Here is a 111914-nt window from a genome sequence, read left to right as displayed (position 1 = left end):
ATTAACTATTGATATAAAATTAAAATCTTAAATTTAATATAGAAATGAATAAAGGAAACATGGCAAGCTATTAATAACAATAAGAAAATATCCATACTTAAAATAATATTGAAATAATTGCAAGTGTTTTAACAACATTTCAGTGAACTAAAAATAAGCATTAATCGGGTTGGACAAGGTACAAACTACTTTTGTAAAAGTTGCTGAAAATCTGGAAGATTTTCAGCAACTTTTCTGGAAACTTTTTTTTTTAGCCTTTCTCGCTGTTGAATTAAGTTTAATTAACAGTCTTGCTACTTCGCTGACTGATCTGCGAGACTTTTCTGTTTTGTGAACAGTTTTCTATCAGACCAGTATAGACCCTTTACTGACATCAGTCAGTTGGCAAAGTGTTTAATATGCAGTGACTATCTAAGATTCAAATTCAATTCGTTCACATGGCAAAGTACTAAAACCGATAACTCCCAGAGTAGTCAACTTCAGGCATTTGTTAAAAATTATTAAGACTCATAAAAACTCTTGTACCAGTTCTCAAAAATTTTGTAGTTAGAACCTTGTCTCATTACATCCTTATGGTTACAAGAAAAATAAGCTTTTTCTTTTGAAAAAAAAAAAAAATATTAACAATTTACAAGCAATAACTTCTCTTTTAGCATGACACAAAAGTTTTATATTCTGCAATTGAGAAAGAGATGATATTTATTATATCATTACACTTCTAGAAGAACAAATGAACAGCAAAAATTTTGTTACTCTTCTTTTAATAATAGCAAAGAGTGCAATTAGTATATAGACATACAATAATTAAATTATGTAATTGAGCAACTGTTTTCACATAGTTAATTGAAATATATAACAAAAACAAACATTTGCAATTTCATATAACATTTTTCAAAATAAAAATCACAAAAAATATGTACAATATGTTCCAAACTAATAAGCTTGGATCTAACACAGATTGCAAAGTTATTACGAAAATAATTTAACATACATACAAACAAACAAAAAGTATTCTACAGTGATACATAAATTCCTAGATTATAGAATGAATTGCAAATAAATGTTTTTTCAAAGATAGATTAGTTAAGACTACATATTAAAAAAAAATGTTGTCTGCTCATTTTGTGTTTAGTCTTGAAATAATATAGATTATAAATTTCTCATTTTTAAAATGTGGATAAAAATTTTAACTACTGATGTACAACCCAAGCTTTACAGGTGGCACTAGTAGAAAAATATGCATGTATGGCTTGGATTTTTTTTTTTTTATTTATTTTTGGTGGCAGTAATACAATTTTTGACGAAGAGCTTGAAAAATGTAAAATATGAATCATTTTATACAAAATATAAAGCAATTTAATCAATAATGAAAAATTTATTTCTTAAATTTCAATAAAGATATTGTATTGAATATTAAATTACAAAATTTATGTTATAAAAAAGTTCTCCTAATATTTTCAACAGTTAAAAATACACTAAATCTATGCACCCAATGTTTATGCCTGATAATGAGGAAAAACCGTCATAGTGCTCAATTTCATAAAAATCAACTTACTGGGGATGAAACAGTACATGACGCGGAATTAAGAGTTGTCTGTTAGATTGATTTTTAAAAGTTAGAATGTTTCACATTTTGTTACTTTTCTCCATTTTTTATGATGCTAAACTTTTATTTAAAATACAAAGCATGAAAAAAGGCTTGACTAAATTCTTGAGATGGATCGCCAATTTTGAATGTATGAAATACACTTATAGAGGCATTGAAAGACTACAATCAGAGTTCGTACTCAATTTCAGAAATAAAATGAAGTAGTTTTGGAGGAGTTTTGAAGGAGTAAAATAAGGTTTTGAAGGAGTACTAATGGGCTGTCATTATAGATGATGTCACACTTTTTTCAGCATATTTAACCCCCTTCCCCCTTTATCACTTAGTGTCACACTTCACCTAACTCCTCCTCTTGTCACACACACACGTGATATTTTCTACAAACATTATTATAATAACTGTGATGACACATTTTGTCACCCTCTCTCTTTCTTCCCCTTGTCACAATTTTCTTGAACCTGTCTCCTCCTCAAGGCATGACATCACTTGTGGAAGACCCTTTTTACAATATCATAATTGCTATTTACTAAACAATTATTTTTTTGACAAAATCACTTAATATGGTGCATCTGCTTATGTAGTTTTAAAGATTTAAATAATAATTAAACAACCTGACTTCTGCTGCTGAGAGTATGGTGGAGGGAAAAACAATAATCATAAAATTTGAAAAAATAGCCAAGCACCATTTAAGCATGTTTTACTTCACTTATGAAACACCTTCATCATCTAATACTATTTTCAACTTCAACTTTTATGACTTAACTATGATCAATTAGTAAATGACATCTATATAAAAAAAGAATAAATGCACGAAATTACTACATTAAAATCGCCCTTGTGACGAAGTTAGTTGTCGATCAAAGTATTATAAGTTACTGTCATAGAGGAAGATTTTGTAGTCTTGAACTAAAAAGAAGGAGTTTTGAAGGAGTTAAAACCAAAATGAAGGAGTTAGAAGGGCCCTTCAAAAAAATTTCCTAAATGAAGGAGCATTGGAGGAGTTTTGAAGGAGCGTACGAACCCTGTACAATGATGTTTAATATTACAATTTCTCCATCACCGCTTTTTTTTTTTTTGTTTACAAATTTAACTTTTTAGATGGCTCAATTTTTCTTCATTTTCATAAACTTTTTAAATAATATTTCAAAATTTGCTCAAAATGTTATGAAAATTATGAGGCAAAAAGTACTGTGTTATAGATAGTAGTTAGTGTGTGGAGAAAAGTATTGACAAAGGTTGCAACATGGTAAACATGTGCATATTCTTATAAGATTAAAAAGTTAAAAAAAAAACATAAATAAATAAATAAAGCATAGACATGTTAAAAATCAAAATACAGTGAAACCTCCGAATAGCGGACAGTCAAGGGACTAGAAGTTTTGTCCGTTATTGGGAGGTGTCCGCTATTAGGAGGAACTACTTAATTTACCTTTTTCAAAGTGGGCTGTTGTTCCCTTTGTAGAACACAATCGAAACAATTGCGAAAGGTTTACTACATTTTACATCAAGTGTAATTAATCTGTTTTTTCTTAAAGGTATACTGACAGCACACACTTGTCTTAAAAAGCATTTAATCAATTAAAGTAATCAGTTAAAACAGTTTGACATCTCTTTTTTGCATTACCAACGGCGGCGATTCGGCGGAGCAACCCCCGTCCCCCCCCTAAAAAAACTTTTTATGGTTAATTTATTTATTTTATCTCGAGTATCACTATTGCATGATTGACAGTTGGCAATATGACCTTGAATATGGGCAAATCTTTTTCATATCTAAAAATTAAACAACCCAACGAAACCACGGCGCTATAAAGCCGACTACTACCGGCGCTGGTCTGCTCAATTGCATCTCCCGAGAGCCCCAGTTAGAAAAAGCGCCCAGTTTCCTCTTTTTTATCTTAACTTTTGAATAGTTATTGTGTATAAAATTCATTAAAATCTTAAGAAAAACGTACGTTAATTGTTAGACTGGCATCAGTTTTCACTGCTTCAATACTCTCAAAACTAGCCGTTACAAAAATATGACTTTTTTTTTTCCTTTTTCATTTTTTGCTGCCCGCAAAAAGTACCATGCCTTTAAGTTCTTTTTTTTTCTGCCCCAACTTTTAAGCCCCAATCGCTGCCTCTGCCCATTACCAGCCTTTTAATTCCAAGAAACAGTGATAAGGAAATGACAGGTGGGGGGGGGGGTGGAATATCAGTTGTGGAGGATGAAAAGCTTTGTAAGTAAGGCAAGCAGATACAAAGATATTCTGTGAAAAGAAAAAAAAAACGGAAGTGCTACGATCGCAAGGGAAATTTTTTGTGAAATAACTGTCCGTTATTGGAAGTGTCCGTTATTCAGAGTGAATTACATGGAATAGCTCATATTGAGGGACTGGGACTTGCAAAAATGTCCGTTAATTAGAGGTGTCCGTTATTCGGGAGTGTCCGTTAAGGGAGGTTTCACTGTATGTTGAATGTTAAGAAAAGTGTTGTTAAATGAAAAGGAACAATTCAAAATAATATGCAATAGCTGAAAAATTTTGAAATACACAAATTATAACCTTATAATGTCATTTATAAACAAAAAAAACGTCAAATTTATATTACTACTTAGCTGATTATAAATAATCAGCTAAGTAGATTAATGTAAGATTGTTTTACTGCTGATTAATTGGTGCATTCAAACTGATAACATAAAGACTCTGGCAAAAAAGCAATATTGTATTTGATCATAATTTCTTGATTTTAGCATGGCAGTAAGCCGAAAAGAAGCTGACTGGCTCCTGGAATTTTAAAACCTCCAATGCAGTCTCTTTTATATCAAAATAAGACCGGCTCCACAGTTCCTGGAGTAATTTCATATTTGAAGATTCAATTCCACTCTTAATTCAATTTGATTAAGAAAAATGTAGTGATGATAAAACTTTCCAATTATTACAGTAGTATTATGATTGTTCACAACAGTGTTTTTAAATGCAACAAATGATACTAAGCATTATGAACTTGGAAAACGCTTTTCGACAAATCTACTAATAAAAACATTTTCCCCTGCAAACATTCTCAAAGTACACCATAGTATGTGTGAATCTGGAATTTGAGAGGCAGACATCAAAGGGTATAGAGGTTATGAGTGTTTGTCTGTAGAAAAACATAATTGCAAACACGGCATAGGAACAGTTAAGGTGTCAATCATTCACTTTTCTCCAGTTCTTGACAATATAATTCAAGAAAATTATCAGATTTGCTTTTTAAAAGGTTGGACACCTGAAATGATGATATCTCCACATGGCTTCTATTTTGACTCTATCATCAATGACTAATGCTTCAAGTGAGATGAATTAGCTTTTTTTTTTCAAAACTGTAAGTCAGTGTGATACTATATTTTCTAATTCGCACATTAACTGTGAATCCAAAAACATTGTCATTGTTTACCCTAAGAGTTGATTTGAAATAGAATATCTTGTGTCAAATTGAAACTAAGCCTCTTTTTGTTTTCCTTCTGCATGTTTTTAACCCCTAACACACAAAGGCAGGTGGTTATAAGTTTGACGTGTCTGTGTATCTCTCTGTGGCACTCTAGCACCTAAACGGAAGGACCGATTTTGAAAAGCTTCCTTTTGTTCGAAAGGGGAGTTGATAGAGAGTGTTCTTAGATAGGTTGCATCTTTGGATGACATTAATTAACGAAGATATTAATTAAAAAACTCTAAAAGGTTTTTCTTGATTTTTGCAGTGAAAACATATTTAAAAATTTATAAATTTAGTAAAAATATAGAGAGTAATTTTTTCTGTGTCTGATAGATTTAGTTTAGAACTTTCATGTTACATAGAATTTGAATTATAACTTTTTTAAAAGTAGATTTTAAATAAGGCTAAGCCTTTGTTCACGTGATTGGTAACCGAATTCATTGTTGGCTGACAAGGAAATGAAACGCTATGATTGAAAATTTTTATCTGCTGCCAGTTTCTATTTGTCAACAAATAAAATACTTGTAATTGATTTTTAATAGTACATGGGCTTTTAAAGGGATTTTCAATTTTCAATCTGGATTCTACATTTGCAACCCAGTCGGAGTTTTTAAAAATTTTTAATTTTAGTAAACATTTAGATTTTATTTATATCAACAATGTTTTAGTATTTGAGACTTTATGTGAGCTTGTCTGAAAAGACATTCCTGCCAACTTCTCCTTCCAAAAACACATTTTCAATAAATAAATAAATAAATAACATAAATGGTAAAAATTTAGAAGATTTTATGTGATCTAGCAATAATGAAAATAAACAGATGGTGTTGATATTCAATAACCAAAATGAACTATATTCGCTTTAGAAACCACTTGAATTACATTATATGGTCATTCTAAATTCGTAGGGAAAATGCAGATGATTTTTTTCTAAGCGGGAAGGCAGAAAATAGGGTCAAAGTGTGAAAAGCTTCAGAAAAATGAGGCAAGGTCAGCAGCTATGGAAAGTGCTCCAATCCATAGAAATTGCTTGTAAGTGAAAACATATGTTTTCTTAGAATGCACTGCTAACTGTAAACACTCATTACTTCTATATACTTTTATGTTTCCCCTAAGATTTCCCATTTATACTATTCAGAAGAGGTATTTTCAAAACATATCTGCAGCTCAGAGTCAAACGAACGAAAACCCAAAAAGTGGCAATTTTCGGGTTATTACTGCTTTGAACCATTACAACACAATTCTTTAAAAAAAAATTATTTCATATTATTTGTCAATGTCAGTGTTACAAGGGCACCAGTCCAAACATTCGTATGCTCCGACAAACATTTTCCTGCTCTCCTGAAAAGTACTGATAATGTGATTTATGTTAGTCTAGCTTTGAGGTACAGATATATACCATGTACAGATAGATCCCTGATTGCTGAGTGAAATAGCTTAATCGTAGGAGAAGGAAATAAGAATTTTCACCTATGATCTACTCTGAGAAAATGACACTTAATTAATTATATTTGACATTAATATAACAACTACAGTTTAAAAAGTTTTTTAAAAACACATTTAAAAAAAAAAAGAATTTTAAAAGAGTCTTGATTAACTAAACTTTTATCTTGGCTGAAAATAATATATTTTTATAACTTGCAAGTTTTCTCCTTTCTCAAAACGGGGAATTCATACCCAGCTTTGTGCAGAACTCCAGCCGTGCCCTTTTTTGTTGGCGGACGTTAACTCTAAAAATTGAAAAAGAAAATTTCTTTAAACTTCAAACATCTCAAATTTAAATTCAATATATTTTTGCTTTCACTTTCACACTGCTCACAAAATTTTCCTTAATCAACATGTCTCAGCTCCAAACATAAATTTGAAACTTAAACATGCATAAATAGTGAACTGATGTTTTCTGTGCTGGTCGAATGAGTTTAAAAATCCAATGTTCTTAAGGGTTACGTAAAATGAAAAGTTCACTCACTTTCTGCCAAACAACATTGGATGTGTCAATATCAAACATACCCCCCTTATTTATTTATTTTTTTATTATACTGCTATGCTAAGCACAAAAGTTGTATCTGCAGCCGAATTCAAAATGAGAACTTGCTTAAAAAAGTTTTGGGTCTGCATGTATTTGATTCAGATGCAACATTTTCAGATTTTTTTAAAAAAGTATTTCCCGTTTGACAAACGACCATAAAACATTGTATTTAGGTGAAATATGGGACAAAGAACCGACTTTTGTGCTTAGCATGGCAGTTTTGTCACACACAACTTTCTTTTTTCATTTAGATAGAAGAAGAGCTGCACTGAATGAATTGTTCAACTCTTACTTTTGTTATCAAGCTTCAGAACTAATGCAAAGTAACATTTAAAAAGTGGGCAAATTTGCCCATTTTATGGCTAAGTCACCCCGGTTGATTGTAAATATATATGAAAAAGCATGGAAAAATGTTTTATAATTAAAATAAATTGATCAATTAAGACATAATTTGTCATTTATTACTTACTTGATCTCATGACGTTTAACTAGTTCATTCAAAGGAACAACAAAAAATGGCCATAACCCAAATAATAGCCATACATAATATGGTATTTCATTTAATTTCTGTAGAGGCTCTTCTCTATTGTCAACATGAATGCAGACATCAGTAATACTAAATATTATCTGTAAGCAAATTCTGAAAAATAAAAAATAAATTATTATAATGTTTTAGTAAATTTGAAATTATTCAAAGAGACAAAAGTGATGAATTGTTGCAATTCATAGAAGAGCCAAATGTGCAAGAGCCTATGAACTTTGAATTTGTTTTTGACTACAACCTAAATAATTCTAATTTTTCTCCTTTTATCTTTAAAGACAAAACTGATTAGATTTCTTAATACACATCTCAGGGAATTTTTTTTGAATTCAAATACAAAAGTGATGAAAAGCAACAGGCCTGGGACCTTTAGTTCAAGACACTCTGAACCAAAATTTTTGCGAGAGACAAAATTTTCAATTTACCGAATGAAACTAAATTTTATTGAATGATAAAATACAAACATCTACATCTATTCAAATGAGAAGATGCATTAGGCATTTATAATAATGCAAAACACTCTTCAAGTACCCCAAATTGTCAGAAATACCTTTGCGAGGTTACAGTAACAAGGCAACAGGCTCCGAGTTCAGTTAGGTTGGTCCCAGTCAATTTATTGATCTTCCAAATCTTTTTGCACGGAAAATGTTTTCATCACAAACAAATGACATAGAAACTGAAATGAAAATTTTAGGTGGGGGAAAACCTATACTTCATGTACTTTAAATTTTATTATTAATCTGGTGGAGGATAAAGGATTGTCTGCAAGGGATGAATATAATGTTGCAAATAAATAAAAAAATAAAAGCAAGAAAAATTGGCAGGTGTGGGAAAATTTAGGTGGGAGAAAACTATGCTGAATGAATTTATTACATGTAAAAATAGTGTCAAACTCTCGTTATTATTAAATGAATGAATTACCAATGTTTTGGTACACAAAAATTGCAAATTACAGCAGACACATGTTTTGGTGTTACAAGGAACGCCTTTTTCAATGTAAAGAAGTGTGATCTTTTAGATGAAAAGTCACCCGAGGAAAATCTGCAGTAATTTCCAATTTTTGTGCATCAAAACGTTGGTAATTCATTCATTTAATTTTCAAGCACAAAGGTATTTATTTGTTACCTCCTCATGAGCCCATTTGATTCAAAATTTACAATTTATGGTGGTAAAGGTATGAAAAACACATTTAAATTTTTTTCTCAGAAATAATGCAAAGCGATAAATGAGGTTGCAGGGAAAATTCAAAATGAAACTTAACTTTTAAAGAAAAAGTAAAAACGGAAACAGGTTTTGAAAAAAGACTTTTAGGGACTTGAAACTAAAAATGGGACCAGTTGGGGGTCTTGAATTGGGGAATCTTGGGGCCGAACCCCTCCCCCCTCCAAAAAAAACTAAATGTCAATCAAGTGTTCCCAAAAGTTGATTGGACAAATAGTGTGTCAGTACCCCCTCCCCTTCCTCCTCCCGCGCCTTGGTTCAATACTCCTTTGGCATTTGATGTCCATAAATTATAGAATTCTAGTTTTTTGAGGTGTACATTGTTTCACTGTTTTAATTTTCATGCAAAAATCTTTTAGACACAATTTTGATGACTTTTTTTCAATAACAATATGAATGATTTGTTTGTCCAAAACAATTAAAAAACACAAACAAATAAAAAAAAATAACTTGCAAATAATATTGTATCTGCATACTTAATTTTCCAAGCTTGTTTTGTGAGACCTCCATTTAAATGGCCCACCAACCGCTAATGAAAATGGATACTATTTTTAAATTTTGATTTCATAATTTGGAATAAATTAATTTAGGTCTCAAAGACCTTGTTTATCTTACGATGTTTGCAGAGTGAAACTTCATTAAAAAAAATAATAGTAGCTTAAGTTTTTTAAACATTTTAATTTACTTTATTAAAGTGTCAAGAATGTGTTAACTCAAGATTGATTTTTTAGTGCATTTTCCAATTTTGGTCACATCTATCTCATTTTAACACAAGAAAATAAGAAATAAATCAGAAATGTTTATTTTGATAATGATTAGTTGCCATTAATTGTAGTAGCTTTTAATCATGGAATCCTACTTTTTACATAAACTAAGAAGTAGAATAATTTTTATGTTTTTGGTTCATCTTTGTTTGGTTTTTGCCAATCACATTAATTTATATCTTTGCAACTAAGCTTAATTTATGTTAAATAAGCGGTACCCGCACGACTTTGTTCGTAGTAGAAAATTAAAAGATCATTTGGTTCCCCTGTGTATTTACAAATTATGGATGATGAATTTCTCCCTAATATGCTATGTTAATTTGCTTGTGCACATTATGGTAATTTGCTCGTGCAGGTTATGGTAATTTGCTTGTCCATGTTATGGTAATTTACTCATCCATGTCATGGTAATTCGCTCGGTGCAAAGGAATTAAATCCACCAATGGCGATAAAAATAAAATCACAGAAAAAGAACAAAGTCAAATTTCTGAAAAATTGCATTAAAAAGCACACCCCCATGCTACAAACTAATTTTGGGCCAAATTTCATGAAAATCGGCAGAACAGTCTAGGCGCTATGTGCGTAACAGAGATCCAGAAAAGACTTTCAGCTATATTATTTATTGATAATCGCCGATAGAGGGCGCAAGTGTTGCTGGGGTGATATTTTGCTGCTCCTGAGATAAGTGATTTTTTACTGTAATTGTTTATTTTACTGCTTTAATTTCAGTATTTTTATTGTATTTTATCATATAATTAAGTATTTTTGTGCTTTTAAGTCTCATTTTTGATTTACTTGCTTTCTTAAAGTGTTTTTCTATTCTTTGTAGCTAATCCTAAAATGTGCTGATTTCTTGTTGTTGAGCCTGAGTGCTCTGTTAAGTGTAACTTGTTTATTTTAATTTACTGCTTGTCTTAGGATTTTGTAATTTTTGTACCTTTTACTTCCAATGCTTTCTAATTCTAATAATTAGTTTTATTTCTTCAATTTTGCATTTTTGTATTGATTTTTAAGTGTATCATTTTGAGCTAGAATGGGGGTTATATGCATAATGAAGGAGGTTAAAAGTGGTAAAGGGGACAAGTGGATTTCTTGTGACCTATGTCAGATGTTCTGCTTGTTTAAGGGGAAGGATGAGTCTGAGAAGGATTTCATTTGCACTAACTATGTTGAACTCTCAGAAATCAGAGTTAGGATGCTTACTTTGGAGGGTGAGTTAGCATTAGGCTGCAGGAGTGTAGATAGGGTAAACACTCCAGAGGGAAAGGGGGAAGTTAGTAAAAAGGAGGTGGGCATCAGCTGTGTGTTAGATAGCGGGAATATTCCAGAGGTAAAGGAGGAAGTTAGTAAAAAGGAGGTGGGCATTAGCTGTGTGTTAGATAGTGGGAATATTCCAGAGGTAAAGGGGAAAGTTATTGCTGAGGCAACAGACTGGGAAACAAAGAGGATAATTTTGGGAGATTCAATGGTGCGTGAGGTGGGAAACTCAATAGGCAGAGTTAGACGTAAGGTGGCTAGATATTGCTTGTCAAGGGCTCAGGTGAGAGATGTAAATAGGGTTGCTGAAAAGAAGGGGGTATTTAATAAAGAGGATGTCGTTACTTTGTGGGTGGGAACTAACAATGTAGGCCATAGTAACAACAATGAGTTTACTAAGGAATGGGATTCCCTGTTGGACAAAGCAACCAACTGTTCGGCAAATGTCCAAGTGGTTGGTTTGCTTGACAAATATGGAGTGCATAGGAGTTGTTTAAACCAAAGGGCTAGGTGTATGAACCTGGTACTCAAGGAAATTTGCGTTAAGCGTAGTATCAGGTTTATTGATGTGTGGAGTAAATGTAAACACGATTGGATTGCTAGGGATGGCCTGCATCTGAGCTCTACGGGGGTCAAAATGGTTAGTGGTTTGGTTTTAGGGGATTCAGAATCAAAAAACTAAGTTGGAATGGGGGGCATGCTTTAAGGTGCAGAATTCTAATGGGTACTAACTATTGGGATTTTAGTAGAAACGGAAATAGGGTGGCTAGTAAGAGAAAAGATTTTAACAGTTGGGATTCAAATAATCGCGCAGCATTAAATAAAGGTAAGATGGGCTTACTTAAGGTTTTTTATACAAATGCTCGTAGTATTAGGAACAAGATGGAAGAATTGAAAAGCATAACAATAGACGAGAGGTTGGATATTATTGGAGTTACTGAGACATGGGCTACCGAAAGTGATGATGATTTATTATCTATTGCTGGGTATAATTTGTTTAGACAAGACAGAGTAGGTAAAAGAGGTGGTGGGGTTTTATTTTATGTCAGAGACACTTTAACTTGCAATGAATTGGTAATTAATGATAAGCCTAGTGAGATTGATATGATTTGGCTGGAGTTTATGAGCAATAAGGGCAAAAAACTACGTTTAGGGACCATTTATAGGCCACCCAACTTAAGCCAGGGTCAAGATGAACAGATGTTTAGTATTATTAGTGAAATTTCTAGCAAGGGGTCAGTCATCATAATGGGAGATTTTAATTTTCCAGGAATTGATTAGAATAATTTTTACCATAGTAATAGCAGAGAAGAGGAATTTTTGAAAGGGTACTCGACAGGACGTGATTTTGGATCTAGTTTTCTGCGACATGGAAGGTTCTGTTCAGGGGTTGTGTGTAGGGGAACACATTGGAGATAGTGACCACAACAGTATTAGGTTTGGGATTAAATTTGATATGCACAAAGTAGAGAATTTTAGGTTTGTGCCCAATTTCAGAAATACTGACTTTGTGGCACTTAGGCAGAGTTTGAAAGCAGTTTTTTCTTCTGGATTGGACAATAGCGATGTAAATCTTCTGTGGGCAGAGTTTAAGGAAAATCTAGCGAAAACGGTTGGGGATCATGTTTCCTTTAGGAGAAAGGGTGTCAACACTAAAATTTGGCCAATGTGGTTCTCCAGGGAAACTAAAGACGCTCTAAATTACAAGCAAGCCACTTTTCATAGATTTAGAGAAACTGGTCACAGTGCAGATAGGCTCCAATATTGTAAGGCAAAGGCGTAAATTTAAGTACTTAGTACGGATTCAGAAAAGAGAGTTGGAGCAAAGACTGGCAGATAATATAAACAGAAATCCCAAGAGGTTTTTTGCATACGCTAACTCGGGGAAAGTTTGAAATAGTCATATTGGGCCGCTGGTTGATGAGTACGGAGTTTTAATTCAGGACGATAGTGATATTGCTAATGTTCTTAACTTTTTTCGAGTGTTTTTAACGATAACTATATCTCAACAGTTGACACCAACAAGACACAAGCTATAGTACAGCTTGAGGACTTTGTATTTTCCAGGGATGACGTTTTACTTCATTTGAAAAAAATTAAAGAGACTAAGGCTCCGGGACCTGATAATATTTATCCAAAAATTTTAGTTGAATGTGCGATGGAATTAGCAGATATAATCGTAAATATTTTCAATGCTTCTTATAACTCGGGGACAGTGACAGAGGACTGGAAGCTGGCTAACATTACACTGCTCTTCAAGAAAGGGTCTAAAGGGAGTGCGGGCAATTATAAACCAGTGAGTCTAACTTCAGTGGTTTGCAAAATTTTTGAAACATTGATAAAAATTAAGATAGTAAATTTTCTAGAGACTAATAATCTACTGACTAGTTTTCAGTACGGTTTCAGGAAAGGTAAATCTTGTGCAACTAATTTATTACATTTCTATGACAAAGTTAAAATGGCTTTGGACAATAAGAAGCCTGTAGATGTTGTTCACATTGATTTTCAAAAAGCTTTCGATAAGGTACCGCATGTTGCTCTACTAAGCTAATTAGCTGATATAGGAATAGGAGGGAAAATTTTCATTTGAGTAAAAAACTGGCTGACCGGAAGGAAACAAAGGGTAGTTGTAAGGGGAAATTATTCTAATTGGAGTGAGGTTTTAAGCAGGGTTCCTCAAGGATCAGTGTTAGGGCCTGTTTTGTTCATTGTTTTTATGAACGATATTCACAAAAATATTTCTGGGAACATGAATTGTTTTGCTGATGATGTCAAAGTTATGGGGACTGTAGATAATGAAGAACAAGCAAAACAGCTGCAAGAAGATCTAGATCATATTACGGAGTGGACTGATAAATGTGGTATGGCTGTTAATGTTATGAAATGTCAAGTGCTACATTTAGGGCATGGAAATAAGTGTACAAGTTATTATTTGCAAGGTTCAGTCATTAGTCAGGCAGACAAAGTTACTGATCTGGGGGTCTTAATAAGTCAGGATTTAAAGTTTAGCCAACAGTGCAGCATTGCTAGTAACAAGGCCAATAAGATGCTTGGGTTTATCAATAGATCTATTTCAAACAAATCTAAAGAAGTTCGTCTGCCTTTATATAGAAGCTTGGTAAGACCTCATTTGGAGTATGCTGTTCAGTTTTGGGTCTCCTTATCTTAAGAAAGACATTAATGTATTGGAAAGGGTTCAAAGGCGAGCTACAAGGCTAATAAATGGACTTTCTCACTTAGACTATGATTCCAGGCTTAGAAGGTTAAAAATGTACAGTCTTGAGCAAAGAAGAGACCGAGGGGACATGATTCAGTAGTTTAAATTTATTAAAATGAAAGATGTTACGGGGCTGAAGTTTGGCACTGAAAACAGGACAAGGGGTTATTGTTTTAAGCTATTTAAATCTCAGGCTAACATGGATGTTAGGAAAAATTATTATTTTAGCAGGGTAGTGGAACCTTGGAACAGTTTACCGGAAGAGGTGGTAATGAGCAAGGGAGTAGATAGTTTTAAGAGGGCCATTGATCTTTACTGGGGATTGTAAATTGACTAGGACCAGTCTAGCTGGGCCCAGAGCCTGTTGCTGGTCGTCACTTTTGTATTTGTATTATTAGTCAAGAAGAGATAGTAATATGTTGTCCATAGATTGTAATTCACCATGCTTCCTTTGGAAGTTTTATAATTTTTGCTAAATTATAATATTAACTACCAAAAGTCAGCTCATGTCATGACCAGTTGCACAATGCAGCACACACACACGCATGAATAGTACTGCTACTACAATCACACACATATACACATAATTATGCATTTAAAAAAAAGAAAGCTCAACTATAGTACAACATTGTAATAAATATAAGCCAAATGATTTGAAAATTAATAAAACCTATTAGTATTTTAGTACAGTGGAACCCCGATTTCACGTTGTCTGTTTCATACATTATCCCACTTCTGACGTCAATTTCTGCTGGTCCCTGAAAAGGCTATACTGATAATATTAAAATATTCTGGATTTTACGGAACACTTTTTCAGAACGTCCCCTTAATACGTTTTCCTACAAACAGATCAAAATAATTTTTCCTCTACAAGACTCACACAATTCTTATTTAGACTTTGATTTTTTCAAGATAAATTTGTTTTATAGTTATTTGAAACTGCTCTTTTTTTTTTTTTTTTTTTGTTCTGTCTATTTGTCTTTTGTTTGCGAGAGGGGTTTTCTCATATTATTCAATCTTCTTCTATGACGATTGAGGAATAGAGCTACTGACACTCTTTTTGAAAAATTCTAGAAGTTGGTGATGCATGTATCGTCCCATCACATAATGAATTTCTTCAACATCAGATTTACTACCCGCTTTTGATGATGAAGATGAAGAAGAAAAATAATCTAGGGTGTGCCCACAGTTGATCAAATCGATTCTAAGCATAGATATCCTAAAATTATTTCTATTTCTAAATGCCAACAAAGGAGCAAATTTGCAAAAAAATGTTAGTAGAGATTGGGCCATAAATGAAATTGCATCTAAAAACAAAAGACAAATAAAAAGGTTACACATTTTCCCGACTACTTCATTGGATAAGAGTTAATTTTTAAACAATGTGCTTCGAAATTGAACGCGACCCTGACTCTACGTTTCCCCACTGGGAACATTTTTTATCACTGATCCAATAGAAAATGTAAAATTGGGTTTCCACTGCAGTATGTTCTTTTTTAATGATTTCAGTACAGGTTTTTTTTCTGTTCAAAAAAAGCAAATGAATTGTTAATGACAGGAAAAAGCAAACACTTACACAAAAATGGACGTGATGAACCAAAATTTATTAGCAAATACATTGCTTTTCCATAATAATTGTGACCGATGAACAAAACTCATGGATACCAAAACTAGCAACAAAAAACAAAAACATTAATAAAATACTTTACAGAAAAAGATATACTTAGGTATCTTACATTTCATATGAGATACCAAGAACATGTTTTATAAAAAAGACATATTTTACAAAAACAAAGGTTTTTTAAATAAAATATTAGTTAACTAAAGGAATACCTAGTCATGTGAACAAAACCTCATTTTATACAGAGATTTTAATTAACAGGAATATTTCACAGGAGTGCTTGTACGATCAATAGGAAATGAGGCAGGGAGAAGCAAAGGGATGTATAGTAAATGGATTTATAAATTCTTGAGTAAAACATGTTTAAAGTTCAGATCCTAGGTAGGCTTTCAGATAATGCTTTTTCTAAACCATGCTGTATACTAGCACTTACCAGGGCAACTAGTTCTATCTCCTACCCCAAAACAGAATAGAGGTCTCCCAACTATTTGTACTGGTTATATTTAAATATTTAATTTCCTACTTACATCCCTTTGCTTCTCACTGCCTCATATTGTCAACTTGTATTAGTATTATGTATAGTTGGGGCAAACCTAACATGGCAGCATCATAAGGCTGTGATTAAGATCTGTGTAGTTTCAGTGCTGTCAGGTTAGGTTTGCCCTATCTAATCTATAGACAATTTACATCAAATTGAATCTTTTGAATGCTAGTTTTCATTTCAAATGATGAATATGCACAGGTGTTAGAAAAAGCATGAGCACATATTAAATATGAGAAACACACTTAACATGCAGACATTCTTCAAAATTGTTCAATTTTCAAAAAATTGAATTTGGATTTCATATTAGAACTAGGGCTCGAAATTAGGATAGAAAATTTAGGCATCATTGGCACAAACAAATTTTTTCTTAGTTTAAGTCTATAATTTAAAATAATTTTGTCGTGCCATGCTCTGTTGCAAAAGAGGTCCTTCTTATTATTCCATTAATGAGGACAAACCCTCAAAATCAAGTGAGAGTCTCTATGAGCAATTTGCAACAGTTTTCAGTTGAAAGTCATTTTGTGAAAACATCTCTTTTTAGGAAAAGCTAGGGGACGTCGGGGAAGAGAATTTTGCAAATGGCTAAGGATTGGTTTCAGTGTTTGGAGCTTGAAAAAGAAAGGAAATCAATTTAATAAAGGGAGTTTGCACCTAACCAAAATATGCAAAAATAGTGAAAAGTGGTGACTGATCTTAAATTGTAATCGTCAAAAAAAAAAAAAAAGATAAAAATTTAGCTCTTAAAAATGATGACTGGATTTGAAATCATATTTTTCAAGCATCACTTTTACTAGCAAATAATGACAAATGATCGGTTATTTGGTACCCGAATAAGAACTGTGCAAAGGAGAAAATTGTAAACCTTCAAACATAAAAAATATTCATCTTCATCAGAAGTTAGTAAAGGAAAAAGTAATGAAAAACTCTGCAATCTAAAGAAACAGCAAAAAACTGAACAGAAGCTATTTTTGAAACAAAGTAAGTTTGAAAAACAAGAAAAAATCATATCTATCATTTTGTTTGAAAATTACAGATGCTAAATATTTAAACTATAAAACTGATTTTTTAAACTTTGCTTTTAAGTTCTAATTAATTAATTCAGTTCTTCCATATAAATTTTTGCTGTAAAAACACTGAAGAAAAATCCATGCACAAGTGAAAATGAATCAAAGTCAATTTATCACAGCTTATATAGGATTTATACTAAGTATTCACTGTTAAACTAAACTGTAAACAAGCAAATATGAATTTCATTGAATTACAACCAGGGGTGATTTGGTGCCAGATCTCACTGAAACCTAATTACAGTACTGAAAAGCTTAGGAATTCACCCATGATTATAACTCTAGATAAATAACATAAAATTTAACAATGCTCTAGAATTGTTTATTACAAAAATTCTGAGCTTACCAAAGCATAGAATAAGAAACAAAGACAATATGTTTTGACTAACTGTTAATGCTGCTACCCATGATTCTGAAGAATTTATCCTTTTATTGGACTTACTAAAAATCAAACAAATTCATATTATTAATTTTTGGAAGGTTAAAAAGCCATTCAAAATGCTCACAGAATAGATAAAGAAATAGTTGTCATTTATTTTCAAGAACAAAAGCTTTCTCACCTCAGATCAAGAAATATCCAACATACATGGTTGCCGTTAGCCAAGTAAAGATTACAAAAACTGGACATGATGCAAGCAAAACTAAACACTGCAATCAGCACAGAAGGACAAAATTTGGTACAGAAGCAGGCAATGAAGAAAAAAAATGCCTAAAATTCAATTCAATATACAAATATTAGAACTAGCATTTACAGATATTTTTATTTCAAATTCAAAAGCACTGAAGAATTAAATTCTAAGATTCAAAAGAGAATTATCGTTTCAGATGGCAGTAGGAATGTGCCAATTAATACAGCAGAAACTAAATAGAATGTGTAAGAGGAAAAAAATAATATTCTAGTAGTGAGATCTTTAGAGATAGCAGAAAAACCTCTAAAATACTTACACACTTTACGTAGGCCTTGAAACAGGGTTCATACTCATTTTTAAAAGTGAAAATTAAGGAATTTTTAAGAACTCTAAAAAAAATTTATGGACTCATTGGAAATAATTAGATAACTTTAGGTACACCATTTCAAAGGTTTCCAGTTGGGTAAAGTACTTGACACATATTATGTATACACATACACAAGTGCATAACATTGTCTCTAAAATGCAGGGAGAGGAGCAATTGACTGTGATGCCCCATTATCAGTGAATAAAATTTTTAAATTTCATATATCAAAGGGATGAGAGTGATCAGAGAGCAAAAAGAAAAAAAAAAAAAAAAAAAAAAGAAAGAAAGAAAAAGAAAATCAAAAGCCAAAAAAAAAAAAAAAATCTTAAAATCATGCAGAAAAAGGATGCGATCAAAATAGCCCCTGGAGTACATGACATTCCAAAGTTCAACAAAAAAGTTCCAAATGTTAATTTACCAGTTTCAAAGATAATAGAATATTTTTTTCCCCTAATAACTAGGTTTGAAACAATTGGGTAGTAATAGTAATTAATGCATGGCACATATTGTTCTAGTATTTCTCAAATTTCAGTTACAAAAAAAGTTCAAGAAAATGAGAATAACTAGAAAATCAGTTGTATATTAAACATTATTTTTTTAGTTCTTTTAGAATACATTATTGGAGTGAAGGGCATATTGAAGGAAAAGAACTAAAATCTCTTTTCTTCAAAATATTAAAACTATGGTTTTGTTATTATTGCTTTTTATTTGCTACTAACCTATCATTTTGTACAAATTTCCTGCATCGCACAATTTCTTGCAAGTTTGTTTATTTCTATATGAATTTAAATTTTGAAGGTGAAGCAACAATTTATAACCCTCGAGTCCTTGAATAAAGGTTTGAGGGAGCCAGGGTTCAATATTGGCAACATCACTCAATATCAATTTTTCATAATTTTTAGAGAAAAATATTTTTTTAATTAAAAACATTTGAATTTAAGGTATTGAAGATGAGAAAGTAAAATTTAAAACTAGATTTTTTTGCAAAGAAAAAATTTACAACAGAGTGAAAAATCTAAGTTTTCCTTATTTGGTAGAGCATACTTTTCACAACAAGAATTTAAAATACGTAAATAAATATATATACAAATAACTGGTTGTCCATTTTCCTTGGATTGTAACTCAAAATTTGGTTTGAAAAACTTCATAATACTATTTCAGGATCAAAAGAACAACTTGAAGTTGCTTCATTTAATCATGAAATTCCAAAAAAATCTATTGACTGTAAAGCCTAAACCATTAGATGCATTATAAATATTTTGAACTCTTTCTTAAATACCTAAAAAAAGTAACCATGACAAGTTTCAATACAATCCGAGACTGATGTAGGGGCACATTTTTTCCCCCTTTGACTTTTGCATTTTTTCTAAAACAAATTTAAGGAATAAAAATATTATTGAAATAATTAATAAATAAGCAGATAGATAGTAGCATACGGTAAAAAAAACCTCCCAACAATAAAAATGATTGAAATATTTGCAGGATGCAAAAAGATTAAAATCTCAAACAAGGAATGCAATTTTTTGGCAAAACAAGTGTTTGACCTAGGTGTCATGTTTCCCAAACATGTGCTTTCGGCAGATATCGTGGAGGATGAAGACTTTAGGGATGGAAAGAAAAATAAGAAAATGAGAACCAAATGATATAATTTTTTAAAAACTAAGGAAATTTTCAGAAAATTCAAGACTTTTTAAGGATTTTTTAGGGCCTTAGTTTTGTTTGATGAAATTAAGGGTTTTTTTAAGGAAGTGTGAACTTCGTGAAAGAGTTAATGTTGAAAAACCACTGTGTACAGTGGGCACTACAAATTCGCCAATGTCTAAAATCCACTTTGATACCCCCCCCCCTTTTTTTCGCCCTGCGAATCTATTTTCCATTCTTATTTTATTTTGGTCAATAATAATCTAAATCGCATTTGTCCAAACAATTGTTTTTATGCATAATTCATAATTAGCGGATAATACGCTCTATTATTATGCATTGTACATATGCTGGGCAATGTGATTAAGAGAAAACATATTTATTCAAAAAAAAAAAACGTGTATTAAAGATCAATATGCTTTTATTGTGTATTACTGAATAAACAATAAGAAATATTGTAAACCGAAAGCAGATGCTAAAAGATTGCTGCAGTTACAACGAAACACTAATATTTTGCGTGACACAAAGAAACACAAAAATAAGCCAAAAATGCAAACAATTCAGCATGTAAAAGTCAAATGTGGATGATTTTGGACATTTCAATTGAAAACAAAAGACTTAACTATTGAAAATAAACACAAAGTGCTGTCAAACTGATGCCATTGATTGTCCCCCCCCCCCTTATGGTGGTGGTGGTTATCCAAGAGCAATTATTACTTATGGATTTAAAAGTTTTTTTTAAGTAACAATAGAAAGAATTAGCTATCATAAGTTTTTAAAAATATAAACTATTCAATTGTCCTAGGAAGTAATTCATGAATATTTCAAAGTTTTTATTGTTGTTTTACTCCCTCAATTTTAGTATATTGCTTGAAGTTGGTTTCTTTATGTTCTAAAATCCTAAAATCTGCACAACCACTTCTCCAAGTTGTGCAGATTTTCGACAGTCCAATGTATTACACACATTTCTGAGGACGAGGAAAACCAATGGCAGTCAACTTGTAAAAGTCTTACCTGTTTATTAGCAACTTTTAAATTTTTTCCAGTGGCCAGCATCATCACTTTAGAATCAACAGGATTTCCCAACAAAGACAAACTGAGCAAAGGTATCTCTAAACAAATCATCCACAATAAATGAGCTAGAGGTAAGACTAAAGGCAGGAAAAACATAGCTGCAATGACTTGGAGTAGACTAATGCTTAGACAGCAACACAACATGAACTGAAGGCCATTTCGAACAGAACACATAAAATGCCTTGCCTATAAAAGATAAAACTAATTTCAAAATAACTTATAACCTTATATACAGTGAAACTTCTCTGGAACAACCACTCGTCGTTAATGAAAAAAGTTATCATTAATGGAGGTTGCTCGCTCTTAAGAAGTCGTTTTTGAACAGGCAAAAAACAATAGCAGTCATAAAAATCATTTAGATTCTGATTAGAGTATATTAAGATCATTGTGATAAAAATACATATAAATGAAGAAATTAAAAAAAAAAAAAAAAATCAAATTTTTAATACAAAACATACTTCTAACATTATTTCTCCAATAAAAACTAATTGGCTTTAAAATATAGGAATAGAGATTTGCCCACTCAAGGGGTTCTTGTGTTTTTCTGAAAAAACTGCTTTTTCCCTTTTTTTTAGCTACAAAAATAAATTATTAATGTCTTTATCGTCAGCACAATCTGAGTGCAACCATGAGCCCTTTCAGATTTCATGCATGAGTCTATTTATCTACTGTTCAAATAAGCTAAAAATAGATTCTGAACACTAAAATGACCTAGAAATGCCCATTCTATCTGCAAGCGGCTGTCCTTATCAGCCTCATACAGTGACGGACGCACGACTGATGACTGGTGACAACTGCAACGAGTATTGTTCAATATGCATGACTGTATTGCCATGGGCAGATAAACGGCATTATCTGCAGAAATGAGTTTTCGAGATACACCTAAACCTCTTTTTATGCGGTGGATAGGGGCCGAATAAAAAAAATTGTTCAAAACTTCACCAGTAGCTTTAAAAAGTTGTTTTCAAAACACAGTTTAAAAAAAAAAAAATGTGGTGGATAGAGACCGCATAAAAAAAGTCTCACATAGAATATAACTCAAAATGTTTGTGATACAGTAATCACATATATTTTCATCGATTTGTGTTTTTATTCCCTATGTTCGCACTTTCAGATTTTCTGTAATTTAATGGCGTCTTTTCAGAGTTTTTGGTGGCCATGTTTTGCCTCCTTCTTCCCGCGACGTGTTGTTCTCCTGCCGTTTTCGCTCATTGGCTGTAGGCGTGGTCACGGTTACATGATGTCATTTTCCCTCGTTCCCATTGGCTGCGCTAAGTGACGCCGCGCATGAATATCTGGTTTTCAAGCGACCGCGTGGGGTTTTCGCTGGGATGTTTCAAAAAATTTTGTGAGTAGTCTAGTGCTAGCAGTGACATGTGAAGGAGCTGTTTTTTCTTGAGGAGCTCGGACACAAGACCTGAAAAGCTCGTCGTACGAAACGAGGAAGTGGATGATGAATCTCGATGCATCTGCTTGCTAAGCGCTGCAAATAAAAAAGTAATCGTACAGGAGCTATGCAGCCCTGTTTAATGTAAAAAATGACAGGTTAGTTGATAATTCAACACATTACTTAACCAAGATTTCAAAAAAAAAAAGAAAGATGGTCAGGTCCACGTTGATGTAGCTCCGATCCTGCACTGAGGAAAATTAATCATGCTTTTTTAACATTTTAACCCTCGTTTACGATCAAAATGGGCTGGAGATGTATCTGCATCTGGTGAGGCCATGAAAATATAAGTGGTATGTGCGGTCGAGATGGAATCTGGTTCTGACTCCTGCAGCGCCATTTTCTTTGTGAATAAAGGAGATTATCACGTTCCTCGCTGATGTATCGTCGCCAGCTCCATGTTGGTATTATATCATCTCCCTCGCCGATGTCACAATGATGAATTCTTTTATCTGCAACAACAGGACACGCCGTTTTTTTTTTTTTTGTTTCCCCATGTGTGATGCTCATTCCTCTGTTTTGAAAACTTGAATCCCTTCAATAGACTGGACTTAGAACTTAACCGACCTTGCTTTTTTTACACTTTTATATCTTATTTAATCCATTCCATGTTCTGCAAAGTTTTGATTACTCCGCAGGAGCTCCCTAGGATCTTGGTGTTTGTCGTGTAAATGATGATGGTTGGCTAATAAATCTTCATGTGTGACGTGCAAAATTTGTGGTTGTTTATTTGATTACTACACTGGGGTAAGTCAAACTTTTTCTCTTTGAGTTCTATGCAGGCACCAAACATTGAGACGTTCTGGAGTTTTGCGGAAACACTTTAAATACAATCGGTCTAAATGTTTTTCCTCGTTTTTTTTTTTTTTTTTTTGTTTAAGTTGGTGGTTCCTTTTCCCACCATTAAAAATTAATCCTTATCCACTACAATGTTATATTTAGAAGAAATCAAAATAAACCAAATGATGATAATTTTGCCAACTTCCGAAAAATTTCCTGAATAAAGAAATTTTTGAGAGGCCAGTGACTTCTCATTAGGATGTCCCTGTCGTCAGTTGAAGATACTACCTTGCACTCGTTTTATAAATAATTTCCGTTTCTTTTATAAATATTTTTCATAAACTGCACAAAAAAAAAAATTGCACAAAAATAGACCGCACAAAAAGAGGTTTGGGTGTATTTGAAGAAATATGTGTTGGATACAATACTAGCAATAGGGAAAAGTTCAAATTAGATGTATTTTTCGCACCTTTTTTCCAGCGGAAACCAAATAAGCAAACTTGGTAATAAAGCTATTGTACAACAGGCGACAAAATGCAAAAAAATGAAAAATTTGCAGTTACAGCCTGCCACGGCAGTGTATCGGTTATAAAGTGAAAAAAATCAGCTGTTATGAACTCTTAGTAAACAACCCATTTACCCAAGGCAAGGCAAGGAAAAATGGATTGAGAGTACTTGGTTTTAATTGTTCTGACGCCAGAAACCAAAGAAAAAGCAGGGGAGGTCTCTTTTAATTGTCCTAAAATCAAAAATTATACAATGCAGTAGTTAAATTGGTTTTTGCAGTTTTTAGCTTCACTACAACTAAAGAATGTTTTCTTCTTTCAATGTGTCATCACCTTATCATGATGGATTTGAAAGACTTGAAAGTAATTTCTTCAATCAAGCAAATGATGCAGTCATGCCCATTGAACAGTACAGTAGGTTCAAATTAAAGTTGTCACATTAAAGTCACTGGTAGTTCCCAATTTCATTATGATGAGAAAAATGCTTTTTGTAGATAAAACTTGAATTTTTTTATTTTTATTTATTTATTTATTTATATATATATATATATATATTTTTTTTGGACTACACTTTCCCCTTTCTACCTTTGTCTATATTCAGCTGAAATTTCAGGTCACACTAACCAGCAGTTCTTTTCTAACACCTTTTTGACAGCTCAACTTCTAATTGTAAAAATTCTGTACAGATCTGTATTACACAAAACTGTATGAGCATCTTTTTTTTCCTGAAGGAGTAAAATTATATTCGCAACTCCAACGAACTATAGGGGGCACTGCAGTCACTGTCTAATGGCGGAATTAAAAACTAAAACAAACGCATGTGGTAACGAAGAAAATGCTAAAAGTGTTGTGATTTTTGTTGTTATGTATGATTTTTTCGCTTTATTCATTTGAAAAGATTTTTCAAAGCCTTTTGGTTATTCTGACCCATATAGAAAGAGATTAGAAACCAAAAAGTATTACGAAAGTAAACAATTAATGTAGAACACACAGTAAGTTGTTCTGAAGCAGCCATTTTCACGATGTTGAATTCGGAATTCATAAATTTTTGGTTCGCTTCGAACGGCATTTTCATTTTGTACCGTTTTTTCTATACATTAGTACATATTAAGTTCAGTTTTGTGACCTTTCCGGCATTTGTTGACATTTTTGTCACATAGTGCACATACGTGGCAGACTGTCAAGAGTAACGTTTAACACTAGATAATTTATTTCTATGACTATATGATTGGATATCCAAAGAAATCATGCATTTAATTCATTCGTCATGGAAATGATTTACTGATATGCGAAATCTTGTCAAGATACATTATTCTTTCACACAATTTTAAAACCATAACCTTATAAACAGATTTTTGGCGAACTTTTATTTTTTATTGTTCAAATTCTTAACGTTCTTTCTGGATTTTTCAATCTGTTCTGCGATAAATATTTTCAAGAAAATTTATTTACATACTTTCTATTTCAGTAGGATACTGTAGTAACAAAGGTTATTTAAATCATTTATGTGGAATTAGGTTAAGGAAAAGTGTCCAGTCATTGTTAAGTTCGTTTTTTTTTTCTTCATCGAATTGAAAAACTGATATTTATTCAAATTCACTCAGAACAAAATAAATAAAATGTGTACTCACAGTTTATATATGGCGGTAGTTTTCTTTTCAGTTGATTGACCATTATTTCTTTTTACTTATCTAATTCTGTAATCTTACTATCATTTTATTCCACTCATGATAAAAATTAAAAATGGTTTAACTAAAAACGCGAAATCTCGCCAAGGCTACTTTGCTCGCACAATTCCAAAACTATAACCCTAAACAACTTTGGCGAAACCCTTCAGCTGAGAATAAAAGGAATAAAGTAAATTCTTTCTCGGTTAAACATTTTTCATTTTGTTCTACGATAATAAATTCAAGAAAATATTTTGCATACTGTCCATTCCAACTAAATGCTGCTGTAAAATATGATTAGTTAAATTAATTTAAGATTAAAAAAAAAATCATATTCTTATAAATTCATACAAAACAATAAAAAATTTTACCTGGTATAACGTTATCCAATTTTGTTAATCCAGAGTTTTCTTGTTTACGCTTCCACCATTTAATACTTTTTTGAAAGAAATAAGGAAAACTAACATTATTTTGAGAAACTCGAGAATACTACTAAGGGACGAATTAATTTCTGTTGTTGAAGGCGTTCTTAGACATGTTGAATGCGTTACTCAGAACAAACTGACCGCGTTTACCTCAACAGATACACGTGGAGCGCAACGTGGCAATGTTTTAGTTGCATTCGCAGTTTTATAAATCACCGCAAGGTAGCGTATTCGAGCGCTGGAGTTCCGAATTGGGGAGAAAAAGAAAGAGGTGTCTCAATAATTATTCAAGTTCTTTGATATATAACTAGCAATCATTGAAAATATCCAAATACATTGAAGAATTTTTGAACTAAATGTCACTAAAAAAGTTTCATACGCAAAATTAAAAACAGGATCAGCAAGCCAAAATCAGAACTGCTTAAGTTTATACAGTAATTAGTTATTTAAACACAGATGTAAAGTGAAATATCACTAACCTCCATAATTAAGTGGTAGAGACTTATAGGCTCATCTCTTTGAAAATACAACCCACAAGGTAAACTATTAAGAAGACAACTAAGCTCTGATGGGCCTTTTTGGTTTGAGGCCAAACTAAATACAGGTTGCTGTATGCACAATTGAGGATGTAATGGCTCAATACCAATGCTAAGGAGAGAAAGAATTGATGTTTTTTTTAAAGGAGTTTGTAGTGTTTCAAAAAATAAATCTAATTATTGTTCAATACCATAAGTTTAAAAATATCTATATGTTATGCAAGACTAATTGCTATTGTTTGGGATAAATCATGCATAGCAGAAAAAAAAAATTTAGATTAAAAATGCATTTGGCACCAGGGGCAGATACATACTACCATTTTAAACGGAGTCGTGCTGAAGAAAAATTACGAAAATTTCCGAAACTGCTTTGGTGTTATTAAAAAGCACCGAATGAGCCCAAAACAAGGCACTTAGTTAAGGTCAAAACATAACTAATTAATATTATAAGAAATGAAAGGAAGTAGCATTACAAATATTTACTTTTTAAATTAATTTATGAATAGAAAATGTTACTGCAATTGTTTAAATTTTATTCAAAAAGTATTTGAAAATAACGTGGATGGATCATATTGTCAACAATTTAGGAGGGGCGGGGAGGTCATGATTCCCATGACTCTCCCCTTGTATCTGCACCTGCTTGGCAAATGCAACTATCTTTTGATGAGTATATGTTCATTCCTATATAGTGTATTTCTTTACTCAATAACATGGTATCAAATTTTTCCAAATGTCAGGGAATACATGTCAGCAGCTCCTCTATATGTGCAAAGTACCCAGCTTGGAAAGCTCTCAATGCACAAAAAACTTATGCTGTTTGACAATAAATATGTAAATCAAGTCCTAAAAATTCTATTAACTGCATTTAACGTAATTAGCATGTTCAATTAAAAAGAAGAAAAAACTTTCCTTTTAAAGTTTTATATCACTATTTGTTTATTTGTTATTGTAACCATTTTTTACAATTGCTGGAAAAACTGTCCATTTCCAAAGCCTAAAAAGATTTTTTGCGTAAATAATTTTTGCAGTTGTTACCATCATTAATACAGTGACCATATTTCATAGTTCAAATACTGATATAATTGTCAAAATTTAAAAAAGGTGAAAAGACTTCCTGTAATTTACGTAACACATATTTTCAAGAGTTCTGCCTAATTTTTTTGCAGAAGTCCATTGACTTTAGAAATCTGTCATTATCCTCCTAACCTTTTTTTTTATAATCAAATGAAACTAATTTTATTAAAATCTTCATTAACAATATCTTTAGTAAGCATCAAGGCTAAATTTACAAATGGTGCTGACCTGATATTAACTAAGGTGCAATGCAAAGATATTTTCGAAAGGAGAGGGCAAAACAGATGAGCATGCAAGCCGTCAGCAAAAAAAGACAGCTTAAGAAGGGTTGGAAATAATATTCAACACTAAGACATTATGGGCTAAGCAGTATTATCACATAGTAGTCATAAATGAATGAGTGTAACAGAAGTGGATGCAATCAAATTTCGAAATGCATACAATATCAGCACTTGAACATAAAATCTTAATAAGAGTTAAAATGTGCACTCTCTATGCTGAATGAATAAAAGTTGGCTGGTATGTTTGTGCATATGAGCTCGATGGCTCTGCAGCCCTGGCATAAAGAGTTCCTTGGAATATCAAATTGCAATCAAAAAGAGAAAAACACACAATTTGATGCCTTATGAGCAGCATATACATGTATAGTAACTTTTAACATTTGACTAAAACCAGGTCTAAATGTTTCGTATTATGTGAGGAACTTGCAAACATACACTCACACACATATACAAATGTCATGACAAAACATATTGAAATGGATTGGGGACAATCAAATTGCATTTTTTGGTTGCCTACAAGTTAATACACAAAAATACTTTTAGACATTCTGAAAAAAGCTAATTTAAATGCATCCAAGGGTAATTAGTGTTCCCGCAAGGCCGTTTTTGAAGGGCGCAGCGCCCTGCCCTTTTCCATATCAGCAGAATGCGCCCTGCCTCTCTTTTAGATCGTGAAATGCGCCCTGCCCTTTTCAAAAATAAGAAATTGCACCTTTTGTTTTTAAAAAGATGCCTTAACCATCGTTTGGACCTGCCGCGATATCGGGGCAATTTTATTTGTCCAGCGATCGTCTGCAAAAACGCCCATGTCTTATGTTCCCAGAATTTCACCCTGAAAACGGCCCCATAAACAAAAGGGGAAGCAAATACCTAGGGGAAGAAGGGATGAGATTCTCAGAATTCAAAGAGGCTTATCAGTAGGAAACAAAGGCATGTTCTTCCCTTCTACTGAGGGTGGATTTTTGAAAGGTTGTGGGAAGGAGTGGGGTCTTCTGGGAAGGGAGAGATCTTTGTTTCATTCCTTCCCATCCTTGATCTTCTGGGAATCAACAATGAGAGAGGGAATAGGACAATTTCCTAACATGTCAGCCCTTTGTGTCCGTTTTTCGTCTGCACGTGGAAATTAGGCTTAGCTAATTTTAGCGCATTGCTAGTGATCGTGTAGCAATCTTTTCACATCTGTTTCTGGAAAGTTAACTTTCTAATTGTTTCCTAAGAAGAACATAGTACAAAGCTTACTGGGCTAAAATGCAAGGGTATTTTTTTAATATCTTGGATTTTTAACCCCATCCCCAGCCCCCCCCCACAAAAAAAAAACCGTTTGAAATGGAAACATCACATTGACAGGACGTTCATTCAATTCTTTCCTTTTTGCTAAGTACTTTTATTATCTTTGTATATGTGTGTGTGTGTTGTGTGTGTGTGTGTGTGTGATTCATAGAACAGATTATTTAAAACACTTATTGACATAATAAAAAACATACTTTTGACATATTTGTGCTTTTTTCTAACTGAAATAATCTTGCACTGTTTCTTTTTCATTCATAAATATTATACAATTGATTTTAAAAAAAATCACAAAATTAAAATGCCGAAATATTAAATTTTCACAAAAATTGTCTGAGATAAAAATCTTAGCTTTGCCCAAGCTGCTTATGCATTGCATTTAGGAGCGCATACATCTGCCAACACATTTGTGTTATGAATTTGAACAACTCCAAGACTAGGAAATAGAGCTCAAATAAAATCTTTTTAGTTTTGCAACTTGCTACCACTGCATTTTTGAAGCACTGCACACTATTTTAAGTTAATTATTCTATTTGAAGTGTAATATATTTAAAAAAGGAGAATTTACACTCATCACAATTTCGATGTCTACTAAAATACTTAATGGCACAATGCACATTACTAGGCAGTTTCTTTGGTAGGAAGGGGGGATCAGTAATTAAATACTGTTCTTCTTAAATTGAAATTCAAAGGGTTTTGCAATGCCTAGATTTTTTTTTTTACTCTTATAGGCAGTTAAAATTATGGCCTGAAAAGTGTTGAATAACACCCAAAGCAAAGTTTCAGCATTAGCTAAATGTTCCTATGGAGTGTGGAAAATGTGCTTAGCTCAGTTGGCATTTGTGTGTGTGGGGGGGGGGGGTGAGCTAACCCTATTGTGAACACAAGTGCATTTTCAGGATAAAATCATATTTAATACTAAAGTCAGTGGTGACGGCGATCGGGGGGGGGGGGGGGGTCATGGTGCAGACTAGACAGTTTGAATTTTTGCAAAGTGTTTTAAATGTTATTTCTTCTCTTAATTTTTTTGGGGGGGGGGAGGGGGAGGGGCGCTCAGTACTTTTTGAGTGGTGCATCATTGGTCTTCGATGGGGGGACACCGCGTTGAAATAGTGCCCTTTTTTAAAAAAGTGCCCCTTTCAAAGGCCAGCACCCTGCCCTCTTTTTTCCTAAAGTGAACACTAGGGTAATTAAAATGCAAGTTTATAATGAAGTTTGAGTGATAAACTTTTTGTGATGACAATACATCCTTTTCAATGTACAAGGATGTAAAACATGTGCACGTCCAAATGATGAAAAGTTAAAATTACTAAACGTTTTCCATAATAACTACATTTTCAGTAATTCGAGGTGGCGTGAGTTCCAATTACCTCCGATTTTAGAGACTGGAGTGCTTCATTATTCCTGTAACTGGCTCATTCCTCGTAACTAGTGGTTGCAGTATCGGTATTCTGGTGTACTGAGTAGTGAGCAAAGGAGCCCATGTAGGGGGGCAAGAGAGGCTCAAGCCCCCCTTAAAAATAAGAACTTCCTTGCTTTTAGTGTTTTCTTTGCAAAAAGGTATGACTTTTTTTTTTTTTACAGCTATTAATGAATAAGTTATTTAAAAAGTCAAATTTTAATGTCTCTAATATGTACTGAATTCGGCTTCCATGGGGGAAAATATTCTGCTAAACCATGGGGAAAACTTTTGAGCCCCCCTTAAAATTCTGCATAAGGGCACCCTTGGTACTGAGTGCCTGTTTTGTGGTGTACTTCATGATCACTATTTCCGAATGTGCAAACAATATTTTTCATAGAATTTGGATATAATGAACCATTAGTTTGGACTTATTGCTGGATCTCCTGACGGTTCACTATGGCGGAGTTTGACTGTATCTCAATGCGAGTAATTACCTTGCATCTGCTTGTAAAAATATGGGCATATTTTCAGTATTTGCAGAGCTTCCTAAACAGCAAACCACTTCTCCATACTCTTGCATGATGCATATCATTTCTCTCGTTGCCTCAGCAGTACAATCAGTGAACAACGACACTTGAAGAGGAACATTGTCAACATTCTCAATATGAGGCCTTATGTTTTCTGTCCCTTTTGGTAATTTTGCCTGAAAAACAAGTACATAAAACATGCTACTGGTTGCAGTAAGCTGAAATTTCAACAAAAAAACATTTTTTGAGACATGTAAAAATTGCTTTGAAAATTCCAACATAAAACTATTTTATAGATAAAAATTTATAATTTAAATACTTTACTCTGTTAGACATATCAAATGTCACAGGAGCACTTTGATCGGTACTTTCGGTTATATGACTAGGTGAATGCGACAAATTGACTTCATCAATTACAAATATATCTTGTACAGATGAAACTGACTTTTTATTTGTAAGTAAAGAATCACCATTAAGGAATTGTCCATCAATTTCAGCATGGTGTCTGAAATACAAAACAAAATATGACTAAGTAACAAAAAAAAAAAAAAAAAAAACTTTTTTGCACAAACATTAACTCTCTTTAACATGCTTTTTTTTGGGGGGGGGGGGGAGGGGAAGAGATTTTACAAAAAAAAAGAATTAAAGTTTCTTACATTTTATGATTATTGATTTCTTAAAAATCAAATTTTAATTTGTTATTAAAAAATTTCATGTAGATTTGTTGAAAATAGATCATAGATCATATAAATAAATACCTATTCCAAAATATTAATTTTAACTAGTGGATAGGGGTTCATTTCATTGAAAATCGTAAGTGTACGAGCACTTTTGGGAGCCACTGTATGTAAATAAACCAAAGGAGTATCCGCTAAGAGGTGGGCGAGACGGAGAAAAGTATACATGTATATGTTTCACATTCAAGAGTTTTTCTTGGATTTGCCCTGTTTTTTTTTTTTTAATTTAATTTTAATTTTTGTTCATATGTGCCCCAGGCTTGTTCACATGTACCCCCCTATAGGGGCACACATGAACAACTGAAGACAATTCTCTAAAATGCCATAAAAAAAATTTTTTTCGAAAATCTCAACAAATGATATGACACAAAGAAAAGGTTATTCAATCATGAAATGCATTTCTGTTCGGAAAAACTGATAATATTTTTTGCAAAATTAAAAAAAATGTTCACATATACCTCGCATTCATCTACATGAAAAAGACGATGATTAAAGAACTATCTTTTAATTCAAAGTAGTGTAGTTTCAGGTACTAATAAGTAACTGAAATTTCATACCTGGAAGATAGTGTATTATACTCAGAAGTAGAATTTTCACTTTTAGAATTAGTACTTTGTTCCTCCACCTTTAAAGTATTTGTATCTATGTTAATAATACTTGGAGCACTAGCATGTCGTGTTGGCACCTGCAAGGAAAAAAAAAAGAACAATTATCATCTTAATATTTATAACTTTATAGTATATTTTTTATTGTCTTTTGAAATCTCCAATTGTTTTTATATGATATTTTACATTTTTATTCATGTGATTATTTTCATACTAGATTAACAGAAATCTAACATAGCATAGGTTGAAAAATTATTAAATAGACTGTTTTCAACGGATTTCTATACACATATATATAAACAGTGAAAAATGCTTTACACAAAACTGAAGTGACCAAATTCTTTTTATATGTAAAAAGAATTTTGTGCAAAAATTTGTATTTATATGCAAATATATACGAAAAGCACAATACTGTCTGGGCCACTATATCCTTTCGTGTTAATTTTTCATATTAGCATTTTCACTTATGTACATATTCAATAGGATTTCACACCCCTTGATTCAACAGTCAGAACAAGGGCGCTCATATAGGGAGGCAAGGGGGGGCAAGCCCCCCTAGAAATGTGAACTTCCTTGCTTTTAGTGTTTTTCCTTTGCAAAAATGAATCAAAATTTTTTTACAGCCATTAATGAATAAGTTATTTAAAATGTCAAATTTTAATGTCTCCAATATTTACTGAAATCAGTTTCCATGGGGAAAATATTGGAGTCCCCCCTTAAAATTTTGCATATGGGCGCCCTTGAGTCAGAAAATTGTATATACTTGAGTATATATATATATATATATATATATATATATATATATATATATATATATATATATATATATATATATATATGTCGAGAGATTTAGTAGAAAAAAATGAGGTTTGAAGTCAGGGGGTCGACTTATACGAAGCAGAATTTCCGAAAATTTTCAACAAACAATTCTTAGAAAAAAACACTCAAAAACGTGAACATTTTTCAGATTTTAGTCCAACTCTTTTAAGCAGATGCCAAAGAAGTAAATATTTAAACATTCTGCTATGATTTCACATGCTCTAACTGTGAAATAAAGATAAAATAATTACAGTAAAAAAATGACTACGCAAAAGTACGGGAACCGCCGTATTCGTTAATTTTCTCGATAGTTGCTAATTAATGCTCATTTTTTTAAAAATAATGTAATATAATTGCAGCATAAGATTTTATCGATATTAAATAAAAATAAATGCAACAAATAACAAAAATCGTAACAGAAAAATCAAATCCCGTACAAAAATCGCAATCGCAGAAGTAAACCCTTTTTGTGCAAAAGAATACAAGTAGGACATTTTTTAACATAAAAATAGTCATTACATTTCACATTTTTCTCTTTTTATAACATTTAAATTCAAAATTGGAGGCAAAACTCTCCCGATTTTTTTAGAAAGTAGAAACTTGACTTATATGCGGGTTTTTGATTTTTTCCCGATTTCCTCAAGTCAGATTGACTTATACACGAGCATATACAGTCATCTAATTTCAATGATTAAAACAACATTTGATGGTTTTAAGAATTTCCTGCTCATGAGCTACCAGTGGGTTGGACAGACGCAATTGAATGGAACTCTAAGTTTAGTAAAGTTGAACTCCGTTGATACAACCAAGGTCAATACAAAATCCTGGCTCAAACAAATATTTTGGTAATTAAGTTTTGTTAAAAATTTGATTAGCTTAAAAATGCCAGTCATATTACATAGATTTAAATAAAAGTTTCATTTTCGACCAAACAAACCTTCTGATCTCTTCCCAGAAGAGTGACAAATTGAATATCATTAATTTCCTTTTTCAGAAAATTTTGCGTCACTGTAGAAAGCTCAACATATATATATATATATATATATATATATATATATATATATATATATATATTGTGAAGCATATGTTGAATCTTTTGTGTACAGGTCAAGTCTGCTTAGATATAAAGGTCTTTTTCTCTGGCTTCACCTATTCTCTCATTATCACCCTTCTTCAAATGGGTGGGAAGGTCATTTTTACTGAACAAGTCTGTTTTAGCAAAACATAAAAAGGTTTTGCTAAAACAGGCTTGTTCAGTAAAAATGACCATCCCACCTAATTTAAGTCCTTCCATTTAGTCACTTCTAGAACATTGATAATACTAATGCATGTTATTTCACGTTGTAAATTAGCTTAGCTTTCTGGTTCATGTAAGAAAACAATCTGTACCATCTATCTTGAAAGCCGTGAGTTTCTTATAAATTAATTGTTGCTCTTTCTGATAATCCTATAAAATTTAACTATACTATACATCAGCAGTTCCCAACCTTTTCCTCCTTGCGAACCCCTTTCAAACTTTGAAAGAAGTTGGCGAACCCTTTGAGTACTAGATAATAAGCAACAAGAAAAAAAAACGAGTGCACGCACACATAGAAAATAAAATTTGGGAGATTTTTTTTCCAGTTTTAGCTGCTCCATAGTTTATAACAAGAACAAAAACATAATTGCAAAACATAAAATTATAAATATTGCTACGAACTAAAATGATCGCTAAAATGTGAATGCAAAACAAATTCACCAAAAAATAAACACTGATTATTGTGTGTTAAGCTTCAATCAACTTTGAAAAAATTTTGAAAATTGGACATTTGTGGCGCAAAGAGGTTTACAATTTGGCTGAAATTTTTCTGACACAAGGGTACATTTATCTGTACCACAAATCAGAAGTCAATTAAGGAATGATCTTTAAAATACCTTTCAGGGAACTGTCTCAGTGTAACTATAAATGGACTTTTTTTTTCTTCCAGTAAAATGAGAAAGATCTCTTTGTTTAATCCCTTGAAAAGGACTACGAACCTAGCTGTTTGATAAAGAAATACTGCGCACTTTAATCGTTTGATTGCTGAAGACTTTTTTTTGTAATTATGCTATAAGTGCAGAGTAAAATGCGCAGATTAAAAAAAATAGAAGCGTCTATTTTTCAATGCACGCATTTACTCCAATTTTTACAAAAAAGGTAATTTTTAACGAAGCAAATATTTTTAAGCTCACTTACTACAAAAGAAATTTTCTACATAAATTTTATAAATTCCTTATTTACATATAGCGCAAACTAAGATGCATGGTTAAAATCCGTTGATTTTTTTTTCTGCGTAAACCTCACATGCCAAACTTTTACCCACGAAAACTTTCTAAAGTAATTAATTTTTCATACTTCTTATGGTATTTTTGGGTTGCTAGCCATTTTTTCTCTTTTTCGACAATAAAGCTCGAAGTAAATTGTAGCCTATGTAGTGTGAAAATTATAGCAACAAACAACAGCATGATCTCACTTCTATGCATTTTTGACTCAACAGAAGAGAAGAGCAATAGCTCTTCGTCATACTCAAATAGAAAAGGAACTAAACATAAAAATATCTGAGATGCTCGCATATGTTCCATGTAATGTTTTTATCAAGTAATGTTTAAATGCTAAGAGTATAGAATGTGCGAGAGACAAATGAATAAAAAAGGATCAAAATTTGCTTGAAACCGCTTGAACATGAGACTTCATCAGAAACAGGCATGTTAAAACTCCGCCATTACAATATTTTTTTCGCGTACCCCCAGGGGTTCATGAACCACCAGTTGGGAACTGTTGCATACATTAATGTACAAAAAGAAAAGCACTACAAGTTCCTGAAAAGGTAAACGAGTTGCAATGTGATACAACATATGTAGTATAACATATATGTTGTAATGTATATGTTATGCAAAATATACATACCCATGTTTTTTTTCTCATTTTACTTATTCACGGCTGTTATGAATACCCACTAATATGACTGGCATTTAGCATTAACCGAGTTCAACTGTATTTTGATTTTTAAAAAAACACTTCAAACACATACTTCGTTTCGATTTTCAACTAAACTTGAATCTTCTAAAATTCCTGGGAATTGATAATGGCGAGAAAAAGTCAATGGAGAAACAGTCTGATCATCCATCTGGTTCTTAGAGCTAAGATAAAAAAAGAGATTATGTTCTTTAAAACATATCAAAATATCATTTACTTTTTAAAACCAATTAAAATCTAAAGTAAGAAAAAACAACGTTAAAAAAAGCAAATTTGCCAATTACAGCAGACACGTGTTTCGGCGTTACAGGGAACCCCTTTTTCAATGCAAAAAGTAATGAGCTTATGGATGAAAAGACATCCGACGAAAGTTTGTCAGGTGTCTTTCCATCCATAAGCTCATTACTTTTTACATTGAAAAAGGCGTTCTCTGTAACCCCCAGACACGTGTCTGCTGTAATTGGCAAATTTGTGCTTTTTTTTAAATGTTTTTTCTTACTTTACTGTTCAGCACAAAGGTATTTATTTATTCAATTAAAACCTACCCTGTTCCATTGCTAAGTAGGGATATGTGGCAGTTCCAACCAGATTCTAATCCCATTTTTTCAGAAAAAACCTAAAACAAAAACCACTTACAATAACGCACATTATAATTCCTCCTTTAAATGAAAATCAAAATTAGTGGCAGAATTACATTGGCAAGATCTCATTTAAGCATGCTTTGCAGAAATTCTAAGAGAATTCTTTGAAAAAAAAAATCAGCAGAATAATAGGGGTGAGGGGCGGGGGGTAACAGTACTTCAAGAAGAGGGATTTTCAAGCTTTTTATAAAAAATATTGTCTAATCTTGTAACACATCCATTCTGCTGTCTTTCAGATGGAAAAATTATTATGTTTGAAATGTAGCAAAGTACTTCTGTGCTTAAAAAAATAAGTAATACTTGAGGTTTATATCTAAACATATTATTGCTTTGAATACAAGTAAATTATTAACTTTGAAAAATCATGATAAATTACTTGGATTCAGAGAAGGTAGCAACAATGAAGCATGAGCAACACAGAGTATGAATAAATTCAGAGGGAGTTGAATTAAAACACTAGCGGTACCCGCACGGCTTTGCCAGCAGTAGAAAATTAAAAAGTCTTTTGATTCGCCTCTATATTTATAAATAATGGATGATGAATGTCTCATCAATATGCTGCGTTAATTTGCTCGTCCATGTTATGAAAATTTGCTTGTCCATGTTATGGTAATTTGCTCATCTATGTCGTGGTAATTTGCTCGGCAAAATGGGCTTAAAATTGGAATAGAAAAAGAACAGAATTGAATTTTCGAAAAATCACTTTGAAGTGCTAATCCCTATGCTACGAACTAATTTTGTCCCAAATTTCATGAAAACCAGCCGAACAGTCTAGGTGCTTTGCGCATAACAGACATTCAGAGATCCAGACATACAGAATTTCACCTTTATTATTAGTAAAGATATTGAAACTTAAAGAAATCACTTGCATACATCTATATCAGCAAAATTTTAATGTTATAGAAACAATCGGGAAATTTTTTTACCAAAAAATTTTAATCACACAATTTAGCATAAAGCTTTAGATTTACTTTGCATTTCTTTACATAATAAGAAAGAAAAGGTTTGAGAACAGAAGTACTAACCATTTTAATAGGAGAACAAAATTATAAAAGAGATAATTGAAGACACTGCAGTACAATTTTACTCCAAATAACGTAATATTACTCTTTTAAGTTTCAAATTCAAAGGAATGAATGGATTGATGAAATATAATGAAATTTAAGGACATCAAAAGAAGCTTTAAATAAGTAATGAAATACCGATTTTACATTGTCCATTTCATACACTATCCCGCTTCTGATGTCATTTTCTGTTGGTCTGTGAAAATTACTATACTGGTAACATTAAAATAGTTCAGACTTCAGATTATCCTTTTTCAGAAAATAAAATTTTCTTAGTGCACTTTTCTTAAAACAGATCTAAATCATATTTCCTTTATAAGACTTCCGAAACTTTTTTCAGGATAAATTTGTTTCTTACCTGTTTGATACCATTCTATTGTTTCTATTGTCAAAGCATAAAAACTAAAACAAATTTTATTTGCAAATGCAAATTTGCAAGAAATTGTAAGTATAAAACATGGTACAAATAAAATTGTATCTAAAAGCAGAAAACAAGTAAATATCACAGAGAGATATCTTCCATAAATTCTTTGGAAAAGTCAATTTTTAAAGAACGTGCTTATATTTTTATCTTTGGCCCCGATTTTACATTTTTCTGCTAGGTACGTTTTTTTACAATTAATCTGACAGAATATGTGAAATCAGGGCTCCACTATGCAAGCTCAATTAATTGGTTAAGCAAAAAATATTTTAGTTTAAAAAAAAATGTTTTTGTTTTTCTTAACTGTATTCTTATGATATTACTTCACAAAACTTTGACAATCAAATAACAAATACAAAGTCATTTATGTTACTTCTACATAATAAAATAATCATTCGAGCTCACGTTCGACTTGCAATAGGGACAAAAAAAAATTTATAGACTTTTTTTTCACTCAATCCAAACTTGGCATAATTTTTAAAAAAAGAAAAAAGAAACATTTTGTGCTACAATGAAGTTTAAATATTATCAAGATTTTTACATTTATACACTAGCAATCCCCGCACGGCTTTGCCCGTAGTAGAAAAATTAGAAGGTCATTTGGTTTGCCAATATATTTACACATAATGGATGATGAATTTCTCGCCAATATAGCTATGTTCATTTGCTCGCCTACGTTACAGTTCCATGTTATGAACATTTGGTAATTTACTCTTCCACGTTATGATAATTTGCAGGGTAAAATATTTTTAAAATTGGAATAGAAAAAGAACAAAATCGAATTTTTGAAAAATCGCTTTGAGGTGCATACCCCCATGCTAAACTAATTCTGTGCCAAATTTCGTAAAAATCGGCCGAACAATTTAGGCGCTATGCACGTCAGAGATCTGGACAGAAAACCAAAAAGAGAGATTTTCAGCTTTATTATTAGTAGAGATTATATTAGTGCCAATAACATTCTGAGATAACTTACTCTGCTTCGTAACTCGTTTTCTTTTGAAAAATGCACAAAACGTATGCATGCTTTATCCAAATGTTCAATGAGTTGCACAAAATCCTGAAATAAAAAAAATACATTCTACAATGCACAAACAGAAAGTTACAAGAATATACATAATAAAACAAACATAAAAAATCATCTAAAATGAAAAAGTTGGGATAACAACAATTTGTGACTACCTGTATATGTTTTCTTGGGTTCAAACTGAATTTCCAAAACCAAATTTTAAGACTTTTTAAGCATTTTTTTTTTCAAAAAATTAGCATATAAATACAAAAATGGAAAATGTACGGCAAGTAGTAAGTTGGAAGTTTTAATCGAAATTGAGTAGTCTTTTGTGTAAATTAAAGCAGTGAGAAGCAAAGGGATGTAAATACCAAAATTAAAAATTTGCAGATATCCAGTACAAATGGTAGCTGAACCTCTCCTCTGTCTTGGGGTAAGAGACGGTGCTATTCCTGATTAGTGCTGCTACACAACATGATTTAGAAAAACTTTTCAATGAAAGCCTACCTAGAACGGTAACTTTAAACGTGTTTTACTCTAAAGTTGAAGATGTCTCCTTACATCCCTTTGCTCTTCACAGTTTCAATTGTGTGCATTCAAAAGAAAAAAAAATACATCACAAGTTTAAACATAACTAATTGAAAAACTAAAAATGTGTAGCCTGCATGTACAATAACAGGGAGAAAATGATTAAAATCAACTGACAAAGAATTTTTTTCAGATATTTTACTCTGCCTCCCGGCTTTTTCATGCTGTTCTCAAATTCTTCAATGTTAGCTTTAATGCACAGTGAGTATTTTAAATGCACCTCTAACTTCAAAAAAAAAAAGTTAATCTTTTAAGTTAACCGTTCATTTCTGAATCAGAAAATTTTTCTAAGTGTCAAGACTGTCATCAAATTCGAATTACAGTAGTTTTGTGTTTATACAAAGAATCGACTTAATCAGTGTGTACTGTTCTACATTTTTCTCATGTTATTATTCAAAGAAAATGTAGCTTTGGTTTGGAAGAGATTAGCTATCCAACCTAATTTTTGAGGTCATGCCCCAAATTTTTTAGAGAAAGCCACTTAATTATGATAATGAAATTCAATAATATATGCCAATTTAAAAAAAAAAAAGAATCAGTTTTAGGGATGCCTCTCACCCATCATAATCAGAATGATAAGTAAACTGAATTCTACAAGTGGATAATTTATTTCACAACCCTAATTCAAAAAAAAAAAAAAAAAAAAACAGATGGGAGATTTCTATAATTTATAATTTGATCAACAGAAAATTTAGAACTTTAAAGTTTTGATGATGATCTTTAGTCTGCTGAATCTTATGGAAGCTATTCATGTTAACAGAAATCCATTTTTTTTTACCCTCAATGAATCTGCATTTAATTTTCAAGAATGTTTAAAACATATTTTACCATTTTGCTCAACTTTTGGACTTCAAAAGCAACTTTTTTTTCACAAATATGATGTCATTACTATCCATAGAATCGACATGAACACTAAAACACATGTTGCTTCAAAATAAATAATATTAACTTATTAAATTGAGAGCTACAAAAGTCTATTTACTGAAATGGACAGCCGATTTTTTTTTTAAAGAAGAAAACAATGATAAACTACAGAAATATTCAAAAGGAAAATGCTACTTCATGGAAAATACAATTTGGAACTGAGAACTATACATAAGAATATATTTCACAATTCTGATTATGAAATTTACTTGCTTTAGTCGGAACGCATCCGGACTGAAGCAAGTTATCAAAAAGCAACTGAAGATCGGCTGCTGTAAAGCAAATTTCAAACCATACCAATAAAATTGAGACATACAGGACAAGCTTGATACTGCATTGTCACCATGCCAATAAAAATCTCATTGCCAAGCTGATGGAGACCATTAGTTTTTCCTGAATTCAATTCCTCTAACTTTTCAACCTGCTCTGATAGAATCAAAGAATCACTGCTGAGGTAACGATTCAAAGAATGCTGACGATTGCAACCATTCATTGCTGGAGGGGTATCCCATGATCTGAAAGGAAAAAAAAGCAACTCTTACTAACATTGTATATTGAGCATGATAGTACGCTATTTTTTTTCTTTTGTTTCAAGGTCCATTAAGTAGCGAAACGAAAACCGCTTTGAAAATGAAAACTACTTTATTTGGAACACTTAGATACATTATCAACTGTGTCTCTACATACTCCATGTGGTGACCGGAGCAGAATAGTTCCAACATAGCCCACGCATGTCGTAAGAGGAGACTAAAATACTACTCCTTCCCCTACACAAACTATTGCATCTTTAAGAGTAAGGACAGGTAAACCACAGTCCTATGCTTTCCAAAGGACCCTAAACCTGTAAATCAACACTGTATTCCGCTATAGGGTCTTCAGGGGGCCTCCAAATTATTGTGCGCCTAGGGCCACACTTTTAGTTAGCCAGGCCCTGATAGCAGTATGCAGAACGTTACAATCATGGGCGGATTTATGGGGGGCAGAGGGGGGCAATGCCCCCCCAGTTTTGGGAAGACTATGTAGTAACAACACATCATCCAAAAATTAAAAAAAAAAGTTATTATTATTTTTCTTTTTTCAATAGTTCAGAAGTGCATGGGTGGATTTATAGGGGGGGGGGGGGCATAGGAGGCAGTGCTCCCCCAGTTTTGGGACGACTTTATGTAGTAACAACACATCTTCCAAAATCTTAAAACAAAAAAAATCATGACTTTTTCTTTTTTGAATAGTTCAATGAAAATGAAGAGAAAAGCGAATGTCGTTTTCTGATGGGAGAAAAGAAAAAGGGGAAAAAAACAAACATTAAATACAAATAGTAGAGCTGTCACTGGGGTGCTGAAAATGTGTCTAAATTCACTATTTTGGACTGAAAACCATTTGGGAAAGTATATGAATGAAAATATAGGCTAAACGAGCTATACATTAAGCTGATACACTTATAATAATTGACGATTATTTTGACAAATTAGAACCTAAAGCAAAGGGGAACACCCCCCCCCCCCCATTCGCGCTAACAGAACGATCTACTCGTTATGATTTGTGTCCACATTTAAAGTATTATTTGTGCATAACATTTATGTTCTTAGTAGATTAATTGGCATTTTTGAGAAATTCTAAAAAACATAGTTTTTTTCCTTCTCTCTCTCTCTCTCTTTAAAAAGAGAGAGAGAGAGAGAAAATAAATACTATCGCAAACTGAATAAATTTCAGTAATCTGAGTGTTCTGATTAAATGAAACTTTTTACTTAGCGGGAGAGTACAATTTTACTTACTTCATAAATACTGTTTAAAAAGTAAGGTAAGTCATAATCATCTAAGTGAGTCGGTCCTTGTCATTATTGAAAACTAAATAATTGAGTCATCAAAAGTTTTGGAAAAATTTGCTGAAATTTTATAAAAGTCTATAAAACGTAACACAGATTTGTAAAATCGTAAAAATCCTTTAGCGGTAAAAACTGACAAATTTTTGTAAAAATTACAAAAAAAAAAAAAATCAAGGAAAAATCTGCAGGTAAGAGTGAATTACAAACAGGGCCGAATTTGCCTATAAGATAAACAAACTATTGCTTAGGGCCCTTTCTTAGAAGTGAGTCCCTAACTCCCAAAAAAAAGTCATGATTCGTTCCTTAAAAAATGGAAATTGCTTGAAAAAAACTAATTTCATTTTTAAGTGCTTGAAAACCATGAATATTTGGAAACGCGTGGCTACAAACCTTAGATTTTAAATTTTCTAACAAATGGTAGAGGGGGAGGAATGCCAAAATATGTCAAATTCAGCTCCTTGCCACATCCTGTATTAAAAATGTAAAAATCATGGTTCTCACGTTTGTTACATATTATTTGAAATAAATTTTTGTGACTCACATGTTTCATATTTTGCTATTTATTCAATACCCAACGCAATATTTTGGAATTCTTTTTGTATTGATTGCTTTTATCTTACTTCTTCTGCATATTGTCTATCTGTTTAGCACGGAAAAAAATACACACTACTTCTATTTCTTTTCGTTTTCTGCCCCACTTGAACTGAAGAAAAGTTGTTGTCATGAGAAATCTATGGTTTCTTTTTTCTTTTAAATTTAAAACAGCTATTTCTTACAAAGTTAGAACAGGACTAAAAATTTGCAATCAAGTACTAAAATATCAGACTGGAAAGTACAAATGAAGTGCGTTAAATAATTTTATTTATTCTAGAGTCCTTGAAAATAATTAGATAAGTCTTTGAAACTCCAAAGTCTTTGAAAATCCTAAGCAAAGTGGGCTCCAATTACTTCTACACCATATTTTTAATCTGTTTAGCCAGGAAGAAAAAAGATACACTACTTCTATTCCTTTTCGTTTTTTGCACTACTTATAATTAAAAAAGGTTGTTGTAATGAGAAATCTATAGTTTACTTTTTCTTTCAAACTTAAAATGGCTGTTTCTTACAAAGTTTGAACAATACTGTACAATTGTATAATCTAGTTATTAATTTCTATGTCTATCCAATTAACCTTTATAAGGCTTCAAAATGCAGAATTTTATATCCATTTTACAAAATTTCCTTCGGAGGAGAAACCCCCGGCCCCCTAAAATTGGAGATATTCTATTTCCCACTTGAAAGGGAGCCCTGCGTCACTCTCGATACCAGCTCCCTCACTTAAGGTCAATTCAAAAAGGACAGCATGAAAACACACAATTATGAAAACGACACACAAAAAAGTAAAGCATAGATTTATGCATCACAGGAACACAGGAAACAGACAAAAACATGGGGGTGGGGGGCAATAAAAATGTTGCTCAAAAAAAAAAAAAAAAAAAAATCCTGCCCCCCCCCAGGAACTCAGTCCTAAATCCGCCTATGGTTACAATTGCTTACAATGCAGTTCAGCTGTTAGAGAAAATATGAAATTAAATAGTTTTAAGTGTATTGATAGTATATACAAACTACCTTTTCCACCATTTTGCCTTTTATGTTTCCCTTTGAATAAAAAGTAGTAACATGTTTCTTTTTATTTTATAGTACTTTTAATTGGAACTTGAACACATTTTATAACACACACCACATGCATAATGTGGCAAACTGGATAAATTCATAAAAATACAGTCAAAAGCAATGAGCATGGTAAATCTGAGAAAACTTAAAGAAATTAGAATTTTCAGTTTTATTTTGAACTTATTTACTGTAGAAACAATTATTTCAAAAGCCATAGCTTTCATGAAAAGTAAGATATCAGTGATTTTGTGAACTGAAAATTTTGCAAATTTCATATGAACAAAAAGTTGAAAAACTCCTACATGAAATAATTTTGAATGGCTTCAAAGAAGCTGGTATAAATATTGTTAGTGAATGAGCTTCATTCTGTTACTTAGAGGTATTATTGTTTTGTATTAGAGAAATAATTGTATAGTATTTAAGAAATACAGTATAACAACGATTTAACGATTGTCAAGGGCCTAAAAAAAGTTACGGTTAAATTAAGGATATTGTTAAATCAAGGAGCATATATATATTCAATGCAGTTAAATCCGGACCAGTGAAATGTATCACTAAATTGAGGAAATCATTAAACTGAAATTCACTGTAGTTGTATAGCATTCAAGAAATATTTATATACAGTCGAACCTCGTTATCACGACACCTTTGGGACTGTCAACAAAGTGTCGTCATAGCCGGAGCGACTTCATAACCGGAATAGTTTAAAAATTTGTAATTAAACATTGGTTAACATTAAAATTAGATTTAATAAAGAAATTAATAGCATCTATATATATATATATATATATATATATATATATATATATATATATATATATATATACATTTTAAATTAGGTGTAACTAATGTAAATTTAAAATATTGGTGGATATAACAATTTTTTTTTTTTTTAATCTTCACTTATTATTGTTATTTTTTGTGTAACTAAAAACTTTTCTAACTAAACTAACTTTTCAATAGCATTTTTAACACTCCTCCTTTCCACGAAAGTATCAGCAAGAAAGAAATCAATCCAAGACTTCACTTTTGTCCTCAATTTGATTTGGTTTTGACGTCTAAGTCCCACTTTTAGAAGGTGAAAAAACCCTTTTAAATTATTTTATCCACTTTAGAGTTGCGTTGTCCCTTTTCATTCTAATGAGGAGCTCTTATATATTTTTCTCTCATGGGAGAAGCTTGTAGTGACCACCTACAGCTTAAGGTAGCTATAGTCCTTCTCTTCTGTTGTTTCTCTCGTCCAGTATTATAATCCACCTGCTTTGAATTCCTTTCTATTGTCTCTCTTGTCAAAGTCTGAAATCTGTACCTTTCAGAACTTATCTACTCACCCCCCACCATTCTTGAGGTGTCATGCCTAGTCAAATATTTGCTCCAGTCCGAGCAGCTTAAAGTGTGTCGATGTAACCGGAAGTGCACCAAAAACTGTCGTAAAACCCAGAGCTACTTAACATTAAAATCATATGGCATAAGTTTGGGACTTTAAAAGTGAAGTGACATCCGGAGTGCCGTGAAATCCAGGTGTCGCGATATCGAGGTTTAACTGTAGTATTCGAGAAATAGTTGTAGTATTCAAGAACTATATCTATTTCAAAGAAATCTAAGAAGGTTCGTTTAACTTATAATATAGAAGTTTGGTAAGACCTCATTTGGAGTATGTTGCTCAGTTTTGGTCTCCTTATCTCAAGAAAGATATTTCTTTATTGTAAAGGGTTCAAATAAAGGCAACTAGGCTAGAAAGGGGACTTACAAATTTAGATTATGATATCAGACTTAAAAGTCCTAATATTTATAGCCAGGAGCAAAGGAGAGACAGAGGGGACACGATTCAGTTGTTTAAACTTATCAAAATGAAAGATGTTAATAGGTTAAATATTTGCTTGGAAAGCAGGACAAATTTTTGCATGAAAAGCAGGACAAAGACTCATTGTTTTAGCTACTTAAATCTCAGTCTAACCCATGGGCGGATTTATGGGGGGTCAGAGGGGGGCAATGCCAACCCAGTTTTGGGAGGACTTTATATAGTAACAACACATCTTCCAAAAATTTAAAAAAAAATCATTATTTTTTCGTTTTTGAATAGTTCAGAAGAGCATGGGTGGATTTATGGGGGGGGGGGGGGGGCAAAGGGGACAATGTCCCCCAGTTTTGGCAGGAGTTTATATAGTAACAACTTATCTTCCAAAATCTTATAACAAAAAAAATCATGATTTTTTCTTTTTTGAATAGGAAATTATAGTTTATTTTTTTCTTTTAAACTTAAAATAGCCGTTTCTTACAAAGTTTGAACAATACTGTACAGCTGTATAATCTACTACTCAATTTCAGAGACTGGAAAGTGCAAATTATTGATAGGTTCTAAAATCCCTGAAAAGAATTGGCGCAGTATAGCCTACGAGGGCTCTTGAGCCAAAAACCCAATCTAACCAACCAAACCTTGAAAATAATTAGACAAGTCTTTGAAACTCCTAAGCAAAGTGTGCTTCAATTTTATTTCTTATCAAGTGTATAAATTATGAATTGTTCAAATGGGTAGAATGTTACTCTCTTGATACCTATTCTCTAAATCTGTGGACCATTTCTTTTAAAGTATTAACTTGCATCACAAAGCTCTTTTAAAGCGTAAAACTTAAAAAAAATTATTTGCCTATTATTTCCAATTAACCCTTATAAGACTTCAAAATGCAGAATTTTATATCCATTTTAGATAATTTCCTCCGGGGGAGTAACTCCCGAGCCCGCCTAAAACTGGAGATATTCTATATCCCACTTAAAAGGGAGCACTGCGTCACTCTCTTAATACCAGCCCCCTCTCTTTTAAGGTCAATTTAAAAAGGACAGCATGATTACACACAGTAATGAAAACGACACATAAAAAAGTCAAGAATGGCCTTACGCATCATAGAAAACAGACAAAAACATGGGAGGGGGGAGGGCAATTAAAAATGTTGCTCCAAAAAAAAATCCTGCCCCCCCCCAGGAACTCAGTCCTAAATCCGCCTATAGTCTAACCTGGAAATTAGGAACAATTATTACTTTAGTAGGGATGTGGGCATTTGGAACAGCTTACTCAAAGAGGCTGTAATGAGTAAGGCAGCGTTTCCCAACCAATGGGGAGCGGCCCACTTGTGGGCCGCGAACAGCGTGTGACTGGGTCGTGGACACTGGTCGAGGATCAGGACCAAAATAAATCTTGGGGTCTCAACTTCCGTCCTTTGTGAAAATTCACTTTTTAAATGTATCATCACTCAAAAGCTAATAAGGAACTTGAAGATTGAAGATTTTTCATATTTCTTAGGAACTTTCCCCTACAATTGAAGATGAAATCTAATGAATCAGAAATTCCTTCAAAGAAAATTGCCAAAGAAACTAGCATCAGCTTCAAGCTAGAAATGCTCTTCCTTTCTTGAACTGGCATGATTAACCAGTGAATTGAGACACTTGAGGGGCTTTTCGATAACATACCTATTTGAATGAGACTTTTGATTGCAGTTTTTAAAAAAAGAAAATCACATAGAAATGCACTGAATGTTACGAGTTATTTGAGACAAAAACTATCTAGTTTCAATCCAGATATCAACTCTCTTGTGGAGGAAAAGCAGGGTCAAAAATCCCATGGAGCTTTAACTTTGATGCCTTGTTTTTGAGTTTTCTTACAGCTATGCCAGCTAAGTGAATACAATAAAGTTATTTTCTTTCTTAAAAAATATCTTGAAAAATTGTTTTTTACAGTATATCTATATCAGTGGTTTAGCATGAGGGGAGAAGAGGATTAACCTCTCCAGAACTCTTTTTTTTTTAAACTCACTTTCAATCCTAATATGGTATATTATTTACACATAAGAACAGTTATGAGCAGATGCTCCCCCCCCCCCCTGAAGGTAAATTATGGCTGTGTAAGTAATATATAGTAGTTAGTGGGCCTCAATGGTGTTTTCATAGAAATTGGTGGGCTGCACAGCTAAAAAGGTTGAGAACAGCTGGAGTAGGGGGATAAATAGCTTTAAGAGGGCCATTGATCTTCATTGGGGACTAATAAATTGATCCTAGCTGGTCCCAGAGCCTGTTGCTGGTCATAACATTTGTATTCGTATAAACAGTTGTATACTATTTAAGAAATGTTTGTACTTTTTATTTTTTAATGATATTTTGTTTATTTTTATACATTTTTTCTAAAAGTGACTTGAGTTTAAGTTAAGATAAATAAATCATTACATTTTGGATAAGTGAAAATTTTCTGGATTTTTTTATTATTAAACTTTGATTTAACCATACCCGAAATAACAATTTCCTCAATTTCACTGATCCAGATTTAGCTGCATTGAATGTATATGCTCCTCGATTTAACGATAACTTTTTCCAGTCCCATGACCCCTTTGGCAGAATTTTATTTTGCTTTCTGCGACAAATTTTCTAGACCTTATTTCTTTCTGCAAGAATGCTCTGTGAAGTGAAAAATGAACTAATGGACAAACTTAAGTGCAGTTCATTTCAAAAGTGAAAAATTTATTTAACGAATTTCAGTTCAGAACAGTTTGAAAAAAAAAAAAAAAACTAAAACATGCATGTGATTCGGAGAAAAAAAAATAAAGGGCACCCTCCCATAAAAAATTGATATATGCAATACACAAGATTACAAACAAAGTATCCCCCTCTCCCCAAAAGGAAAATAAATTTAATTAAAAAACACATTTTACTCAGAACAAATTTAATTCAACCCCCCCCAGAAGAAAATATGACTTTATTAAAAAACTAAAGCAAAAAAGATATCCCACCCAGAGATTGCCCCCCTCCCCCTAAGGGCAAGGGCGCACCCCCTTCAATATCGCGGAGACCCCCTCCCCAATGAAAAAATACCCCTCAAAACAACTCCCCCATTAAAATTTAATGTCTCAGTATGCACCATGACTCCCCCCCCCCGAGGTGGGGGGGGGGTCATGGTGCATGGCCCTCTCCCTCATGTGAAAAAAAGAATTTAAAACAAGTACTGAAGCAAACAAAAGTTCCCTTTCCATACGAAGAAAAAAGAATTTTAATTAGAATATGCATTCAGAAAAAAAATCTTAACTTCTCCAAAGAGAGAAGATTTTCATTCATGTAAGCACCCCTATTGCAAGTCGGCACAAGTCTTTCACACAAACATGTGCGTTGCCAGCCACTCTTCTTTGATCAACACAGGGTTGCTTTAAAATCGCTCCACATGGTGAGAAGTTCTGGTTAGAATTGGTTTTAATCCATACCATACCTCCCGATCTCCGATGTTGCAGACTAACACAGTCATCAATGATCGCTCGATTTGGCGCTCGGCAATTTTTTTTTTGTAAAATGACGCAATTATTTTTTGTGGGAAATCAACACTTTTCCTTAATTCTTAGTCCAGTAACATTTTTTTTACCGTGAAACAGCTATCCTTTGGTATTGTACTGCAGAATGATTTTATTGCTGACCTTTTTTCACCCACTATCCCTTTTTTCCCTCCTTAGTGCAAAATTTTTCTGCATAAACTCTTTCTCATTCTGCGACAACGTCGCAGTGTCGGCAGCTTTCTGCCACGGGGCCCATGACGATCGTTAAATTGAGTTTATACTGTGTTTGAAGTGAAAAAAAATGGCAAAGCTTAAATTAAAGCCTTGCAAAAATGAGAGCTTTTACAGTATTTGACAACTAGTAGTCTTTTTTTCTGAACAGCTATAGCAATTTAGGAAATACAGTCAATTTTAACATTTAATTCAAAGAAAGCTGGGCCCAGAGCCTGTAAGTTGCTGGTCGTCACTTTTGTATTTGTATAAACAATAATGATAATAAAAGAACCAAATAATATATATAAGAATTTATATAAATCTAACCTGAATTTAAAAATATATTTACCTAGGCGATGAAGTAGTGCTTTTCAAAGCAGAGAACAAATGATATCCTTCAGCAGGAAGCTCAATGTACATATCAGAAAAAATTCCATTAATTGATTTATTAAGTGGACTGTATGCATAACCCATACAATGAGCAGTTAAGCTTGATCTGTGATAAAAATCTAATATTCTTTTCCTAGAGAAAAAAAACAAGCTTCAGTTTAATAAAAATTAGTTCAAATTTTGAAATCTTGAATTCAAACTATTTTTTTCGCAATCACGAATCGTGATAGGACCCTACTCGTTGGGTTTTTTGCTTCTACTAATGGTCCCCATCGCAACCATAATTTGAATTCAAGACGTCAAAATTTAAATGAATGCCAGGGGCTGGATGCTGTGTGCAGGATACTGTTTTCGCGTAAAAAGGATTATGTAAAGTCCAGAAAGCAATTGAAAACAAATTTGATTCCGAGGCACATGGACGCCTGCATTATAAGCATAGAAAAATTAAAATGAAAGAACGTGGACGTCACTGAACGGTCAAGTAAAAATAATACAAAATTTGTACGCTCAAAATATAAAAAAAAAATCAGACTTGAATACCAATAAAAACAATGAAATTGTGTTGAACTGAATGGCACACCTTCCAGTTTTATTTCAACTTGAGATTTCCCCTTTTTAATTTCAATGTTGTTTTAATTCTAATAATTTTTATTTTGCATCTGTTAGCATCCAATCCCCAGCATTTTTAGCAGAGTTGTGTTTATGATGTTACAAGAGCATAATACAGGTTTAAACTGTAAGAAAACTGTTAAGGGTGCCTCTGGCACCTATGATCTAAAATTGTATAAAAGCTGTAAAGAATGTGTGTAAAGAACAAAAATACAATATAATAGAGTTTTGGAGTAAGCAAGGAAACATTTTAAATAATTACATTCCTCGTTTGTCGGGAACCGATGCAAGAAATCGTTTTACAGAGATATCTTTTACCATTATTGGCAATTTTAAATATCATTCAATAGATGACTCTCTAAATATCGCCAATGGTACTAAATTGAAACCAGGTTCAAAAAAAAAAAAAAGGTTTATCAAATTTGTTGCCAACTAGCTTGGGTAAACCAAAAGCTTGGGGATATCTGGCCAAGTGTTCACCAAATTATAACATGACCAAGGCTGCAGAGTTGGAAGGAAAACGGTCAACTCTGACTCCAGGATTTTGAAATGCTAGACTCCCACTCCAACTCCGGCTTTTTAATTTTTTTTTTAAATTTATTTTTTTAAATCACCCCCCAACTGGGAAGGGGGAAAAACTCCTAAATAGAGATTGGAATATTAATTCCTTTTTATGAAATTTCGGCGTTGTATTTTATTGTAAACCTAAGAAATTCAATTTGAAAATCAAATTATCCAATAGGTGAGATTTCTAAAGCGAGATTACTAAAAAGCCCCATTTAAAAAAAAATTGAAAAGGATTAATTTGCTCCCCTTTAATGTTTAACAAACAGATGCTGATCAAATCCCTGTGTTTTCAATTTCTGAAAGCACAGAGAAAAGTGAGAGAAAGAGTTTTGAGGGGAAAAAAACTTTTTTGCTAAGTTAAAAAACTTTTCTTGAGAGGGGGCGCCTCCACTCCTCCCGGTGACACTCATCTGGTGGGTGACACCTCAACTTAATTTCGGAGTTCATAAAAATTGAAATACTTTAATTCTGAAAAAAATCCCTAATACAAATTTTAAATTTTATCTTAAAAATTTCAACAAAAATATTGCAGTATATTGCGGAAAGAGGTTGGGTAGGGGAAAAGGGGGCACATGTGAACAATTTTTTCAATTCCGTATTTTTCATAACAATATTATCAATGCCTCAACGCAAAAAGGTTTCTGTGATTGAATAAACTTTTCTTTGTGTCATGGATTTTTTGAGGATTTTTTAAAAAATTATTTCTATGTTGTTGTTGTTGCTTGTCTCACTTGGCAGACAGAAACATCATACCAAGTCCATGAAGCCGTGCAAACAAAGTCCCTCCAAAACAGCAGAAGGGTCGGAATACAGCTGATTCAGGTCACAGCCGATGCAAGAGAAAATATGGGCGGGAGCAGCCTGAGTCAAATTGCATTTTGGGCACAAGGGGAAAACCTTAATACCAGCCACATGTCGCTGTGCTCGAGTATGTCCACTTCTCAGTCGGGCTAGGACGGTTTGTTGTTCTCTACTACTTGCCCGAAGTAAAGCAGCACCAGGGCGGGATACTTTGTACCATTCATGAATGTGGGGCTGTCTCCAAGAGGAACTGATGCTTTGCTTAACACGGGTTGCAATTTCTGAAAAAGAAAGGCATCCGTTATGGGGAGAGATCTCTTGGCTCCCCTGACGAGCCAGCCCATCAGCAATCTCATTTCCAAATACATCAACATGTGACAGTATCCATTGAAAAGTAATGGTGAGACGTTTACTCAAGTGTTTTAGATGTTGGATTATGTTCAGAGTCGTTTTGTCACCTTGTTTCCACCATTCAGACAGATGCTGAATAAAGCTTCGGCTATCACTCAAGATCCAAATATCAGTACTGACACTCTCTGTGACGCAATAATTCAGAGCCTCTCAATAGCTAGAAGTTCGGCCCGGAAGACGGAGCAAAAATCGGGGGTTTTAATAAAAATCTTAATGCCGTTTCCTTCTCTGATATAAACACCACTACCGGAGATAGCGCCGTCACCCCTGCTACCGTCAGTATATATTTGCAATGCATCACATGGGATTTGGTGAATAACCTCCAAAGCAAGTTGTCTAAGATACTCCGGGTGTTGGGAGCTCTTGTTGGTGTACGAGCACAAGTGAGGTTTGAAGAAAACTCGTTCATGTAATGATGGGGCAGCATCCAGACCAGAAGTCAGTGAAACATATTCAACTTCATTAAAAAGGAAACCCTCGCTTTCAGCAAAGCTAAGTGGACTCTGTCTCTTAAGGCGTTGATTATTCTTCCAGTTTCGTACATAACTGGAGGTCCTGTTCTGGTCACCATAACTAACAAGCTTAGCAAAGTATTTAGCCAGGAGATATCTGCTTCGGAGTCCTAGAGGTTGCAGGTCAGCCTCATACAGAACAATATCCTTAGGGCAACTATTTCGGAGGCCAGTGATGATTCTTGCAGCAGAGAGCTGAACCCTTTCCAGTTTTTCAAGGTTACTGACAGCGGCAGCCCGATATACCTGAAACCCATATTCCAAAACAGGACGAATGAGCGCAGTATAAGTATTTCGAAGTGTCTGAGCATCCGCTCCCCAGGTCCTGCCAGAGATATATTTTAAAATTTTCAGTCTCTGTTTGCCTCTTAGGACCAAGTTATTTATATGTGCATGACTGAGAATTTTCTGATCAAGGATATAACCCAAATATTTCGGGTGCTTTTCGCATTTCAGCCGTTTTCCCAGCAGAAAAACGTCAGGCTATTATAAAAATGTCTATTTGTGGTAAACATACTTGCAACAGACTTAGAAGGATTGAATATAATTTTGTGCTCTATAGCAAACTTCTCGAGTTCAACGAGAGAAGAGTTGATGTCCTCTTGAGCAGTAGTTATACTTCCGCTGGTGCTCCAGATAATTATATCACCAGCATACAGTCCTGTACATTTCTTAGTATTATCCCCAATCTCGATTCCGGTTATAAATAAGGAGAACAGGGTGGGGCTGAGTACAGATCCTTGTGGTATACCTTGACTTAGTCTGAATTTGCTTGAAATGATGTCTCTAACTTTCACGCGTATATATCTAGCTCTTAGGAAATCAGCCAGCCAAGGCAGCATCTTCCCACTTATATTGAAAATAGTATGAAGTTTGCAAATAAGCTTGTTCTTAAAGACCCTATCAAAGGCCTTGGATAGATCCAGAAAGGCAGCAATTGTATGATTGGTGGGACTCAAGTTATGAGCATCCCTGATATTCTGGCCAAAAAATAAGACCTGATCCATTGTGCAATGACCTTTACGAAACCCGTACTGCTCAGAGGGAATAAAATTACCATGAGCAAGATAATTGGCAAGAGTCTATGTAAGACAATCCACTCCATGAGTTTGCAAGAAATACTAGTAAGTGCGATTGGTCTATAACTATTAGGATCATTGGCTGGTTTATCTAGTTTTCTTATAGGAATGATGAGAGCATCTTTCCAATCCCGAGGGAGTCGTCCAGAGTTCCAGGAGGTGTTAAAAATATCAAGTAGTAAGTCTTTACCTAGCTGACTTAGGTTGGCCACCATTTGTCCATGTACTCCGTCCATGCCAGGTGATTTGCTAAAATCCATTTCTTGGAAAGAAATTTCAAACTCTTTCACTGTAAAATCCTTGATAAAAACAGTATTACCACTGGGATTACAGCGGCATCTGTGAATAAAAGCTCTAGCAGATTTTGCAATCAATTTGTCTTCTGTGTTAAAAGAGAGTCTACTCTCGCTCTGATAATGTTCTCCTAATAAATTTGCCGCCTCCTTATCGCTGCACAAAGAACCATCAGGATGCTTGAAAGTGTTTGAGCAATCCTCTTGGGGCTGTAATCTGTCGATGCTCTTTGCCAATTTCCAAAGTTTTGTACTAGGAGTACGTGAGTCCAGTTCTTCACAAATGTTAGTCCAGCGCTCTCTCCTTATTTCTGAATACATCTGCTTAATCTTTGCATTAATCAAGTTTAAATCAGACCTAGTGTTAATTGATGAAGAGGACATGAGTTCTTTTTGAAGTGCATTTCTCTGATGTAAAAGAGGCAGAAGAGCCTCACTGTTATGGATAAAATTAGGCTTATATTTTTTCCTATTGCCTCTTGGGATAGCCACTTTAGCGGCTCTAATCACCGATTCCTTGAAGTGCTTCCATTTGCTGTCCAGATTACCAGAGGTCTCACATTCGGACAGAAAAGTATCTAGTGAGGATTTAAATGACTCCCAATTAGCTTTTTTGGAGTTCCAAAACGCTTTATTGCAATTAGGGGTTTTATGAGAATGTCTCTAAAAGTACTGGTGAGTGATCACTTCCTACTGAATTCAGCACAGTCCAGCTGCAAGCTGAAAGGATGTCTGGACTGGTAAATGTTACATCTAAAGCATCATTTCTATCATAGCTATAGGAGCTGTATGTTGGTGTCCCATCGTTCAGCACACAAAAGGCATGGTCATCCAGCAGGTTTGAAAGTTCATTTCCTCGGTCATTAGCGTCAGAGCTCCCCCATAGTGGGTGTTTTGCATTTAAATCCCCTAAAATGATGGAACAATCCGTGAACATAGGAGTCAAGGCGTCTGAAGAAAGTCCACGATTACTAGGAGGTTGGTTGGTATTGTAGATGTTAATGCACTTGTTATTCCATTTAACTTTAATGGCTTGAGCTTCCAGTTCAGAGTCTTGAGAAGGCGTTAATTCAATACTATCGTAACTAATATTTTGAATAAGAAACATCAACCCGCCACCTCCTTTTCTAGGTCTATCTTTACGAAGAATACTATAGCCACTTAATTTGAGGTTATAGTTAGGCTTTAATTTTATCTCTTGTATTGCAATAATTTGTGCCTGATGTTGATCTGCCAAATCTAGCAGTTGTTCCAATCCAGTTCTAGTGGCAGCTGTACATAGTCCATTAATGTTACACACTGCAATATTCTCAAAAAGCTCCCGCCAGAAGACGAAAATGTAGACTGTAGCTTACTTTTCGGACGGAGGCCTCTACTAACACTCCGAACGCGTCCCTTTTTATCCTGCGCGACGGACGAGGCAGTATTAACAAATTGTTCATTACGACTAGTCATGGTGAAGGGGGAAGTTGCAGCTTCAGGAGGTAAATACCTTGAGGCACCTTTAGGTTGAAGTCTGACTTTGCCTCATGCCTGCAGATTTTAGCTGAGCATAATGGAGTGGCCATCACGCCTTGGGTGACCCTACCAGGAGTATACACTCCCGACGTTCTTCACCCACTCCGCCCAGGGCCACCCCCTCGTCACATTGAGACAGCCTGCTAGGACTTTCAGGGGGAATTATTTCTATCAGGGGTCTGTCCAGGATTTTTCACAGGGTCCGTTTTTTTGTGAAAAATCAAATAATTTTGTGAAAAATGAATTAATTTTGTGAAAAATCAAAAAAATTCGCAAAAAAAAATTTTCATTTGTTAAAACGAAATTTTAGGATTTAGAGATGGCACAAACTGCATCAATTAAACTTAAAGTTGAGTGTTTTCCTCTTCAATGTCGAGAAAATCATTCTGGAGTGTTTTTCTGATATTTGGCGGGGGGGGGGGGGGGGGGCATCGCTCTCTCAAGTTCAAGTATCAATATTTATCTACCATTCTACATTATGTTAAATTATACTAGAAATATTTCTGTACAGTATTTAAAACAATTGCAACAAAAAAATAAATAAATAAAATAAAATTCGGAATAGGGTTCAGCATTTAACTTTTTGATCCAAGAGACTCTTATAAAGCACAGAGTTTCGTTTAAAACTTATAAATTCCGTGATTTTAACAAAAATAAAAAGATATTTTAATTGTTTACCTCTTAACAAAGCGTAATAATCATCAGAAATTCGAAAAATCGGATTCCCATAGCGGATGCAAAGAGATTGCAATTCTCAAAGTGAAGGCATCAAAAGTATAAAAACGGCTTGAAAAAGAAATATTTTTGATAAAATTATTTTAAAATTGCGTTTTAGAGTCCTATGATAAACATTTCATTAATATCTGTGGACACAGTTAACGCAAAAAAAAAAAAAAAAAAATAAATAAATAAAATAAACCATCTATTCAGCATTTTAATTTTTGACTCATAACAGAAAGTGGAATTTTGCTTTAAAAACTTGAAATGAGAGTTCTAACAGAAATAAAGAGACTTTTCATTTATTTGCATCCTAATAAAGCGAAGTTAGCTTGAAAAAAGAACAAAATATGATTTGCATATCGGATGTTAAAAGATTGCATTTTTCAAAATGTAGACATCTAAAGAAAAAAAACGGCAATTAAAAGAGTTTATTTAAAGTTAATCATCCTTGTTAGCATCGAAAAATCAAAACCCATAATTTTCTCCCAAAATAACAATTAAACATCGCACCGCACCACACCGTAAAACGCAAATATTGACAAGATGGTAAAATGATGAGAATATTTTCTAATCAAGTCATTATAAAGGTTCAACCCCAGACGCTAAGTGGTGATAATTTTGAAGTTGGTAACCCTATCTGAAGCGATCATATTTTTCCCCACCCTTACTATCCCTTTGCAGTTTTAAGTTCATTTCGCAGATATATATTATTATTGTTTATTAAATCATAAGAGGAGAAAAGTGCTTACCAATGCCTTTTCAGAAAAGTTTACAACAACACCGCTGCTAATTAGCTGTGATAAAACAAACAACCATTATATTTATTTGGCAGTAGCGAATATTTATCACTTGCAAGAGCATCGCAAGAGTGTCGATTTTTTTTTTTTTTTCAAAATTAGCCGATTTTGTATAAGCGGATCCCTCTAATTTGACTTTTAAAAAAATCCAAAAATTATCGGTTTATACACAGAAATATGCGTTATTTTGTTTTCAGATTTGCTCTTTCAATAAACAATTTGTGAAAGATCCGATCTTGTTTATCAGAATTTTGTGAAGGGTCCGTTTTGTTTGATCCGGATTTTGTGAAAGGTCCGTTTTGTTTGATCGGGATTTTGTGAAAGGTCCGTTTTGGTTGATCGGATTTTTGTGAAGGGTCCGTTAACGGACCCAAATATCCTCTGGCCAGACCCCTGTCTATACTTTATGGTACTTTTGAGAAACGTCTTCAGTTGTTCACATGTGCCCCTATAAAGGGGCACATGTGAACAGGCATGGGGCACATATGAATACGGGTAAAAAATGCAGGAGAAGCATAACATTTTAAAGGAAAATTCTTCAATATGAAATATATACTTAAATAACAAATACGTTGAAGGGTTTGTAACCTTTACATCGTCAGTTTCAACTGTACAGTAATTATTCCACTAAGAAAATATTTTTTCTGTTTATATAACTGCTCACTGTCCAATTCTAAAGCCTTGTAGCCTGTTGTGATCACTGAATAGACTATAAATAACTAAAATGACTACATAATACAAAGAACTTTTTATTATGTATGGGTTATTCTATATATTTTGCTTTTAAGCTTCATACAATGTTTGGAAATGTATTTTAAAATGATTTTGATTTTCAGTTTTTAATTAAATGAAAATATTTTGTGTCTTTTTATTTCCTGTAAGTATTATATGACACTAAATTATTGATTTAATTAAAAATTAAATGAATTAATTAATTTAGTAAAAAAAAATTAAAAATAATAAACATAAATAAATAAATATTTAAAAATATTAATAAAAATTAACAATGAATTTACAAACTAAGAATAGGAAAATAATAATTATAAATATTTACACATTTTTTAACACTTATAATAGCCAGCAATAATAATAATAATATCAAGAAGAGCAGCTATGAGAACTGTTCGATTGTGCCCCTAGTTGTTGTGTTCACAAGTGCCCCATCATCTACTTTAGAGCTAACTTGCCAAAATAAAGAATTTTTAATTTAGTAAAAAAAATTAAACATTGTCATAAATTTACTTGAATGTTCATACAATTGTTCGTAATACTTAGGTTTAGCATTGCAGTTAGTTTTAAAAATGTTTTTACGAGAAGAAAACAGTGAAAATTTTTTTTCAACACCTGCTAAAACAGATAAGTTGCCACCACAGACACATAAAATAGTTTATTGCTCTAAATGTTTGTCCAAGAGGTACAACTGGAATTGTCCTTATTTGAGAATTTTTCCAGATTTTTTGCTTGAAGTGATCTTAATAAAATACACCATGTTCATAGGTGCATCGTGTTCACATGAGTCCCCTTTTCCCATACATGTACGTCTTGAGCAAATTTTACACAAAATGCAGTGGTATACAGCTTTGTACAAATAGCTTTAACTATACCTACATTTCTTGGCTCAATTTTTAATTTTAATTTTTTTATTGGCAGCTTCAGAATTAACCTTTATATAAAGATTTTTGGATTAACTACAATTATTGAGTGTTGTAAGCAATAAATCATGTAGTATTAATTTCATTTCATGCTTTTCAGTGTTAACCAAGCTTTCTTAGATAAAGTTTTTAAAATTAAAAAAAAAAAATATATATTTTATCGGATTTTTTGGATTTGCACTTTCGTGCCACAACTCTTTTGAATTTACCAAGCACCCTGAGAAGTTTCCTGACTTGCTTAAGTGATACATACATTCCTTTTATTATTTTACAACAGAGATCGAGGTAAAAAATATATTATTATTTTTATTTAAAAGTGATTATTTAGAAAATATTAGGCAACAAAACTGTTTGGTGACAGTTGCTATTAGTTAAATAAAGTTACAAAATAAGCAAACTAGGAGAAGGCGTAGGTAGCTGTTACAGAAAGTTCGATAAACAATCAAGCCAGCTGGTTGACACAATGAGTTATTTTCTTGTTAGTTGGTATTTATGTCCGTAATCAAATTAATTGTTAGTCAATTTTTTTAAAAATGCAAGGAGAGTCAGTGAAAATTAAAGAAAAAAAACCTGGAGTCGGCATATTTTCGAGCGACTCCGACTCCTTTACCCCGAAATCAGTCCGACTCCAACTCTTCGACTCTGACTCCACAGCCCTGAACATGACTTGAGTTTGCATTGAATTAACAGATTTTCCCCAAAAAAGTGTAATAGACCTCTTTTGGAACATTTGAATGCAACCAAAAGGGGAGGTGTACAACTAGACTCCACTCAAGAGTCTACATATACTAAAGTCCACTTTCTACGGCATACCATTTTTTGAGTTATGCGAGATACATATGCAGATGCATGCATACAGACATCGCAAGAAAACATGTGGTAATTAACTTGGGGGGGTCGTCAAAATTAATATTTCAGGTGACCATGTATTTTTAGGTACATAGGCACATGTGGTCGGGTTACAAAAACAACTCAACATTCATTCAGGGGTGAGCGAAATGAAATTTTAGGCCGATTTTTGAGTAATATTGTTTTTACGACTACAGTACTTCTTTCAATATGCAAAAGAAAGTAAAAAAGAGAGTGCAGTTAAAAGTGAATGTCAATATCATGTTCTTATTCACACAGTGCAATAAATTAATTAAATCTAACCTGTCAGAATCAGTAAGAATGCAAATGTCATCTCCATCCCAATACTCATTGCAGGCATCGAGAACAAGATCAGCTGTTCCTTGTGAAAATAACTGATAGCTGCCTAAACACAAAATTTTTCTTTAGTGAAAAGTAGGAAACAAATTTATTGAATTAGACAAATGCGTTTTTTTTTCTTTTCATAGTTATTAGCCAAAATAATAATAATAATTTATTAATAAATTTCACCAGTTATGAAAATGTAAATATAATTTTCAAGTTATTCGAAAACTAAATATTAAAATTACTCAAATGAACATTCCATACAATGGATTGCAAAAAAGGGGGGGGGGATAATTAACAACAATTTTCATAACTCGAACTCCCCAGTACCAGGAAACCCTGGACTGGCACCAACACCCTTGTGCTATTTTAGTAGTATTCTATTTACTACACACAGCTGGCGTAGGACTTCAGGTTCTAAAATTGTTTCAGATACTATGTTTATTCCAGTTTCTTGTGACGAAAGACGTTTCATGATTAGAGGTTGGCTAATATTGGTTAAAACCAAACCGAAGAGTAGCGTCGTATTCAATTAACCTGAATTTTAATTTTGGTACCTTAAATCTTAAGCATTCGAATTTCTTGATCTTTGTTTCTTCTTTTCATGAAAAATTAATTACTTTTGAAAATTTTCATACGTGAAATTTTGGCAGCGGGAGGTTTCGCAGTTAAAAAAAATCAACGGAATTTAACCGTGCAACTTAATTTGCGCTACATGTAAATATGGAATTTATGAAATTTGTGTAGAAAATTTCTTTTGTAGTAAGTGAGCTTAAAAATATTTGTTTCGTTAAAAAATACCTTTTGTGTAACAATTACTGTATTTTCCTGCATATTATCCGCAGACGGCCTATAATCCGCAGGTCCTAAAATCAGTCTGAAGAAAAAAAAGCTTTGTATAATCCGCGGATAATACTACAATGTAAAAAGATAAAGTTTGAATTTAACATACCATTTGAGCAACTAAACTAAAAACGTGAAAAAGTAATTACTTTGAAGGCATAGTCAAAATTAATCTGAAATATAATCTAAAATATTATAATTTCTTCTTGAAATCTTGATTATAGCACGCTAATTACTTGAAAAACAAAGTCAAGACAAAGGAGCAAACAATCTAATCTTGTGCAAATGGCTACCTATTCCACTGTAATCTTGTTTATTTTACATAACCTGAATCGCCAGGAGGAACGCTCAAGCAACGTAAAATAACCAACATACAGGCAGGCAGCAAAGAAGAACATGCATGCTTTGTAAAATAAACAACATTCAGTCGGCGTACGGTCTCGATCAGTGAATTCTACTGTAAAAATATTGAGGTTCAATGCATTGGTGTTAAGGGGGAAAAAAGTCACAGATAATCCGCGGCTGCGTATATTCCACACCTCATAAACTCTGCCTTTTTTAACAGATAATCCGCAGATTATACGCAGGAAAATACGGTAGAGTAAATGCATATTTTGAAAAATAGACGCTTCTATTATTTTTTAATATACGCATTTTACTACACACTTATAGCATAATTACAAGAAAATTCTTCAGCAATCAAACAATTAATGTGCGCAGTACATCCTTATCAAACAGCTAGGCTCATAGTCCTTTTCAAGAAGACTTAAGCCTAGAGATCTTTCTCATTTTACTGGAAGAAAAAAGTTCATTTAGTTAATCTGAGACAGTTCTCTTGAAAGGTATTTTAAAGATCATTCTTTAAATGACTTCTGATTTAGTGATAAAGATAAATGTACCCTTTTTTGTGCCTCTTTGTTCCACAAATATCCCATTTTCAAATTTTTTTCAAAGTTGATTGAAGCTCAACACAGAATAATCTGTGTTTATTTTTTGGTGAATTTGTAGTGCATTCATTTTTTAGAGATAATTTTAAGTTCATAGCAATATTTATAATTCTATGTTTTGCAGTTATGTTTTTGTTCTTGTTATAAACTATGGAGCAGCATCAAACTAAAAAAAATTTCCCAAATTTTTTCTATGCGTGTGTGTATGTGTGTGTGCGCATGAATTTTTTTTTTTTTTTTTTTTTTTGCTTGTTATGTACTTATTACCTAGCACTCAAGGAGTTGGCCAACTTCTTTCGGAGTTTGGAAAGGGTTCTCAAGGGGGGAAAAGTTTGGGAACCGCTGAAATAGGGAACCAACTGTATTTCTACAACCAAGGTATTGTGATTTATAAACAACCAATTTTTCATTATTAGAAGGAAATTTCAAAGCAAATTTTTTTAAAAAAATTGTACGAACGTTTCCTTTTGATGTTCATCACAAATTTTTCAGTTTTACTAGTGAAGATCAGAAGATATAAATCTTGTCTTTCTACTATAATTTAATCAACACTGAAGTAATTTATTGGTAAAATGAGTAATCAAATGAGTTAGGTAGCTAATGTCCTATCCATCCTTTAGATCTTGGTGGGCCCCCTGATGGGAGGTCACTGTGACCTCCTAAAATTTCCTTAGACAGCAAATTTTGTTTCACAATTTGACAAACTTTGGGACAGTACAGTAAACTCCAATAATTCCACGGAATAAGGTGGTACAGTAACCATGGATAAGCGAAAACTGGGGATTATGCAAATAATAGGTAAAAAACAATAGCTAAAAATATTAATAACACTCACACATGCATTTAAATTATGACTAAAACATTGCTACATTGTATCTATCAACATTGAATATGAAAAATATATGTAAAATCTAAAAGCGAACAATAACACAGTCATAAGTTTTTATTTTAAAATGTGAAAAGACCCGCGGATAATCCGAGTCCACAGACAATTAGACCACTGATAATCAGTTTACTGTACAATAAAATTTCAATTATTTATTTATTTATTTTTTAAATGATGCTAATGTAATTCGGTACAATTTAGAGCTTCATTCGGCAATTTGAAAATTCCCCCGCCCAAAATTCGGGGTGCTCTTGCTTACCTCCACCGCTTTTTTGCCAATCAATAAACCATCTTTTTTACAATTAATTTAATTGTTAGAGCATTTGAACTATCATAAGTGAACCTTGAGGAAGGAGGGATGAAAAATGCTGGTTTAAAAAGTACTCAACAGCAGAACTAATTCAAAATACAAAATAAGAAAGAAATTTAAATACACATGAAACAAAAGTGAAGTAATGTAATGCAAACTGAATTACTGTACAGTAAGTAGTACCTCTATGGAGATCTTTCACAACAACACAAGACAAATTTGGAAAAGGCATTTTTAGGCGAGGAAAGTTTAATGATCTAGCAAGCTTGCCCTTTTGTACTACTTCTGGATGCTGTAACAATATAGCATATCATTAAAATGTCATTCAACGACAATTAATAGCAACAACATAAAAAATAAAACACATAAATCATTAAAAATATTATTTGATAAAAAATCTTAACAATGAAAAAAAGTTAAATATTTTCAAATGAATCTGATTTAGAATGTGAAAAGTATTTTAGGATGCGGCTACAATGCCTTATTGTAGGAATGAGGCATTAATAACCCTGTTAGTTATAATTACATTATCACATTTCAAGTGATTGATTTCAGCAAAGAAATAAAGAAATTAATTTTGAGATTACATACTTTGAGCAAATCTTTTAAAAAATCAACGTTTTTTTATATTTTATTCCTATGCATTATAGAAAAATATGCTTAGCAACTGACAAAAAGTTACTGCTTTCCTTCCCTATACTTAAGTGCTAGTAATCTTAATATATAAAAATCTTCTGTGCGGACGTTTGTCACCATAAGGCTTTTAAACGGCTGGACCGATTTTGATCAAATTTTTTGTATGTAATTAAGTTGTGGCAAGCATGGTTTCAAAGCGCGATGAATCAAATCGGAAACATTTTTGTTAATTAATTAATTTAAACAATGGATGGTTATATCTCCCAAATGATTAATATTTATTTTAACCTATTGTTGAGCGAGAACTGAAATGAATATTTAACCCGTTGCCAAAGGACAATAAGAAAGCCAGCTCTGCTTTTTATAATAAAATTTCCTACTGTGATATGTCAATTGAGAATAGATAAAACGTAGAGAGAGAGAGAGTGAAGCCTTCATTTCTCTTAAAAGCAACGATTTTAGGTCCCGTGATACATTTTAAAGTACTAAAGGTTCATGCATAACGTGTGCACTGTAGTCGTAGTTGAATTATGTGACCGGATTGGTGCTTTAGGTTTTCCTAACCAAATGATCAGAAAGTACTGTACCTAGCAACATTTGTTTCTCAACTGATATCCATCTGAGTTTTGGCACCAATGTCAAGAATACTTTAAGGATTATCTAACTAATCAGTACATTATTAAAGGAAAAGATGATGGAATTTAAAGACGATATAAATTTTATTTTCGTTCAGATAAATTACAACAAGGTAGTCCTGTACACAAAAGATCAGTGCAGTGAAAGCTCTTGATCTTTGGTGGAAAGAACAAACTAGGTAATGTATGAAGTTTTAAAAGTTTTCATTCCAAAGATTGAACCGTTAATCGGTCGGAATTGGCTGCTCTCACTGATCGGCTGGATTACAATAACGTGGTGGCTTGACGGCTTTGGCTATAAACAATAGAGTTGCGTGATCATTTGTTTACATTTTAAAGCTACTGTTAATGTAATTTATTGTATTTTTTTGTTTATTTGGTGAAATATTTCAAATTGCAAAGTAAGACTTTTGTTTAGTTTTTAAAGAGTTTTTAGTCATTTTAGTTGAAGAATGTGCTTATTTCACATCGGGAGGGGCGGGGATGAGTGATTTTCGCTTATTCATAGAACTGTTTTTACCTTTATCATTTTTCTAAACGGTATCCTTTCGATTTCTTTTTCATATGGGGGATGTTGCAGCGGGATTTTCCGTTTGTTCTAAATGAGTAGTTACATTTTCACACTTAATATCTGAGGAAGCTTTTTATCCTTTGAGTATGGCTGAAGGAACAAACCATCATGTACGGGGGAAAAAAAGTTAATAAAACATTTGCGCAGTGGGCATTAGATAAATCAAGATGTATTGTGATAATGCATATCACATTTTTCACCCATTTACATTTTTCCCATGTTTTCGGTCATTTTAATCGTTTTCTTCCCCCATTTTGTTGTTTTTTATTTTCTTGTGCATTCCATGTTTTCCCCGCGTTCCCCCGTTAAATTTCGCACACTTTACGATATCAAATATGTGACTTATTCACTTTTCCCATCATTTAGCTTTTTGTCATTTTTTCAAGCGTCGATCCGATTTTTCGCATCTTCCTGTCGGCCATTAAAATGGCGTAGGGTCCCCTTCCCTTCGTTGTTTGGGCGCCAAACGCACTCATTGGTTCCCGCGCATCGCCGCGTACCCGGATCTGATCGCTCATTTGCCGATTCGTTTTTCCACCCTACTTCACTCTACTTGCTGCTCTCTGTCCGCTCGGTCGCAATTTCTGCGGCTCCGATTTTTGTTCAACGATGGCGATAATGAAGCATCGGTGCACGCCGTCAGGGGACTGCCGTTGCTCGCCGCGAAATTGTTAAGACCTCAACATGAGGTGAAAGTCTTATTTTTTCATATATGTTTAAAATATAATAATCAAGACCGTTACTTCATCGCAGCCGAAGATGAGAGCGTAGGAGATCCATCACCTGTTTGAATGATGGCGTTCGATGGCGGCACGCAGAGTGCATCTGAATCGTTCCCTTAAGTAACTACCCGTTCGAAGTCCTACATAGCATGAGGTGACGGCATGGATCCGCAATTACCTTGAAAGTACCCTGATTCCTTTTTAAGCGTGTGACGAGCTCAACATTGTCACCATGGAGATTACAGCCTGCACCATTTTCGTCTCAACGTACATCGGCCTGCAACGGGCATTTTAGCCATAAGCCATCCCTAAATAACACCCCACCATCTTCATAGCGAACTGTCCGTCCTCCGTCCATTTCAATTTAAATATTTCACCACCCTCCGCGAGAACTCTACGTTTTTTTTGACCTTTAACGAACTTTGCAACCCCTGCCTGCTCCGCCTTTTCTTTTTTGAACTCTTAAGTCTGGATTCCTCGCATTTGTTTTTTTTACTATGTGTGAAATGTTCTGGTGATCACCATGCCTAGTGCCTGTCTTCATGTCTGCTTAGAAGTAACATAGAATAAAGAATGTATGGTAATTAATTTTGTGTTTACTATCGTCTTCAACACACAATCCCCGGGTAAGTCTCTTTTAAATTTTGTTCTTTGGCATTCAAGGCAGTCGTTGGTCTGAGGTTATGCGCGGCAGCGATGCTTCCACTTCCACGGCCTAAAATCGTTATCTTTTTGGTTTTCGTATAACTTTGCAAAATTAATCGCGCGCATCATGACATGTATTAAATATACGCATTCTGAAACCACAGCAGATTAAAACATTTTTTTACTTATTTTTTTCAACAGAATGGTTCTAACACTTGATAGTTTATTGAAGATTTTAATATTTTCAATTTACAAAGTTTAAACAGAACAACGTCTGTCGGGTCCTCTAGTAGCACTATAATACTTAGTAGCACTATAATACTATAATACTTCTAGTAGCACTATAATACTATAATACTTGATAATAAGATGTTGACATTATCTGGTGCTAATATCTTAACTAATCAGCTCACGTTAAATACTACATATGATGAATCTAGTTTGTCTGGTGGTAATATTATATAATACTTACAGTCAGTAGTGAGAACTTTAGTGGAAGATTTATTTGTCGCGTATTGATTTTTTTTTTTTTTTTTATGTCCAACTTTCAACATAAAATCAAAATAGTTTCCGAAATTTAAAGCTTCGCTTTTTTTCCATTGAATACTTGCACTTATTTTCTCATAGCTCCTAATGACTGTAAATAATATAATAATAATGCACCAAAAGGAGATTGAGCAACAATTGTCCTTTTGATGGATCTGGTTTCAAACCTCTAACATAATTTAATTTTGAAGAAAATATTTTTAAAAGAAACTGCACCCCCAGATTTTAATTTGAAAACTTTGATTTTTTTTTTGTTAATAACTCCAGCATTTCACCTTGTTTCAAGACATATTGGCTAAAATAATCCAACTCATCAACTTTTAAATAATTTTTTTTCTTGATGAGTTCAAAGATGTGATGTTCCAGGTAAAAACAGATTTTTCTCAACTTTTTCCTTACTTTCTTAGAAGTTTAGTGCTTTACCTGATACAATTGCACTATTTAACATATACTGTATGACATTAATTTCTGTTTTGAATTGTTTGGATGAATTTCTTTCCATTTTTACTCGCTGATAAAACAGTTGGTTAAATTTAATATATATAATTACACATATGTACCACCATTTCCTACCCAAACATTAATTCAGTTTTAAAGACTAACAAAATCTTCCCCTCACCTCATGCTTAACCAATATGCCTCCAATGCAATTCAAGCAATTTACAGCTTTTTTCAGCAACATTCAAAACAAAACTAAACGTCTCAGCCATCTCATTAATTACATTTTTTTTACTTAAAATATTTTAATGTTACTTACTACATGCCGAAAAATACCCAACTGCTGTTCAAGATCATAGAAATGCACAACTGAATCGGAAAAACCTATTTGTTTAGCCAATTCACACAAGCACCTAAAAAGATACATAATATGAACAGAATTAACAAATTATTATGTATGTTACTTAACAAATGTATCAACATTTTAATACTAAAACATTTTTAAACGAGCTGATGTGTGCATCTCATGACTTCCTTTTACTTCAATTTAATGTCATTTCTCCATTATTGGCAATTTTAATGTCATTCAATAGTTCACTATCTAAATATCACTAACAGTGGCCAAATTAAAACCAGATTTTTTTTTTTTTGAAAATCGCCAATTTTTTTCCCAAGTTGGCGACCAAAAGACTGGCGATATATCGCCAAGTGTCCACCAAATTATAACACCACTTAAGTTTACATTGAAATTAACAATGATTTCCCCCCAAAAAGGGGCAAAAGACCCCTTTGGGAAACACCCGAATGCAACCAAAAGGGGAGGTGCACAACTAGACCCCACTAGGAGTCTACATATCAAATTTCAATTTTCTAGGACATACCGCTCTTGAGTTATGCGACATACATATGCACATAGGTACATACAGACGTCACGAGAAAACTCGTTGTAATTAACTCGGGGATCGTCAAAATGGATATTTCGTGTTATACGTTCTTAGACATATATCCACGTGTGGTCGAGTTGAAAAAAAAAGCTCCAACATTCATTTGGGGGTGAGCAAAATGGAAATTAAGGCAGATTTTTGAGTGAACATTTTTTTGCAAATACAATACTTCCTTTTTTGTGAAAGGAAGTAAAAATTGAAATCTTTATAGGCAATTTGAAAATTATAGAAAGTTGAAGAAAAAAAATTTCATATGGATGCCTCAATTGCCAAATCGATTAAACGCCACTTTTTAAAAACTCCTCATTTCTGCTTTAATAGAATGTGAATTTATATTAAAGTTTTTGTTCAGTACCTTTCTGACCATGTGATGGGAGAAAATGTAACACGAGGGCCAATTTACTTTTATGGATAACATCATCTTCTTCAAAACTATTCTCTACTTTTTGTTTTATGGAGTTAGTCGATTTGGCAAGTGAGGCATCCATATGGTATTCCTTAAATTCTCCTAATCTATCAATATTGTCCGTTCTCAAATAAATGTTTTTCCTATTACAATCTACTTTTAGATTTACTTTCCATTCTTTTATTTTTCTCTCTCATTGCTCCGCTTTAATGTCCAACTATTTAAAACATTCATGTTCACCTTTCTTATATTTGAACATGAATTTTACTTTCCCTTACTTTCTACAAAATTCCACTTGTCGCACTTACATTTGGTATATAACTCGGTAATTAATATGAATTATGTCCTCCATGCTTCTTTTTTGGAAATTTTTTGGCTGTTTCCCATACCTAGTCTCAGGCCATTGTGTCCCCTTCGCATTGAAAATGAATGTATTTACATACAAGTGGCAGTGATTTTCTTGTCTTCCGATATAATAAACACTGAGTACCTAAACTTTGACCCCCTGGAAAAATCTGAAATGACAAGTCTGCCTAATCTACTGCCCAATTAATCTGGATAAGAGGATTTTTAAAGTGTTGTGTTCAAATCTATTGATAAAAAATAAAAATAAGTAAAACTTTGGAGAAACAAGTGGACAAAAAACATCATCTTTAGAAAATTCTAATGATTCTCAGCTGAGCTGCTTTGACTTTTATATCTTTAACTCATTCAATCACAAAAAAAGCTGTTGATCATATGACAAAGCCTTAGTTTATATTATTAGTGTTAAAATTTTAAAACAATAAAAAAATTTAGTACTTTTTTCAACTGAGTACAATTTAAAAATCCAATGTAAAAAAAAAGCTTGATATTAATAGTCAAGTTGCGAAGCTAGACAAGACATTTTTCGCATTCAAGTCCTGATAAACATAACAGAGACAAAAAAGGATTCATAAGATAGGTTGTAACTTCCATAAAGTTTAAGGTTTTTAGGATCATTTATACAATTATATTCCTATCTATATGCTGAAAATGTGAAGAAATGAAAAATTCTGAAATGTTCATTAAACTTAATGAAAATGCAATAATTGATATTTTTCTAGAAAAATTACAGACCTTTTGTTCACAACAGGCACTGCAGCATCATTATATAGTGACTCACAAGCAATGTGATCAGAAAAGCATGTATAATGCTCTTGAGCCTTAGGATTACATGTATTCAGCAGAATTCCCAAACCCTATAATAACAAAAGAGCACAATACTAATTGGGCAAACAAAGATTTTTACACCAAGGGCAATATTTCCTTTTCCCCAGACCTATGACTAGTTAGGGGCCATTCATTAATTACTTAAGGGTCCTGAGGGAGAGGGGGTTAGAAAAATCTCTACATACACTTATTTTGGGGAGGAAGGGGTCAAACCCATTCTTATGTAATACTTTCGAAGTCGATAGTTTATATTAGAAATTGCACAGCCAAGTGGTTAGGAAGGGATCATATTTCATTTGTGTCTGAAAGGTAAAAATTGTATTAGAATGAGTTTTTTTTACTTGTTTTACAAAGAATAAATAGTGTAAAATATAATAAAAGAATCACACTATGTATGGCATGTTTTATTTTTACTGAGAGTTTTAATGTAACTGATCCTTATCTAACAACATTTAATAATTTTGAAAAACAAAATAGAATCTTACTTAAGGAAAGAGGGGAAGGGGTTTGAAAAATCTTACGTACCCTTACATGGGAGGAGGGGGGGTCAAAAATTGCCAAAATTTTCTTTACCTAATTAATGAATGGCCCCTTAGTTACTTAGGATCAAATTGGGTTAGCAGTTGGTAGTCAGACATACAAGCCCTTACACCACCATAACCATACAAAATGAGATTTAAAGAGACAGATTGCAGGGGGCTGTCCATAACAGAGTGCACCACAGACATTTTTAGGGGGTTCTTTTGTGGGTCTTATTCTTTTTTAGGAGGTCCTCATTCTTGGGAGCTCCATAGAAATTTGAGGGTGGTGCACAATCTTTTAGGGGTAGAAGGGCACCTCTGACAATTAAGGCAGTGAGAAGCAAAGGGATGTAAGTGGGACATTTTCAAGTTTTGAGTAAAACAGATTTAAATATAACATACTACGTAGGCTTTCATTGATTTTTTTTTCTAAATCATGCTGTATAGCAGCAACTACCAGGGTTACTAGTACCAACTCTTGCCCCAAGACAGAGCAGAGGTTCACCTACCATGTGTACTGGTTATCTCCAAATTTTTAATTTTGCCACTTACATCCTTTTGCTTCTCGCTGCCTCAACTGTACAATATAATTTACACAATGCTCATATTTAACCAAAAGGTAACTAACTCACTCTGTTGTAAAATTTAAACATAATTTTTTTTTAAAAAATCACTTGTGAGGATAAGTTAAAAGTATTTTTTAATATATTGAGAGATAAGAATCTTTTATTGACATTTCCTGTTATGAAAGAAAACAATTCAAATAAATAAATAATTAATTAAATAAATGAAAAACTTATTTTTAAGAATTAATTTACCAAAGGTTTTAAGTTGCCGATGTAAAACTTCCAATTTGGATCATCAAATTGTATTCCAAATGGACTATGAACATTATGAGTTAAATCCAAAACTTCAACTTGACTTCCAGGATGATAAACTAAAAAAAAAAAATACAGGAACAGTCATATGATCATACAGTCAAACATAATTAATTTTATTATTTTTTTTTTATATTTATTTATCTTTGTGAATAAGATAAAGAACAAAACAAGTAAACAAGGTACCATGGTCACTATAAAATTCTTGTACAGTTACAAATATGTAGGGACTGAACTGTACTACTTACCACAATTGCATTTCTTTTAAATTTATGAGACATGTTAAATCTTGAAGCTGCATTAATACAAATACAAATACAAATGTGACGACCAGCAACAGGCTCTGGGTCCAGCTAGGCTGGTCCTAGCCAATTAATTAGTCCCCAATGAAGATCAATGGCCCTCTTAAAGCTATCCACTCCCTTGCTCATTACCGCCTCTTCCGGTAAGCTATTCCAAGTGCCCACGACCCTGCTAAAGTAGTAGTTTTTCCTGATTTCCAAGTTAGCCTGAGATTTAAATAGCTTAAAACAATGACCCCTTGTCCTGCTTTCCCCGCAAAAATTAAATCTATTTACATCTTTCATTTTGATAAATTTAAATAACTGAATCATGTCCCCTCTGACTCTCCTTTGCTCCAGGCTATACATGTTAAGCCTATTAAGTCTGGTATCATAATCTAAATCTGAGAGTCCCCTTACTAATTTAGTTACCCTTCTTTGAATCCTTTCCAATACAAAAATATCTTTCTTCAGATAAGGCGACCAAAACTGAACAGCATACTCCAAATGAGGTCTTACTATAAAGGCAGAAGAACTTTCTTAGATTTGTTTGAAATAGATCTATTGATAAACCCATGCATTTGTTGGCTTTGTTACTAGCAATACTGCACTGTTGACTAAACTTGAAGTTCTGGTTTATAAAGATACCCAGATCCATAACATTTTCTGCCTGATTTATGACTGAACCCTGTAAACGATAACTCATACGCTTATTTCCATGACCTAAGTGTAGCACTTGACATTTCCCAACATTAACTGCCATACCCCATTTATCTGCCCACTTCGCAATATGATCTAAATCCTCTTGAAGCTGATTTACTTGTTCTTCATTTTCGACAATCCCCATAACTTTTGCATCATCAGCAAAACAATTCATGCTTCCAGAAATATTTTCATTGATGTCATTCACAAATATAATAAACAAAAGAGGCCCTAAAACTGATCCCTGAGGAACCCCACTTAAAACATCACTCCAATTAGAATGATTTCCTCTCACAACTACTCTTTGCTTCCTACCAGTGAGCCAATTTCTAACCCAAAGTAAAGTTTTTCCTCCTATTCCTATGTCAGCTAACTTGCTGAGAAGAGCAACATGTGGTACCTTGTCAAAAGCTTTTTGAAAATCAATATAAACAACATCCACACATTTTTTGTTATCTAAAGCTGAGGTAACCTTGTCGTAGAAATGCAATAAATTAGTAGTACAGGATTTACTTTTCCTGAAACCATACTGCAAACTAGTCAACAGACTATTAGTCTCTAAGAACATCATGATCTTAATTTTGATCAAAGTTTCGAAAATCTTACAAATCACCGAAGTCAAACTTACAGGTCTATAATTCCCAGCAATACTTTTAGACCCCTTCTTGAAGAGGGGCGTTATGTTAGCCAGCTTCCAGTCCTCCGGCACCGTCCCCGAGTTATAAGAAGCATTGAAAATATTCAAAATAACATCCACTAATTCCTCTGCACATTCAACTAAAATTTTTGGATAAATATTATCTGGTCCCGGAGCTTTAGTTGCTTTAATCTTTTTCAAATGAAATAAAACCTCCTCCCTGGAAAATACAAAATCCTCAAGCTGTATAATAGCTTGTATCTTGTTAGTGTCAACTGTTGAGATACAGTTATCGTTAAACACACTGGAAAAAAGTTATTTAGAACATTTGCAATATCCCTATCGTTATGGATTAAATTTCCATACTCATCAACCAAAGGCCCAATTTGACTGTTTCGAGCTTTCCCAGAATTAGCGTAAGCAAAAAACCTCTTAGGGTTCCCATCAATGTCATCTGCCAGCCTTTGCTCCAATTCCCTTTTCTGAATCCGTACCAAATACTTAAAATTTCGCCTTGCCTTACCATACTGGAGCCTCTCCGCACTCTGACCAGTTTCTTTAAACTGACGAAAAGTGGCTTGCTTATAATTAAGAGCTTCTTTAGTCTCCCTGGAGAACCACATGGGCCAAATTTTGGGACTAACACCTTTTCTCCAAATGGAACATAGTCCCCAACCGTTTTAGCAAGTTTATCCTTAAATTCCGTCCACTGCTGATCTATGTCGCTATTTTCCAATCCTGACGAAAAAACCTCTTTCAAGCTCTGCCTAAGTGCAACAAAATCAGTGTTTCTGAAATTGGGCACAAACCTAAAATTATCATCTTTGCACACTTCAAATTTAACCCGGAACCTAATGCTGTTATGATCACTATCTCCAATATGCTCCCCTACACACAACCCCTGAACAAAACTACCTATGTCACAAAAAACTAGATCCAAAATCGCCTCCTCTCGAGTTCCCTGAGTTACAACTTGATCTAAGAAACAGTCACCAATTACTTTTAAAAATTCCTCTTCTTCACCATTACCAGGATAAAAATTATTCCAATCTATACCCGGAAAATTGAAATCCCCCATTATGATAACGGATCCCTTACTGGACATGTCACTAATAATACGGTACATCTGTTCATCTTGTCCCTGGTTTGAATTAGGTGGCCTATTAATGTTTCCAAAGCGTAGCTTTTTGCCCTTACTGCTCATCATCTCCAGCCAAACCATATCAATATCAGTAGGCTTATCATTTATGACCAATTCATTGCAAATAAAATTGTCTCTAACATAAAATAAAACCCCACCACCTCTTTTACCTACTCTATCCTGTCTGAACAAATTATACCAAGCAATATGTAATAACTCTGCATCAGATTCGGTAGCCCATGTCTCTGTAATTCCAATAACATCCAACTTCTCATCCATAACTATGCTTTTCAATTCATCCATTTTGTTAATAATACTGCGAGCATTGGTATAGAAAACTTTAAGCATGCCTAAGTTGCTTCTATTTAACACCCTGAAATTTCCTAAATTACACTTGTTAACATTACTACTCTTGTTCGTCACTTTATTTCCATTTCTAGCAATACCCAAAAAAATTTCATTCTCTCGATACCTGATGCTTGAACCATGCCCCCCATTCCAACTTAGTTTTTTGACTCCGAAGCCCCTAAAATTAATCCACTAACCATTTTGACCCCTGTAAAGCTCAGATGCAGGCCATCCCTAGCAATCCAATCCCGTTTACAATGACTCCATACATCAATGAACCTGATACTGCGCTTTTCGCAAATTGACTTCAGTAGCAAGTTCATACACCTCGCATGTTGATTTAGCCAGCTCCTATGCACTCCATACCTGGGAAGCAAACCAACCACTTGGACATTCGTCGAAAAGCTGGTTGCTTTATCCAACAGGGATTCCCATTCCCTAGAAAACTCATTTTTACTGTGGCCTACATCATTTGTTCCCACCCACAAAGTAACCATGTCCTCCTTATTCAATACTCCCTTCTTTTCAGCAACCATATTAACGTCTTTTACCCGAGCCCCTGGTAAACAACACCTAGAAACCTTGCGCTTTACTCTCCCAACTGTGTTACCCACCTCCCTTACCATAGAGCCCCCCAAAATTACACCCTTAGTTTCCCAATCTAACTCCTCATTTGAAACTTCCCCCTGAATCTCTGGAACATTTATACCCTCTACAACTGGCCTACACCCTAATGCTAACTGGGCTTCCAAAACTAGCATCTTAAGTCTTAAGTCTGAGAGTTCAGCACATTTAGTGCAAATATAATCCTCCTCAAAAACAGACTCATTTTCCCCCTTATACAGACAGAACATATGACATAAATCACAAGAGATCCACCTGTCCCCCTTCCCACTCTTTACCTCTTTCATAATGCATATAACACCCATTTCTACTCAGTGAATATGTTCCAAAACGCAAAACAGAAAGATAAAAATGCAAAAAAAAAAAAAAAACACACAGAATAAATACTACACCCACAGAATAAATACTACACATAGTTGCTACACCCAATAAAGCACACAAGATCAAAAACCAGGAGATCACCACATGTAAGGCTTAGCTGCAAAAAATGCAAAAACACTTCAAGAATACAATAACAGCAAAAATGAGCCCCCAAAACACAATAAAACTAAATTACATGATAAAGTGAAGTAAAAAAACCTAAAACTAGACAGTAATAATGAAAAATTATAGTAAGAAAACACTTATCAAATTAGCAGCAATAACACTCCCTGCATCACAGGCGCCCTCTAGTGGCCATTAAGTATCATGTTTTCCTATCACTATAGATACATATAACGAATGATTCAAATTAGTGTTATTTCCAAGTAAAGCATTTTAATGGCTCAACGAGCACTAATTTATAAGGACATAAACTCGTAATGTTCTGCCTCAAATGAGGTAGTGAGAAGCAAAGGGATGTAAGTGGACCTTTAAAAGATTTGAGCAAAACTCATGCTAAGTTCAAGCTGAAGATCGACGTTCATTGAAATTTTTTTCTAAATCATGCTGTATAGCGGCATCTATCAGGGTCTCAAGTACCCCGTCACGAAACAGATGGAAGTTTATTTTAGCATTTGTACTAGCTATCTCAGATTTTATAATTTGACATTTGTATTTGATTTTCAGTATTTTTCAACTGAAAAATTATTACAAAAGTTTTAAATTATTACAATCCAACCCATTTTTAAAATACAACAACTCATTAAAGTAACAAAATTTTTAAGTTCATCATTCCTAATATTTACCACTTAATCAGTTTTGAAAAGTCAGGATTAAATGGTAAATGATGGACTTTTCAATGCATTGGAAGATTACATGAATAAAAAAGAAATTTGCAGTAGACTCTCAATCATCCAAAATGAAACAAATGAATATTTCAAATACTTGACAAAAATCTAGAATGAAAACCTATTCCACTTCAAGAAATTTCTTATCACTTGCTTGTAATATGTTTGACTTCAAGCTTTTAAAGCTGACATTTAAATTGATTTCCAAGCAGAAGAAATGTTGTAAATAAAATTCAGAACTCAAGTTCTCAAAAAGCAAAAATATGTTTTACTAGTGAAAGAAAAAGCCCACATTAACTACAAACAAAAAGGGGGGGGGATTTTTTTTTAAAGATATAAGACAAAGAATATAAAAAAAGAGAAAAACATTAAAAAAAATTAATAATGATTCTTTAGCACTGATAACAAGAAGATAATATTGCAGTATAAATATTCATGAACCTAATTTAAGATCTTCAGCATCTATGAAAATATTCATACGATTAGATTCTTGAAAAACCAATGGAAACCAATGAATTTATCTACTAGCTCATATTTCATCAAAATTAAACAGATTTTCATTGCATAATCCCTAACAGTCACAAGCAAATTTGTGAGTATAAAAAAGATTTCTATCTGGTTGAAACAACACAAAGCCAAGAAGAAATTCTGAAAACAAAATTTGTATTGACAACTGAAGTGTAAGCAAAAAATAAGCAGTTATTTTCAAAATGGTGAACACTTTTATTCCATTTGAACACTAAAAAATTGACACATTTGTACTGATCCTTACTGTTGATACTTTTTTTTTTTTTTGTTACTTAGTTCATTCTTTTTTCTTTCTTTCTTTCTTTTTTTTGTGATCTCATTGTATAAAATACCAAATACCTGAATATCCATGTGAACAGGAAGGAGAAAAAGAAATCTTTTTTCCAGGAAAAAGCAGTTATTTCATGTGAATAGTGAAAGATTGATGAAGTGATGTACCACAGAAAAAATTCAGGAAGAAATTAGAGTTAAGTTTTATCAAAGTTTTGATGCAGAACATTGGATCTTGAAGCAGATGAGTAAAAATTGCAAGGACAGATCTAGAAAGTTTTCAAGGAGGGGCAGTGGATTTTATTAACTGACCTCTTAATACATATATGTGACTTATGAATGCTTGCGACGGGGGGGGGGGGGGGGCATTTTTATCTAAAATGAGCATTTAACTATCTAACAATAGATAAAGCTAGTAAAAAATGTTGACTGGCGTAAAATTACAAATGTCAAATTAATTTTGTTATAAAAAAGTTAGGAGTCAGAAATGATGACTGGGTGTTGAACTGTGGTTATTAAACATTTTTCAAAAAATATGGTACTCCTTATTTTGAAACCTATTTGCACACTTTAAGAAACAAATTATCAGACAGCACAAAAGGGTGTTTTGATGTTTAAAGCTGTATTGCAAAGCACACACTTGGTATATTGCTCGATTTCACACAAACTCCCAACAGGAATTAAAGGCTTTAAAATAGCTAAACAAATAATTTTATAACTAAAAAAACAAATAATCCTTGTGAGTGTGGGAGGGGAGGGGGAATGAAGAAAAAACAAGCAAATTGTAAGCATATAGCAAAACTATTTTAATTGAAAGATTATATTTACTGTGATCTTTAATATCCAAGCGTCTGTTCAGTTTTGTCAACCTCTTCAATTCTAAAACTTCTTCATTTAAACAGTTCATATCCCCAATGTGTTCATTGTCCACAACATCTTCACAGCTTTGAGTACTCTCCTCGGAATTAGACTTGCTTTTCGGAGATTTTAAGAAAAAAACTTTCTCAGCAGTAGGGTTTGGCCACGATAAGATGCCCTTTTTGTCAACACAGCATAATGTCTAAAAGAATAAATACATATTCTTTAAGGACCTCAAAATCCCTAAGCACTAATAATATTATTGAGAATTTTGTAAGTAAGTGACTGCTTAGTAGCATGCTAGCATTCAAATTTCCTCTTTACTCAGAATTTTTTTTTTTTTTTCATATTTAAAGGCAAAAGTTTTTGATTGTGAATCAATAAGTAAATATACATACTGTAACACTTCCCAATACTTGCAACAAGTTAGCAGTTCGCCACAAATAACCACCCTTGCCAGACAAAAGAGCACAAAATAAAAGTTTTAAATCTTCCCATTTCAATTTGTGTTCAAAAGATGGGGAACTTATCTCTTCAATTTCATCAAAAGGATCAACAGGCTTCTAAAATAGAGTAAAATAAATAAATACATATAAATACTACATAAACATATATTCAATATTGATTTTTAAAATTATTAATACAAATACAAATGTGATGAACAGCAACAGCCTCTGGGTCCAGCTAGGCTGGTCCTAGTCAGTTTATTAGTCTTCAATGAAGATCAATGGCCCTGTTAAAGCTATCTACCTCTTTACTAATTACAACCTCTTCCGGTATGTTGTACCAAATGCCCACAACTCTACTAAAGTAGCAATTTTTCCTAATTTCCAGGTTAGCCTGAGATTTGAAAGCTTAAAACAATGACCCCTCGTCCTGCTTTCTGTGCAAAAATTTAACCCATTAACATCTTTCATTTTAACTAATTTAAACAACTAAATTATGTTCCATCTGACTCTGTTTTGAGATATTATCCTTATTATACATGAGAGGCTGCGAATAAGAAGGGTGAACTCAAGATTGTTTTTTTTTCTCACCACTAGGGGGCTCTGCCCCTGCTCGCTGACGCTCACCAACCCCCGAAAATTGCTTCGCAATCTTATTTGGTTCGCAAAGATTTCAATCGTCAATTAGAAAGAAACAGATCAAAATTGCATTATGAGCTCCCAAAAGGAACAAAAAGCACCAATTCCTCCGGTTTCAAAATAACTTGTACCAACTTGCAGAGCTGTAAGGGCTAAGGGGCTCATGAGCATTGCAAAACTGCAGTTTTGTACGTTTGAGAAGTCGCTTTCATGGTCTCTTAGTCTTTAGTAATATATTTTGCTCTTTAGCTCAGGGCTTGAATTGAGTTGAACCTAAGATTTTCCGTTAAAATCAAAACCTTTAAAGTTTGTGAATAAGAAAGAAAAAAGCGAATTGAAAAGCGATAACTATGGCAACACCAAACAAAACATCAATAATTTTAATGCAGATGAGATTATTTGAACTTGATTTTTAACTCTTGTAACTTTTTTTCTTTGGAGATAGAAGCTTAGTTTTTCGACCATAAGTCGACCTAGATCTGGAGTTAAAAAAGGCGCTCTTTCCACCGCTGGCAAAAAGAAAACTGTGGGACAATTCCTTCGCTTTTTACTGATAGATTTAATGAAGAAAGTAGTGCCTTAATTTTAGCTAAGCCTAAAAAAGTTCAAGCTAAAAATGCAAATAACTTCCGCCATGTTTAAGTTAGAGCGTTGAAACAAATTACATAGAACGTGAAAAATTCTACCCTTTCCAATGATATATAATACTAATATGTGCATGTAATTCTTAAAATTTTTTTAACCTAAATAGCCAAATTTCCTTATAAAATTCCCCAACTTTTTTTTTCTTCACATTTTCACTTTCTTTTTTTGTCTTCTTTATCTTTATCTTCTTTACTAATAATAAAGCTGAAAGTCTCTCTGTCTGTCAGGATCTCTGTGACGTGCATAGCGCCGAGACCGTTACGCCGATTTTCATGAAATTTGGCACAAAATTAGTTTGTAGCATAGGGGTGTGTACCTCAAAGTGATTTTTCGAAAATTCGATTTTGTTCTTTTTCTATTTTAATTTTGAGAACATTTTCCCAAGCAAAATTATCATAAGATGGACGAGTAAATTACCAAGCTATCATAACGTGAGAACCGTAACGTGGGCAAGCCAATTGGCGAGAAATTCATCATGTATTATTTGTAAATATACAGGGGAGCCAAAACACCTTTTAATTTTTTACTGCAAGCAAAGCCATGCGGGTGCCACTAGTCATAAATACAAGCGTTTGACTGAAAGATAAGAAATAGCCAAATGTTTTTTTTCTACTTGCATTTACTACTCTGCTTCTGTATGTACATTTAAACTATGATTTTTGTGTATAATTATTCAAGAACATTCTCCATCATACTTATTTTTACCTGTTTCATGTATCAACTAGTTACTCACGCAGAACATTAATGCGAATTCCGTAGCATAATATTCCACATAATGCGAAATGCGAATTCCATAAAGTTGATCAAAGCTAAACCAACGCTGTTTGATACAAACAATGTAACTACTGCTTCATGTCCTCAATTTCAATACGAAAAAAATTCTTTTTTCCCCTGAGGTTTTTTCTTTCCCCAGGTTTTCCCCAAGAAAAAAATTTCCCCAAAGAATTCCCCTCAAAACTCATTTTCCCAAACTTTCCCCAGAGATCACCAGATTTCCTCAAAATGGGGAAATTTCCCCCAATCTGGCAACACTGGGTTGCCCCTACGAAAAAAGCTTCAAATGCGTTTTTCTTAAAACTACCTTTTGTTGAGTTTGCCTTTCATATTCGTAATGCCTCATACATTGTTAAACATTTTTGTATAGCAATAATATTTAATAGTATTAATTTTGAACAAAAATTCCTAACTATTTTGTATCTTAGGGAACAGAACAGGTCACCAAAAACACTTACCCAGTCATTACTTTCTCTCTCACTTTTGAAACTCTAAAATAAATACCTAGTTATCAGTACAACATACACGTAGAATTTAAAAATATTTATAAGAATATATAACTAAGATATATAAATATTATCCAGTGCAATGAGAAAAACTTAAAGAGGAAAATTTAAAGTTTAACTTACTGCTTTATGTTCCAGGCTCTTCACCATGCCGAGAAGGTATGAGTTCCCAAAAGCATTTAATAAAATCCAACAAGTTGGCAATGAAATTGGCACAAGAGGCAATACAGCCAATACAGGTCGAAGCAATAAATGCTCTGTCCACTCACTGGTGTTAGAATCAAAATATGCAGCACAAACCCCTCCTATACAGATTGATAAAACCTAAAAAAAAACAAGGAAACACTTTAAATATTTTCACCCCTAGTTTGTCACGAACTGAAGTAAACAAGCATTATACAGGGATTAATAGGGGTATTATTGAAGGTATATTAGGTCGAAATGTGAGGGAATTTTTTTTCTCAAATAAAATACTTTCTTTACTACATAAGGATAAGTAAAAACGTTTCACACAGATTAATTTCCCAAATGTCGGCAACTTTAACGTGGTTCAATGGTTAACCAGGGGTGATTGTGAGTTCATCAAAAAATACCTGAAAGTTTCGAAGCGAGAACGGGGGGGGGGGGGGTATTCTTTGGCCCCTATTACTTAAGTGCACCTATGCCATAGTATTAAATAGTTCAATAGTCAGAGTCAAAATAGTGTGTGTACATTTGATTAAAATTTTAATGGGTTACAAAATTACTTTTGAGCTGGTGTTATACAAAATTATCTTGACATTTGTCCATCTTAAGGGATAGGAGTCCATCTTAAGGCTCTTGCAGGTATATTTGATGAGTATTATTTAATTTTAAAAAAAATTGCGGAGGTAGGGAGATAAAAGCATAACAAAAAAAAAACATAATTCCGGTATTTTCGGACATAAAAACACCGGAAATACTTCCGAAAATACCGGAAATTCGGTAAAATACCGGAACACAATCACCCCTGTGGTTAACTCTCTAAATATCACCAATAGCTCTAAATTGAAACCAGATTCAAAAAAAAAAAAAATTTCGCCAACTTGGTGATATATTGCCGAGTGTTAGCCAAATTATAGCATCACTTGAGTTTGCATTGAAATAACACTGATTTTCCAGCGAAAAAGATGTAAAAGACCCTTTTTGAAACACTCAAATGCAACATAAAGGAAAGGTGCACAACTAGATCCCACTAGGAGTCTACATACCAAATTTCAATTTTCTACGGCATACCTGTTTTTGAGTTATTCGAGATACACACGCACATATGTACATACAGACATCAAGAGAAAATTAATTCAGGGATTGTCAAAATGGATATTTTGGGCACCCATATGTTCTTAGGCATATATGCATGTGCTGTAGCGTCAAAAAAAGCACTCAGCATTCATTCGGGGATGAGTAAAATGGTAAACTAGGCCGAAATATGAGGGAATTTTTTCGCGAATACAATATATTTTGTTTACTATATTTTTATAACTCTCTAAATATCGTCAATAATGGCCAAATTGAAATCAGATTAAAAAGAAAAAAAAACGCCAAATTAGTCGCCAAGTTGGTGACAAAACTTGGCGACCAAAATCTTGGTGATATATCGCCAAGTGTTTGCCAAATTATAACACCACTTGAGTTTGCATTGAAATTAACTATGATTTCCCTCTCCCCCCCAAAAGGTGTAAAGACCCCTTTGGAACATTCGAATGCAACTAAAAGGGGAGGTGCACAACTAGACTCCACTAAGAATCTACGTACCAAATTTCAACCTTTTAGGACAGACCGTTTTTGAGTTATGCGAAATACAGTCAACCCTCGATAACTCAAACCTTGATAACTCGAAATTTTTGATATCTCGAATTTTTTTTATCCCCCTTCATACTTCCTATACTGTCAATGTTAAAATTACCTTGTTTAGTCGAAATTTTCAATTTTAAGCCCTTGATAACTCGAAATGTTTTGCTATTTCGCTCGGATTCCATTTCCTTTTTTCTTGTTCCAAAATGAGTACAAACCTGTTTCTATTCTATTCTGAGCCGTTTCGAATTTTCAACATTCCTCTCCTTTTGTCATTTCACCCTCTTCGGCCCCTCTCCCCTTCTTCTGACTTTTCAAAGTCACACATCAGCAGGAGGGGAGCTGTGAAATGTTGGTGGGAGGACAGTAGGAGAGTAGGGGGGGGGGGGATAGCTGCTTCTTGTTACAGTTCTGCTGGACCCTCATTCTGTTCTATCTTCACATCGCGTACAGTGGTAAAAAAGAATCATTTCAGATAACTTTCAAAGCAGTCCATTTACACATAGTTAGCTATGGCAACCAAACGAAAATTAGATACACTTTCTATTCAGGAGAAGAAACGACTAATTGAAGAAGTGGAAAAAGGTTCCAAAAAGAAAAACCAAATCGCAAAAGAGTTTGGAATTCCATGCAGTACATTATCGACCATATTGAAAAACAAAGAGGCTATTCTGGAAAAGTGTGCTGACGGCTTTGAGAAACGAAAGAGAATTCGAGTTAGCGAGTTTCAAGATATGGAAAAATGTTTAATGATTTGGATAACGCAATGCAGAGCACAAAACATCCCTCTGAATGGAAATTTAATTAAAGAGAAAGCCGAAGCATTTGCTAAGGAATTAGGCCATTTAAGTTTCAAAGGAAGCAATGGATGGTTCGAGAATTTTAAAAACCGAAACAACATTACATTTCTTAAGGTATGCGGCGAAAGTGCAAGTGTTGATGAGGAAGTCTGCGTGGAATTTAAAGAAAAACTACATTTAATCCTGCAAAATTATGATGAAAAAAATGTGTTTAATGCTGACGAAACCAGATTTTTTTTTAAATGCACTCCGGATAAAACCATGGCTATAAAAGGAGAAGCCTGCAAAGGAGGCAAGAGAAGTAAAGAAAGATTGACTTTGCTGCTTTGTTCCAATATGGATGGGACTGAAAAACTACCGCCTCTAATGATTGGAAAATCAGCTAAACCAAGGTGTTTTTCAGGCGTGAAATCCTTTCCTTTTGCTTACGATTCTAACCGTAGAGCTTGGATGACTTCCAAAAATTTTGAAAATTGGCTAAAAGAATTAGAAAAGAGAATGAAAAGAGAAAAAAGGAAAATCGTATTGTTCATTGATAACTGCAAAGCCCACAACATAATTCCGAAATTGGATTACGTAAAGGTTGAGTTTCTTCCCCCAAATACAACATCAAAATTACAACCCCTTGATCAAGGGATCATTCACAGCTTTAAGATCAAATATCGCCATCAAGTTGTGAAAAAACTTTTGGCTGAAATTGAAGAAGGAGTCAAGTCTTCTGGAGTGACCATATTAGAAGCCATGCGAATGACTGACAAAGCTTGGAATAGTGTAACTTCCTCAACCATCAGAAATTGCTTTAAGAAAGCTGGATTCATAAAGAATGAAGAGGATGTCCCCGTATGCGACATAAGTGATGAAACTGAGATGAGTGTGTCAAGGACAGATTGGGGACGACTTTTCGAACGTTTGGATTTAAATGAAGTGCAATTTCAAGACTTCCTAAATGTTGATGAAGAAGTTGCAGTATGTGGTCGATGGGAAGACCACGAAATTCTTTCTCAAATAACCGCTGGCGATCCAATTTCCGAAGAGGATGAAGAAGAAGAGATCTGCAATCCTCACCAAAAACCTACAAACAAAGAAGCCCTATCTGCTACTGATGTTCTACGAAGATTCATTGAATCCCGTCCACATATGACAGAAAAGACTTTTAGAGCGCTTTCTCATTTAGAAATTGTAGTGGAACGAGAAAAAGACTTGAATTTGAAGCAAACCAGCATCGATTCTTTTTTTAAATGACTCAATGTATCAGTAAGTGTTTTGTGAATAATATATGCATTTATTTTCAAAGTATTTGTTTGCATTTTATCCCCCACCCCCCAGCTACCCAAGGATTTTTGATAACTCGAATTTTTGTTAACTCGAATTTTTTTGATGCTCCCTTCAAAGTGGAGATATCAAGGTTCGACTGTACATACGCACGTTCATACTTACATATAGCCGTCACGAGAAAACTTGTTGTAATCAACTTGGGCATTGTAAAAATGGATATTTTGGGTGTCTATATGTTCTTAGGTATATATGCACATGTGGTTGGGTCGAAAAAAACTCAATATTCATTCAGGGGTGAGCAAAATGGAAATTAAGGCATATTTTTGAGTGAAATTTTTTTGGCGAATACAATACTTCCTCTTTTACAAAAGGAAGTAAAAATGAATAAACTCTTTCAATCCTATTGTCTAAGAGAAATAATTTTCAAAATAATTTCAGCCCAAAATTTAACACAATACGCTAATTTGATACAAAAACAGTAGGAATAAAAATTTAATTCAAAGAGAAACAAAAAAAATTTAAAAAATTGAAAGAATCAGAAAACTTTTATCCTTTAGAATAACAAACATATAAATATTTTTGGCTTAATGCTAGAAACAATAAATAAATAAAATAAATAGTCTTTCTCAATTCAAAAAATCTATAGAAGACAAAATCATACAGGGGGTGGAGACCTACAAATTCAAAAATTTTCAGACAAAACATTACATTTAATGTAATAATATTTGCTCAGTAACAAAACACAGTAGTTTTTTAAGCTCCTTCAATTCAAACTTTGTTCAAGCAGTATCAGGACAATTTTTTTTTAGCAATGTTTCATGAAATAGGGTAAGACAGGGGTATCTTCACAACTTCTTTTATGTGATGAAACAGAAGCAAGTAAAGTAAGCTTGAGGCAGTGGCTCCCAAACTTTGTCGATTCCCTGCACACTTTGCAAAAATAGAATTTTCCCACGGCATGCTCGTCTATTTCTATTGTATATATTTCTATTGATATTGTGAACACAGTGTGGTACTGTAAGGTGTCACAGCACCTACTGAGGGAACCCCTAGTTTTAAGTATAAATACTTAACTCTGCTTTAAATTATTATAAAACACTTAAGTCAAAACATTCATTCTGTTTCAGAAAAACAAAATAGAAACTGAGTCACTTAAAATAAATTAAATTATTTTCACCAAAGAGAGAACAGATGATGAAAGTAAATAAATAAATAATCTCTAAAGAACTTAACATGCATATAATGTAACTAGTGAACTCAAAGGAATAAGTTACAGAACTTTTGAGAGAGGTTTGTATATCCCATGTGCATTCTTCAAGGCACATAAAAATTAATTTTTTCAGCAGTTTTAAAGCAACTTTAAAAATTTTCAAAAGAGTATAACTGAAATAAAATGGGCAAAGATTCTTGCCCTGGCTTTAAAAAAAAAAAAAAAATACATTCTGAAAGATCTGCATCAATTAACTTGTTTATTATCAAAACCAGTGCTGTAGTTATGGGAAAATGCTTGGGGACTTTTTAGGGTAAATGCGATGGTTGACTGATTGCAGTTAGGTCAAAAAAGTCTTGATTTAGATTACTTAGATGGCTTTAATTTTAAAAGCAAAAATTTTTTTCAAAGGCGATTTAAAACTAATTTACAATAAACTCCTTTATTTTTACAATAACAGGGATGGAATGGCATTCCCTTCCAACTACAGTACTGCTCAAAACATATAAAGTTTTGCCCAATTCAATCAAAATGTACTTACAATTGCAGCTGGAATAACAAATCTTTCTACATAATAAAAAACAACTGCATGGTATTCTTTACTAAATAAAGACACTGGTCGTTTCAAAGAGCTTCGAAGAGCATGCCTGAAAGTATAATACTGAATTTATAAAACAATCTTTTTGTAATTCTGGACACTTGTAACATTTTCTGACAATGAATTTTGCTTTAAAAATACTAAATAATTTCAATGTAACTTGCTTAATTTAAATAGATATTACTAAGCAGACTGTTTATCAATTATTAGACTTTTTTTTTTCATTTTTAATAAAATTCAATATTAATATTTTTCGTATCAACAAAATATTTAATTTGCTTGCAGATAAAACATTTTCTTTTTAAAAGGTTGTATACCAATTAATCCATTGGCCTTGCAAAAAGCTAGTTGCATCAATATTTTCAATTTGTGCTATGCTTATATTGCTTATTCCTTGTATTCATAGCTCTAAACTGTTAACAACCTGTTACATACTTATTCCAACCAGTAGCGGATACAAAAGGAGGGGCATGGGGGTCATGATCCCCACTCCCTAAACCGTCGACAATATCTGTCCACACCGTGTTCAAACACTTAACAAAATGTGAATAACTTCAGTAGTGTTTTCAATTCATTAATTATTTTTGAAAGTAATTATTTGAAATATCACTTCTTTTCGTTGTTCATAAAATTAATTTGTAACGTTTTTGTCCTATTAGATGCTCTATTCTTAGCCGATTTGGTGTTGTTTATTGACACGCAAGCAGCTTTAGAATTTTTCGTACTCAAAACTGTAGGTTCGTTCGGGGGGGGGGGGGGGGGGGGGGGGAATCTTTTTTCGGCATGCCCCCCCCCCCCCCCCCCCCCGCCCTAAAACTGTAGTCTGTATCTGCCCCAGATTCCAAGTAACTAACTATGAAATTTGCAATTCAAAGTTTGATAAAGTAAAGAGGAAAAAATCATAAGAAATAAATTATATGGAACAACCAGCAATATATAAATTATAGTTGTATCTTATCATGAAAAAGATGTTTCATTAATCTTTATCTGTAATAATTAACATTGTCAACCTTAACCTTTACTCACAATAGTCTAATTATGCTTTTCCTTCTTTTCTCTGTCTCAAACTGTAACTTTTACTCCTTATTAACATTTTTAATACTCCAATAGATGGGTAAATCTGAGTCAGTATTTTACGCTTTATGGATCAGAACCATATTTGTTTCATCATAAAATTAATTATCTTGTTAAATTTCATAAATTAGTACACTTAAAAAATAAATTTTGCAAAAAATATTTAGCAAAAATATATATATTATACAAATTCATAGAATTAGAAATTAACAAAGTGTATTAGCTTATTTACTCAAAACCATGTACTTTACAATCAGCATTTTTACCTAGTTAGAAACCTTTTTATCTGTTTGGTGTAGATTTGATAGCAATGTAGCAAATGAAAGGAAGCGTGTGCCTATGTGTTTTTTATTTTTAAATCATGAATAAAGATTTTATACTTAAGTTTTTAACAAAGCTCAAGTGCTTTAAAACTCTTATTTTTCTACCCATAAACAAAATATAATGTAATTGTAATTAACCATTTTTCATCATTTATTTATTCTAGGCAATGTCAATAATGTCAATATCATATTTCACAAATGCAGTAATCTCCCGATTATCTGCGGAATAGGGTGGCACAAGAAACCGCAGATAAGCGAAAATCATGGATTATCCAAACTGTAAGTTACAAATGATACTAGTGTACACAATATGTAAAAGAGTGGCGCACCCACAGGGGGAGCTAAGGGGCTTAAGCCCCTCCCAGAAGCATAAAGACCTCCTTAACCAAATCCCCCTTGACCAAAGAAAGCCTAAAATTGCGTTTTTTTTTTTTTTTTTTGGCTTTAAGTTTTGGAAATTTACCAGGAGTGCGCTCTCAATCCTCCAATCCCCATCCTAATTTCATCGAAGATAACTTAAATTTTTTTTTCAATTTCTTTAAATTTGAAAAAATTTTGAAGGAGGATCATTTATCCTCTCCTTCTTTTCTAACTGGCGCAAAAGTTGCCTAAAATGAGTTTTAGAGACTTATTACAGGATAAGAAATTCCTAACGTCATGAAAAAAAGTTGAACATTGCGCATTATTAAAGACTTAAATACTGAATATTTTTTAAAGGTAATCTGAACTCTTTCCCTTTATTACTAATACCACCAATGACAGCCTTCAATTGTGTTTTTCCTCAATCATTTCTGAAAACTTTCCGAAGAGGGTTCTGAACCTCTCCAATTACCTAGCATCTCCTCCCCTCCCCATCTTCTATAAACATCCCTAAAAATTCGTTTTCAAGGCTTGAGAATTATTTTTAGGACATTTCTTCTGAAACGCTCACCTCCGTTTATTCTCTGATGTCAATAGGAACTCCTTATAATTGCGATTCTTGGGACTTGTAACTTTTTTTTCGGGGAAGGGCCGTTTGAAACTTAATTGATTTTGCCTTTCACATCACTTGTCTAAGTTTCTTGCGAAATTTCTAGCCCTTTCCAGGAAACAATCCTGAGTGCATCCCTGAACTAAAATACATGAATAAAACTTAAACATGCATTCAAATTATACATAAAAATACTGCTACTTTGCATCTATTAACTCCTGGTCCCTTTTCCCCTCCTGCTTAAGTGCATTGTTGTGCAGTTCTTGTGTCATTATTACACTCCTGAGTTCATTTTTTTGTTTAAAACTTTTATTTATCGAAGCCTGGATTATTCATGTTAATTGTACCACAATATGTACAGCTTTTGGATATTACAAATCATAACTAAACTCAGAGCCCGGCTCAGACCACCCCCTCTCTCCACTTCCAGCGTAGAAATGTCTCTTATTATTTTCCCACGGACAGCCGGTTCCCCGGCATTTCCGGCCTGACCTAATCAGTTCCATGTGTGGGATACCTGTCCCATCTGGCATTCATTACAGCACGTGCTGCCTTGGTCAGCCAAGGGGCTGACAGCATCTACTAACATTGATTGTGAAAAATATATATAAAAGCTAAAAGCAAACACTAAAACAATCATTAGTTTAAAAAACATTTAATAACTGTTAAGGAAAAAAAAATTGTGAAAAGACACGCAGATAATCCGAGCCGCGATAATACGACCACCAATAATCGGGAGTTTACTGTACAATGATGATCACACTTTCATAGAAATTTCAGCTCCAAAGTTTGAAATTGCTACAAATATGATTCTAAAAGAGTAAGATTAAAACTAAGAAGACAAAAATTGAAATTAAAAAATTAAACCATAAAAAGTTTTATTTTTCTTAATAAATGCACTAACATACCTAATTCCATTTAGAAATGGTGTTTCTAGCAATATAAAATTTTCAGTTGCAGCTGGTTTCCTGATACATGGACTGTTGAAATTTTCAGGCAAGTGTTCTTTGGCGGGAGCAAACATTTGACCACGTTCCAACTGCAGTTCTAATGAGTGCTTCTATAGATAAATTTATTATCTAAAAATTCACTTCATGACAGATGACATATGAGGCAGTGAGAAGCAAAGGGATGTAAGTGGCAAAATTAAAAATTTGCATACATCCAGTACAAATGGTAGGTGAACCTCTCCTCTATCTTGGGGCAAGTGTTGCTGTACAGCATGATTTAGAAAAAACTTTTCAATGAAAGCCTACCTAGGACCGTATCTTTAAACATGCTTTATATAAAACTTGACAATATCCACTTACATCTTTTGATTCTCACTGCCTCATATGAAATTGTTCTAAAACATGTACCCTAAAGTAATGTAATGACATAGGATAAGTGCAAAAAGTGCTTTTATTATATACTATGCTTTTGCTCATAGTAAAATCATAAAATGTCATTTGGTTTGCTTGTATAGTTACAGTTTTTTAACGTCTATTATGCTTTGTTTTATTTTATTATTTTTTTTACAAAATCTCTTCGTACATTTGGCAGGTTTGAAAACTTAGTATGAAGCTTATCAGAAACCAGGAGAAGCCTTAGAAATATTATAAAAGGGGAAAGAAGTTTGATTTTCTTGCTTAAAATGCAAAATAACACATTTCTCCAAAATTAAACACTATCAAAAGAGTTTTGTAATGCAATGTTTTAATAATTTACTGAACATAACTCCATATGAACTAAGAAAATAAAAGCAGACGACTTTCTCTTAAGAGTTAAAATGTTTTAATTTAAATCCTTTTCAATAAAAGAAGGATTGATTGCCAAAATAAGCACGTTTTTAAAAATGTTTAAAACAAAAACAAACAAACAAAAAAAATGTTACGAAACAATCAAAGAGAGCAAAAGATGTAAAGATGATAGTATACAAATTTAATTTCCACTTCGAAAATAATTTCTATTGATCTTTAATTTTGGATTTTATTCTGGTACTTAATCATTTAGAATCGTTTGGCTTGTGGAAGATAAGCCTCGGATGTTGGTTTTCTCTAAATGATTCCGACAACCACAAATAATTGTGAACTAAGAGAACTTATTTTAGCAGAGGAATTTAATTTATTACTACATTCTACACGAAAACAGTTTTAAAAAAAGTTGTAGGCTTTGTAAGAGCTTGAAAGATGTTAACAGGTTAAATTTTCTCATGGAAAGCAAGACAAGGGGACATTGGGTTTTAAGCTATTCAAATCTCAGGCTAACCTGGAAATTAGAAAAATTACTTCTTTAGTAGGGTCGTGGGCACTTGGAACCACCCTTACCAGAACAGGTGGTAATGAGCAAGGGGGTGGATAGCTTTAAGAAGGCCAATGATCTAAACTGACTAGAACCAGCCTAGATGGACCCAGAGCCTGGTGCTGGTCTTCAGATTTGTATTTGTAATAGTAATTTTACTTTTCAGAAAAAAAATTACAAAATGTTGACTTGGATGTGGTGGGGGAGGGGGGAGAAACAGATTATGATTTGTAAGCAAGTACTTAAACATAAAATTAAAGTAATAAATGCATAAAGAACCTTATTCAATGATTTACAGTGCCCTGGAGCAGAATGCCCAGGTCTCAGAAGTATAACATCTCCTTCAACGAGTAATGAACAGGGAAGATTTACTAGTTGTCCATCACGATAAGTCCACTGAACTGAAATGCAAGGCGACTGAGGTGTATGAAGATTGGAGTACTGGCCTTTCTCCCAAACAATGTTTTTACTTTCTAAAATATCAAAAACAATCAACTTAAAAAAAAAAAACTACATCATTTCTTTAGAAAGTAATATGCAAAAGTTGTAAAATAAAATATTTTCTAGAATTTGCTACAGTTATAAATCGCAAGTCCTCAAACGAATATTCTTTTAGTTTCTGTTTAATTTATTTCTTCTAAATTATTTTCTAACAAATGTATTTTAGACTTTATTATTGCACTTTTAACTATTACTTTGGGTCTAAATACCTTTTAGAAAATATATTATGTTTGCTAACAGTGTAAAGTGCATAATCCCTACTTGTTTTGTATATCTATTACGGACATCTTACACAATACAATTTACAATTTTTAAAGGAATACAGATAATGAAAAAAAAAAGAATACACAAACAATTCAAATTGGGATTGTTTTTCAAGTATAATTAGTACAACAGAATGCCAAATATGATTATTATAAAAGAAGAAAAAGAGTGAAGAAAAGGAAATTTTAGAGAAAAAAAATGCATAGATATGCACTAGGAGGTTAGGAAATGAAAAAGTAAAACTAACAAATTTATCAATACTGTCAGCCCCGCTTAATTGGGTAACGGATATACGAATTCCCGCTTAAACGAATAAAACCTCCTGGAACCGAATATTTCCCCATAGACACAATGTTAAAAATCCCCGCTCAATCGAATAATTTCCCCGGATAATCGAATAACATTAGTCAGCTTTAGCAAATATTTTTGTTCAGAAAATTTTTGAATAAATTAGAAATAAATTAAGTCAGAACAAAATCTTGTCATTGGAGGCAAGAAAAACAACATTTATATTCCATCAAAACGTTTCCATTGTTCTTTTAAACTTCTTTTGCCTTTGTCATTACAAAAAAAAAGTGAATTCAATAATTAAATTAACTAACACAAATAAATATACAAATTTTAGACAATGATAAATAATAAATGTAAGATGTGGCAGACAAGGAGGGGAAAGAAGGTTCTCAAAACACTTTGAGTAAGCAATCCCCTATTATGGAATTTTTCTTAAAAAAATGTACTGAAAAAAGGTACCAAAACAAAGATTTCATAACTCAAGTTGTAGGTTACTTTTTATAATTTCCATATGTACTTGTAAACTTCTTTTGCCTTTGTCATTACAAAAAAAAAAAGTGAATTCAATAATTAAATTAAATAACACAAATAAATATACAAATTTTAGACAATGATAAATAATAAATGTAAGATGTGGCAGACAAGGAGGGGAAAGAAGGTTCTCAAAACACTTTGAGTAAGCAATCCCCTATTATGGAATTTTTCTTAAAAAAACGTACTGAAAAAAGGTACCAAAACAAAGATTTCATAACTCAAGTTATAGGTTACTTTTTATAATTTCCACATGTACTTGTAATGTATTGTACTAATTATTGAAATTTAGTTTATTTCAATAACTTTTTAGCAATAATCTAGACTATTTCCATTATATAGCAATTGATTTATTATTAGTATTATGTTTAAAGACAAATGTTGTCAATTTAGAAAGGTCCCCACTTAATCAAATACCCCGCTTTATCGAATAATATTTCTTAGAACCGACAATATTCGATTAAGTGGGGCTGACAGTATTTCAATAGTAATGAGAATCATGCAGATAGTATTTAAAATGCCCACAGCAAAAAATAGTTCAAGAGGGCAATTCTCGAGTATTTCAATTTAAAGATGCCAATCACATACTTTTCTACAATTTAAAGGTAGGATAGTATTTAATTTACATATTATTTATTTACTATCTTTATGACTAATAAATAAATAAAAAAAATATCAGAAATAAAATATCTGACAAAATTTTTGGGCATTTTTCTGTTATATGACGTATGTGTTTGACTTGGTGAGTTAACTTTCTACCTTGGCAAAAAACAAAAAATAAAGTTTACATAACCATCATATCCTCTTTTCTTATTTTTTTCATTTTGATGGAACCTTTAAAATTATTATTATTAGATTAATTACGTTTATTTGGAGGAATATATAACTATTTAATGTTGCTTTATTTAGTTGGTCGATTATCTTGATCAAACTTTTAAACTTATTTAATGGCTTCTTGTTTTTATTTGGCAGATTATTTGACATTTAAATGGTTTAATTCAATTAGTTTTTGTTTTAATGGAACTTTAAGCCTTTTAAAACAACTTGTTTTGCTTAAAAATTCCTTAAAAAGACAAAATAAAATATGGTATCACAAAACAAGTATATCTTTGCAACAACAATGGTCGCCGTGAATAAAATACTGATAATTTCCAAGTTTACAAATACAGTCGAACCCGCTTAATGGAGTAGCCATTCTGACACGAAAAAATATTCTAATACGCGGGATATTCCATTAACCGGGATCAAAATAACTCATTATATTGGTTTGGTGCATTGAAAATGCATTATATTAAGCGGGATATTTTTTTAAGCGATATTCTAATAAGTGGGCTCGACTGTACGTCAATACGTGTAACTAGAATAGAAAAAAAGCTTTCACGAACTTTACACTCAAAAAATTAAAATTATTATTATTATTATTCATTTATTTATTCATTTTTGAAGTTAAATCATACAATGCCTCTAGGCAACATAAAAAATAAATTAATTTAAAAAAAAACATAACACTACATAAATAAAAGCACATTATCATTTGATAAAATTTATTTTAAAAAATTGAGATTTTCATTAGTAAATTACTTTTACTATTCTTATCTTACCTTGGAGATTGTTGACAATTGCTTTAATTTTTGAATACATTTCGGTATGACGTAATCTGCTATCCCATGCAACAATGAACAAATTGAAGAGAAGAAAAAGAATAAGAAAAAATATTTCTGCAGCAATTGATTTTATCCTGTAACTGAAAAAAAAAAAAAAAACTACATGAGAAAAAACAAGAATTTCATGAAAAATAACATTTGTAAATACAATAAGGATAGACAAAGAACTAAGCATTTTCAGGAACGAATGCAGGGGTGGACTTACAAATGTGCCACTACACGCTGCACCAATTGTTGCCTTTAAGCTGGAACACATTGCTATCAATGCTTCATTTCCCACAAAAGTAAAAGAAATTTGGCGAAATTGTTACTCTGGTTTTAGTAGGCACAAAGGAAATTTCTGTATTAAAAAATTCACTGCCGTCAAAAACTCGTGACCAGGGAAAGTTTGCGGCGTAGACTGTACTCTAAGTAGCCTATTAAGAAATCCTATGCTGTATTCTAAAAGTGCAATTACTAATTAAGATTAGTAGTTAAAATGACAAAGCTTTGAAAGAGTAATTGCATGCTCTTTGAAAGTAGGCACTGAGGAACACTTTTGAGGTTTAACAGAGTTCACTAATACCCATGATGCACATCAATGAAATTTCCACTCTTCCAAAGATTTACAATGAAAAAAGGTGAGCTTGAATATGAGATTGAGATAAAATAGCAAGCAATGAGAACTAGAAAGTAAAGACATTCATACACTTACTTTTGGCTTCCATAAGCTTGGTAAACACAAAGCATTAAGATTTCAAAAGACATAATCATTGCACTGGTCCAAGCAAAAGTAGAATGACAGCTTCTATGATGGAAGGCCACTTTAATCCATGTAGGAAATGAATTAAAAGCTTCAGATCTCTGTAAACACAGAATAGAAAACCAAGCATCACATTATCATGTATCTTTGAGCTTAGAAATATCATGAAACAGAATTTGAGACATATTTTAACCCTTGTTTGATTTTTGTTAGAACATTTAAGAATTATAAGTAGGGTGTTAGGTAATACAAATGTGACAACCAGCAACAGGCTCTGGGCCCAGCTAGGCTGGTCCTAGTCAGTTTATTAGACCCTAATGAAGATCAATGGCCCTTTGAAAGCTATCTACCTCCTTGCTCATTACTGTCTCTTCCAGTAAGCTGTTCCAAGTGCCCACAACCCTATTAAATGAGTAATTTTTCCTAATTTCCAGGTTAGCCAGAGATTTAAATAGCTTAAAACAATGACCCCTGATCCTGCTTTCCGTGCAAATACTTAACCCTTAAAATCTTCAATTTCGATACAATTAAATAACTGAATCATGTCCCTCTGGCTCTCCTTTGCTCCAGGCTATACAAGCGTTTTAAGTCTGGTATCATAATCAAAATCTGTACGTCCTTTTACTAGTCTAGTAGCTCTTTTTGAACCCTTTCCAATAAAGAAATATCTTTCCTAAGAAAAGGAGACCAAATAATCATTGCAATAAGTAACCAATCTTCAGCCAGGGCTACTAGCAGTATATTGACAGCCTGTTTCTGATAAAGCTTTTACCTTCACTTTATGAGTTGAACTGCACCATTGTTAGCAGGCTCTCTCAGATGTGCTACATTAATTTTAGCTACCAGTTTGAAGGTAATCTCAGTCTCAATGAGATAGCATGTTCCTTCAGCTCGGTTATTGGCTATTTCACACTGATGAGTCCATAACAGGGCCAAAACTGTAGTCTCAAGATGCCATAACCGGACAGTCAGTATACTACTAGGGTAGGGTACAAGGAGTTCTATATTTTTTAATGGAATACTTAAAACATGAATTCTTTTTAACCAAGTAAAAACGCACAACAAATCATTTGAGAATACTTTTTGTTTTTGTTTTTTTACAACCTCAAATTATTTTATCGGTAATTTCTTAAACAAAAATCTTACTTCTTCTTTTTCTAATTCTTCACTTATTGCAAGCTTTAATTTAGTTAAAGCTTCTTTCGTAGAAAGACCTATAACAGGTCCTTCTACTCCATATTCGCCGTAACGAGCCATATTCTCTTCTATCGTTAATGTTCATTAAATAATATGGAAAGAACACTACATTGAAACTGCAAAAGTACAGTTGAGTTAGGTTTGTTCTAAAAAAAATTTTTAAGGAATTTTAGAAAAGCTAGATTTTAGCTCAGTTTTATTACATAGAAAATTTAAATGCGATAAAAATGTTTAGAAAATAAACAATTGCTCTGTCAAATGAAGTTGCCAATCAGTATCTACAAGAATGTATCAAGCGTGAGTTTTGTGTCAAATAGTTATAATTACCCAATACATTGTTATTTTTCTTATATTTTAATGTTAGTTATCTAAATTTCTAGGTTTAAAAGGATGGAAAGGTTGTAAATTTGTACAAGAAAATAATTTCGAAATCAACATTTTATGCATCTAAACTCATTGTTATTGTTTATCCCTTTAAAAGCATGGCGGCTTTGAGAAGGATTTTGTGTCAAGTTGAACCAAAATATTTCGGTAATTTTTTACTGGTATTTCTTTTCTATCATTTTGTTTTTGTGTGCGTTCATTTTCAAATATCTCTCATGGTTCTTTTCTTTTTTAAGGAGGAATTATTAATAAAAATTATTCATCAGCTGTTGCTGCAAGCGTTAAGCAGGATATTAAAGAATCCAAGTATGATAAAAATGAAAAGCCGATATCACAATTATCAGAATACAGGCAAGTATTTAATGACGTATATTTTTAAACCTTTGCTAAAATTAAACAAAATACCTCATTCACTAACTTTAAAGTGCATTTAAATTTGTAGTCCTATGTTTATCTATTTTCTTAATATCGTGGTTTAAAAAAATGAAATTAAATTTTTCTTCTTGAAGTTTTGAACTTTTATTCTGTTTGTACTGTTTACTTATCAGGTTATATGTGCTAAAAAATCGTTAAATTATGCATCTTGCAAATGTAGGCTAAAAGTACTATAAAGAAATATAAATGCACTGGCAGCTTGATTATCCAAGAGGCAAGGGAAGCTTGATCTTGTGCTTATAATTTTCAGAGGCTGACTAAAGAACTATTTAAAAAATCTGCTTTTAAAGAGGTCACAAACATTATAACTGGTTCAATAAATTGTTTTGGAGAAATTTTAAAAAATAAGGATACATTTCATAAAACTTGGTCACATATACTATTTGAAAAGTGGGAATTGACTCAACGGTGTTATAGTGTACCTTTATAATATTTAGTTAAGTGATAGGATCTGATTCAACAGCTTACCACCTTTTGTCGCATAGAATTGCAGTACAAACATATGTAACGTATAAGATAAAAAATTTCAATACAAATGGGGGGGGGGGGATATTTATCAATTAGAGCAGGGCTCCCAAATGGTCCGCTTTTCCGGTCAAAGTCGGTTTATAGGGTAAAATCCGCTTTCGACCACTTTTTATCATTTTGATCTTTTTAATCTGCTTTTATGTTGTTTTTACTTAAAAATCAGATTTTAAAGCTTTCATTACGTTAAAAGATAGTTTGTACTGTTGTCTGTTATACTCAAACACGAGGCCGCAGCGCCTTGTTTCTATTCAACCTGACTTTCTCGTATTATTTCATTTCAGACCCCCCCCCCCCCCCCCCCCCGTATTGACATCATTACTACTCCTTCAAAGGCTGCAGCATGGAAAGCTAGCAAATGGAGAGGTTTGGGGGAGGATTTATGACGTCTTTGTATGCCCTTGAAAAGTGCTTGAAAAAAAATATTTTCAAGTCCTTGAAAAATATTTAAAAGTTTTTTTCAGTGCTTGAAATTGGTAGAAAATCATTGAATTGTGCTTAAATATTTTTCAAGAACATTTTGTCAGTGCAATTTCTGAACTTGTGTTCAATATGCAGCATCGCGAAAAATTGCTTCCGGTCTTTGCAAGTTTAATCTTTCTGCATCTTATTTATATTTTGATATTTTTGACAATCAGAAGTTATTTTAACATACATTACCATAGATCAGCTTATTTTATCTTTAATTTCAATAGGTAATAAATTACCTTTTTTTTTCGGAACCACGGCAACATCAAACTTACTCGAACTTCTCGAGTATTTTCTTCTTGCTTGTCGAGTTTGAAATTTCAGTCTCTTTGCATCTCATAAATATTTTGCTATTTTTGGCAATCGAAAATTATTTTGATGTACGCCACCTTAGATTAGCTTATTTTATGTTTAAGTTTAATAGATAATACACTTTCTTATTTTTGGAACTGTGTCAGCATTGCACTTACTCGAACTTCGCAAAAAACTGCTTCTTGTGTTTGAGATTTCAATCTTTTTGCATCTTGTAAATCTATTAATATTTTGGGCAATCAAATGATATTTTCACATATGCTATCTTAGACTTAGCATATTTTATGCTTAATTTTGTTAAATTATAAATAGATTAATTTTTGGAAAACATTTTGCAAAAATTTGATTCTCGAGTTTGAGATTTCAATCCTTTTGCATCTTGGAATTATTTTAATATTTTTGGAAACTGGAAGTTATTTTGACATGTGCTACCTCAGATTATATTAATTAATTTTACTTTTCAAAAAGAAAAAACTAAATTACTTTTGTTTTTCTTTGTATCTTTATTTGTAATTGAAAATACTCATAATGAGTATTTTCAATTTGAAAATATATCTGTATGAATCTGAACTTGCTCATTAATTAATTACATTGAATTAATCAGTAAATCAGGCTCAAATTTACGTTCAGTGTATTTATCACTTAAGCAGCATTTGCATATTTCTGGATGTGGCGAGTTCAATAAAATATTTTCTTTCTTAGTAATTTTCATATATAGTTGAAGACAGTTACAATACCTTTGTCAGGGGTGCACACCTAGGGGGGTCATGATGCAGACTGCAAAGTTGAAATTTTTATGCTCCCCCCCCCCCCATAAAAATTTCATTTTCGCTCCTTTGCCCCTGCATTAGTGGCTACTAATACATACATATGAAGAAATGATTTGCATACTTAGCATAAAAATAGATAGGAAACCTCTAATATTTTTGTGCTTAGGCAGTAGCATAGCCAGAAATTACCTCCTGGGTTGGGTGTTTGGTCATAAACTCTCAGATGTATATAAACTACCATATTAGGGTTGGAAACATGTGCTAAAAACAAGGGTTCCCGAGGGAGGGGACTCCTTCATGGCCTCTAAACTGTATCTTCTTGTCTTGCAGTTCTTTATATCAAAATGGATTCTGTTTAAACTGGTTACATGAAAAATTTTCTGATCACTTAACTGATTATTAAGTTTTCACCTGTTAATTAGTAGAAAATTTATTTCACAGTTTAAATTATTTTGCAAGATCGTTAGTTACCTGCTTGCTCGTCACCCACCCCCCTGCCCATCCCAGTGTTTGTGAATAATATCATTCAGTGGATAAAAAGTTCAGTTGTGCAGAAGGTGATAAAGGAATTGTATCATTAAATATCATTGTTATGGTTAATTAATGAATTATCTTCATGGCTTTAGCAGCAGGCTGCTAATTTGCCTGTTAGTGCTTCCCTAGGTTTAACTGGGAATGGTCCTCCCAAGGTCCTCTTTTTAATCGTAACTGGTCCTCTTTAGTCCCCTTTTTGATTGAAAGTGGTCCTCTTTTACCCTTTTCTACGGCTAAAATGTGTTGGGAACCCTGTCTGAGTTCTGGTGGGCCAATTTGGGAAACATTATTCTAGCATTAGTGAGTTTTTTCCTGTCTGCAGAGAGCTTATAGAAAAAAATTCCCAAAGCAAAAATTAGGGACCCAAAATGAGACTAAGAATCCTACTAACATTTCCAAAAATCCTTTAAAACTTCTATTTAAAGTAGAGACGTACCGAGTACTCGGTAACTACTCAGTACTCAGTCTACTCGGCTAATTTGCCGAGTACTCGGTACTTGGCCAAATTCTGATCAGATACTCGGCCAATACTGAGTAGTTGCAAAAAATTGAATATTGTCCAAGACAGATACTAAAATTTATAAAAAAAAAAAAAAAGAGCAAGCATTATATTCTGCAATCATTTACAATTAAAATTCATAAGTCAAATTTAAATTTTGAGAATTATGAAGTTTGTAACGCTTCAATGGAATAAATCTTTATTTTAATGTCCCCAAAGTTAATAAAACTTGTTTATTAAAAATTATGCAAAAACTGTAAGTATAGAAAATAGGGAATTTTTATATTAAAAATGGTCTTTTGCTACAAACAAAAATTAGTTATTGCAGGAACACTGCAGACACGTGTTTTGGCGTTACAAAGAATTCCTTTTTCAATGCACAAAATGGGAGCTTGTGGATTTAAAGGCATCCGACAAAAGTCGGATTTTTTTGTCGAATGTCTTTACATTCTTTAGCTCACATGTTATGCACTGAAAAAGACGTTCCTTGTAACCGGGAGGGGGGGGGGGGGGCAGAAACATGTGTCTGCAGTGTTCCTGCACATTTGTTTTATCAGCTTTTAAAAAATATTTATGTTTGGCGGACTAGAACTATAATTGATTGGTATACATTGAAACCCCTCCTAACGGACACCCCTTTTATGCGGACAATTTTTAATTCCCCAGTTCCAATGCAAATAACATTATTAAACCCCTGCCCTGCGGACACCTCTCTATTGCGGACAAAAAAAATTGTCCTGTTAGTGTCCGCATTAGAGGGATTTTACTGTAATTTGTTTTAATTCCAACTTGATTAATCATACCTTTTATTTATTTTTAATTTTAAGAATAATTTTTTGGTAAAATTTTTGACACAAACAAAATTGTTTATATAATGCGTAATTAAACTTCAGCAGGAATTTAGTTTTAAAAACTATTATATGGACAAGGAGGTCTATACTACTATTCCAATAAGTTCAAAATTCATCACATGTGTGTCGGTGGTTCTTCTTAAAACATAATTGGTACTTGGTAACTCGGCCGAGTCGTGAAAGGCCGAAAACTCGGTACTCGGCCGAGTCCTGAAAGGCCAAGAACTCGGTACTCGGACGAGTAGTGAAAGGCCGAGTACTCGGCTACTCGGCCAAAGTGCTACTCAGTACGTCTCTAATTTAAAGCTATAACTCCAAACATTCTCTGAGTGAGCACCCCTTTTCGCCAACATCAGTAAAAATCATCTTAAATTTCAAGTTTAATTTTGAAAGATATTCAAAGGAGAACCCCCAAAAATTCTCTCTTTCCCTCTTAACGTCATCAAAAGTCAGCTAAAGTTGAGATTTTGGAGCTTCAACTTTGAAAACTTAGTATACATATTCGCCTACAAGTCAAGAAGTTTAGGGCTAAATATAAAGTCAAAAATTGGCGTATCCGTGGAGCAGATTTGTCCGTGGGGCAGAATTTCTGACAATTTTTGCAGACCAATTCTTTGAAAATATGAACATTTTCCTGATTTTAGCCCAACCATTTTTAACTGAAGTTAGAAAAGTAAACACTCACATATTCTATTATAATTTTACATGAACTGACTGTGAAATTATGAGAATCATTAAAAAAATTAATGTACTATGGCTACAGTGCAAACCTTCTTGATAGTAATTCAAAATATAAGCAACAAGTAACAAAAATCATAACTGTGAAGACAAACTCTTTATGAAAATTGGGATCGCAAACAGGAATCTTTTATGTGCAAAAGTATAAAAATCTCTATCGCAAGAGTGTTCATTTTATTTCATTTTACTTCTATTTAAAACTTTTACAGTTGGACCCTGATTTAACAAACCACTATTAAATGAATTTTGCAATTTAGCGAATTTTTCTTTTTCCCCATCTAAAATGAAGACAAGAACCCCTATTTACTGAATAATAAATGTTTTCCAAATAATGTGTCCATCTTTTGTGAAGAAGAAATTATTATTATTATTATTTTTTTTTTTTTTGAATCAGCCCTGTTTGAAGGGCGAGTGGGCAACCAATGAATAATCATTCTATTGCAGAAAAAAATAATGAAACTCTCATTACAACTTACTTTTTCAAATGCTTTACATGACCTGAAAACTGTAAAAACATATTTCATGCAGGAGAGTAAATGACGCAGTATTTCCTTCTCTCCATAACATCAAAAGAGAACTATTACGAGTCAAGTGTCAAGGAAATTGTCAAAATGTATTACTCAGTAAAACAAAATTTCAGCTTAACTAGTGTGTAACAAGTCACGGGATGCTGAATAAAAAGTGTACACATTCTAATTATGGGTATTTTTGTGCAGTTGCTTATTAAGGCTTTTAGATAAAGGAAATGTAGTTAAAAAAAAAAAAAAAATCACCCTGTATTTCGAATAACCCTGATTTAATGTACAAAAGTTTTGGTCCAGAAAAATTTGCAGAATCAGGGTCCGACAGCATTTTCAAAAATGGCAGATAAATTTTCCAGTTTTTTTTTTTTTTTTCAAAAATTAGGCGTCCTTGTACCCAGGTTTTTAATTTTTCCTCCATTTTCCACCTACAAATAGAGGGATTGACTTATATGCAAATATAATACCATACTGGTCATCTAATTGTCCCAAATATGGCCTGTGATTGCTTTTTTAATTCTTCAATTTGGAAACATTTTTGGGGAGGGTTTGGAATTTCTCCTGTCCTAACATCTCCAAAAACAATCTACTGCATTCGTTTAATTAAAATTTTATAAAATCTCTGTAGATAACCCTTTTTCCTAAAAATATCAAATATAATCTACATTTGTTTCTAGAGTATAAGTTTAAAAAAATTGCCAGGGGAGGACCTCTGCATGTGTCTTCCCTTTAACAACTAACATTACTAAAAATCGTCTAAAACTGCATTTTTTAAAGTGTAATTTCAAAAATTTTATTTCTGAGGAAATGCTGAACTTAGGTTGTATATTTAAAAAAAATTAAGGGGCTACCCTCCTCCATTCATGTAAATCAGATTTACATATCTGTGCATACCCGTATTTTATCATACTCCAAAATTTGCAGTTCAATTCGTCAAATTGAAAATCTTCGTCCTTCAAGAAATTGAGGTTCGGGACGCCCCTGGACACAATCATTTAATATAGTACATCTACTTGTGTACTTTTAAATAATTAAATAATAATTAGACAAACTGACTTTTGTTGCTGAGAGTGTGTGGTGGAGGGAAAAGCAATAATTAGAAAACTTGAAAAAATAGCCAAGCACCATTTGAGCATGTTTTACTTCACTTGTGAAATATCTTGATCATCTGATACTAATAATATTTTCACATTCAACTTTTATGACTTCTATAACCAATTTGTAAATCACATTTTTATGAAAAAATAATGGAAACCAAATTACTACATTAAAATTGCCCTTATATCTTTGTCCTTGGGATGAAGTTAAGTTGTCGATCGGAGTATTTTACATTACTGTCATAGAGGAAGATTATGTAGTCTTGATCTAAAAAAGAAGGAGTATTGGAGGAATTTTGAAGGAACATACAAACCCTGGTTAATCATCTTGAAAGATTGTTCATAAATCAATCAAGAATTGAAATGTATATTAATTATCTTATTTAATTTTAGATTTGTTTTCCCTGAATTCTTACCAAAAGCTCACTTTGAATGCCGAAACAAGGTTTGTGAAGCTCTGGAAAGACAAGATATGTTGAGTAGGAGAAGTAAGATTGACATCCCTGAGTTTTATGTTGGTAAGCTTACAAACCTTTTCCAGTCGTCTAACTTTCAACAATGTTGATAAATCCCATATTTTTCCTGATTGGTATCTGTTAATCCGGGCAGCCACAAGAAAACATTATAGCCTTATAGATCTTATAATTGTTTGGCAAGAGCCGTCTATGATGTGACCGAATGTTGACTCACAATACACAGCACTTGGGTGTCTTCATAGCATATGCAATACCACTGGCTACAAAATATTATCAGCTAATCTAGTAATGAATGAAAATTGCTGTGGGTACTGCATTAGCTTTTTTTAGGCCGTGACTGTTTTGTAAATGTCAGTTGTTAGCACAGTCAATTCGTGATAACTCGAATCTAAAGGAATCAAAGAAAAACTTTGACTTATCGGAAGTCCGACTTACCGCCAGTTTTGGTTTTCGACATTTTAATATTAATAACCATCAAATATTTTAATTAATATGTTCATATAACAAATAAAATTAGAGAACTTAAAGTTTTTAAGCACAATATGCACAGTTTAATCAAAAATATTGAGAGAAAAAAGCCAAAAGCATGGTTTTGATTTAGATACTGCTGGAACCAATTGAATAGAGCTGATTCTACTTCAGGAAGGGTACAGATCTTCATTCGTTTCAAATTCAGATTCATGGATTCTACCGCTTTAGAAGTTTCTCTTTTTCTTTTAATATCATTGACAGAGTACTTGCTTAGCATCTTAACTTAGGTCAGCCTTTGAATAAAGGTACAATCAGTTGACTTGACAGCTTAAAAGCAAATTTATAGTCAAGCAACATGTCAAAGTGTAAACAGTACAGTACAACAAAAGAAAACCAGCTAACTCATTTCCACATGCATAACTCCTTTATCGCACATAGGCTCAACAGTTGCTCTTCTTGCTTTAGAGGTCTATTGTGCAGGAATTGTAAGTGAAGGTAAATTCATTTTTCTCCCATAATCACTTTTTTCTTCCCTTTTTTTTTCGTTCTTTCGAAATAAATTTTGAGTCATTTTTGAAAAAAACTTGGAGTTAAAGGAAGTTAACTTTGAGATATTGAGAATAATTAGCATGGAATGAAAGACAAAGGGCTTGGGACTTGACTAAAACTTTGAGCTATAGTAATATTCATGTTATCGAACTTCGAGTTATTGCAAATTGACAGTAGTTAATGTTCATAGCAATGATGTAGGAAACAGTGGCAGTGGTAGCTTGATCGGCAAGGCATCGGACTTGTGACCGGAGGGTCCTGGGTTTGATCTTAGCTGGTTATAGATCCACCATCTTCAGTAATGGTGCCTGTGGGACATTAAAATTGCTCGTGGTATCAAAGTCCTTCAAGTGCTGGACCAGAGATGGCTCGACTTCTGGTCTGGATCAAAAAATCAGAGCTGTCTTCAGGGTATCATCCAACTGGTTAAAGGACCCTGGAGTGAAAAGTAATGTAGGAAATGTTTTCTCTTGCCGGATTGCAGAAAGAGGAAAAGTGCTACTCTACGACAGGTGTCATGGATTCTTAAGAAAGTCTGCAGACTTATTTTTTAAGTGGAAGAAAAAAAAAGTATGTATAATTTCTTGAGGGGGAAAATGTGGATTTCTGCAAATGCAGATAAATGTGGTATTTTCAAGAATAAAATCCATAACTCTAATACTAACGAATGTTAAAAGAAAAAGTTACCAAATGATATGATGATTGGAGTACATTTCCTTCTTAATCTTTGCTCATTGCACAACATGCCAATTAATTCAGAAAAAAAAATTATATTATTGAAAAGCTTTTGTATTTTTACTTAATATACTTTGTGTTGTGTACCAATATGAAAAGAATAGAAATACTGTAAACAGAAAGCAGATGCTAAACAACTGCTGCACACATAGGCGTGCGGAGGACTTCAGAAATGGGGGTACCACTGTACCAAGAAGTTGAAATTGCATTTGTAAAAGCTCCCACACTTGTTCGCTTAAGGAAAATTTTTAAATATTTTGAGTAAAAAAGCATTTTTAAAGCGTATGAGGCAAGAAATTAATGTGTCTTAAAATATAAAATTTTAACCACTTTTACATTACCTTTCATTTCTATGTGCTAACGGGGGTACCACGGTACCCCTGGTGACCCCCGTGTGCACGCTTATGGCTGCACAACTGTAGTGAAGTACACATGACATAAAGAACATAATATTTTTACCAAGCAAACGTTGAATCTACATTGTACAGTAAAACTCCAACTACCCAAATCAATTGAGACTGAACCCGTTCAGATAATCAAACATTCAGATAATTGGATTTTCTCTTAAAAAGGGTCTTTTTTATTTCATTATTTTGTGTATTTTTAAAATGTGAAGAAATTGAAAAAAAAAAAAACATTTTTTTAAATAAAAGGCAACATTTTTACATTTCAAGCATACTTAAAGTATTGCACTTTAAAAGCCAATAATAGAACTGCTCTGTGAGATAGTTACTCATCATCCCAATAATGTTTGCTCTACGCCTACACTAGCTTCGTAGAGGAAAGGACAAAAGTGAGTGCAAACAAAATCCTTATTTTGCAAATCGCAGTACATTTCCTTCTTCATTGTTTTCTTCTGAAATTCTGAAAGCGATTTGGATAATCAGCGATTCGGCTCAAAAAGGTTGACACCATTGGTGTAGACAATTCCTTTTGAAGTTCAAAATTAAATTCTGCTCACGAAAACTGAAGTTATACTCTTGTATTTTAAAAATTGTTATTCATAATCTAATCAATTTTGTGTATGTGTGATCTTTACTAATAATAAAGCTGAAAGTCTGTGTCTATGGATGTCGGGATGTCTGTTCCGCGCATAGCGCTTAGACCGTTCGACCGATTTTCATAAAATTTGGCACAGAATTAATTCGTAGCATAGGGGTGAGCACCTCAAGGTGATGTTTCAAAAATTCTATTTTGTTCTTTTTTTATTCAAATTTTAAGAACATTTTACCGTGCAAATTATCATAACGTGGACTAGGTAAGTTACCAAATTATCATAACGTGGAACCGTAACATGGGCGAGCAAATGAACATAGCAAATTGGCGAGAAATTCATCATCCATTATTTGTAAATATGTGGGCGATCCAAAAGACCTTTTAATTTTTTATTACGGGTAAAGCCGTGCGAGTACCGCTAGTTGTATATAAAATCAAAATCAAATTCTGACTTTTCTTGTTTACATTTTCTAGTGCCAAAGTTAGATATTTTGAGCCTGGATAACTCTTTTGAAGCATTTTTTGCTATGCCTCTGGTTTAAAGACTAACATACTTTGTGCATTTTGTACAAAGACTAACATGTAACTTTTGCTTAAAATAATTTTGAAATTGTTTTTTTTCTCTTTTTTTTTAATTAACTTGTTTTTCTAGAAAAATTTAGAATATTGAATTTGTTTTGCAGGTTCTGTGCTAGCAGTTACTGCTACAGATCCATATGCTCCTTCAAAAGAAACAAGATTTGTTGGTATATGTATTGCACGAACATATGGAGGACTTAACTCATCGTTTGTCCTGAGAAATGTTGTTGATAAACAAGGTATGAAAATATATATGAAGTATCTTAAATCAATGGTCTATTTGTCTTACCTTTGTTAATTGTTGAAAAGTCTGGAAGATGGTTGATTTCCGTAAAAAGAAAATTTTGTAAGTTCCTTGAATTTAACATGAATACTCTGTTTTCCTGTGCATAATCCGCAGGTTCTAAAACTCGCATTTTGAGAAATAATATTGGTTTACTCTGTAAAAAACATTTAACTCTTGTTTTCATTTCCTCAAGAACTGTAAACTGGCATTTTAAGAATAATGTTGATCCCTCTGTGAATATCTACTGTTCTGTTGGTCATAATGCATTCAAATTAAAAAGTATTTGATCCAGGCAGGGCCTGAAAATTATATTGCCCGACATGGCCGCGGCATGTAATTATTATAATTTTTTAATTGAGTATTGGTAATTTTAATGGCGACTTAGAATGTAATATTTCTTTAAACCTCTATTCCTGTTTTATATTGAAATAATTCTTGATTCAGATAAAAAGCTGTTTAATTCTTTGTCTGATTAAAGCTATACGACAAATTCAAATATTTTTGTTATTATACGACAAAAAAACTGAGCATGTAAAACTTTTATTGGGGCATGTATTTTTTAGACAAACGTAAAATTTTTAAGTTTTTTCTAGTCCTGATTTTAATTATATGTTTAAATTAATGATTATTAGTTTAAACATTCTGCATTTATTTTTGTTGTAAAAATTGGGCATTTCAATTAAAATTCAGAAGTTAGCTTTCAGTTCAATCAATATTGCTAGTATGCGTAAAGACTGAGTAATTAGGAGTGTTTCTTTTTTGTACTCACTTTGAATTTTTTGTTAAAATTGTATGGTTTTTTTTCTTTTCCAGGAATAGAAATTAAATATGACATGTATAATCCATGCATATTATCCATTGACGTTTTGAAACTTGAGAAAAGGTTAGATGAGGAGTTGTATTACTTAAGAGATGCGCCTCCTGAACATAGTACTTTTCCATTTGATATGGAACCTGTGTATCTTCCAGAAGGAATGCCTGTTCCAGTAAATAATATAAAGGTTATTATTCTTTTTCAAGTACTGTTTTCTGGCACTTGGTTGCTAAGTGTACCATAAAGCCATAAAAATAAATATACAGCAACATTGGAAAAAAACTCAAAATTAAAATAGAAACATGTGTACACATTTTCAAAGGATTTCGAGGAACCCCAGTTTCAATGCAAAAAAAGAATGTGTTATTCAATTTCAAGACATCGGACAAAAGCTGGGAGGGTTTTGTTAAGCTTTTGTTTGATTTCTTTTCACACAGATTGAAAACATTTTTTTTTTTTTTTTTTGCAAATTTTGAACTGTTTTAGGGTTGCTCTTATTTTTATTTATATTTATGCTAGTTAAATACCAGGGTTGACTTTGCTTAGATTGCTACACTTAAATTATGAAAAAATTCTTTGTAGCAACAATCACCCTCCTATTTAATTTCGAGTTATGTCCATGCATATAAAAGTAGATGTAATTTGAATAAAGTGCAGGTATATGTATGTTCTTCATACAATGGGCCTAAGTTAGAAATTTGGTGGCAATATGTATCAATATTGCCTGGTTATTTAATATTTGCGACTGTTTGAGAGTATATGACATATATGGAGTATACCCTGTGGGAACACCCCTTTTTACAGTAAGTGCGTAAAATAAAGGTTATTAAAGCAATCAAATTCTATTTTTCAATTTGTTATTATTAAATCTCTTCATTTATTTTGCTAATGAATGATTTGAAGCGGTTTGGACTTTCAGGAAATCACCCCCTCTGCCTTCTTTCCATTTAGCCTCAAGTCTAGAAATTCAGTTTATGTTGAATCTTAGCCAAATTTTATGCAGAGGTACTTAAACGCGCTGAATCAACTTTTGAAACAAAAATGGCTTGGTTTTTCTTGTCGAAAGAACAAGTGTTGCCGTTTTCACTAAACCGTGCTCTTCCGTCCTTATCTAGAACAAACCCCCATAATTGGTTCATGCAGATACATTCATTAAGGGTATTTTGCTCCACTTCATACAAGGAATTGCCAAGAACCAAATGCCAACAGAGTTCTAATGTCAGTTTCCTTCTTTTTTTTTTTACAAAATAAGTTGATATCCTTGTACACATCCCATTGTTTAAATCAGCAATTCTGAAGTTAATGTTTGGAAACTACTGTTCAATGCTGTGTTCCCTTAGCTAACATTGTAACATTCTATGTAATATAATTTATGAAAACCTTGTAATTCTATGGGGAAAGGGGCGGGGAGAGCTTTTAAACATTTAGAAATATCATTTCTCTAGATCCAAGCTGCACTACTTTCATTAAAGAAATTTATTTTGCATCATATTTATTTCAAGCTCCGAAGTTACCCTAATTAGCAGGATAACTTAGAATTAGGTTAATAACTGAATTTAAATCTTGTTACCTAATTATTACATTTCTAACTTTAGATAACTGTAAAGGTTAGGAATTTTCTTCAGTTTTATACCAATAGCAAGACTAAAACAGGAATGGGCCTGGTAAATAGAGACATTGTGGATAAAAGTTGACCTCAATTGGCCGCATTCACATGAAGCATTGGAAAATACGGTCGGGAAATTCACCATTCTTATGTGAGAAGAGGTTGTAACAGCTAGAAATGCTGAGAAAACCGAGAAAGTGGTTTATCTCAGCATTCCTAACTGCTATACCCAGCAAGTATACAAACTCGTTTCACACAGTGCATTCCGGGTGAAAAACCACCATTCACTCTAAGTAGAAGATCTACATTTACCTGGGGAAGAACTGAAATGTGGCTTAGGTTTTTAACAAACGACAAATCTCCATGTGAATGGGGCTAATAACTGCACAACTACAGTAAACTCCTGATTATCGGTGGTCAGATAATCCACAGGTCTTTTCACATGTTTTTAAAAAAACTTATTGTTTGCTTTTAGATTTTACAGATGTTTTTTATATTCAGTGTTGGTAGATGCAATGTAGTAATGTTTCTAGTTTTAATTTAAATGTATGTGATACTTATTACTAATTTTTAGCGATTGTATACACCAAGTTTCATTTTGTAACTATTATTCAAATTATCCACGGTTACCGTGCCGCCCTAGTCCGCAGATTGATAGGCAGTTTACTGTACATAAAAATGTCTAAACCGCCACTTTATGCCTTTCTTTTGTTCTTCAGGTTGAGCTGAAACCTCCTCCCTGGTGCAAGAAATGGGAGCAGAAGAACATGAAAGGAATCGCCGACGGAGTCTTCGAGAAGTATGTGCTGCCTTTCAGACTCACTCATGCGAGGAAGCTCCAACAACCGTGGGAGGAGTATGACCTCATGAAGCAGTATAGGCGTTGTATCCCAGAAGAAGACCAGGTCGAGATTTGGCAGGATGTGGCAAAACATAGGGCAAACTTTCCTGCCAAGAAACAGATCTGGAAGAGAAATTTGCTGAAATCCACTCGTAAATGAATGTAGTTATTTGTATGATTTTTCAAAAATTAAAAGTTAGACTTTTTAAACTGACCTGGTGCAATGTCTTTCTGAGAAATAAGGTTTACATTTTTTAGAAAGTACAATAAAGCCGTTTGATCCTGATCTCTGGATTATTCAGTCCAAATTTGTGGACATAAAAAAAATAAATAAAAATATTCCAAGTAGATAACTTCAAGTCATTAAAGCAAGAATATATCTGTTCGTATGCTGAATATTCACTTTGATTTATTTCAGTAATAAAATAATTGCTCACCACTCGTATTTAAAACGGAACACAGTAAGCCAATTTTTTGTTGAGAAATATTGAAAATTATAATTATCTTTACTAATGTGATTGTCCACCACAAAACAGGCTTTTATTTATTCCTCCCGATTGGCAACAGCCAGTTTGTTTTTAAACCAAAACAGGAAAGTTTTCAATGGACAAAACTACTTCACAGTTCTTTGATTGCTATGATTTTCATTCAAATATTTAATTTCTAGCTAAAAGAAAAAAAAGCTTGCTGACGTCTTTAATTCAAATTTTGGTTTTCACTTATGATTGCAATAAAAGCCATTAGTAGAAACAAGAAACCCAATTATTACAATTTGTGATTATGAAAAACATAACTTGAGAATTCAAGATCTCAAAATTCAAACTTTTTTTTAAGAAAAAAAAAGAGTGTTTTGTATTGTTCTCATCCATATTGCAAA

General features: G+C 33.0%; 2 protein-coding genes across 2 annotated transcripts; one reads left to right on the top strand and one right to left on the bottom strand.

Annotated features, from left to right (window-relative positions):
* Positions 1-6710: 6710 nt before the first annotated feature.
* On the bottom strand, positions 6711-96610 carry LOC129226722 (transmembrane protein 94-like). The gene is made up of 29 exons (XM_054861351.1): positions 96489-96610; positions 95306-95452; positions 94529-94691; positions 91640-91810; positions 89989-90140; positions 86657-86762; positions 81145-81342; positions 78407-78571; positions 77979-78210; positions 71352-71470; positions 69920-70041; positions 67791-67884; positions 63462-63570; positions 60251-60353; positions 50099-50272; positions 41071-41269; positions 39210-39293; positions 36656-36726; positions 36166-36274; positions 32249-32376; positions 31279-31459; positions 30922-31130; positions 26327-26495; positions 20963-21208; positions 17872-18020; positions 17658-17752; positions 15659-15752; positions 7552-7722; positions 6711-6783 (listed from the first exon to the last, which is right to left on the bottom strand). The coding sequence occupies exons 1-29, from the start codon at positions 96608-96610 to the stop codon at positions 6711-6713; spliced, it is 4155 nt and encodes a 1384-aa protein (XP_054717326.1).
* Positions 96611-96981: 371 nt separating this feature from the next.
* LOC129225905 (39S ribosomal protein L19, mitochondrial-like) lies at positions 96982-111251 on the top strand. The gene is made up of 6 exons (XM_054860438.1): positions 96982-97081; positions 97171-97285; positions 104078-104202; positions 107595-107729; positions 108590-108777; positions 110916-111251. Exons 1-6 carry the CDS (start codon positions 97033-97035, stop codon positions 111195-111197), a joined length of 894 nt encoding a protein of 297 aa, XP_054716413.1. The 5' UTR covers positions 96982-97032; the 3' UTR covers positions 111198-111251.
* Positions 111252-111914: the final 663 nt, after the last annotated feature.

This window comes from Uloborus diversus, chromosome 7, assembly GCF_026930045.1.
Source record: "Uloborus diversus isolate 005 chromosome 7, Udiv.v.3.1, whole genome shotgun sequence".
NCBI lineage: Eukaryota > Metazoa > Arthropoda > Arachnida > Araneae > Uloboridae > Uloborus > Uloborus diversus.
Note: the sequence above shows the minus strand (reverse complement) of the source record. Positions and strands in the feature narration are given on the sequence as shown.

Coding starts and splice junctions, on each gene's coding strand:
- LOC129226722 (XM_054861351.1), bottom strand. CDS start 96,610: ATGGCTCGTTACGGCGAATATGGAGTAGAAGGACCTGTTATAGGTCTT. Junction 94,692..95,305: donor CAAGCTTATGGAAGCCAAAA/GTAAGTGTATGA, acceptor TTTTTTTTTCAG/TTACAGGATAAAATCAATTG. Junction 81,343..86,656: donor TTGTTATTCCAGCTGCAATT/GTAAGTACATTT, acceptor GTTTTTTTTTAG/GTTTTATCAATCTGTATAGG.
- LOC129225905 (XM_054860438.1), top strand. CDS start 97,033: ATGGCGGCTTTGAGAAGGATTTTGTGTCAAGTTGAACCAAAATATTTC. Junction 104,203..107,594: donor CATCCCTGAGTTTTATGTTG/GTAAGCTTACAA, acceptor TTTGTTTTGCAG/GTTCTGTGCTAGCAGTTACT. Junction 107,730..108,589: donor AAATGTTGTTGATAAACAAG/GTATGAAAATAT, acceptor TTTCTTTTCCAG/GAATAGAAATTAAATATGAC.